At 41.7% G+C, this 142,964-nt stretch overlaps 8 protein-coding genes across 10 annotated transcripts; 4 read left to right on the plus strand and 4 right to left on the minus strand.

Moving 5' to 3' along the window:
- The first annotated feature begins 29,994 nt into the window (after positions 1-29,994).
- Positions 29,995-39,066, plus strand: LOC146707407 (beta-1,3-N-acetylglucosaminyltransferase lunatic fringe-like). The gene is made up of 8 exons (XM_085458746.1): positions 29,995-30,515; positions 33,828-33,876; positions 34,250-34,352; positions 34,431-34,584; positions 35,489-35,574; positions 35,685-35,844; positions 36,067-36,152; positions 37,359-39,066. The coding sequence occupies exons 1-8, from the start codon at positions 30,150-30,152 to the stop codon at positions 37,423-37,425; spliced, it is 1,071 nt and encodes a 356-aa protein (XP_085314872.1). The 5' UTR covers positions 29,995-30,149; the 3' UTR covers positions 37,426-39,066.
- A 2,214-nt stretch (positions 39,067-41,280) lies between these two features.
- LOC146707408 (protein tweety homolog 3-like) lies at positions 41,281-71,070 on the minus strand. Of its 2 annotated transcripts, XM_085458749.1 has the most exons (15): positions 70,539-71,070; positions 69,390-69,575; positions 59,997-60,193; positions 54,673-54,784; positions 54,374-54,594; positions 53,629-53,724; positions 53,399-53,471; positions 53,193-53,268; positions 50,116-50,171; positions 49,924-50,016; positions 49,744-49,836; positions 49,283-49,419; positions 47,189-47,362; positions 45,672-45,747; positions 41,281-44,233 (listed from the first exon to the last, which is right to left on the minus strand). In XM_085458749.1, the coding sequence occupies exons 2-15, from the start codon at positions 69,513-69,515 to the stop codon at positions 44,099-44,101; spliced, it is 1,665 nt and encodes a 554-aa protein (XP_085314875.1). In that variant the 5' UTR covers positions 69,516-69,575; positions 70,539-71,070; the 3' UTR covers positions 41,281-44,098. The 2 variants fall into 2 exon arrangements, with proteins under 2 accessions (XP_085314875.1, XP_085314876.1); XM_085458750.1 differs by lacking the exon at positions 47,189-47,362.
- A 1,048-nt stretch (positions 71,071-72,118) lies between these two features.
- On the minus strand, positions 72,119-80,765 carry iqce (IQ motif containing E). Of its 2 annotated transcripts, XM_085458747.1 has the most exons (21): positions 80,300-80,763; positions 80,053-80,094; positions 79,837-79,882; positions 79,597-79,746; positions 79,063-79,164; positions 78,763-78,833; positions 78,459-78,572; positions 78,296-78,346; positions 78,132-78,202; positions 77,965-78,037; positions 77,838-77,878; positions 77,552-77,703; positions 76,854-76,909; positions 76,528-76,757; positions 76,262-76,369; positions 75,727-75,994; positions 75,508-75,594; positions 74,892-75,019; positions 74,711-74,793; positions 73,124-73,222; positions 72,119-72,995 (listed from the first exon to the last, which is right to left on the minus strand). In XM_085458747.1, the coding sequence occupies exons 1-21, from the start codon at positions 80,369-80,371 to the stop codon at positions 72,898-72,900; spliced, it is 2,142 nt and encodes a 713-aa protein (XP_085314873.1). In that variant the 5' UTR covers positions 80,372-80,763; the 3' UTR covers positions 72,119-72,897. The 2 variants fall into 2 exon arrangements, with proteins under 2 accessions (XP_085314873.1, XP_085314874.1); XM_085458748.1 differs by lacking the exon at positions 78,296-78,346 and having other exon boundaries at positions 80,300-80,765.
- A 5,204-nt stretch (positions 80,766-85,969) lies between these two features.
- LOC146707410 (fascin-like) lies at positions 85,970-92,772 on the plus strand. Its single transcript, XM_085458751.1, has 5 exons — positions 85,970-87,035; positions 89,922-90,078; positions 90,200-90,321; positions 90,569-90,739; positions 91,496-92,772. The coding sequence occupies exons 1-5, from the start codon at positions 86,213-86,215 to the stop codon at positions 91,699-91,701; spliced, it is 1,479 nt and encodes a 492-aa protein (XP_085314877.1). The 5' UTR covers positions 85,970-86,212; the 3' UTR covers positions 91,702-92,772.
- A 5,462-nt stretch (positions 92,773-98,234) lies between these two features.
- On the plus strand, positions 98,235-99,359 carry LOC146707411 (GTP-binding protein Rhes-like). Its single transcript, XM_085460860.1, has one exon. It carries the CDS (start codon positions 98,284-98,286, stop codon positions 98,923-98,925), a length of 642 nt encoding a protein of 213 aa, XP_085316986.1. The 5' UTR covers positions 98,235-98,283; the 3' UTR covers positions 98,926-99,359.
- Positions 99,360-103,955: 4,596 nt separating this feature from the next.
- plk1 (polo-like kinase 1 (Drosophila)) lies at positions 103,956-109,052 on the plus strand. The gene is made up of 12 exons (XM_085458754.1): positions 103,956-104,302; positions 104,395-104,773; positions 105,059-105,227; positions 105,424-105,568; positions 105,846-105,939; positions 106,064-106,289; positions 106,421-106,463; positions 106,579-106,676; positions 106,777-106,854; positions 107,598-107,752; positions 107,852-108,034; positions 108,139-109,052. Exons 2-12 carry the CDS (start codon positions 104,411-104,413, stop codon positions 108,331-108,333), a joined length of 1,749 nt encoding a protein of 582 aa, XP_085314880.1. The 5' UTR covers positions 103,956-104,302; positions 104,395-104,410; the 3' UTR covers positions 108,334-109,052.
- A 3,193-nt stretch (positions 109,053-112,245) lies between these two features.
- On the minus strand, positions 112,246-121,003 carry palb2 (partner and localizer of BRCA2). The gene is made up of 12 exons (XM_085458752.1): positions 120,469-121,003; positions 120,331-120,390; positions 120,061-120,241; positions 118,505-119,926; positions 115,716-117,031; positions 115,429-115,581; positions 115,027-115,109; positions 114,011-114,157; positions 113,749-113,865; positions 113,267-113,354; positions 113,001-113,176; positions 112,246-112,911 (listed from the first exon to the last, which is right to left on the minus strand). The coding sequence occupies exons 1-12, from the start codon at positions 120,544-120,546 to the stop codon at positions 112,686-112,688; spliced, it is 4,047 nt and encodes a 1,348-aa protein (XP_085314878.1). The 5' UTR covers positions 120,547-121,003; the 3' UTR covers positions 112,246-112,685.
- A 3,145-nt stretch (positions 121,004-124,148) lies between these two features.
- Positions 124,149-131,060, minus strand: LOC146707414 (retinol dehydrogenase 8-like). The gene is made up of 6 exons (XM_085460861.1): positions 130,955-131,060; positions 129,302-129,463; positions 129,040-129,219; positions 128,749-128,842; positions 126,125-126,308; positions 124,149-126,003 (listed from the first exon to the last, which is right to left on the minus strand). The coding sequence occupies exons 1-6, from the start codon at positions 131,058-131,060 to the stop codon at positions 125,776-125,778; spliced, it is 954 nt and encodes a 317-aa protein (XP_085316987.1). The 3' UTR covers positions 124,149-125,775.
- Positions 131,061-142,964: the final 11,904 nt, after the last annotated feature.

The following is a 142,964-nucleotide window of genomic DNA, read 5'->3' on the forward strand; positions in this document are numbered from 1 at the left end:
TCTTTTGCACTAATATGGCATTGGTTGGGTTTGAACATTGTGGCAACATATGTGAATCCTCCCCACAATTATAGCAAAATTTCCCAACCCTTTTATGATCACCAGGTAGCCTAGCAGGAGTTGGTGGAGCTGGATTGTGGATTTTGGTTCTGTGCGATAGCTTCTGCCTAGTTTTATCACTTTTGGGACACTGAGAATTTGCTGCAGATGAGCTGTTCATTAGCTCTGCTTCTAGCTGCCTGATTCTTTCCTCCAGTTGCTCTCTGGTACAAGCATCCAGCGCTGTGGGAGGTGTGCCAGAATGCCTGCCGTCATCTGTGGCTACGAGTGTTCGAGCCTGCACTTTAGTTGAGGTGCCGCTCATGTAACGTCTCCTGCGCATTTCTTTTAACTGACTCTCTTTCTCATGCGTTCTGATTTTAAAAAGCAGCTCTGAGAAAGTGGGAATAACATGATGTGCAGATCCCACTATTTCTTTTAGATGCAGAGTGGCAATTAGAGAGTCATCCCAGCAACCTCTGAGGAACTGCTTTAGTAGCTGAACATCAAAATCACTTCTAGGTATGCCATTACCGTCAACTACCTCCTGCAGCAACGTCTGGAGTCGGCGCAAGTAATCAGATGCCTTTTCTCCACTATTCTGATGAGTCTCTAGGTACTGGATATACAGCTCTTCACCTCCAGTGACATTGCCATAAGCCTTGTCAAGCTCATCGAGATAGTCTTTTGGTGATGCTTGAGACCCAATAGAAAGGGCCACATTCAAAGCAGGGCTAGCCAAGCTATCGAGGAAAACACGGCGCTGCTGCCCTTCGGAAAGGGTAGAGTCATTTAGTACCTGTTTAGCTCTAAGTCGCCATACCCTGTACTCTACCTCATTAGGGGGTTTTGGAGAGTTTCCTGAAAATGAGCGGAGCTCAAAACCAGAGGGAGTGTGCATGGGCGAGTCATGTTTTACAATGTGCTCCACAATGACTCTCTGAACCTCCGCTGGCAAAGGATCAACAAGCAGGGAGTCCGCATCAAGTGCCTGTTTAGCCTTGGGCACATGGCCATCATCACAGGCGGCAGTTGACCTGGGACCTGGTGTGGACTGAGTTTTAACTCCCAAGGCAGGAGTTGAGGTAGCTAACCCCTTATATGTATCATTTTTCCCACACATGTGGCTCACTGCAGCCTGATTTAAAGTCATGGGGCTCACATTATATGCTAATGCCAGTTCGTTTACTTGTTCTCTGAAACTAGCAGTCACATCATCAATTGCTCGAGCGAGGGGGACCACATCATGCGCCAGGTGAAAACTGTCAGGTCCCTGAGGACAGTACTCATCTATCTGAATAACCTCCCAACACTCCCCATCTGCTGAATGTTCTCCATCTAAGAGCATTGGGGTAATGCACTCCATGAACTGACACAAAATAGTGTCAGGGAGACTATCTATTTGTTGAATTTTGACAACGTGATCCAGCAAAGCGAATGCTCTTTGCACCTCTTGTAGTTTAATCTCGGCTTTAGCCCCTTTTAACAAAACAGTGTACTCTGGATCAAAACCATACCTGTCACAAAACTCCATTGTCTCTCTCTGCAAAGCAGTAGATGAATTCACAGATGTCTGTGCATGTGCTTCATGATAAAGTTAGTGATGCGCTTCAGTCCCTGTTCGGGCGCCAATTTTTTTCCTACTACTCTTAGTTGTAACCAATACGTCTACTCACCAAAGAATGAGTGAAGCAATATGGATAACAGCAGAGGACAATTTATTTAGGGTCTGATGGCAATTTACCATCGGTGTCCAGCACTTTAAAGGATTGATGGACTGGAGCACATCTGTCCTTAACATACCCTCTTAAACATCAGCTTGACACTGATATATCAAAGGAAACTTAACCGACTTTAAGTGCAAATGTTTCAACCTGAACAACTTAAAACTTCTCTGGGATACAATGTAGACAAAGACAAGAAGAAGAAAAATATTTCCATCAATAGTCACTTTTCCTAACCAGGAGACAAGTGAATATATTATGTAAAGAGTCCTTTTTCTCAGTCCTGGGGTTGTAACACCACAACCTCCTCAGTCCGTAATCAGAGAGTGTCTATTTGACAATAACCAAAATGTCTTTGGATAGTCTTTGTGAATGCAAACAAAACAAAACAAAAAAAACAAATGATATTAGCTGGCCAGCAAAATAAAGAGAGTGTATGGCACTGAGTGCGGGCGTGTGTGTGAGTACTTCGGTCCAAATAATCAAGGTCCGGATGGATGAAGGGATGGCGGCCGCTTGTCCTTTAATGGCACCAGTAAGGCAGCACAGTAGTAAGGCAGCACAGCAGCAAGGCAGCACAGCAGCGAGGCAGCACAGCAGTAAGGCAGCACAGCAGCGAGGCAGCACAGCAGTAAGGCAGCACAGCAGCGAAGCGTCTGGCAGGAGAACGAACAATAGTCCTTTTCAAGGCTACTGCAGAAGGAGATATTCCCCGCTAGCTCACCCCAGCTTGCTCTCTGGCACAGCTACAAGCCACGTGAGCTCATAGCCCCTCCCGCTAGGATGTACTACCACAGTCGACTGTCGTAAAGCAGCCGCAAACCAATAGCAATAAAAAAAAACTCAAAATCATTGAAGAACATTTTATAACACCCAATATAGGTATATACATATATACTGAATATCACACAATATCAGATAACCAAATTAACACTGGGTTACATCATGTCTGGAGGAAACCAGGCACCGCTCATCACCTGGCCAATACCATCCCTACAGTGAAGCATGGTGGGGGCAGCATCATTTTGTGGGGGTGCTTTTTGACAGCAGGAACTGGGAGACAAGTCGAGGTGGACATAGACAGAGACATCCTTGATGATAACCTGCTCCAGATCTTGCTAGATCTAATAGGAGAACAACCCTAAGCACACAGCCAAGATAGCAAAGAAGTGGCTTCAGGACCACTTTGTGAGTGGCCCAGCTAGAGTCCAGACTTGAACCTGACTGAACATCTCTGGAGAGGTCTGAAAATGTCTGTGCCTCAGTGCTCCCCATCCAACCTGATAGAGCTTGAGAGGTTCTGGAGAGAGGAGTGGGAGAAAAATCCCAAAAATAGGTGTGGCAGGCTTGTAGCATCAGACTCAAGAAGACCTGGGTCTTTAATTGTTACCAAAGGCACCTCAGCAAAATATTGACTGAAGGCTGTGAATACTTTTGTACATGGAAGATTTTTGTTTTGTTTTTTGTTTATAATTTTTTCCTTTTGTCATTACGGGGTATTGTGCGGTTCCATTTTGAAATAAAGCTGCAACTTGACAAAAAACAAAAAACAAACAAATGAAGTGCTGTGAATGCTCCTGTATGCACTCTGCAGAGAACCTGGTGTTTTTGCTCTTTCACCCTTCTGTGAACTCCATCCCTTGTCCTTGTCCGGTACATACCAACAGCGTCATAGGAAGAACACAGGCCTCTTTTATCTGTTGGCTACAGGCTATTAGTCTTTCCACCCTCATTTCACCAGGCAGTTTCTGGAGAGAAAAAAAAGCTGACACAAACAGCCGGGGGGTGTAGTTACAAGAAAAAAGATGGAGGAGAGTAAGGGTGATATGTGGGTAGATGCATCTGCATGGAAGGGGAGGTGATTGAGAATGGTGGTGCAGAACAGACAAACTGTGCAAGCGTAATACCCTGTGGCACCACAAGATTAATTTTTCACTTTAGATTTTCTGGTACATGCTGACACGTCAATGAGTCCCGGTCCATTTCATGGGGATAAGAGTTGCATGATGAGCAGATCACATCAGCTCCCTCCGAGCATCTGTGAACCATCAATCCCTGGCCTTCGCAGTGACATGCTAAGCTTTGGGCAAAAAGTGGCAGGAGCCTGAGGAGGTGGATCTGTTTGTGTGGATGGTCAGATTAATAATGATAAATGGACAAGTGCCCATTCATACATTTGTTTGTGTGTGCATGTCTGTATGGAAGGCGTGCTTTAAGGTAGTAGTAAGATTAGATTTAAGGTTACACTAAGGCTTGGGGGTAAGTTTAGGCAAGTAAGTCGATGTAATGTCTGTGAAATCCCACATACACAACTCTCTCTGTGTGTGTGTGTGTGTGTGTGTGTGTGTGTGTGTGTGTGTGTGTGTGTGTGTGTGTGTGTGTGTTGAACATGGAGGCTAGAAAAAGGTAAACATGCATTTATATCAAGTACTCAGGGGTGGTGCGCTGCAGAAAGAGGCTACAGCACCATCTTGTGGCGTTCTTCCACGCTTGAATTTGTCCTCACATGTGAGCAGCAGCTCAAAAAAATAATAACAAAATGGAAAAAAAATAAGCTGCCTTGTGTGCTGGAATAGTGCCCGGTTATGTTTTTATGGACACGTTGGAATGGTCCTTTGGGAACTGTAAGTTACACCAGTGGATTAAGTCTAGTTTGGCTAAACGTGGATAGAGATGAATGGGTTTATGCACTGTGGACAATGACAGCGAAGTGAAACCATGCATTTCTCATGGAGGGGTCTGCCTGTAGACCTCCAGGGTTTGGACTATTCTTTTGCGGGCTGCCCAGACACGTCCAGTGTGGAAAGGAAATATTTAAAAAGGTTCTCCCTTGTGGCTGTCCATACAGCAAGTGTGATTTGTTGTATGCGTGTGGTTATAGTCAAGGCTAAAGGCAGGGGGCAGGGAGAAGGGTTAAGTATCTGTGGTAAATTCTCAACCCATTTCTTCATTTGCATAGAGCAAACTGGGCACATAATACCTGCCTGAAAACCATAGAAGGCACCCAGCTGCCATTTCTTCTCAAAGTTGCATTTAGACAACAAAAACAATCGGTTGTATCTCATAAAACATTTTGACTGTTGGGCTTCACACTAGTTAGTTAGCTCATTAAAAGTAAAACTGGAGGCAGATACTTCATCTATGGAACCAGCTCCCAGTTTAGATTCAAGAGACAGGCCTGGTTTCCCATGATACACTGACTGTTTTTCCTTCACTCACCTGTATCTGTCACTTCATGTATTTGTACACCACTCTGCATTCAGTCATAAGTTATTATTCATCGTTGGTTCTCTACCACAGTGTGTCTTTTGTCCTGTCTCCCTCCCTTCACCCTCAACCAGTCGCGGCAGATTGCCGCCCCTCTCTGAGCCTGGTTCTGTTGAATGTTTCTTCCTGTTAAAAGGAAAGTTTTTCATTCCTGCTGTCACCAAGTGTCTGCTCGCAGGGGGTCATCTGATTGTGGGCGTTTTCTCTCTAATACGGTAGGGTCTTAACCTCACAACATAAAGTGCCTTGAGGCGACTGTTATGATTCGGCGCTATATAAATAAAACTGACTTCAGTCGAACTGTACTGAACAGTTGTTCAAACAGTTCAGTTTAATGCTGTCACCATTATCAGCACAAGCAGCCTTTAAATTAACCACCAGAAGTGTCCACACACTGAAGGTCTGCTTTGTGGAGGGGTTCAGTTTGGTGGTCCCATCCTGCGACCAGTGTAAAAATCAGAACACCTTTCTCAACTGCTTACTGAAATTGTGATTATAATAATGGCATGCAGGCATAGAATTACTCTATAAGCGGCAGGGGGTTTCAAAGTGCTAAGTCGTGTGTGTAATGCAAATGTGAAAACCTGCTTAAAATGAACTGGAAATTGTCATCTAATTACTTCTAAAAGCAATATACAGACAGGCTCCTGCTGACAACTAGAGGAGTGACAAATTGTGTAAACGCATAACAGGACTACATGACAGACCTAGCATCTAGGAAGTTGTAGGGATATGCAGTTCTATAAGATAAATCAGAATAACTTCATAAGTAAAGGTAAAGTAAATCCATGTGGAGCTGTACAACACATTACACACAACTTTAATTGCTGACCACTTGCCAGCTGGCTCAGCACTGCTGACCTTTGATGGAACAGAAAAGCAGGAAGTCCAGAATAGGTTGGCTGATTTTTCGTATTTTATGATACAGTGGAAATCCTAACACTGCGTATTTACACTGGATCAGTAAGCAGAGCTCATCCTTATCTCCAGTTTGAAGGCGTTACCTTGAAAAAAACCTGCTGATCTCTGAGGTTACCACCAATCAAAGCGCTCACAGTGTTTTAAGGGATTGAGGCAGCTTTGCCTACAGGGCCGTGAAGAGCCTGGCACAAACTCCAGATATGGTCAGAGTGTCAGTTAATCAGCTTGTGGATCTGAGTGTAAGCTCAAAGTTATCCTCTGATTGGTTCCCGCTGATTCTTCTTGTCGTGTTTGAGTCATGAGGAGAATTCAACATGTGGAAGGCAATTGAGGGGTGGGGGCTTCGATTGGGTTGCTTTAGGTGGACTTGCTTCAAAGAATTTTAAGGCGGATGTGCAGATGAGTATGCATGTAATGTGCGCACAAAGTGATAGATCAAACACACACAGAATGTTAAAGCTGTGCTAAGAACTCTTCTGCGTGCGTCCCCGGGCTGTTTGCTTATCAGTGTCAGTGGAAAGTGTTGCACTGCGAGGGCAGCATTTTATGCCTCTGTGTGTGAGAAAGAGCTTTTCTTCTCACGCTATGATGACTCACTGGTGACAACAGCCACCCCTGAGATGCCTTTTAATATCAATTATCCTGGATTCTCCTAGAGGAGATACACAAACATACATATTTCCTCGTGACATTTCTCCTTCTCTTATATTCAGCCTAAATGACTGAATGTAACTGCAGTACCCATGAAAAAACGACTTTCCTTTTATTATATCTACAGGGAGTGCAGAATTATTAGGCAAATGAGTATTTTGTCCACATCATCCTCTTCATGCATGTTGTCTTACTCCAAGCTGTATAGGCTCGAAAGCCTACTACCAATTAAGCATATTAGGTGATGTGCATCTCTGTAATGAGAAGGGGTGTGGTCTAATGACATCAACACCCTATATCAGGTGTGCATAATTATTAGGCAACGTCCTTTCCTTTGGCAAAATGGGTCAAAAGAAGGACTTGACAGGCTCATAAAAGTCAAAAATAGTGAGATATCTTGCAGAGGGATGCAGCAGTCTCAAAATTGCAAAGCTTCTGAAGCGTGATCATCAAACAATCAAGCGTTTCATTCAAAATAGTCAACAGGGTCGCAAGAAGCGTGTGGAAAAACCAAGGCACAAAATAACTGTCCATGAACTGAGAAAAGTCAAGCGTGCAGCTGCCAAGATGCCACTTGCCACCAGTTTGGCCATATTTCAGAGCTGCAACATCACTGGAGTGCCCAAAAGCACAAGGTGTGCAATACTCAGAGACATGGCCAAGGTAAGAAAGGCTGAAAGACGACCACCACTGAACAAGACACACAAGCTGAAACGTCAAGACTGGGCCAAGAAATATCTCAAGACTGGTTTTTCTAAGGTTTTCTGGACTGATGAAATGAGAGTGAGTCTTGATGGGCCAGATGGATGGGCCCGTGGCTGGATTGGTAAAGGGCAGAGAGCTCCAGTCCGACTCAGACGCCAGCAAGGTGGAGGTGGAGTACTGGTTTGGGCTGGTATCATCAAAGATGAGCTTGTGGGGCCTTTTCGGGTTGAGGATGGAGTCAAGCTCAACTCCCAGTCCTACTGCCAGTTTCTGGAAGACACCTTCTTCAAGCAGTGGTACAGGAAGAAGTCTGCATCCTTCAAGAAAAACATGATTTTCATGCAGGACAATGCTCCATCACACGCGTCCAAGTACTCCACAGTGTGGCTGGCAAGAAAGGGTATAAAAGAAGAAAAACTAATGACATGGCCACCTTGTTCACCTGAACCCCATTGAGAACCTGTGGTCCATCATCAAATGTGAGATTTACAAGGAGGGAAAACAGTACACCTCTCTGAACAGTGTGTGGGAGGCTGTGGTTGCTGCTGCACGCAATGTTGATGGTGAACAGATCAAAACACTGATAGAATCCATGGATGGCAGGCTTTTGAGTGTCCTTGCAAAGAAAGGTGGCTATATTGGTCGCTGATTGGTTTTTGTTTTGTTTTTGAATGTCAGAAATGTATATTTGTGAATGTGGAGATGTTATATTGGTGTCACTTGTAAAAATAAATAATTGAAATGGGTATATATTTGTTTTTTGTTAAGTTGCCTAATAATTATGCACAGTAATAGTCACCTGCACACACAGATATCCCCCTAAAATAGCTAAAACTAAAAACAAACTAAAAACTACTTCCAAAAACATTCAGCTTTGATATTAATGAGTTTTTTGGGTTCATTGAGAACATGGTTGTTGTTCAATAATAAAATTATTCCTCAAAAATACAACTTGCCTAATAATTCTGCACTCCCTGTAATAAGAGTTTTATGTAATCACAAATCAATTTAAAATACAGACATTTCTGTGTTCGGTTCTGAATGCAACAGATTTACGAAGGACAAAGTGGAATTTACGTCTGTCAGACTCTCCATTTATAGTCCATTACTGATGCACTCTTTGCAGTGTGAAAGGGCTCCATTAAAAAAATAAAATAGCAGTTTGATCTGTCATGAAGACCAAAGGCCTTTAATGGATTCATAAAGTCATGGATTATAAATCAATAAAAATGTCGCAAGCTACCACTCCACCTTCCACACAAACACTGTTCATTAGTACAACAATGTATAAGAAGAAACACAGTTACCATTAACTAGCTGATTAAGTCATAATCAAGCACTTATTAATATATCAATTAATAATGCATAATTAGATCATGATCTAATTATGCATTGTTCTATGTGGTTCTTATACGGTGAGCCCTTGACTGTAGTCACTGACCATTTTTCTGGTGTCCACACATACACGAGTATTCTGGTAAATGTGATGTTATCTATACGTTTTGGCTGTGTTTTATGTCTGGATACTGTAACTGAGCTTTTGAAAAGGTGATTCTGTAGTAAGGATGTCCAGAAACTCAGTTTCTGCATTTGTTTGTGTATAGGGAAGATTTTTGTCTTGTGTCAAACGTGCGTTTCTTTACCTCCGTCTTTGATGTCAGACTGTGAACAGACAACAAGGATGGCTGTAGTTACCGTGATGTCACCAGTTGATTTGTAAGTCACGTTTTTGAAGCCTAAAGATCACTTTTGTGTTTTCCGGTGGACCAGTGAAGTTTTTTAGTGTTGCCGTCTTAACATTTTAGAACTAGATGTGACGAGAGGGGAGTAGGTGTGGCTGTGAAACCCCACACTCATTAGCGATGCACTTTGCCGATCACAAGGCATCAGCCAATGAGCATACCCTGGAAAATCCTCCTTTCTGAAATTTTGGCTTGGCTTCCTTTTTCAAACAACAAAGCTACATCCATCTTTTGTCTGTATTATTATTACTAGATTTCTGATAAGCCAACATTTCTATACAGTTAGCGTTACATTGCCCTCCATTGCTCGATAGTGCTTGTGACATTTTTGCACGTGTGTGTGTGTTTTCATACTTTGGCCTTCACATAATTAAGGATACACAAGTCATCAATATATTGGTCTATTTTTCAAAACTGATAAATCCCAGTTAGAAACAATGGGCTAAACACCTATAATTTCTCAAAGGCTTTCTTACGTAGCATCATTAAGTAAGCAGTAACAGTTGTTGTTGAGGGACACTTACATAGGAATCAATACATGCTTAATAATGACTCATAAAGCGTCGGTATACTAGTTTATTAATTTAGGAAAATTCAAATTTCCTTCTTGCAGAAAGTTAGACCAATGCTATTGATTAGTTTGTACACATGCAACACATAACATACATAAATCCATGCAGTCTATGAACTACAGTCAGCAGCGTAGCTAAACAAAGAGAGGGAACCATGGCCTTCCAAAGGCAACAAAAGCACCTGTCACCACTGTTATATTTCCTGGAAGTATAACAGTGATGACATAAAATCCACTGAAAACCTCTGATCCGGCCGAGAAAGAGTGCCAAAGACAATCCCCCATTAAACCTTTTTATTTTTGTGCAGATTAAACAAACACCCTATATGGCCGGGCCAAGTTCTAACAAAAAATTTACCAGGCCAGTGCAAGACAAAAGTATTCCTTTTAGACTTTTCTGCAGATGCTCTTTTGCCCCGTAAACTGCCGTCTCAGGCCTTTATTACACTCTGTGTTCCTGAAATAACCACTGCATAGTGGCGGCAGGCAACAGAAAAAGTGCAGCCCAAGCCTGTTGCTCTTAATGGCAGCATGTAGCATGACTTTAAAATCCATCCTGCCTGTGTGGAGTAAACTACACATTCTTTTCGACTGCTATAGAAACCAGTACAATGACCAGAAGTGCAGAATGGGTGTGTGTGTGCGCTGATGTCTGAGTGTGTGTCTGACGGATGCGTTCCTGACAGTGATGTAATTGGCAGTGTCCGAGTGCAGATTTGCAGGTGTCAGACTGATGTGACACACCTCTGCTGCAGGCTCTTTTTGTACCCCGCTGATAAGATAAGACTCGGTGTCTGTCGCTATCGCATTCACACAAAGAGAGAGGTGTCAGCTCCTTTCTTCCTGACAGATTAATGCGCTGCCATATTGGAAGCGTTTTTATCACTCACACACTTCGCACCCGTAAAGCACAAACACATTCATTTCTGGAAATAACCGAGTGAGGATGACGATAATATTCTCCAAACTAAATGCTTCTAAATTCAGCTGTTTAAAAAAATTTTTTTAAAAGGTTCGTAACTGTGAAAACTTTAATTTCTCTTTATTGAATTCTTTTGTTCCAACCCTCTGATTTCTCCCAATCCATCAGCACCTCAGTTCTAACCCAGCAGGCTACAGCTCTCCACAGAATAATAATGACAAGGACAATAATAAGGGCTATTACACAGAGGTGCGCAACCGAGGGGAATACAGGAAATGGTAATGGATTTGTATCCACAGCAACACACATTGGCCCAAACCTGCACAAGCAGAGCACTATTCATCATTTAAATTTGTTTTTCCCAGTAACAGCAGAGAAATAAGATATTAATGGGGTCCATGTTATGAGCATTCCAGTTAAACAGGATAGGGCTGCAAGCAAGCAAATAACTAAAGGCAGAGGCTGAACTAATGCCAGCTGGTTTGAAAACTGAATCACAAAAGGTTGTGAAAGCGGCTGACAATGATTAACATTTAAACACTGGAGGGTTCATAATCTGGGAGCAATTTTGCTAATATGGCTTTTATAAAATAGATGCAAAATTTCAAAAATGATCTGACGAATTTGTTTTTCATGTCTGTGCAAAGGGTCAGATTGACGCTAAAGATTTGATAAAAGTTAAGAAATAGAATGCATATATTGACCTTTTCCATTAGTACCTACTTAGGTCGGCCTGACATGGCTCGACACGGTTTTTAGAGTTTTAATTTAGGTGATTTTACCCTGTACCAGGTGCTTTTTAGTACATCCTCGATCTGGGTTCCAAGGTGATCCAAGGTGAAAATATGACATCAAAAGACTGCATGCGACCGACTGGCTAGTCAGTAATGTCAGTCGATGAGTCGTGAGACCATCTCCTTCACCAACGTCAAAACCCCTCAACAAGCAAAAGGACTACACAGAAACAATAGCATAGCATTCGTGTAGCATACAAACAAAGTCACAAGGTGGGTGCTTGGGGTCATTGCTATAACAACCCCACGTACATTAGGTGGTACTCAATTGTAATGGAAAAGTTCGAGCCGAGTTTCCTGAGAATAAAGGTAACTTAAGGGACTTTGAATCTGGCATGGTTGTCAGTCATAGATGGGCTGGTTTGAGTATTTCTGAAACTGCTGATCTACAACCTACAACCATCTCCAGGGATTACAGACAGTGGTCTGACAAAATATCAAGGGAGAGGTAGTACTCTGGGTGGGTTTAGAGGAGAATGGTGGGACTTGAGCTATTAGGAAGCCAATAACCACCCAATACAACCAACATATGCAGAAGAGAATCTCTGAACATCTCAAATCTCAAATCAAAGTGCCCTCTTTGTCAGCCCAGAACAGTAAACTGAGGCTGCAATTTACACAGGCTCACCAAAGCTGGATTGGAAATTAATTCTACTGCAAATCTTGGATGGTAGAGAGCATGAATCCATCCTTCCTTGGCGTTTATGATGTCTTCCAGCAGGATAACGCTCCATGTCAAAAAGGTCGGATGATTCTTGATCATGGGAATGAGTTCACTGTACTTAAATGGCCTCCGCAGTCACCAGATCTCAGTCCAGCAGAGCACCTCTGGGATGTGGTAGGGAAGAAAATCCAAATCATGTGCAGCCAACAAATCTGCAGAAACTGTTTGATGTTAAAATTTGGACGAAAATCTCTGAGGAATGAGTCCAGGACCTTGTTTAATCTGTGACATGAAGAATGAAGGCAGTTCTGGAGGCAAAAGTGGTTCCAACATGGTACTAGCAAGGTGTATCTAACAAAGCGGCCCGTGAGTATAAGTATCTTGGCAGCATACAGATGTCAGACCTGTCATAATCTAGAATTATGATAGAAAGTTTAGTTTTATGTGATGTCTCTGTTTTACATATTGGGTGATGTTATTTCTGGAGAAAGTTTTTAAAGGATTACATTTTTATAGCATGAAATACTAGACATGTATATGGATTCCACATTGAAAGACACACACACTCGCTCTCTCACAGGGAGGTCACCAGCTGCCATAAGTGTCATGTGCTGTAAAATGAAAAGTCTCTTTTAGCAAGTAAAATGCAGTTCTCACACACTCAGGGCCAGCAGACAGTTTAACAAGACACGCATGTTTAAGATTGAATAACAGCTGTAGATTTATCACTCTGTGTGAGACAAACAGAACCTGATCTGTTGATTTATTTTCCCTTTTCCCGTCATCATCATCTTTTTTTCTTTTTTTGCTCAGTCCAGCATTAAGATGCAACTTGAAATGCAAACAGTACGAAAAAACCAATCGAACTCAGTAAAGCAGTGCTTTGCAATTTGCTCTATTTAGTTTGTTTCTCTGTGCCGATCAAAGAAGGAAAAGCAACGACATTGGCTGTTTTAATATTTTACTTTTATCTGTTTTAAGATCATGTCAGTTTTGCAGATTCAGTTTCTTGACTGTGACACCGTGACGAGGCCGAGGACTGACGGGGAGATCGGAGGCTCCCCTGAATTTGTGCGCAGCCTGAGGAGGGGTTGAGCTTAGAAAATGTGTGTCTGGGCAGACAGTGTACATTTTAGGAGCTGGGTTAAGAGTGAATCACCAGGGGAACATAATCAGCCATTAGATTTCAGGGGATGAAGGGATCATACTGAGGACAGCAGGTGACTGAGGCAAAGGTAACAGGCTGGAGTTGAAGGTGAAGGGAATCAATCTCTTAAAAAGCCCTGCCTAACTGGAGGGCCACTCCAACAGCGATTGTTCACTGTCACAGAATTTAGGATACACAAGTCATCCAGAATCTTTCCATGTACACAAATTAGTGCTGATACTGGGTTTAAATTCACACTTTATTAGGTTCTGTTCAATTGACTGTACAGAGACACTGTGAAGTCTTGCTGAAGTTCAAACCAAGCAATGATGAAGTAAGGAGAGTAAGGAGACTTTTTAAGGTGACATAGGTGCAAAATGGTCTGAGTAGTTCAGAAACTGCTGTTCTACTTGGGTTTCCCACAGAACCATCTCATGGGTTTAGATAGGATGGCCCAAAAACAGGAAGTATCCAGTCCTCTGGGTAAAACTGTATTGCTGATGTCAAAGGTTAGAGGAGATTGGCCAGAGCTGATAGGAATGCAACAGGTAACCAGTCTGAAGCAGATGTGCTATGACAGCAGAAGACCACACTACAGGCCATTTTAATATCCCGAAGAGTACATTGCAGAGTCGATTTTTATCACTTGTGCAATGAGGAGTCACTGATATTGGCAAAGATCTTGCAATATTTTCTCACTCCCACACAGTGACAATTATCTTTGCTTAGCAAAACAAGAAAAGAAGACTTCCAGTTTCAGTTATTTCATCAGGTCTGCCATGCCAGGGGGGATTTCCAGAGAAACAGAAGAGGATAAAACCATCCAAAAAATCATAATTTGTCATTTTCCAATTTCAAACAAACAAGACATACTGATAAAAAGTGAACTTCAGGGAAAGTGGGAGGTTGATTTCAGACCCATGCTAGCTGTTTTCCTTTGTTACAGTACTTTGGCTTCATATTTAACATAATGTTGTGGTAAGTCTTCTAATGTCGTGATCATTTGCCTCTTACTGTTAATACATGTGAGTCCTGAGAAAGCTGTCGGTAACCAAACATCTCTCTCACTCGCCTCCGTATTCATGTTTTCTTTTCATTTTCTCTTTGTGTGTGTGTGTGCGCGCCAGTATCAGGTCAGACTGATTAGACATGTTTTGGCTCTGAGTCAGATTAAACAACAGTTCATTTCCCTCCGTCTTTCCTACATTGTTTGTCTTCTTCAATCTTATTTGTGTCTCTTGCCCTCAGTGTGACACTCAGGCACATGCACACTGTGGATTTTATCATCGTGCTGCTCTCTTTGATGTAAGTGAGAATGTGGAGTGCAGCTTGCAGCTCAATCGTGGGAAAGGTGACGACTCGATCTTGTGTCATGTAGTCTGCAGACAAGGTCGTAAGTCTCACTCACTGTGACTGTACCACTGAGTGACTCGCCATCTGAGAATGAGGCTGGATGACACGCATGCCTAGCGTCTTTTCCAACTTCTTTATTGACTTTCTCACCCTCCTATTCACCCATTTCCATAATTCCCAAGTCTCTATTAAGGTTTGTTTTTTTCATTATATCACACAGATGGTTCTACTAAACTCCCATTCACTCATTCAGAGATGCACTTCCCCCCGTCACAAAGATGAGAAGAGCAAACCATGGCTGCAGCTTTCACTGCTTTTAACACTTAATTTAACATCACTGCAAAAAAGCTCTTTGTCTATTTTGACAAGATCGCAGACATAATGGCCTATAACACTAGTTGTTCTGAGGTAACAGGATATTGAAATGTGGTTCTGGAAAGTTCTTCATACCACTTATACATTACCAACTCACTAAAATGTCTGGATCGCTTGACGAGAGAAAATATGGTAATGTTTTCCCCTCGAGTGGTCAAAAACCTTATTGCCCATTTCAGTATAGTTTGACAGCTTAACCTGGCATAAGTAGGACACAGTCCCAACAACTATTCAAACTCGAAACTTGGCGAGTGGATTGTCAGGGACACGAGCAGGCAAGTTCGAGGGAAATGGCTACAAAAAGACCAACACCATTGTCCAATGACAAAGTGCATACACTTACCATCATCTCAGCGTCTTCCATTGTTGTGTTGTTTGTGTCATATATAAATGATGTCACAGGACTTCAGCCGCGTTCTTATAACAACCCCACACACATTGAGGTGGTACTATAATGGAAAAATAACTGAAACCGAGTTGAGTCGAGTCAAACCTTGTGGGTCGTTGTGGAAATGAGGAATAAGTTAAGAAGTAACCATCAAATGTTTATCCGAGCCAGAACCTGTCATGACTTGTGCTGTGGTAGGCCTCAAATGCAGGACTCAAAACAAAAGGTTTAACTGAAGGAAGCAGCTTTAATAGCTGTGCAAAACTTTTTCTGATACAAGAAAACTTAACCAAAGCTAGAAACTGAAACTGGGAACTAGAACTAGAAACTGAAACTGGGAACTTGGAGGAAACACTTAGCTATGGGAGCAAGAAGGCAAAAGACACACAGCGACATGCAGTAACGATGCGACAATGGACAGAGGACACCACAGGGCTCCAATACACCGGGGACTAACAGAGGTGTGGACTCGAGTCACATGACTCGGACTCGAGTCAGACTCGAGTCATTAGATTTGACTTGAGAAAATGTTCTAAGACTTGTGACTTGACTTTTACACCAATGACCTGGGACTTGAATTGGACTTGAACCGGTTTACTTGAAAAGACTTGATATTTCACCCCAAATCTAAAATTTAACACGCATATTATATAGAAAGTGTGCACCATTAATTCAATTCATTCATTCATTTATTCAAACCACACTCCGTCCGTATGTGTGCGGGAGCTGTAGCAAGCCAATCAAATTAACCAGATTTTTTTTAAGAAAAAAAGAAAAACGCTCAAAAATGCTGCAAGGAGTTATTTTTTTCAAGTACATAAACTATGAAGTAGTCAACAAAAAGATGAAATGCAATATGCAAAACATGTAAGTAGAGAATATATATATATATTTTTGTCATGCTATTTTAAAGCCAGTCCTACAAGCGCATCCAAGAATAACATGCAGCTTATCTCAGAATTGTTGGTGAAAATTATTCTTGGAGCTAAATGTAATTGAGCTGCATTTTATAGAGGTGCAATTTCACAATTTGTGTATATTTTCTAAGATCACTATTTTGTCATGTGTTGAGAAAAACAGAGATTTAAAAATCACATGGTCTAATATTTACATTTAGCATATAACTGCAACATGCTTTTTTTTCGTTGTTTTTTTTTTAAAGACTCGAAAGGACTTGAAATTCAAAGTTTCAGACTTGTGACTTTACTTGGACTTTTACACCAGTGACTTGAGACTCGACTCTGACTTGCCTGACATTACTTGAGACTTGACTTGTGACTTGAGGGTAAAGACTTGAGACTTACTTGAGACTTGCAAAACAATGACTTGGTCCCACCTCTGGGGAGTAACGAGGGAACGGGAAACAGGAGGGAGACACAGCTGGGACTAATTTGACAAATCAAAACAGGGCGTAAGCAAAACCGAAAACACTGAACGCAGGACACGAGACTGTCCAAGGTGATAGCAAAGACAGAGCGAACATGGAGCACAGAGACAAGAGTAGCAAACTGTGACATGGAGACACGACTGACTGGGGAGACACGGGACATAGAGACCAGGAAAGAACAGACAAGAAAACATAACTGACTCGACGTGAAAGTATAACCAGCAACTAACTGAATCAAAGAATATTAATAATCAAAAACAGACCGTGACACTATCCCAATGTTAACTTTAACTCTAACTCCAACTCTTCACCACACAGCTCGGTTTAAAGGGGAATTAGTATCTTTTACAGAATGTAATCACTATGTTACCTTCAATTCACCTGAGACACCTAGCAATAATATAGATTACATGCACATAACATGGTAGCAGTCAAGTTCTGCTTTGATTTTAATTTTCCATCCCCTCTGTTTTCTTGTGTTTAGAGATTTCTCAGAAATGGTTATATCTAAAGTTAGACAAGTAAAAACAAGGATTTAGTAGTCTTGTAGTCTTGAAGCAGCAAGTGTGCTCCACTGCATCTAATAGCTATAATAATCCAATCTCATTGTATGTCCTCACATTTCAGCAAGCTTGTTAAAGTCACATCTGTCTCTCTTTTACAGCATCTGCTTGTCCTCATTTTACTTTGTGCATGAGACAACCTCAAATACAATGTAATCGACAAATAATGCACAGAGAATGTACACAGAGCACTCGTTAGGGTGACTTCTGTGAATTCCTGTGATCAAAGATTGTGGTTTTCAAATCCCTGCAGGTCACACACTGTCTCCAAATACCCACAGGAGACACTTTTAACCCATAAGCACACACACATGCACAAAATTACACACACATCCTGGGTGTTATGTGCGGTTGTGATATTGTTTAATGGACTCACATGGTCTTAATCAGCTTTTGGCAAATAGCTGCCAAGTCATCTGTGAAGATTTATTCGTGCTTTTATTAATCATATGATCATCACTCGCGTTTTTCTTTCATGGCTCGCAGCCTTGTTATCATCCCAACTATCAACACCAACTTCAGCAAAAACAAATCAAGTAAAACAAAACCATAAAGCTCTACTTATTTAACCCAGCTTTCTCCTGGCTGTAATATCGTGAAACTTTTTTGTCCCCCAAAAAGATAGTTCCTCACACTGTTGACTTAATATATTTATGTCCCCACAACACACATAAACAAACACAAACTCCCTGTAAATAAAATAATAATAAACATGTATGCAAATTGATTTTTCATTGACGTTGAAAACTATCAGTCCTTTTATCCATAACTGAGGGAAGTATTTTAATGAGAAGCACATGACTTTACAATCCTGGTTAAGATGACAGGACCTCTTTTTGTAGCTGGACACACACACACACACGTATATACACACATATATATACACACAGCGAGAGCATGCAGAGACACCCACACACATTCTGGAAACTGGATAACATGCAGAAGGAAATGTGGTTTTATTCATTCAGGAAAAGAAACAAAAGGTCTCAGATAGTCTAAAAACACACACATATTTTTCACTGTTAGTGTGATTTTAATTGCATTACACTATGAAAACGGACAGATGATATGAAACACAAGCAATGGCCAGGGAAGTTTTGGCATCAGTACACAGTGCTCGGTATCGCTCCTCTGTGTGGTGATTTGCAGTGGAAAGTACCTACCATGGCACAGAATTAACCATATGGTGGCAGAAACAAACTGAGGTACTGAAGTCAGCGAACAAAAGGGTGAGCATTTCGGGGGGGGGAAACCGGAGATAAAAATAGAATAAAGACAGAAAACAACATGTTGTGATGAGCCAGCTGAAGCCCTGTAAGCTCCATGCAAACTCTTAAAGATCTGTTTCTCATTGTCTTCTCTCCTCGACATTAAACAAACTCTCTCTTTCTAAAAAAGGCAAAACCAACAAACCATCCAATCCTGAATAATAATCCAAGACATATGATGCTCTCCAGGCATTCTGTGTTTTCTATTACAGCCAAATACACGAGTCCTAACTCATTTGATTGCCTTCCCGAGTTACTGGATGCATCGGCACTCATTCTCAATATGGCCGGGGTAACCTGCTCTGGAGCCCAGTGTGAGAAAGTGCCAATCTACTCTCCAATACCCAGAAACTGGGAAATAACAGTGTTGCAGCATATGTGTATGTTTGTATAGACTATGTATAAAGTTCACAGACTGGTGAACTTTAAATTTCAAAAGTTGAAATTGAATGGGTAAGGGTCTGCCACGACATGTCATCATGACATGAGCTTTCAATTATATCATAAGCTGTATATGAAAGATGGATATCGCTTTAGATTAAGTAAGTAAAATTAATATTTAGAAGGTTTTTTTATTCTTTCAGCTGCTTTTATGTTTATCAGTCTAAGAGCAAAGAATGAAGACAATGATATAACTGACTGATGGCATAAACTATGTAAGTAAGTGCTCTCATATATTAACGCTTATAGAGCAACAAAATTGTTTTAAAATGTTTGCAGCCAAAAGGAAAAAATTAAGGCGTAAAGTTACATATACAAGAATCAATACTCAATACTGATGTTTTTCAGGGAAACCCAAAGATTTTGGTTGGTATTACAGAACTTTAAACTCTATGCACAGATGTCTGAGGAATCTTCCAGGAATAATCCCACTACTTCCCAGAGAATGGATTGGTCAGTATGCAGTGATTTCACACATGTTAATCTCTAACCTGGAACCTAACTGGGTTAACTCTGGGTTAACTCAGTAAAGTGGATAAATACACAGAGATGTTAAACCAACAGGACTTTGGTCCCCAGTGGCTACTAACAGTTCACTCAGAACTGGGCCGCATAGACATATTTGGGGCTGCTGTGGCTACTTCTAATTTACTTCTGTTTTATGCTTGACTGGGTATCGCTAAGGCAGCTGGTGGGCAATCATGGAAAACCTGTCTGGTTTTCTTGAATTTCTCACATTTCTAGTGAACTTCCTTATACTGGCTCACTTGTCAACTAATCAGCATTCGACCGACAGACAAATAGGTCATCCCTATCAAGCAACATGCAGTTCGTACTGCATGGTAGCACATTTGTGGTGGGTGAAAAGCCCCTCTTAATGAATTATCCCTCGCTTCCCCTCCAACACCGGACCTATGCCAAAAATACATTACCCATCAGGCAACCTTCTTACAGAAAAGTCCCTCCATCTAACACTAGCTAACAAGTGCTACCTTTAGCTGCTAACTGCCTAGGTTTCCAAAATAAGCCAAACTTTCAACAAGGGGTCCACAAGCCAAATGGTGAAATCTGTCTTTCATGCAGTCTACATACTTATATGCATCATAAAAAAATGCATTCCTTTAAATACTGAGCTACATTACAGGGAGTGCAGAATTATTAGGCAAGTTGTATTTTTGAGGAATAATGTTATTATTGAACAACAACCATGTTCTCAATGAACCCAAAAAACTCATTAATATCAAAGCTGAATGTTTTTGGAAGTAGTTTTTAGTTTGTTTTTAGTTTTAGCTGTTTTAGGGGGATATCTGTGTGTGCAGGTGACTATTACTGTGCATAATTATTAGGCAACTTAACAAAAAATAAATATATACCCATTTCAATTATTTATTTTTACCAGTGAAACCAATATAACATCTCCACATTCACAAATATACATTTCTGACATTCAAAAACAAAACAAAAACAAATCGGCGACCAATATAGCCACCTTTCTTTGCAAGGACACTCAAAAGCCTGCCATCCATGGATTCTGTCAGTGTTTTGATCTGTTCACCATCAACATTGCGTGCAGCAGCAACCACAGCCTCCCACACACTGTTCAGAGAGGTGTACTGTTTTCCCTCCTTGTAAATCTCACATTTGATGATGGACCACAGGTTCTCAATGGGGTTCAGATCAGGTGAACAAGGAGGCCATGTCATTAGTTTTTCTTCTTTTATACCCTTTCTTGCCAGCCACGCTGTGGAGTACTTGGACGCGTGTGATGGAGCATTGTCCTGCATGGAAATCATGTTTTTCTTGAAGGATGCAGACTTCTTCCTGTACCACTGCTTGAAGAAGGTGTCTTCCAGAAACTGGCAGTAGGACTGGGAGTTGAGCTTGACTCCATCCTCAACCCGAAAAGGCCCCACAAGCTCATCTTTGATGATACCAGCCCAAACCAGTACTCCACCTCCAACTTGCTGGCGTCTGAGTCGGACTGGAGCTCTCTGCCCTTTACCAATCCAGCCACGGGCCCATCCATCTGGCCCATCAAGACTCACTCTCATTTCATCAGTCCATAAAACCTTAGAAAAACCAGTCTTGAGATATTTCTTGGCCCAGTCTTGACGTTTCAGCTTGTGTGTCTTGTTCAGTGGTGGTCGTCTTTCAGCCTTTCTTACCTTGGCCATGTCTCTGAGTATTGCACACCTTGTGCTTTTGGGCACTCCAGTGATGTTGCAGCTCTGAAATATGGCCAAACTGGTGGCAAGTGGCATCTTGGCAGCTGCACGCTTGACTTTTCTCAGTTCATGGGCAGTTATTTTGCGCCTTGGTTTTTCCACACGCTTCTTGCGACCCTGTTGACTATTTTGAATGAAACGCTTGATTGTTTGATGATCACGCTTCAGAAGCTTTGCAATTTTGAGACTGCTGCATCCCTCTGCAAGATATCTCACTATTTTTGACTTTTCTGAGCCTGTCAAGTCCTTCTTTTGACCCATTTTGCCAAAGGAAAGGACGTTGCCTAATAATTATGCACACCTGATATAGGGTGTTGATGTCATTAGACCACACCCCTTCTCATTACAGAGATGCACATCACCTAATATGCTTAATTGGTAGTAGGCTTTCGAGCCTATACAGCTTGGAGTAAGACAACATGCATGAAGAGGATGATGTGGACAAAATACTCATTTGCCTAATAATTCTGCACTCCCTGTACTTGATTACATATTTGCCGATTTCGTAACACAGTTTAAGTGAATCCATTCTCAACAAGCATCTGACACATAGAGATTGTACTGCTTTTGGTCCTGAGCTGTGCTTCTAAAGTAAGAGTGGTCAGATTATATTACTCTTACGTTCAATGCACTTTGGTGGCTTGACTTATACCAAATAAACATAATAGGTCACACACCATTGGTTTACACAACAGCAACAACACGTATATTTGCTCTCTGAGGATTACTGTATGTCTGTCTGATGGTTTTATCAGTCAGGATGAAGTGAGGAGCAGCTGAAGCAGTTTAAGAAGCTTCTGCGGACTCACAAATACACACCAAATGAAATACTTCCTGTTTTTTTCAGGGAAGCCCAAACCTTTAATCAATATCACACTGTGAATCAGAATCCCCGGAAACCACGAGTGACGCCATGGCAACCCCAATTCTTCATCCCAAACTGACACCTGGGATACATCTAACCCTACCGCCCACCCCCACTCACAGCCCACCACACGCCAGACTTCTCTCCATTAGATGTGGTCTGAGAGCAATCGTCACTCTGGAAAAAAGGAACGAGGAAAACATCCTCATTGTTTATTCTTATTCCCGCTTCCAATCACCCAATCCCCACTGTTTCTTTTTTTTTTCTCCCCTCTCATAAATAAGCACAATTAGGAAGTCGTCGAACTTATCAATTCAAACTTGGAGATGAAATAGACTTTGAAGGCTCGAGAATGTGTGGGCTTCTTTCTGTTTATGTGTGTGCATAGAGTTTGTAGAGTGAGAGGAAACCGGAGGAAAAGTCCCAAGTTGAGGCTTGGAAAACTGTGACCTGTGACTCTGAATTCTGCAGCGTGTGGATGACAAGTTGAAACAAGAGAGGAGAGAAGGGGCAGAAAGGAAAAGCACAAAAAGAGGGAAGCAGAAGGGGGAGATTTGAGAAAAAGAAATGAAAGAAAAAGCATTCAGATAGGCGAAGTAAAACAAAAATAATAAAAAATAGTAAAAATGTACGTTTTGAAAGATGAGAGACAGACAGGGAGGAACAAAAAGATGCTTTACAGTCTTTGTAAGTGTTTAACATAGAAAATGCACACGGTGCTGCAGAAGACCTTCATTTTTACTTCGACATTGGCAGCACACCGATAAAACATCTTCTGTCAGGACTATAGATATGACTTCTTGAGTCCATTCAACAACCATAGCATGCTCTGGAGACTTCGTGCACACAAACACAGCTTCAGCTCACATGGTGGCTGCACAGATACAGTTTGAGAAAAAGAAATTAAAGCTATCACAAACAGTGTATATGTGTTTCAGATGCTGTGCTCTTAATGATCCCAGTAAACTGCCCTTATCTTTGAAGGGAAGTAATAAACAGGGATTTCATGATGAAGACAGGCAGAAGGGGACACAGAGAGGGGAAAATAATGAGCGGTCTGCTTTTTCTCTTTTCTTCACTGATTCTCTCAATATGTGTCTCTTCAGAGCATCAGCTGTGCTTGTTCTGTATGTTATGCACGGCAGAGAATCTGCTTCTCATATCACCAAAAAGAAAAACACGCAAACACAACTCAGAGAAGTCAGAGATTTGAACTGTTTCTTGTTTATCGTCGCATTATATTGAAGAAAAAAAAACGTAAATCTAGAGCATTTTTGGAGTAATGTGAAACTGTTTTATCTGCTTTTGTCTGTGTAGGATCTCATGTTTTGATTATATTCTGTTGTGGGCACGTGCTTCCTGTTATACTTCTTTGAAGTCTGCCGCCTGGAGCAAACGTACTCAGATTCTCTATATAATTTTGTTACATGAGTTCAAATGTTGCATTTAATGCACTGTAATCTGGTCAAATGAAATGCACTTGATTGGTATGCATTCAGTTTATATCAAGCACATTCTCCTTAACGATTAATTATTTGAATAAATAAAACTTTGATTTTACACATTAAACATTTCAGGTGGGTTTTTTTTTTTTTTTTTTTTTCATTTTTCTCAAAACTTTTGTGGGTGAAGAATCATTTTTTTGAAGGTGTTTTCCTCTCATCTAAAAGGCTTCTGCATTTCTAAAAGGTGGTGAGAAGCCCCAGGTGGGGTTGTCACCTTGGAGGTGGTCCTGAGACACGTTCACAATGCAAGTTGTTAGCGGCACATGAGCCCAAGGTGTGAAGTCTTTGTGAGATGTTGCCCCACCCTGCCATCATGCAGGTATTAAGGTGTCGTGGTTTAAGTCGTGAACGGTGGGTTGAATCGACTGGGAGGGGATCTCAGGGATGCATTATAGGTGGCTGATACTTGGTGTTGTAGGCTTGGAGCTCATTAGCTGTTAGAACTAAAGAAACCTTTCAGCTGAGAAGTAAGACATTAAAAAAATGTTTAGTTTGCCTCCATCTCATGAACTTAAAAATGTATCTGCTGTTACTTTGAAAACTTGCGTGGACATGATTCACTACTTGTTGTAGTTACAGTGTTTCTATTACTGAACTACACTTTATTTCTGATCGGTGGCATTAAAACAGAATTTATGGGTGAGCAGAGGGTGGTCGTTGGCTGTCCGCTTCACTCCAGGGCCTGCCTGTCTGCCTGCAGTGAGCTTGTCAGATGAAGGCAGTGTACAAAGTATGTGTTACAACCGGTCTGTGGGCCACTCTTGCCTATGTTGTTATTAGTTCATGAGCCAGCTGAGAAGGAGAGCGAAATTATGACATGCAAAAAGCTGAAGTGAAACCGAATGTTGAAAACAAAGAAAAGTATCAATGAAAACTACTGTCTGTGCTTTTCAAGCATTCGTTTTTGATATTTGAAGTTTTGTTTAACAGTTCTCCCATTCCTGGTATCATTTCCAGCTCTATTCCAGCCCACTCATCAACCAATCAACATTCGGCAGACGCATACGTCATCTGCTTCCAGTCAGGATCTTGGAGGACTGCACAGGAATGCGTTTTGCATGGGTAAAAACTCCTGTCACTCCTCTGGCTGAAAGTTGAAGTTCATCCACAAGTCTGACAAGTTTCACTATGGTCATCATCAGATGGTGAGCACAAGGGCCTGTGCAGACATCTGAATGACTGCTTGATGTGTTGCCTCGTCAGTGGAGAATTTACATTACAATGCACCAACTATGCACGCACAGGAATGACTACTCAGCTGGGGGTCTCCAACTCTCTGTGTTCAGAACAGGGTGTAATCAAGGCTTTCAATAAATCCTGTTCTATTATTTTAATGCAGCAACTAGAGTCAACATTTAGAATTTGTATGACATATTTCAACAATGTGTTGAAAGTAAAATCTGGTTTAAAAGAGTCTCCTTCTTAGACCGGACATTTATAGCCTTCATGAAATTCAAATAGGCCTCCGCTGTGCTTTGTGTTGACTGCTAATTAGCCAATGTTGGACTGCACGACTCTAAACTGGTGGCTCTTTCAGACACGTGTTTTTTCCCACCTGAACCTGCCAGCTTCACGTCCAAATAAACACCATGACATCATTTGCATAAAGTCTGGCACAAGTCTAAAGTCCAGGTGGATTACAGAGGCAGAGACCTGAAAGAGAGAGGCTATACAGACAAACCAAAGTGACCACAACAAAATTCAGAAAGTCCTTTGAGCAGGAATGTCAAACTCATTTTACATCACGGGCCACTTTGATCTCAAGTCCTGCCGGCAGTTTTTCCACTTGATAAAGTAATACTCCTGCAGTCATGTCAGCGCAGATAAAATTGGACTTCAACTGTAATACATAAATTAGTAAAATCACAGTTCTGGCAGCTTATCGCCCAGATTGTCCTTGAATTATAAAAGAAAACGTCTGTTAATTCACAGAACATTTCCATTCAGTCGTTTATCTGTTACTTAATTAGTTTGGTCTGCTATGAATGGACATAGGCAATATATCAACATATTGATGTATCAGAAGGAAAAGCACATTCACAACCATTCACACAACCTCTGTTCAAAGTTAGAATCGAGTCTGGTTTTCCACTGCAGGCGCAATTCGTTCAGCACGGTGGTCATGTGACTGTAACTGTGCTGATAAAGTCTAACACGTACCCTGTAGTGACAATATTTACCTCATTCAGATCCCAGAGGCCTATTTCAGACTTGTGCATAAAGTTACCAAGGTGAAAAATATAAAAAGTGATTATTATCTAAAATGATAGCAGTGTGTGGGGAGGGGTGGCACCCACAAAACATTTCCATTTGGTTCCCCAAATTTAATGTCACTTTCCTACTTAATCGGCTAAAGGATTTCCTGCTAACATGACGCTTATCATAATAGTATTAAACCACAGGATGCAAGATACTGATCACACATCATAGCACCTACGCAAATCATTCTGAGACATGTCACAAACTAGCATCGTGTGTGACAGAGAGGGAACTTTCTGAGAAAGAGCATTTTTGACCTGTTTGATAAACATTTGTGTTATCACATTTAAAAAAATAACTTAAGTATGGCTCACTAGATGGAACTAGTGCTTGTCTTAAAATGGACTTACCATCACTTGCTTTAAAGCACTTCAACAACAAGCTATAGAAGCAAGATACACACATATGTCATATATGTCAGCTTAATATTTATTCTCTTCTAGCTCTGTTTCCTTTCTAACTTATATAAACATCCAAATTGGACTTCGCATGACTCACTGTGAGATTGTAGAAGCCCATTGGTTTCTACCAGCCACACATGAAAGATCTGGTCATGTGACATATTGGAGGATTTCAAACTTCAGTGTTGTTCGTAAAATCAGGAAGTTTGTTGCCCCTACCTGCTCCTACACATCAGGTCATAACATCAGAACTAACAGTGGTAAGCTGACGAATGTTAAGAATTACACATTTGAAGCCTGTTCTAAAATTTGAGATCGGTGTTGTTTGCGTTGGATTCTAGAACTCTGTGGCACAAAAATAGTGGCACCATCATATGTAAGAGATGGGAAGTCTCTTTTTAGGCATGCACCAGGTGCATCTAGTGAGCCATACTTATTTCTAAAAGATGCCTTATTATAAACAGAACAGTAGTAGTCAATAGGGTTGGATGTTGCAACAACTTTGCATATAAGCAGACGGTGATCCAGTGAGAAATTTAACCAATTTATAGACAGTTTCAACTGAGAAATATATGATTTTATTTGTGTTACGACCTTAAAGCAAGTTTTTTTGTATTAAAATTACATACATTAGTGTTTATTTTTACTGTCATTCCTGTTACTGCTAAAATTCATTTAGCAAATCAATACTTGTTTAGTTTTGACTGAATCATATATGAGAAAAGAAAGAGGAGGTACCACTAGTAGTTACAATCCTTTTTTAACCTACTGTTAAGTATTCAAAGTTTTTATGTCAATTTATTTTGCTTTTTAGTAGATCTACACTTTCCTTTGACTGTTTTCCTTCCACAGGCTGCTGGATATTGACTCAAAAATGTACTTGCTTTTCTTTTGCAGCTGTCCACTTGGCTCTTTTATGGAAGGCACCCCATCCAACACCATATCACAGAATACACACGCTCAGTTGTCAGTGAATGAACTTAAATTAAGTTAAATCTTTGAAGAAAAGTATCAGTTTTTAGCCATATTGGATATTATTACCACTTCTGCTTCTGCTTGTGACTGAACAATGTATTTTTAAATGTTTCCTGTAAAGGGTTAAAGTAGCTTCAAAGATAAGTTAATCAGTTCCTTGGACCACAGAAGTGAACAGAAGTGTGACCACCAAACTCAAAACTTAAATGTTATCTTCCTTTACTAACTTTTTTGGGCCATCTCCGTTGTAACTGAACAAATTCAATCAAATCAATAGTTCATGTCATACAACTGAGATGCCAGCTGAATATAATTATTATCTACAGTGCCTAAAGACAGGATGACAGCATGCAGTGGTCTTTTATCAGTGTCTGAGACAGGCTTCTGTGTTTTGAAAAATGCAACATTACACCAATTTGCTTGAGGGACCAGCACAAACAAACTGCACACTATTAGAGGGGAAACATTCCTCAGATGGTTGGTGGATCTGGCAACCTGTCTGCTTGGCACGTCTTGTGTTCTGTGTGTGAGAGTGCACAGAGTTGGCAGCACTACACACGCTCCTCTGTCACGGCCTCTTTCAACATCTGTCCTCTTGGAGAATGACCCACCAGGCTTCCACACAGAGGAATTCAATACACTCTCCAGAGAGGAGAACTGCCACTTTTATGTCCAACAACTGAAACGGCTGTGCTGATTTATCATGTGTGTTATGCTGCATTTGAAACACCTGCCATATTTCCTTCCAAGCATCACAGGGGAGGTCATTAATTGTGTCCCATTGGAGAACCTCATTTTTTCAGGTGCTGATTTTAATTTAACATTGGTCAGATTAATGAAAACTAGACCGCTGAAACAGATGAGACAGATGCAAAATAAAATGAAATGGCTGAATAAACTTTTATGGATCATCCATACGCAACACAAGGAATGTGTGAATAAGTAATTCGGGCACCGTCCTTTTTGATCATTGGGTTCCAAACCTTGCTTTAACACTCATGGGATATTTTGAGACAGTACTCTTCGCCAAATTAGGACTTATGAATTTCATTTGGAAAATGTATCCTAAAAAAAATCAAAGGAAACTCCAAAGAGCTCTGTTTCTAATAATTAATTATTAAATAATAATAATTATTAAATGTTAAATAAACAACAATCAACAACAACAATCGCCTCACGGCAGACCCTACAATAATACAGACAAAGCCCCAACAATCGGATTACCCCCTACGAGAAAATCGCTTGGAGACAGTGAGAAACTCCCATTTAACAGGGAGAAACCTGTTAATTGGGACTGGTTGGTTCTAGAAGCACAGATGGCTTTGCTTTTGCTAGTTGTCCCTGAGCCTGGTTCTGGTGAAGCTTTCTTCCTGTTAAAAGGGAGTTTTTCCTTTCCACTGCTGCCAAAGCGCTTGATTATAGGGGGTCATATGCTGGCATCTGCCGTGACCTACAGGAGGTGAATGGAAGAAGACAGGACAAAGACATGCTGTGGAAGCGAGCCAGAGATTAATTATAACAAATAGTTAAATAGTGAGCAAAAAGGATCACTGAAGAAGTAACACTCAGTGTATCATGGGAATCCCCCAGCAGCCTAGAACTATTGCAGCATAAGTAGAGACACTGTCTGTCTCTCGAATCCAAATTGGAAGCTGGTTCCACAAAAGAGGGGCCTGAAAGCCGAAGGCTCTGCCTCTCATTCTGCTTTTAAATACTCTAGGAACAATAAGTAAGCCTGCAGTCTGAGAACCTAGAGCTCTAATGACTGATACAATAGTGATACAATACTATAATCAAGATAAGATGGGGCCTGATATTCCTTGTATGTGAGGAGTAGGATTTTATATTAGATTCTGGATTTGGCAGCGACCCAATGAAGAGAAACCAATATAGGAGAAATATGCTCTGTCTTTCTAGTCCCTGTCAGCACTCTTTCAGGGAGTTTTTAGGTCATGTTGATAATAACAAATTACAGTAGTCCAGCATAGAAGTAATAAATGCATGAACTAGTTTTTCAGCATCACTCTGAGAAGGATGTTTCTCATTTTGGAGATATTGCACAAATGGAAGAAAGCAGTCCTACATATTTGTTTAATATGCGCATTGAAGCACATATCCTGGTCAAACACGACTCCAAGATTCTCGAAGAGGCCATGTTGCTAGCGAGTCAGCTATGAGCTAAGCTAAGCTTAGCGATTCCCTAAAGACATAAATACTGTGAAAATAATTAGCGGCTGAATCAACAGACTGTACTTTTGATAAAGCATGTGAAGATTACACTATGAAATAAGAAGTTATATATAAGTTTGAAATTAAATTGGCTAAGCAGATAAGCAACACAAAAACACTGCTTTGTGTAGGAACAGTAAGTGATACTCTGCCCCTCTGCTCAGAAATTGGAGAAATACCAAATAGGCTGTAAAAGGACAAGTATGAAATTTAAAATGGAACACAGCAAATGGCCAATAAAATTAAAAAATAAATTTAATGAAATATTTGGAGCAGGGATATTGTTCCTCTAAATGACTGGGGGGGGGGGTTACATGAGTTGTTTTTCTTCTGCAGCTGATCACACTGGTTGCATCTTTATTCAAGACAAAGTCCCAAAAGATTTATAGGGAACTTGAGAAAGTTTGTCTTTTAAAGAGACAGTTCACCCCTGTATACACATACGTACAGGCCAATGGAAAACTATGTCTATTGGACGCTGGGGTGAGCTGTCCCCTTAAAGTGTATTCAGCAGCGGACTTTCCCTGCTTCTTTGCTGGATCTCCGCCCACACTAAACGCTCAAATCTGCCACTGGATGCAAACCGGACCTAAAACAGTCCCGCCCACTGGTGGATAACTTCTGTGTTAAACAGCTGCAAGCCACTCAGTGGGAGGTCATCCACTGAAGGAGACACGCGGGACGGCTGTGATTTGGGTACTACAGTGGAGATGCTGTAATCCGGAGACAAGCGCTCTCAGAAACTTTCTCACTCTAAAAGCGTCCACGATGTGGAAACCTGTGTGGGTATCAAAAGGCCTCCTCGGCTCCGCGGGACCTCGCGCTGCTGCCGCCGCGGTCACCTGTCTGCTGGTGACCGGGATGCTGGTAGTGACTGGCGGACACCCAAACTGCAGAGTCCCGGAGGAGCTTCCAGCCGCGGGTACGAGCGGAAAAGTTTTCTCAGCATATTTCAGCAAACTGACCCGGGAGAGAAGAGCGGTGAGCGGCCCCCCGCGGAGCAGCGATCCAACCGGTCCGGTGGAGCGTCTCTCCCCGGCTGATCTGTTCATAGCGGTAAAAACCACCGGCAGGTATCACCGGCAGAGACTGGAGCTTCTTTTGGACACCTGGATATCCAGGAACATGCCACAGGTAGGTTTGATGGCCCACCTGTTACTCAGAAACGGGCCAGCTTCTCTTCACATCATGACGACAGGATTTGGTTTTAAGCACTTCGGTTTCAGCCCTTCGGTAGTCTGTATACTTGTGTTTCTAGCACCCTTTAGTTTCAGGTCAACTCACTAAAGGCACAATTGGGGAAGGCGTGTCCTAAAGGTTTCATACACCGAAGGCTGCGATTGCCATTTACATCCCCAAGTCTTTGTGTGAGTCCGGGACAGGCTGGACTGGGACAAAATAACATGGCCCTGGAAATGTGGGTCTAGGCGGCCACACAGCACGTGACAATTAAAAGCCAAGTTTTAGTTATTAGTAGTTGCTCATGGTCAAAGTAGCCATTCGTTTTACATGAATCCTTTATATTCGGCCCACTAGGAAAATGCCCCTGTAACCCAGATTATCAGTCCTGCCCTGAACCGCACTCACGGCTCTTTGATGCTCCAGGCAGGGAGCTGTAAAACGGAGATGGGTCCTTCTGTAATGTATGAGATGGAGATCAGAGGGCAAACAGGCTGATCACACTGCTGCTGATGTGCTGACACGATACAGCTACAGGCAGGCCTAATGACATGAGCCAATTCAGATCATTTTTTTCTTTGTCTCTGCGATAACATTAACATGAAAGAGCTGCGCATTTAATCTTATCGATTTTATTTATATAGCATCAAATCACAACAACAGCTGCCTCGCCTTACTTTGTAAGGTAACTATCTTACAGTAATAGAGAGAAAACAGAACAAACACCAACAGTGAGATGATCCCCTATAAGCAAGTACTTTGGCGACCTTGGGAAGGAAAACCTCATTTTTAACAGGAAGAAACCTCCACATTCTGCCTTGGTGGTCGGGGCTTAAGGGGAGGAAGACAACTTACTTTGCAGATTTTTTTTTTTTTTTAAGTCTTTTGAGATGAATTATTTCAAATTATCATCAGGATTCAACATGAAACTGTGCTTGCAGCTGAATTTTAACCTCAAGCTAAAACATTTTTAACCTCAAGCTAAAACATCTTGTTTGGGTATACCCAAACAAGATGTTTTTGTCTCTTGTGCTATAAATGTTTTCACTCAGACTGTGTGCACAAGACTAATCATTTTCATGTTCTGAAAAAAATAAGTCTTCAGATTTTTTTGTAATTGTGTCTATTTAAAAAAAAAAAAAAAAGAAAACGACTACAAAATATTTTTCAACTTTCTCCCAAATGAGTCATTAATGAATTGGCCGATCACTACAGTTTCCTTTCTAAACGTTAGTCCTGTGATGAGGATTTAGAAGTGCTGGAGTTTTAGGGAGAGGCTGGTACAGGAGGAGTTTCAGTGCCTCACAGATAAATATTTAAGATCAAACAGGACGAGCAGACAGCTTTTTGGTCTGAGGTGCGGTGGTGAGTGAGTCAAGGATGAATCCCTTGCTATAAAACACATGGGCCAGCGGTTGAGTGCACCCAGCAGCTTCAAAGCTCGTAATCAAAGGCAGACGTGACTGCGGATCGTGCGATCATCCATTTAAACCTCAGTGTTTGAGGGGATGAAGCTCATTCGAGTTCAGTGCTACACCCAGACTGTTGACATGTAAATACAGTTTATGTGGAAATTGGCGTGTGCGTATGGGGCATAATCGTGCATTAGCTCTCACAGTCAGGTGTTTGTAACCCTACCTGTTTCCCAGACACACCTCTGTACTGTAACATTGCTGAGTAATGGAAACACGCACAGTCAGAGACCTTCACAAACGCACACATACCCTGGGAACTCGAAGGATTTCTCATGGGAAGTTACAAACGTGTCTGATCACGAGGATAAACACGCGCGCACTCCACCACACACACTGACTGGCTTTTGCTGCTTTTTTTTTTTTTTTTTTTTTCTCCCTGGGTTGCCAGCCCAACTCCTGGCAACCTACCCCCACCTCCCAAAAAGCAAAAAAGGTCTACATTTTCTCCTCCTCCCCCCGCGCTGCTGCCTTCTTAGACTGGCTCAGGCGTGCACTGGTTTGTCATAGAACGCACTCTTACGCAGGCGTTCTGATGCAGAAGCTGACTCTGGGGGCTTAAGAGGCTCAGAGTGGGAAAAAAGACTGACAGAATCTCACAGCTGGCTGGAGTGTTGTTTTTTTTGGGGTCAGTCACATTTACTCTCTTGATCACGTAGTACTTAAAGCAAAGATTTGTTGATATATTCATGCTGCATGTCAGGAGGGAATAAACTGACTCAAGAACAAGGAAAGAGCCTGGAAACAAAGAGCCTATAAGATGCAAAGACTTGAATTTATTTTGTCAAATGAAAAAAGTGTGCAGTACATGATAGATTTGTAGAGGGTACACAACGCAGTGCTATGATGGGTTTTGCTATTTAGTGTCCTAGGAAGTCCTTTGCATTCAGTTTGTGGCTGGAGGTTGCAGCAGACTTTGGACATCTGCCCTGCTGCCAGGTCTGGACCGCAGCATCCTCTCGCATCAAGTATTCATCTGTCCGCTGGCAGAGCAAGAAACTTCTTGGCAACTTTTGTGGAGAAGTTCTGTAGACTTCAAGGAAAGCTGTAGCACTAACAGCATTTAAATGATCTTTAGCTGCTAAATGATTTCGCTGCAGCTCTTTGTCCTCTTACCATCGAAATGCAGTAGAATCTTTTTGTTCTATGTAGGAGTTTTGGGGACTTCAGATGTTAAGTTTCTAACGCCTCACTCGAACATAGACAATAAAGTCATAAACGAACCATGAAGAATTCTCTTTATGAACAACAATGAAAGGAAAACGGAGAGACAGATTAAACGGGTTCAGAATTACTCCCAACAGTGGGCACATTATACCTGCGATTTTTTTTTTTTTTTTTTTTTTTTTTTTCATTTCAAACACATTGTCCTGGAACAAAAAAAGCCAAAACAACAGACTATTTAGAGACTTGTATGTTTGGGTTTTCTTACTTCCTGTGGAGGGTTACGAGGTCTGCACAGCTTCCTGAGTGCACAGTGACCCTCAACCCTGTCACTCACCACATTAACGCTCACACAGACGCGCAGCGAGGGGGTCGAAGCCAGCTGCTGCGCTGCTGATAGACGGGAGGCTTACCTTTGGCCTGGCGCTCAGTCAGCACAGCGTCGGCGCTGCTTACTGCTGCTTCGTGGAAACGGGATGAGTCTCACCTGAAATCACAAATGTGATCTGTGAAATGCTGATGCAGTCATCACCTGCGTGGTTGCTGTTTTTCTTTCTGTGCTACTCGGGAAAGATTACTGAAATAATATGACCGCCGTCGTGTTTTGTTTGTTTTTTTCTTTGTTCCACAGACATACGTGTTCACTGATGGGGAGGATGAGAAGCTGAGGAAAAGAATAGGTGAGACACACACACACATATGCGCACACAAACACACACAGCAGTTTTGCTGAGTAGCTGCAGTCTTATCTACAGTGTGCGAGGCAGGAAATCAGGGACCAGGCTGCTGACTGGGCAGTAATGTTTCCACAAAGTGCAGGAAGTCACTTCAGTTTAATCAACAGGCCTTTCCTCCTCTTACTCATGGAATTGTTCATCTTTCAATCAGTTATTCTTCTCATTGTATTGCACAGTGCAGAAATGTGTAATTGGGGTGTTTTTATAAGGGTGTTTTGAAGCAGTCAGGATATAATGAAATCCAATACTTAAACAGCTCCACTGCTTAAGTCGAGGCTGCCTCGATCATTGATTTCTGCTTCTTATTGATCATCAGGAGCTCACCTGATCAACACCAACTGCTCGCAGGCACACAATCGTCAGGCGCTGTCCTGTAAAATGTCTCTGGAGTATGACGCTTTTATCAGCTCTGGGAAGAAGTAAGGCGCAACCCACACCACACTGCACCACACACCCACATACACAGTTTACTAACCCACAGCATTGTTATGTCGCAGGTGGTTCTGTCACGTTGATGATGATAACTACCTGAACACAGGCTCCCTGCTGAAACTCTTGTCTCAGTACAGCCACACACAGGACGTTTACATTGGGCGGCCCAGCCTGGAGCGGCCGATAGAGGCCACGGAGAGGCCCGGCACTGACGAAATGGTAATTTGGCATGATTTCGTAGAACAGTTTTACCTTAAAATTGAAATATTGAATGTTTTAGGTTTGTAACTATGCAGGCTTGCGCCTTTTTGTTCCTTCTTCTCTCTCATGTTTTCTTTCTTTCTACTCCTGGCTCTCTTTGACGTCACAGACGGACGGGAGTACGGTGGCCCCGAGAGGTCAAACAGACTGTAACATAAGAAAACACCAGCAAATAGAAAAAATGCTGCAAAAGCGCACTAAACACAACAGGAGCTGAATGAAAAGAAGTAGAAAAAAACGATCTCGCAGTAACGTGATGGAACAGCTGCGGAAGTGACAGAAACCAAAACATGGGAAGGGTCACACTGAGACACGCTTAAGGTGCAGGATACATCAGTGTTTTCAGGGAGAAAAAGATACTGTGTGTGGGGTTATTTTTTATTTTTTTTAATTGCATGATTCATATAATCGTGTCAATATGTTTGTAATTAGCCAGATACTGTTAGCTTGTCACTTCCCCAGCTGTTCTCATGTTATCGTCTCCCCAAAAACACTTCAGTTGTGTTCTGTGGGGGTTTGTTAGCGTTTATCTTGCCTATTTGCTGCTGTTGTAAGTGTTTGACTGATCAGGGCCACCGTACAGCAGCCCCTTCCACTAGCTGTTTGAGAGGGGCAACCAATAAGAATAAAGCTGGTTTAAAGTTAGTTGGAAGGCAGCGACAACAGCTTGTTTCAGACACTGGGACACGCAAAGCTACTCTAGAATAAAAACATGAAGCTGAAACAATTATCACACAATGGTCCTAAGATTGTTTATCGACATTCAGAAATTTGCAAAAGTGGAAAATGAATAAATTAATAAGAGAGGAAGTGGACAGTCCATTTATATTCATGCTGTGTGTGTGTGTGTGTGTGTGTGTAGAAGCAAGTGCGTTTCTGGTTTGCCACCGGAGGAGCAGGGTTCTGTCTGAGCCGTGGCCTCTCCCTGAAGATGAAACCTTGGGCAAGGTATGCCCTCACTTAAGATGAATTTGTTTTTTTGTTTTTTTTAAATTAATTAATTTATTTTTGTTTCAGCCTCAGGTCTCATCTACTGATTCTTTCCTTCTCTGTTCTAGCGATGGCACTTTCATGACCACAGCTGAGCACATCCGCCTCCCTGATGACTGCACGGTTGGTTACATCGTGGAGGCGCTGCTCGGCGTGAGCCTCATCCGCTCAGGGCTGTTTCACTCCCACCTGGAGAATCTGGGACTGGTGTCAGACATACACAACCAGGTACACACGTCCACACAAAGACTCATTGTGACGCCAAAGAAACGAAAAGGGCAGATGAGGAGACATCTTGCACAAAGACCAATCACAGTTTTAAAGAGCGTGATTAAGATCTGCATCAGAATTTGAGGATCTCTCCCTTTTGCTCAGTTTCACAAACTTTGCCTTGGTGGCTTTTGCTCACAGACAAACTAACAAGCCTCATATATGTCGCCCTCCCATCAGGTCACTCTCAGCTATGGCACAGTGGACCACAGCAGGAACACTGTTAACGTGAAAGGCCCGTTTACTATAGAAGAAGATCCCACCAGGTAAATTTTCTGTGTCAACGTGTGACCGTATGTTGTCAAAAACATTCGCTTGTCTGCCTTCTCACACACGTACATGAGGGATTATTATGTCAGCACATCATATTAACAGCGTCAACTCTTCTGGGAAAACTTTCCGCAAAGCATAAGAGTGCGTTTATGGGAATCTTTGATCATTCTTCCAGAATCTCATTTGTGAGGTCAGATCCTGATGTTGGATGAGGCCTGGCTCGCATCCATTTTATCCCAGAAGTGTTTTATCAGGTTAAGGTCAGAACTCTGTGCAGGCCAGTCAAGTCCTTCCACACCAACCTCACTCATCCACATCTCGTTTTGTATACTGGTGCGCAGTCATGTTAGGGGTCATCCCCAAACGGTTCCCACAAAGTTGGGAGCACAAAATTATCCAGAAATCTCTTGGTATGTTGAAGCATTAAGAGTTCCTTTCACTGGAAAGGCTTGGCCAAGCCCAACTCCAATCCCCCTCTACCATACTTTACACTTGGCCCTGGAAGTGATTGACAACGGCGTTGGTAGTTTAGTTTGTTTCCTTATGTAATGTTGAGCACAGGACACAACGGTGTAATTGTTTGATCTCTAAAATAGTCAGTAAAAAATCAAAAGGTCACCTTCACTGTGATTATTTACAGTTCAAGGACCGTAGCACATCCAAGCAAAGCAAAACAAAAGGCTGGAGAACACGCTTCCTCACATTAAGGGGATTCCTTCCCTTCTTTCCCCCCTCCCTTGGCTCTTTGGCCAGTAATTATATTGTTGTGTATTGAATTGAGGTAATTCTCTTTATTTATCTACTTTGTTAGCAGGTGCTGATGGCAGTGTGCCTAGATGGTGGGAGGTAATGAGATAAGCTCGCTGTGAGCCACTGGCGGCTAATGGAGGGGAATAGAAAATCAGTAAAGCCTGCAATAGTTTATTTTATTCTTTATTTTTTTTCATTTATTTTTTTAAATCTATTCATCGTAATCCCACAGCTGCTTTGGCAGTCTGCTTTCAAATATAGTTTTCATACATGTGTAGTAAGCTTTATGTAAGCACTTGTGGTGCATGTTTTACTACAAGTTTCCTGGCTTTGTCCTCTGTCTGTCTGTGTGCGTGCGTGTGTGACTGATTGTATCCACGGCCTTATTTTGAAATCCCCAGTTGGCAGCTTCCAGGCATTGTCGCACTCATTTCCCCCCTCTCTCTCAGATTTAGGTCTGTCCATTGTCTGCTGTACCCAGACACTCCTTGGTGCCCCGGCCCCTGGCGACTTTAACACCCATCTAGAGACAAAAGAGGGAGGAAGGGATGGACCGATGGGGGAGAAAACGTAAATATCTGCCGAGTCCCGCCGCTCCCGACTCCGGAGAATGTCTCGAGGCAGTTGGGAGATTTGTGTTTGCCTCTCTACAACTCAACTAGAAGACAGGCTTTTTAGGACACTTGAACTCTGACCCAGTGTGTAAAAGTCACGTGTCTTTTACGTGGAAAACTGATGGAGATTGACTTTTTTTTTTTTTTTTTTCTTTTTTGCCAAGCTGTGCTAACTGACGGCTTATTGTGCCTTCATACTCGCAATGCTGACCCCGACAGTATGAATTTTATTTATCTGACTCTGCAGTAATGCAAAAGGCCTTCAAAATGTCAAAGTCAAAGATGCTTTTCTCCTTCAAGCAGGGCTTTTTAAAGTCTGTATGTTGGTCTGACTACATGGATTTATAACACATTTTATGATCATAAGATCGCATTCATCCTCTGAGAACAGGGAATGCCAACGCCAGCTTACTCATAGCAAACTCTCAGCTATTTTAGTTTCAAGTTTATCAGGCCTGGAGCGACGATTCAGGCACGCACCTCAAGGCCTGAACTTTTGCCGACATAACCCAGGGAAGCTGCGGTCAGATCGGCTGATCCTTAGCATGCCGGTTCACGAACACAAGAGTCTGCGTGATGTGTGATTGCGCCTGTGGAAGAATGCCGAGCAGGTATTAGTCTATTGAAGTCACGATGAGTCATGCCTTCTGCACGCTCTGAGGCGGATTTTCTCCTGCTGCGTGCTACACGAGAAAGGGCAAATTTGGACAATGTGTCGATCTGATTTCACCAGTGTTATCTGGAGTTTGTGTGCAAGATATGACACAGTCTGAAAGTAGAGAGATGCTCAGTACCAGTAGCGCCGCTCCATTAGGACTTTTATAGAATTGGCCCCACTTGGATCTAAACTGCTGCATAGTGTAGCCTGTCCTGCTTTCCTTTGAGCATCCTCTCTCTTCTTTCAAGAGATTTTTTTTTACAGCAGAGAATGTATATCACTGCATTTCCCCATCATGAAGGAAAAAAAAAACCACGTGTCCATAGTGTTAAAACAATGTGGGGTTTTTTTTTTGTTTTGTTTTTTTAACATCAGTGTTCAATATAAACCCCATTCTTGGGTGTATATATTTTAGAACTTCACGTTTTTCTCTTATTTTTGCTGTTTGCAGTTTGTCATTTGATTAAAAGACTAAAAGGAACAGTCTGACATTTTGGGGAAATGACTTTCTTCTCTTGTTTGTGCCTGGCTACTCTGTCGTATGATGTAATGTCAGTCTTCTCATTTAATTCTCCAAGAAAACAATCAGATTCCCCAAAATGTCAAACTGTCCTTTACAAAAACTTCTTTGTAAAGGTTGTTATTGATGCAAATGGAAGGAACATGACTGCACTGCTTCGAAAATGTTTTTGTTTTTGAGCATTGACTCATGTTGAGTCGTCTTGATGTCTTTCTGTGTGTTGAAGGAAGTTTGTGCAATTAAAAGTCCACCCCCGCCCCTCCCCACGTGAATGTGTATATATAATAACTGTTGCTCCTGAAGCAGAAAGGCTCTCTCCAGTATCTGGACTGTATGGTTATAATTAAAGTGTTTTATCAATCAGCTGTTTGTTCTCTTTACTCAATTGCTTATTGGCGAATTCTCCAATCACAAACAAGTTGGAGTGATAAAAATTGCACATGCAAATACACTCACACTTCTTACATGAAAAGAAATCTGCCGTTTGTTTGAAGAAGTCTTTGAGCTATGAAGAAAAATGCACTTTGACCTTTCACCTTTTTTTACTTGTTCATGAATCTATGGGTTTCTGTCTGGCGGGACTTCTCCTCCGCACTCATAACCCTGACATTTCCCTCACACATTCACACTAACAGTCCTCTTATCTGATCAAGCCACGCAGAAGGGCCTGCAAGAGATAAAGGCAGAACCCAAAGATTAGCTGTGTGTGTGTGTGCTCTCTCCCGCTGTGAACCCACCGGTGTCAGGCTGTGTTAACCATGAGGAAAACTTAGCCAGTGAATAAAAATCACTTTGGGCTTTCACACTCATCTGAGTGGACAGCGACACCTGCTGGCTGTATGTGTAACTGCGCTGCATTTCAAGGTCAGATGTCTTTTTATCCGCCTAACACTGTAGGTTTTAGCTCCACCATCAAGCCTGTGAGATCCAAAATTTGTCTTTCTCAAGATTAAATTTTAAACAACGCAATTACAAATTAAATTGCGCTGATTATTAAGTAATCATTCCCCTTATTTAATCCAGAATCCAGAATCCAGACATTATTGCAAAATAAAAAGTAAGCCGAAAGTTTTGTCCTCTCATGAATTTTGTCTAAAGCATTAAACGTGCGGCCTGTTTGGTATGTCTAAACTGTACATGGCATATTTTATTATGGATGGTAGATTCTCAGTGCCACTTCTCTCAAAACACTGAACTTGTAAATGTAGCAATGATATTGTTAGTCTCTGCTTCCTGCTCAAAGTAATCTGCATCGTCTGGAGTCTCATGAATGCATGAATCGTGCTTGCTGCTACTTCTGCGCACAAGTCTGAAAACGCTCTATCAACCACTAGGTGGAGAAGTGGCCATGACAGTCCTCTTATTGAGGCGTAAACTTGCTGTTTATTAATATACTAGGCTAAATGTATCTTATACTATTCTCCTAGGTTTCATTAATCATCAGTAAAAACTGCTGCTCTTAATCTGTAAGAATCTAGAGGTCATAGAGCGACCAAACAAATCATTCGCCATGCAAATGTAGCTCTATAGAGATTCAAGCTTCACATCAGCTGCACTCATTATTGTAATATCTACACTGTCAAGATTAATGGAAGTAGCTCTCTCTGTTCATTGACATCGGTCCAGTCGCTTTTATTTTCCTCTTGATGTGATTTGTACTGGTATTCATTTTGATGGTGCAGGAGAAGATGCTGGTAAATAGCATCACATCAATAATGAAATGATGGAGTCTGCCAAATTAAATGGCTGTAAAAACCAATATTTCAGTGTCACTGAAGAGATTCCAGCACTTTTAAAACATTTGCAATATCAGCTTACAGTAAAGACGCTTATCCGCCACTTTATTAGATAAACTTGTTCAGCTGGTCGTCAGTGCGAACGTCTAATCAGTCAAGGAAATGACAGCAAATCAATCCATTAAGGCACTAAGATTGTTCAAACTTGGGATGGGGAAGAAAGGTGATTTAAGTGACTTTGAATGTAGCAGATGGACTGCTTTGAGAATTTCAGAAACTGATGATCGACTTGAATTTTCCCAAACCACCATCTGTAGGATTTATTAAGAATGGTCCTAAAGAGAGAAAATATTCAGTGAGTGGTATTTCTCTGGGTGGAAACGCCTTGTTAATGCCAGAGGGCAGAGGAGAATGGCTAAATCTTTGAGCTGATAATAGCAACAGTAACGCAAATAACCAGGTATGCAGAAGAGCATCTCTGCATCGGCAGAAGACCACACCACTCCTGTCAGATAAGAACAGGAAGTTGAGACATTTAGTGTGAAAAAAACATGAAAGCAACCCACGTCACAAAGCTCACATGATCTCAAAATGGTTTCTCGCACATAACGACAAGTTCACTGCACTCAAATGGCCTCTGCAGTCAGCAGTCTCAGTCCAGTAGAGCAGCTTTACGATGTGGTGGAACAGATTTCCATCCTGGATGTGCAGCAGAGAAATTTGCAGCAACTGTGTAATGTTGTCATGTCAATGTTTGCAGCACCTTGTTAAATCTGTGTTAAACCTGGTAAAACCTTCAGGGAACAGGGTGATAAGAAAAAAAAACAAACAGACGCAACGGTCTTCATCAGTACGTTAAAGTTGCTTTAATTTCTTTTTTTAAAACATTTATTCCAGGCTGAATGATATCATTACCACAGTTTTGACATGTATATCATTAATATCTTAGTTAAACCATCAGAAAATAAAAACAGCCATAGAAAACATTGTTTGTCTGTCACATCTGAACAGTCGTGCATTTGAAGTCCTGTAATTACCACACGGAGAAGCGCCCACTCGTTACTGACTCTTACTGGGCTCTTCCCACCCGTCACGACATACTGTACCAGAGCAGCCAAATCACAGACAGCACTGGCACAGAACTTCAAACGCAGCACTGCGTCAGGTGCGCGGACGACACTGTAATAGTCTTATTAAAACAGTTGCAAGACAGAGAGTCATTCACCATTAATAAGAGAGGAAAAACGCTGCTCTTGCCTTTATTATCCTACAAAACAGCTAGCTATTATTTTATCTTTAAAGTCTGATTTTTACAAGACAGCGAAACACTTAAAAAAAGAAAAAAGAAGAAGAAGAAGACATGTCGTGATATGAAGAGTGCTGTAAGAGTTTAAAAACATTATGAAAGGCCATTAATCAGTGACTAGTCCCACAGATCTTAACACTGTTTGCATCCATGGTGCAATAAAACATTGTAAAAGTACTAGACCATAGGTAGCATTGTTACCATAACATGGACGTTTCCTTCCTAGTAAAATCACACATGTAAGATTGTCTCGCTAATACGAGAAGTGGTCATCGATTAATAAGACAGTATTAAAATGCTGTACAGGATTGGGTGGTGCAACAGCGTACGGGAGTTCAGGGTGGTCGACTACAGAATTGGGGGTTTCTCTTTAATTCGGTTACTACCTACTACATCACCCATAATGCACGGGGTTATCAGCATGGTGGAGGGGGACGTGCTGCTACTATCGCTCTAGATATGAATGTAAACAGGATAAAAGTAGGGAAAGATGGGCTTTAAAGAATACTGCAGTATGTATGGAAGGTGTGTGTCAGTAAAGCACAAAGTGTGTATGTGTGTGTCCGTTAACGTGTGTGCAACGTCAGTATAGGAATGACTCGGGCTAGATAGGCCAGCCTTTGCTTGCTTTGCCAGTCACTTAATCACTACTCACACAGAGTAACAGTGACATAGAGCAACGGCCAATCACGTCGCAGTGATGTCACACACACGCGGGTTCACGACTACTGTGTTTGGATTTTTTTATATACTGTACACAGAGTGGGAGGGGAAAAAGCCACTGGCAGTGACCCAGGCAGTGAGTTTTACTTCTCCATCTCACAAAGTCACCTTGAAGAGAATTTGTGCTTGTGGGTAGAAAAAGAAAGAAAGAAAATAAAAGATTCAATATCTGCGCTAAAAGGTTAAATCTGAGGTCACCAAAATAAAAGCACAGGAAGAAACAGAATACTACAGTTGGTCACAGTATCACAGCATCAATGTCAGCTTATGATAAAAACAAACTTTGATGTAACATCTTTTTCAGTCAGGAATGGAGTTTTTCTGGCTTCGGGACACAATTTACATTTAGTAATCACGGAAAGCCGCTCTGCTTTTCTTTAACAAATCCCTGAATTTAAAAAAAAAGAAAAGGAAAAAAAGCATTAAAAGTAACAAAAACATTTCTGTCCCTCCTCAGTCCGGATCCTCGACCGCTTTACATAGCACCTGGCAAATGTGTAGTTGCAACTATCGGTCCACTCCTTCCCTTTTCCAAATGTCTCTCCTCTTTCCCTTATCGTTGACAGACGGAGGGAAAAGATTCCGTGTGAGGTTTCTTTTTTCCCCGTCCTTTCTCGAGATATCTGGAGGCAGTAGGAAATGAGGGCAGAATCAGGCATCCCTCATTGAATTATTCAGTTTTTTGGCACAGGTTCGAGCCTCCGTATGTCCGTTGTCTCAGACTCCGTTTTCCCAAAGTTCAAAAGCAGTCATTTCACAACAGGGTTACTGGCTCGTAACTGAAACGTATGCGCACGTTAACGAGTATGGAAAAGACACGCGGGCACACTTTTTTTTCTTTCTTTTTTTGAGCTTACAATTCAAGTCTTAGACGACAATGTTAAGCTAAAGAGAGAATGGGGATCTGGTGGTACAGTTCATCTAAGCATGGCTTTCTGATTCACTGGCTTATTATTTACACAAATGAGTGTTTGGTTAGACTATCTTCCTACTTGTGTGTGCATGTGTGTGTGTGTTTGTATGAGAGATACAGCAAACATTTCCATGATAAACACACAGCACACCACGTTACCAGTAAAGGATTGAACAGTCTACTTTTCATGAACTCAGAATAAAGCACATGGTCACTATTTACAGCTCTGTACAGTGTGTGTGTGTGTGTGTGTGTGTGTTTGTGTGCTTGCCTGTGTGTGAGTGTGTCAGGGGCGGTTGAGCAGTGAGAGCAGCGTGGATGCCTTCACTGGACGGCAGTGGACAGATGCAAGTTGGGAGGAAGAAACTATGGCTTCGCAGCAGTGGTGGATCAAGCAGCTTGGGCGTGTGTATGTATGTGTGTGTCCATAAAGAAGAGAAGCAGAAGCATTGATCTTCTACGATGTGCTCTTCTGCCTTTTCAGTTATGTTGGTTTTATGTAGGAAAGAAGTAGAAGTTGAGCTTTAAAAGTGCAGTCATGTGCTGTGGTATCTGGTTGATGAGTTCTGCTGATGAACCGGTCAGTGTTGGTTAAATTCAGTGGACCTGGAAAAAGAACTGGGAAAAAAAGCACCCAGCTCTGGTGCTGTGGGCCGTGTTGGATCTTGCTGTTGGCTGTGAGAACTGGATTCAGGCAGTGTTGTGGCTGAAGTGCTTTCTTAGTGGACTGAGGACTGTGGTCTAGCAGCGGGGTGAGGCCGGCTAGCGGGATCCAGTTGGTCGTTAGGAACGGAGCGTCGGTTCTGGTCTGGTCGGTTGGTCGCCAGGTATTTCGCTCTCATACTGGAGGTGTACTGAAGAGACAGGGGATACAAAAAAAGAAGAGAAGAAGAAGCAGAAAGGGACGAGAGTGGGAAATGACGAGAAAGGAGAAGAGGATGAAAAGAAGACAAGGAAACGACGGACAAACAAAGATTAATGCTTGTAGATAGATCGATATGAAAGGCAAACACAAACACACATGTACAGCTGAAATACTGTGACCAGTCATTTGGACAGCCGGGGTTTGATTACAACAGTTATTCATTGTGTAACAGCTGATTAGGTCAGGATGATGTTATTGTAAATTAGCAGATGTGGTTCATTCGTAGTTAGTTGCTCTACTTCTGATGTAGTAGGTTAGCCTGGTATGAGTTAGTGGTCTCTCGGGAGCACCGAGGTAGTTACAGTCGGAGGTCTGCGGTTTCCACATCGCTGCAGAAGACAGAAGAGCAGCTGTGCACAGGACGGCGGCCCAGCCATCGGCCCTGTCTTAAGAGTGGCGAGCGGCAGGCCGTTTTGCTGGCTGCTACGTTTCAACAGTGGAGGTGGGGGAATAAGTGCTCCTGTGGCTGTGCAATGGTGAAGGGTGAGGGGGAAACACAGGACACATACACCTCGACCAGAAGATGCACACATAGACACGGTGTGGGAACAAGGGAGGGAAGGAGGAGCGGGAACTTTTAAGAGGCTTGGGCTCAAGTTTTGCTAGAATTGCAATATAAGCTATATGAGCTCTGACCCGCAAGGGTTCGGGGTCAGGTTGCACCGAGCGAGGAATGCAACCCGAGCCCTGAAGTAATAACACCAGATTTGTTCAATAAATGCTGTCACTCCACAGTATTGTAATGTAGAAGTGTACAGGTGATACTGCATGGAACGAAATCCACAACTACAGGCCCAGCAGCACTTTTTTAAAAGCCATAACAGTCAGCATTTCATTTCTTACAAAAAAACAAAGTTCGAGGTTGAAAAAAAAAGTCTTTGAGGAGAAAAAAAAAATCTATGTGGTCTGCACATCACCCAGCGCCAACCAGACGTTTTACATCAGAAATAGAAGACAACTTTAGCCAAACATGACCCGGCAGTTGCGCTTATCGAAACAGTCTGCCTCCTTCTTTTGATGCAAGTGCAGATCTTACTATAACGACAGGCTTCTTTTTCAAGCTTCCAGTTTTCCCAGGCTGCCAAAATGACCTACATGAAGGCGATCTGTGATCACGGTCTAGCGTGAGCACGGAGGACACTTGCAGTGTTTTAGGGATTTGGGGTGGGTGGGTGGCGCTACCTTCCAATATCCACACATAGCGCACTATGAAACATCTGAAATAGTGAATAATTTACACCGTTCTTTGCTTGTTACGCTTAAATGAATAATATGCCAACTGTGTGGGATTTGAAATGTGTCCCAGCAGCACTGTGGCTATTGGAAGATAGCTGTGGGAGAATGTGTTCTAGAAAGTGTGCACTTACAGAGGGTGGAGGGGACTCCCTGCCAATCAGGGGGGTGTTCTCACACCGAGGGTTCTGAAAGTTTGCGTTCTGGCTCCTGCATTATAGAATAAGAGGTTACTGCATGTCGTCACCCTGCCGCTGAGCTCATGATGTGCGGATCTGCTCATCGCTGAAACACAATGACTCTGACATATGGCCTCTGAAAAATTACCTCAATAATTATTGCCAACGTAGGACGTAAGCTTGGTACTACAGGGGCTTAAAACACCTCGGCCACAGTCTAACATAATTAACATACTTTCAGAACAAAGGCAAAATATTGAATCTCACAATGGGACTCAGTGAAATAGGACTGTTATCATCATGGATAGCCACCGGAGATTAGCCTCAGGCCCACATTTAAAAGAACTCTGCAGCAATCGTTTTTTCAGGCCAACATTTCAACTATTAAAGGATTCAACAAGATATTTTTTAACTTAATAACAGTCTGTAAATGTCCTGTGCAAGCAAAATTTATTAGGGAGCTAAATGCTGAGGAGGCTGTTTATTCTATTACTGCAAGCGGACACTGTGGGTACAGAAACCAACAACCCCGGCATGGATAAGCTGCACTTTTTTTCTATTTAGCTCAATATAATCAAAGCCAGCCAGCGCTCATGCGACACTCAGTTTTTAGGGTTTTTTAGTGTACTGTGGTTTAATAATGATGGATTTGCATGCTTTGTTCATCTAACTGTAAACATATGATTTGCATTACTGCCAAACCAGCTCCTAAACCTTGTAACTATGTTATGAAACTTATTTTCCAGGATTGATGACAATCTGGAGCTTGTCATATTCAACAGATTCAACTACCATATGAGACTGTGTACCTATGCAATGACAGCTTAGCTATGGCAAAAAGGAAAGTAATGACTGGATGAGACTTCCCATCTAACTTTCAGGAAAAGCTCAAACCAAACCCTGTGGTATGCTTTGGAATATAGACTCATACAGGGTTGGTGAATGTGGTCCTTCGATGGTCCAAAAACCTCAAATTAGCACATGTCTTACTTTCTGGTTTCTTTGTGGCTTGAAAACCATCATTCTTCCCTTTGCAGCAAACACTGCATTGTGTTTATTAATTGTGGAGAGATATATGCTTACTTATCTTCTCTACTTCCTATTATGAACAAGCAATTCAGTCCTGTGGCAACAGCAAGCATGGTGCAACTATTAACTTAAACTATGCGAGTGCAAAGCTGAATTTTTTTTATACAGCAAGCAGCTGTTTTTCTTTTAGCATCTCAAAGATGATAAGTACTAACTCACTGAGTAACAAATATCGCTGACAGTGTGTTGCAGTCGACATGCAAGCCATACATATTTTAAAAAACTATTTAACAGCTTTTCTAACTTATCATTACCACAAGCAGTAAGCACTGCTGCACTTCTAGCCTAGATCACATGGTGTGGGGGAGGGCAAGCATCAGCTACCTATTGGCAGGCAGTGTATGATCCTGCTAGCCTCTAGCTAGCGGTGGGTGCTAACTCACATGTATTCAGTGACGGGGGCATTGCTGACAGTGTGGGCTGTAGCGGGCAGGCTAGCTTCGCTACCGTAGCTGGAGCCACAGCTGTAGAGACTGGGCATGTGAACGCGGTACAGGTTATCGTGCACCCCGCCACGTGAGGCGCCCGACTCGTCCTCTCCGTCTTCCTCATCCATCCTTCAATTGGTCGGGGTAAGGGCCAGGCACGAAAGGGCATGATGAATAAGAAGGGGGGAGGGAGGGAAAGGTACAGGGAGAGGGAGATCCGAGAGAGACAACAGAGTGTAAACAAGTGGTTGAAGAGGAGGTTAGGAGAAGGGGGAAGGTGTACTTGTACTATCAGGAGTTCCCCGATATTAAAATCTGGGTAAGGCTACGCCCTCCGGCCCCAAAGCAGCTGGACAAGAAGAAAAGGAACATTGGGCAGCATTCATCTACTAAACAGACCCACCACAAGTGCAGTGAGGTCCAGAGTGGACACTTTTATTTCCCTTTATTGCTATGTGTTGTTAAGTAATCATCAACTGTAATAAAGTAGCAAACCCTTCTGTATTCCATGTCATTGGTAGAAACATGCATGTCATTTTCTTCATGCAGTCATCCACTGTTGGCTGAGAGAGTTTGCTCCTTTTATTAACAGGTCGCATTGTTCAAACAGTGTCCGATTTCAAGAATGTCCTTTTATATAATTCATGCATCTCTGTGTGCTCCATGAAATTAAAGCAAAAACATCAGGAAAAAAAAGATAATATGGCTGGTTTGGGCAAACCATTTTCAGACAAAAAAACAAAAAAAAAATGGTCAAAAATGTAAAACAGCCAGCAACGTAACAAAATGAGGCATCAGATAAGATACGTGCTGATTTGGAAGTTGGATGCAGCTGCAGAAAAGCACTGGATTCTGTTAAGTAAGGTCAGTCACAGTAATGCATGTGTACGTGTAGGCTTTATTATTTATAAGGTTCTTTTTTTCCAGTGATTTTTTTTTGCAACTCTATATCAGCTGTCCATATGCTAAGAATATATCATCAGACTGAAAGAGTTTCAATTAAGGTAAAGAGGCAGGAAGCTGTATGATGAATAAATTAGCCTAAGCCCCGTGTTAACAGAGACAATAAGCGACAGGTGTTGTTGCCCCAACTGGCCACCAGATGGAGACGTGTTACTCATTAAACCAAAATGGAGTTTGCGACACAGTCAGTCTTTACAGGCAAGAGACCCAGTGAGCACTTGTTCTGAGAGATTGATTATTTTTCATACCTGTTGGGTCATACACTGCGATTCATGCCGATTTATGCCCGCAAACAGCAAGTGTAAAAGGAAGCAAAAGAAAAAAACTATCATGGCACAGCTGTTTCAATATTCAAATCCTTCACCGGAGTGACACGGTCACTGCGAGCAAAGTCTACCTGTCTCTTTCTCTGATTTTATCGCAGAATTATTTGCTCGTTCGAATATTTGTATGAATGGTAGCGGTGGTTAATCTGACCGTGGGGGTCATATGCATCACCATTCGTTGAAGCCCAAAGCATTTCCAAATCAGGACACAGGGGAGAGGAGGAAGGGAAAGAACATAAGGAGGAAGTGGGGCACGGAAACAAACAAAAAAAAAACAAAACTGTGGTGATATAAAGTCTAACACGACATTGGTGCTCCAAGTCCAAAGAGGAGAAAAGAAAAATGAGAAGTATGTACAAACATACAAACAATGTTCAGCCAAACGGTTTGCCGGTTTGTCCACCGGCAAACGATAAAATAAACTGTATAAATGCAAAGATGGCAAGAAGATAGTACAGAGTACAGAGTACAGAGTGATACGACAGTCTGGGAGGCAGGTACACTTAAAAAAGAATGACATGCATGGGCACCGAGTCGATTCTTTATGGGTCTTCCCACTGTTATCGAGTCCACCAGCTGAGATCAGTTAGACAGTTACAGTAAGATGTTAACGAGCTAGTGATGTGTCAGTCATTAGTTAACTGAAGAGATGGATTTAAGGATGTAAAGGCTTGTGTGTGTGTGTGTGTGTGTGTGTGTGTGTGTGTGTGTGTGCGTGTGTGTGTGTGAATGAGAGAATGTGAGGGTGGGTGTGTGTTACCTCTTGCCAGGCCAGGTGTGCGGCACACTGCACACAATAGAGGAGAACATCAGAGCAGTGACAAAGGAGAAGAGAACCAGGTAGATGAGACCCTCCACGCCATCATAACACAAGCCAGTCAGTGCTTGGACGTAGTCCTACGAGGAGAGGTGAGTAGAGGAGAGCTTTGGCCCTAAAGTAGTCCTTTAATGAATCAATTCCTTATTTACAGTCACACAAAGGAAAAAAAAAATAAAGCTACTGTGCATGTTTCCACCACACGAGGAGAGGAGAGAAGTCGCAGGGGATTTCTACTTCACCATAACCTCTGAAAGCCTGCGTCATGATCTGGTGTGCATCTCAACAGAAATGTAACTGCACAGCGTAAAACGGTGTCAGCCGTGCCGTAGAGTCACTGCACACGTCTACTTTAAGCTTCAATTACGGACGTTATCTTTACCACAACACACCCTGTAACTCACCATGTGCAGGCTGCGACAGTCGACGAGAGCAGTCAGCTGGTGCAGGCCCACCTCGGTGGAATTCAGCACAGACTGGATTTGCTCGAGATTCCCCTGCACACGCAGAGCGAAGGTTACACATGTATGCTCAAATATACTGTAAATATCTGCTCTTATGTACATCTAGACACACAGACACACCTTGGTGCTGGCAAAGTCACGTGCTGCTGATCTCAGTAACTCTGCCACATCATCCTGCATCTCCACCAATGCTTTGTGGCTCCCCGACAGCCTCTGCAAAAAACAAAAAAACAAAGCAAAACAGCCTCGTGAAAGGAAGAAATTGCAGAAAACTGTGTTCCAACGATGCAACAGCAATGACAAAGACCTCACCTGCTGAAAGGGGTTAATCTGTCCAGAGCTGCAGGTCAGGTAATACTGCAGGATATCTGCGAACATGCCAGTAAATACAGATCACTATGACGATGGGAACGTTTGGACTGCACAGTTTCATTTAAAAACCTCACGTGTAAAATAATATCCAGTATGACTGTATTGAGCCATGATTGCAATTCCACTCAGGCATAATTCAGTGTGTGTGTGTTAAAGAGGCAACATCTGTGCGCTACAGCAAACAGACAAAGCGGAAACAACTGACAGACAAACAGAAGTCATTAGATGAGTGAAAGGAGGCGAGCGAGGGAGAGAAATGGAGACAAAGAAACGGAGCAACTGAGAAGTAAAGAGGGATATAACAGGATGGAAAGAGAGAACAAATGCAATTAAATGAAAAACGAAATGTAGTCAGGTTGGGTTTTTTTTCTGAATCTGAGACAAGCAAGGGCAGAGCGAGCAGGGAGTACAGGGTTGCTGATGCATTGCAGTGAGCACAGAGAGAGAGTGAGAGCTTTTAGATACCAGAGTGCCAATCAAACACAATCCTGCTGGATACACACACACACACAAACACACACACTTGTTTCTTTAAATAGCACCAACATGTCAGGGTGAGATTCAACTGTCAGTGAGGAAAATGGACTCTGTTTGAGACATTTCAGCTCACACTTTTTGTCAATATGCAGCATTTGCATATAAAGGGTCGTACCCTACATCCCTTTACCATAAAATGTTCAGGATTTATAATTAACAGAGAATTTCTAAACATGACAATCCCTTCTCCAGGACTTCTGGATCCAAAAGTGTCGCACCCTTTCTTTAAATTCTGATATTTTATTTGGTGAAAACCAAAACAAAATGTGGGATGCTTTTGTCTTCAAGCAGCATAAATAACTGTAAATATTCTTTTATCCAGAGATTCCCAAATGGTAGGCCACAGACCCCTGGTGGGGCTGTGAAGAAACTGCAAGTAGACAGGAAAAATTTGCATATGATAAACAAATGGGAAAAATTATAATATAAACTATAATTATGTGTGATATATAAATAATATAAATTTGAAAAAAGAAATATCACTATTTGCACAAAGCCACCAGATTTTAATTTTTTTTTGGGGGGGGGGGGGGGGAATCTGACATATTTTAATTGTTAACTTCCCTTAGACGTCATTAATGATGTAAAAACCATAATGGAGATGTGGCTATCGCATACTGCAACTAAAAGTGTTAAATGAGAATCAGCTTCAACAAGTAAATCGTTAGAAGATAAAAACGAGTAAATGAAAACACAGAAACACTTCATGAGCTCGTCTTATGACCACAGTTGTGGTTTAAGGTTTGGACTGCACACAGATTTACAGACTTTGAAATAGATGGCAGTGGTCTGCAAGACTGGAAAAGGCTGTTTTAGCCCTGTAGCACTTCATGCCTATCTTACCAGCACCGTTTAGACACACTACAGCCAATGTCAATACAGGTGGATTATGGATCAGTCACACAAGTGACAAGTTACAAAAAAGAGCTATAAGAATTATAAACCAATCAAACTATATAGAACCAACTAACATTTTGTTTATTAATCTGAATACCCTGAAATTTTATGATTTAGTTGAATATAAAATGGCACAGATAATGTATAAAGCACAAAATAACTTGCTTTGCCCCAGTACTCAGAAGCTGTTCAAAGTCAGAGAGAGTCAATATGACTTAAGGGGAACAGATTTCTTTAAAAAAAACAAGATAAGGACAAATATAAAGCAGAGATGTGTTTCTGTTAGAGGAGTTAACCTGTGGAATAGTTATGACAGTGATTTAAAAAGGTGTAGTTCATTTTCCTTGTTTAAAAATATGTTTAAAAATAGAGTATTAGAAAAATATATAAATCAAGAATGAAAAGAGCAAAAGGAGAAAGGAAAAAAAAAAAAAAAAAACCTCTTGATTCTTTTGCTTTGATGTAGTTACTTATCTAAGGTGGAAAGTTTTTTTTTTTTTCTTTGTTTTTTTTTTTGTTTGTTTGTTTGTTTGTTTGGTTTTTGCTTTGTTTTATTATTTTCTTCAAGCCCTGTGTACAGGAGCTGCATACAAAAAGATATTTTGTGAAAAGGGTTGGCGTAATAAGCAAATGCTTCAGCCAATACCTTTTGATTAGCCTTGTCTCATGCTTTCTTTCTTTATGGTAGATTTTTGTTCTGTTTTCACTGTTTGTTTGTTTGTTTTTTCACTGTTTTCACTGAGATTTGAATTTGAATGCTAATCAATAAAATCAAATCAAATCAATCAAATCAAAACAACAACAGAAATAGGATAATAACCTCCTTGCCTTATGATTGCTTTTAATTTACTTTTTTTTCTTTAGTTTTTTCCTGCCACAGGTCAAGCATGCGACATCCTAAGTGTCACAGCACTACTTTCAACCACAATGGGTCTCGACAGGTCGTGTGTCTCCAAAGAATTGTGACCCAACTTGGACTGACTGCAATCCCTCTCAGACAGATTGGCAAAGCTGTGAAATTAATATAATTCATAAACACAGACACGCTCACAGTCTGAGTCAGTCTGCGCCAATGAGTGTAACTCGTGTGTGATTATCTCTGTCCAACAGAAGATTCGACTGCACTGGTTGTATTTCTATATAAAAGCAAAGTTACAGACAACCTGTCATTTTTCAGTTAATTCACTGTCCTGAAGAAACTACATCACATCTATGAGGTTCTGGCTGGACTCTGACTGTAAGTAAATTTCTGTGCATGTAGACAACAACAGATATCCAATTAGCGTCGATATATATCAGTTAATTGCTGTTATCAGATTTGACCTCATTTCCAACTTGATTCCATCCAGTCGCAACCTGATGGCACATAGGTTAACAGCACTTCTTGCTGTTTCATCCACCAAAGTTGCTTTACAGAGGGCAACTGACTGCAAGTGGTCACAGACCTGGTCCCCATCTTAAAAGCCATCATTTCAAAGCCAACAACACCGCAATACAATTTGTTAAATTCATTTTATGATTATGTGAAAGAAGCACAAAAGGTTTTGAAAAAAGGCCAATGATTTATTTTCTCGTCTCCATACCTTGGTTAATGACATCATTTTCCTTGGTCACCCTGGTGATGTAGGTATCGGGGGAGACGCAGAAGTCGCTGGCTGACTGTGGGGGGCGAGTGCACATGACACATCAGGCTACAGTAACGTGCTGAACAAACTCACTCGAGCAGTGGGTAAAGATTACATCACTGCAGAGCCGGAGAGCTCAGCAGTGTTGCCATGGTTACACTTACAGCAGCGACAGCCAGCTCCAGGCCCAGCGATCCCCAGCTGATGATCAAAGTCAGAACACCCAGCAGACACACTCTGAAGAACAACCCCCCCCAAAAAAAATATCTTTTTAAAGCAAGATTCAGCTTACCAACACGTTATACAGGAGGCAGTCTCAGCACACACAGAGGCAGGACACAGTTTGATCTGTCCAATAGGAGCAGGCTTTGGTGTGTGATGTAAGGTAGCATACCCAATAAGAGTGCCTCTAGAGTTGCGTATCAGTCCAAACAGCACCAGAAGACAAATGAGAACATCAAAGAGCAACAGGCCAAGGTACCCCAACCACCTGTAAATAAAAATAATTATCACAGTGTTTCATACAAACATACAACACCAAGTCAAACAGATACATATGCAATGCAAAGGAAAAGCTAATTAAAGCTTTACTAGAAGACTCGACACGTAACAGCATCACAATCTGTTTTTTTTATCAACCACTTTTTCTGTCATTGCCCCAAAAACAACAAAGCAGGTTAACATGAACAGAAAAAGAGGGATGAAAGCCATTCACAGTTAAAGAATGAGATCAGAGTACCCATTCATTCACAAACTACTGCGAAGGATACAATCTCCACATAATCCATGAATAGCTTTTAAGAGCTCCTTTTAGCATGTATCTCAGCCTCTCCGTTTAAAGGTGCATCATGACATTGTTGATCCAATGTGTCTGTCAGAGGAAGCGAGTAGCCTTCATTCTGGTTAGAACTAGAACTGGTTATTTTGCCTTTTCTTGCTAACATTTGTTGAATTCTGCTGTTGTGCACCTAAAATATTTAAATTCTTATTTGATTTGATTGAGGATATGACCAGAACACATGGTCCATCATCTGTGGTTTTAATAGTTAACCTTACAGTATAACACTTTGTGTATGAGAGAATGTAAGAGTAGTCTTGAGTCTGAGTAAGAAACAAAATCCATGCTGGTCAGTAGTTACCTGTAAAAGTCAAAGGCCTCCGTTTTACGGGCCAAGTCCTCCAGGGAGATCTCAGTATTGGACCAGAAGGGAACATCAACCATCAGCCTCACCAGCTCATCCAGCTGTCCCTGGAGCTTCTGGACGATGGACACATAATCTGTCTGATCCTGGAAGGCTGTCTCTAACTGGACCAAGTTCTCCTCCACAGTCTGGTTTAAGGCTAGGGCGCTGTCTGAAACCTAGAAAGAAAAAACTGTCATTAGGAAGGTTTTCCATAAATAAATAAATAAATTTTTTGCAATCAGTGGACAACTCACCAGTTTCTCCACTCCAGACACGGTGCGGTTGGCATGACGGAAGGAGTACGCTAAACGCGCGGCTCCATCACTCGACTCTCCGTTTCCATAGAATCCTACGGCTATGCCAGCGCTAGGAGGCAGAAAACAAGACATCCCACATGTAAACACAGCACATAATTTAACCTTTAAATTCATATCATACAGAACTACCCACTGACAGTTGAACTGCTGAGTGCAGTTGCTCTTTCAACCAGCAACAGGCGACATTGAGCACTTTGGCTTTTCGGCTTTGGTGTCACCCTAAAGCCTCGGGCAAGCACAGGACTACCAGAAATGATTCACACACACTCACACACACACACACACACACACACGGAGCCCAAACAATAATTGGGTCACCAGACCGCAAATAATATGATCCTTCTGCAGCTCTGCACCCACGTTCACACATTACATATGCTGCGATATCTGGGGTTACTGGCCCCCAACTTTCCTTTATTTCAAGCCCACGTCCTCCTTAACCATGTTCACGCTACGACTAACCCGTCGCCCGCCCAACACCACCACCGTTACAGAAATCTTCTCCACTCTGTGTTTTGTCACTCCTGACCCCTTTTCCCCGACATCCCCCCTCCTCACCATGCTTTTATAGCCTCACTCAGCCTGTAAAAGCTCCTGCCCTCCCCTTGTATGCATGTGCCCGACTGTATGCTTTTGTATTGATGATGCTGTCTGCACAATAACACCAGACAGATTTGTAGAGAGAAATTTATGGCCCTTATTACAGCAATTCATTGTAGCCCATTAGATTTTGAGTAGCCCCTCTTACAACAGGGTCTGCGCTGTGTGTGTGTCTGCGTGTGTGTTTCAGAGCTTTATGACATACATGACATAAAACCGCAAACACAGAAGAAAAACAGAGTGGTGATAAAAAACAAGCACAGTAGCCCTTTAATGTGCTTTGTGCGTTGATGTAGCCACTGTCTACTTCATCAGTTATCATTTCCCCACCCATCCCTGCCTCCCATCATCTCACTCCATCCTCCATGTGATCTCAGCTTAAACAGTCAACCACCTCCCTCAGCTCCTGTTTACACATCCTCTTCTTCTCACCCAACACCCATTCTGTCCCTTAGTTCCCTTTTATCCCTCCTTTCCTCTCTCCATGAGTTTTATCTCCCTGGTTTTAATACCAGCTGCTCCTATCAGGAGATTGCATAAGCTTAGGATATGAAACAGACAGAGATCCTCCTTTAAGGCAAAAGTTGAGAAATCAAATAAGAGACAGTAAACACTATCCAGCTTAGTTCTGATAACACAAACAACCTCCAAACGGGAGAATACAAATACGTTACTAGAACATCTTTTTGCCTTTTAGGAACAGCAAGCTGTTCTTAACGAGGTCACCTCAAAGAAACTGCGCTCTGTTTAGTTTCTGCTTCAGTCCACTTTCAACTGAAATGAACTGACTTCATGAGCTAAAAATGCTTTGTTCTACCTAAATGAGCACACTTAAGTGCAGTCAGACGGAGCTCAGCAGATAAGAAAGTAAACGCTGAATACAACGCTGGGTTATGATCACTTCCAGTGCAAACAGATTCACTGCAGTCCAAAATAAATGCATTCAGTTAGCAGACAGCATTCTGATGATTAAAACCGCTACTAACAAAGCAGCTTAAGACTATTCTGGGGGATTCACCAATCCAATTCGTGCTGGCCAGGCCTCCTTTCTGGCTCTAATTTCATACATTATCCGCAATAATGTCATCAAAAACATTTTGATTAATCAAAATTGATACAAAGTGTATGATACATACAGGGTGAGTGTCATAGTGCCCGTGGTTTTTATTACCGTAGTTTTACTGTTTTCTCCCTCTGTGTGAGTCCCAAAGATTCTGTCACCTTGTTCAGCGTTGCTGTCTTCATGTCTCGTCATTAGTTATTTGCCTCTACCATTTTTACTTTGAAGGTTAGTTTTCTCGTGTGCCTTGTTTTGGCTTTACTTCCTGCTTTTGTTTCCCTCCTTCGAGACGGTCCGCTGTTCACTGTTTTCACCTGCATCTAGACACCGATCAATGTGTGTCGGCTCGTCTGTTTGTTCCCTGTTGTTCTCCCGTTTGTTCCCTTGCTCCTTGTTCTTTTGGTGCTTCTTTATGGATTCTTGTTTACCTTTTCAGACTGGACTCTGGACTGGGTTTGATCTGACAGTAAATGCTCATTTTCTATTGCTTTCCCTGCCTCCCTCTGTGTTCTGCTTTTGGATATTCTCACTAATATTATATGAGAAAATGAGACACATGGCTGACTTTTTTTTTTCAGCAACAGCCATTTGAGCTATGCATATTTTTTGATCCAATGATCTCTCTATGTAATTGTTTTGATCATTCTACTAGATTCAAATTTCACAGGAATCCAGCCATTTACATTGATCCACAGTTCAGCAGTTCATGTTACCTTACCTGTTCTCTATGTGTTTTTGAATATGCATTTTACAATCAGTTACTCAGATACAGTGTTCAGTTCATTCTTGGCAGCCAGTTTGTTATTTGAGAAAATAACTAATAATCAAATATGTTGATCTTTTTGTTTTTTGGCTGATCTTTTCACAACAACAGCAAAAAAAAAACCTAAAGCAAGCTACAGAGTCTCCTGTATAAACACACTACAGCTGCACACAAATGAAGGAAGCCCACATGTAGCTGGAGCTGAGCCAAAAATAACACATGATGTCATATTAAATTGTGGACCAACCAAAAAAACCCCCAAAAAAACAAAACGCATGGAACCGCACGCACACAAAATCACACGCAAATGCGTTCACATATACTCGGATCCATATTCAATAAGAAATATTGCAGCTAATCATAACATATGAAAACCTCCAAAACAACGATCTTCAGCTCTGAATCACGCTAATGTGCGTACATGCACACACACACATACACAAAGACAGCTTCCCCGACTGTATAATTCATTTCTCGTCTCTGCATCAAATCTGCTTCTGTCTCCATGGCAACCTTTCTAGGCCAGGAAGAAGGCCGAACAGAGAGAAATAATAAATAAAGGAGGAGGACTAGAGATGTAGAAATGGAAAGAGAGGAAGGAAAAAGTCAGCAGAGGAGAGGCATAAAATTGATGAGAGGGTAACTGAAAGAGGAACAGTCTGTGTGTCTCTAAGCAGGCAGAAATGTGCTCGTCTGTGTCTTTGTGTAAGAGCAGAGCCCACACACACTCCACTATCTGTGGTCAAAATATCCTACCACTGGGTCACTTGGGTTAAAGAACCCAGAGCGTACAAAGCCTTCAGAGTCAGATAAACACAAACACTGAAGTGTCACCACCTGGCTGGCTCCCAAATATGCCACATGGGCTTCATGCATGTGATACAGCAGCTGGAATGGTGACTTGCCACCATTGCCACCTATTCTGCATTTCACTGTCAGCTTCTTACCCTCGGCCTCTTTTTATTTATCTATTGTCCTGTCAGGGCGTGCAGCTGTAATAGACCTGCTAATTCTCTCATCAGGACTAGCTTACCCACCATGAGGCGTACCATTTCAGGCATTAACACTTTCTGGAAAGATTTTATAGCGCTTACAGTGTCATGACGAGTTATCATTGATCTGCACACTTTTGTTATCTTTACTTTATATGTTCTACTTGGCTAGCCCCACATACACACATATGGTTAAATAGATAAACACACTAACATACACATGGCAAAGCAGATAAACACACTCACACACGCATGTTGAAACAGAGCAGTGGAGAGAGGGGAAACGATCACGATCTTAAATAACTACAAAATGCTGCACCTGAGTATAGGCAAGTCACTGTAATATGTAAAGAAACCAGTTTGAGATGATTAATTATCCTGCATCAGAAGATGGGTATACTGTGGTCATAGTATTTAAATGATGATCAGTTGATACTAAGGGGCCCAAAGTGTGCCAAGAAAACAATCTCCCACACCATTACACCAGCAGCAGCCTGAACTGTTAATACAGGGCTTGAGGCCAGCGAGCCTGAGTGAATTGTAGCCTCAGTTTCCTGCTCTTTGCTGACTGTAGTGTCACTTGGTGTGGTTTTCCGCTGCTGTAGACCTTTTGCTTCAAGGATGCTTCAGAAATGCTCTCCTGTATACCTTGGATGCAATGTGTGCTAAGACAAAACTAGTTATTAATGATAACTAATTCAAAAATTATTTACATGTTGACTGCATGTGTTTGTTGTACACATATAATACAAGTAAGAGACAAATAAAAAATCCAAAGTCATTCTGCTCATGCTACTCACTGCTCCAAAGTAATGATGAGAGAAACTTGTTCTGATTGAAGAAAATTAAAACGTTTGCCTTAAGTCATCACTGCTCAGCCTGTTAGTCAAGCACTACAAGCCTGCTATCCCTTTTCAGCTGCACGCTGTACACTAACTGGCTGTATAACGCTTTTCTTAGCAACCCCCTGAGAAAATTTGAGTCCAGGGCTAGAGGGCAACTCTTCCAAGTGAATAGCTAATTATGCTGGCTCAGCCCTATGGGAGCATTCACACTTAAGCACTGCCAAACAAAGGCATCCCTGACTTTTGTTTTGTTTTGTTTCTTTGCAGGATTGATGGTCTAATGCTGCGCTTCATTTACCTCCGAAGTCAGATGTCAAAGCAGGGAATGACATCACTCCCGACTTGACTGCGTTCAAGCCGGAAAAGAAAGGAAAGAAGAGGATTTGTTTTGCTCCTAGCAATGTAGAAGCATCCATCTAGCAATACAGTATAATGTCTGTTTTTCTGCCCTTAAACACAAAGATGGAGCCTGGTTGGGTCTCTGTGTGTGACTTATTTAGTAAGTCACAAATACAAAACAGTAGTAGTACAGATGAGAGGTTTTGCAGTTTTTATGTGCACTTCCACCAACATGGATTTTGAAGTAAAGGACTTTCTGAGCTGGAAATCCAACTTGAGGGGGCGTTCCAGTTATAAATTCAGTCTTGGAAGTCAACATTTCCAACTTCTAACTTTAAATAAAGTATTAGCAACACTGGCACTCTTAAGGCAAGCCAACCAAGTTGCTGTGGATACCTTTACATTAACGAGAGCTAGCTAGTGCTGGACCATTTGAATAAACGTGGCTGATATGGTGCTCGACATTCTGAACTTTCATCAACTTTTCAGCAATTCAGTTCAGCAACACACGACATTACTTCATTCAAAGTCAATGAGACACAATCCTCCCTTACTCATCTTACAGACTGTGATGCAAAGGTGGATGTTGCTAAACGCACTCAAGCACAAACAGCTTCATCACATTGTACAGAAGAGTCGATCTCATAGGAATAACGTCTCACCTGCAGACGAGTGTGGCAATGATGACGCACCAAGCGGTGCAGCAGCAGTCAGCGCTAGGCTGCTGGGAGTGCATATGGGAGTGTGAGGACTCATCACTCTTGCGCCGCCGGCAGCAAAGCCAGAAAGAGTAGAAAAGGAGGAAAATAAGGTCCAGGCCCAAACACAGCAACGCCACAGCACCGAGGAGCAACACAGACTGAGGAAAGAGTGAGAGAAAAAACAAAAAACCAATTAGCAAAAACAAGACATTTGTGATTTTTGTACAGTTTGTGTTACACGTTTTCCATTAAACTTTGTCTTGATTCATTCAGATGCATCGTGTTTGAGAGGTTTCCTTTATCACAAGGAAGTGGGCCATTTAGGATGTGGGTTAAGGAAGCAAATTAGCTGATATGAACAGAAACCAGACACACCAACAGACCACATGATTTGCCAGACACATGTGAATGTATTTGCAAAACTGTGTTCCTGTCTCCTGCTACTTGAGGCCCCCAAAAGAGTGACTGTTAAATGGGCTTTTGATAGACACCATAAAATTTTTACCTTCTCCTGTATTTGCACACCATCAAGCACATGCACACACACACCTCCACAAGTGAGAGGAAGCGCTGCTGCTGGGGAGCTGTATGCGCCAGAGACCCACCACACAGATCACATACCCTCTAAAAGCTTTGAAGTGTAAAAGAGGGTGGGGGTGATGGGGGTAGACAGAAGGAGAAGTAGGGGGAGTAAATTTGAAACAAAAAAAGACACGCTGGAGAGACGTACAAGGAAGCAGATGTGAAAAATGACTGAAGTGAACTCTAAAAAAGGAAGAAGCCGGTAAAGACAGACACGAGAGCTGTTACAGCAGTTTGGCTGGGACTGATGAAATCTTTTTTTATCTTACACACACGCTGAAATGTTGATTTTTCTTTCCCCTCTGGGACTGTCTGGAAAAGTCATTGTACTGGAGGACCATGAGGGACAATTACACGTTTCTGGAAAACCAAAAATCTCCACCTGCTAGACTACTTAAGGCAGACAAAGGAATTCTGCCACGGAGCTACATGGTGACAAACTGCAACAGTGCAACTCTGGGGACCCTTGATGATAAACACAATGGGACTCCACAAACACTTCCTGACTTCCCAAGATTTTAAACTGCTGCTTTTTTGCTACTGACCTCATATTTTTGCTGATTTCCAGACGGCAATGCCCTTACATCTTTAAGCTTATTAAAATATATCAGGAAAAGCAATCTCTGGGACTGTGTCTCTTAACCCAACAGGATTCGTGCAAGGATTAGAAGAGCAAAAAAAAGAACACACACACGAAGAAAAACAGACAATCACTGCAGTTTTAAAGGTCTTCTTCCTTGAGCCTCTTAGAATGGTTCCAATGAAAAAATAATGGAGAAACATGAACATCCTCCTAAGGATTGAACCAGCTATGTGTAAATATGGGTCTAAACGAGTTGCTAAGCACCTATATTCAATACGATGTCAAAACCACTAGGCATGGCACTACTTTTGAAGTAAAGGACTTTCTGAGCTGGAAATCCAACTGAGCTAGACGCCAATGTTAGCATGCTAGCATGAGCACAAAAAACAGTGCTAACCTGTTAGTAAGAGACTGTGCCACGTTTGCGTGTTCAGCATCTTAGTCTAAAATGTTAGAATGAGGGGCCAGCTAAAACTGCAATGTTCTCACTTCTATTTCTACTTTCACTGCCTCTTTAAATTGGACTTTTTCAGTAAGCAGTACAATTCACGCTAGCTACTCACAAAAGCATATAAGTGATAACTTGTCTTTGAAGGCACAAATCTCTTTTCACATTAAGAAAAACTATGCACCCTAATAATGTCAGTGCTTCTTGGTGTGTGAGCTGAGGCACATGTAACAGCACTATAGCACCATACCAACACATAGGGGGCTAGAGCCAATCTAATCAGGTATGGGTTCATTAGAATACTACAGCAAAATTTTTCATACAGTATATGTGTAGTGAAACATGCCAGGCATCATTATTTACTAAACGCATCAGTCTACTGTGTGAGATCCTACAGTTATGGCTGTGACCTGGTGCAATGTTTAAATGTGATGTACCTCATTACAAGATAAGTTACAACTATAGTATATGGACAAAAGTACTGAGCTAGCTATACTTTATACCTACAGGAGCTGCTTAGCATTGAAAATCTAGCCAACGAAGCTCCCGGTGCAGTTTTTTGCTGATGTTAATGCCAGAGGAGGTTTGGAGCTCTGCAGTTATGGAGTCCACAGTGTTGGCGATGTTTACACACTACGTCCCTTGGCCATTGTCTGCCATTTGTGTAGTTTTAAAAGTTGTCTTATTACACTACCACACGCTTATTCCTAAAATAGCTGTGCTGTACAAAACAAACAGGTCTGTCTTAAATTATCCCCTCCAGTAGTTTTATTTTAAAAAATTTAAGTATTTTATTGTGCAAATTCTGACTGTAAGAAAAAATATTCATTAGTGAGGGTCCATCTCAGCAAATGTGCTATTAGCAATGTTGAGCCCTGCTCATCAGAAAGAAGGAGGAGGACAAGGAGAAGAAATCTGGTTATTACCCAGCTATCCCTGACTGTCTCCTCCCAACAGATTAAAGATGATGAGAGAGGAAATGACATGAGTTTCCTGATTCTTAGTCTATGGTATTATGTATAGGTATGTGTGTATGTAAAATCAACAAAGGGATTTAAACTAAATGGAGATACAGATTAACCGTAACAGACTGGCAATGAAACTGCACATATACATTATGATACATGTCACTAGTAGGACACATTCATGGAGAGAAAGTAATATTTTTACATGAATTCACGGTTTCCCCTTTCATAAGAGTTCAATTTTGGTTGGATTATGTTTTTTTTCAAGTGGCCGAGATCTGATTTCAGAGCAAACTGCTCATGATGCTGTGGTGACTCGCATGCCCAAAAGAACAATGGCAAAGACGTCACATGTCATACAGAAATAAACATGGAGGTCACAGTTAGTGTTTACATTTTCTACTTCATAAGTTTGTGTGGGAAAATTTGTGAGCAGATGACAAAGAGCACAAAGACGACAGCCAGCTTTTTAATTATGGCATTTCTTGTGGCGTGTGTGGGTGCAGAGTCGGAGCCATGAGTGGTGGCATTGTACCATGAATTGCTTCACAGAGACAATTTTCAGGTTGTCACAGGCTATTTTAACTACATAATAGAATTGTGAATGTAAATTTCAGTTCAGAAACCAGAAAAAATAACTAGACTTCTGCCTGCAGTCTGAAGACAGCCTTCGGCACTGAAACAGTTTCATGCAATGACTAAGCCAAAATGGAAAAGAAAAAAAGAATACTGTACTGGCCTGAATGAATGAGAAGATCATCAGATATCAGGGGACTAGGTAATTCTTTCTGCAGATTTGTTTTTGTGTTTGCAAGTCTTATTTACAGCCTTACTGTTGCTAGGCAGGGAAATATTTTTGGACTGTTTATAGCATGTCTTTCAGGGTTAATACAATTGTTTGGTTAACCCAATTAAACACAGAGCATGAGTGAGACAGCAAGGCTGCGACATGCTTTGCTACAACATTGGAAAGAAACTCACTGTGAACACAGAGAAAATCTCCTGTTCCCATATGATGGGCTGAAAGGTGAAAACCCAAGCCTCCAAACACAGCTTAAACTCGTGAAAAACGTAGGCTAGGCCATGCAATCAAACTGCAGGGCTTAAAAATTGGCATTAGTCAAAACAGTATTTAAAAACGAATTAAATGTCATTTTTTCATCAATAAACTCACATTTTCAGAGTGTGCATTTTTGATTTTAAAAAAGCAATTTTCACAGAAAACCTGGGCGTCTGAAAAACAACTAGTAAACAGATCATCAAAAAAGCAAGTAGTTCAAACAAATGCAACTAAAATCAACTACATACAATAAAGCTATCTATAGATAAACTATACTACAGACTATTAAGTCTGTTCATATAAAGAATTACATATACAATCCAATGCAAAAGTCTTAAAACACCATTGAAATTTACCTAAACACGTGTAAATGAAAATTAATAAGATACGCCATATAAGGCATAAACAGAGTTTGTACAATTTTAGTGAGCTTGAAAGTCAATATTTGGAATATTAAACCCCTTTTATTCTTCAGCACAGACGAAACCGTTTTAGGCAAACTTTCTTCTAATTTCTTATTCCAGGCTTCTTGAAGGACATTCAAAGCTCTTCTTTGGATGCTGGCTGCGTTTTGTTCCATAAAGATGATCCTCCTCTAAGGCCAATGCTATCACTGATAGTATTCATGCCCGATAGTTTTTCTATCCAGGTATGCCTTTGTAGCACTGTTTGGGATCATTGTCATGCTGAAAAATAAAGGATTTGCCAATGAGATGCTTTCCAGATGGTATTGCACGGTGGATCAAAATCTGATGATACTTTTCTCTGTTCATAATTCTCCCAAAACAATGACAGTCTCCACCCTGTTTTACAGATGGCTGTAGACACACACTGTTCTACCTCTTCTGTGCAGACTAACAACACTTTGGACAAAAGCTTTCAAATTTGGATTCGTCACCCCGTAAGTCCCACTGCCACTGATTTTCAGTGCAGTTCTTGTGTAATTTGGCATACCTCAGCTTTCTCTCCCTCTTTCCCCTCCTAAAGAATTACTTCTTTACAGTCACCCTTCCACCGACACCATTCCCGATAAAGCTTTGGAGAACAATAGATGGATCAACTAAAAGGCCAGATGCATTTTACAGGTCCTGTGTCGTGTCGTTGTTTATTTTTTTGTTTCTTAAGGACATGACTTTCAGATACTGTTCATCTGCTTAATACATCTGTTTTGTGTCCTCCACTTGTCCAGTTCACTCAGATCTTTTAAGGAGACACTGCACTGAAATGCTGAGATATGGGAATCATCTCTTTGGTGCATTACTTTTTTATGTATGTCAAAGACCACTAAAAAGTTTCAACAAATTCTGGCACCTTGGAAGCAAACTGTAAAGAGATAAGGGCTGGCTCAGTACTCAGTAGAAAAAAGTGAAAACCCTAACCCATCACAAATTGGGTCTTGGAGATTATCAAACCCCAAAATTACTCAGTGCTTAGTGTGGTTAAGAGACGTAATGAAGTGAAAGTTTATGTTTAAGCAGCTAGAAATGAAAGATATCTCACAGTTTGCAGGAAATATGATTTGAATGATCACCTGCCAGTGAAAAGTGCAAATCAGCGAGTCATGACTGTTATGTTTACAAAGCAACAACAACTGACCTAGTACTTATAGAACTCCTCCTGGTGTGCTTGATGGCTGTTAGATTAACTGTCAGGCTAACAAACCATCAGTGCAGATTAGGCGTGGATCAATTAGCCCCTAATAAGCATGGTGAGCCTGGGTGTACATTAGTGTGTGCGTGCGTGCACATCTCCACACTAGAGATCAGCTTGCAGGCTGGAGGAGGGGCTAAACGTTAAACACCCCGGCACACTGATCTACTTTCAATCTGCCCATTTAAGTGTGTGTACATGCACTCCCACAAGTGTGCATGCATGTGTGTGTGTGTTTGAGATGACAGGATCAATCACTTCCACTTCACTGAGTTGTCCTTGCACTCTCCCTGCCTGTGTGTTACTCTGTAATTTGGCCTACTATCCTCTCAACTTCTTTCCTGAGGCATTCACTGACCTCAAGTTCATTCTGTTAATATTCACCTGTGCCACTGGGTCAAAGAGCTACCAAAGCATAAAGGCATGGACAGCGCACACAAAAAACATTCAACGCTAGCATCATCTTTCTAAACTGCTACGAGGAAATGCCTTCTTCAGTGCAAACTGTAGCAAACCATCCAAAATACCAATTACTGACTTACTTTCCACAGCTGGCAATATGAAAGTGTGTGTTATTACAGGTCACATGATTCCTCTGTAATGTTCTGCAGCTGCTTAACTGTGGCTGCGAGCTGACTTTGCGATTCCACCATAACGCAAACAGATGAACACAAATGCAGAACCTCAGGATAAGAGCTCCTATTTCAGCTATCCAGGAAAAAAAACGCAAACGGTTTTCTTCACAAAGCCACAGAGTCAGCATCCCCACTACAGTCAAAGTCATCACAGACCAGTGAGTGAGTGAGACATGGTGTGAGAGGAGAGCTTTTTTCTTTTTTTTTGTGACCAGCTTCAAAAGCTGAATGCAAATGAACCCGAGCCAAATCACATCAGAAAGAAAAACACTGCACAGAAGAATCTCTCTCTATTGTGTGTGTGTGTGTGTGTGTGTGTGTGTGTGTGTGTGTGTGTGTGTGTGTGTGTGTGTGTGTGTGTGAGAAATGTCGTGGTGCGGTGACGAACACCGTGTGCTGAAAGACACTGTGTAAGACCTTGTTTGTTATGTGTGCGCCCGAGTGTTTATGTGCTTCTCAGCTGGATGAGTAGATGCATGAAAGCCTTTGAGACAGATATACTGAGCCAATCTAAAGACGGGCTTCAGTGAAAGAGTGAAAGAAAGAAAGAGAGCATTCTTCCACAACAGACTCCAGCCCTCCCCTTCACCCTCCCCCCAGTCCAACTCACCCTCCTTCTCCTTGTCCTTCTCAACCTCTATCTCTCCCTCCTCTGCGTCTAGCCAGAATTAACGATTTCACCCTGAATGGAACCCCTACATTCACTCACTCACACACACACTTGCGAAATAACACACACGAAACCCCCCCAAGGGAGCTGTGTGACCTCATCTCAACGAGCAAGCTCTAAATGCGCTGACACAGAAAGCGAACATACTGTACGTGACATATATGTATGTATGTGTGTGTGTGTGTGTATATATATATATATATGTGTGTGTGTGTGTGTGTATATATATATATATATATATATATATATATATATATATATATACATATATATATATATATATATATATATACATATATATATATATATATATATATATATATATATATATATATATATAAATACAGTGCACGCAACGTCTACAGCTGTACAAACAAACGTATGGTCGTAGCACAAAATCCTCACTGACATAGAAACCGCCTCGTTTGCTAAAATATGTCAGGATGTAATTAGTCTAAAAGGGGGGTCCTTAAAATTCCAGTGGGCAAACACATTGGCACACACATCTACAAAGGCCCTTAGTTAAACACTGAATAGCTCGCAGGAAGTGGCTATTTGGCAATTTGGAAGCACCTCCCATGGCTCATGGAGCCTTCTCTCTCTCCTCTCGGCTCCAATCAGTCCCTTTTTTATGTTTCTCACTCCTCTTCCTCCTCCTCCTCCTCTCTCCCTTCTTCTCTCTACGGTTCTCATCTCCCTCCCCTTGTTCGTGGCTGTGGGTGCCTTCCCACGCTCAGCGCATGAACTTGTACGCCCTCCCTTCTCTCCCCGTAGTGTCAGCAAATGCATTGAGGGATGACTGCGGTGCATGAAATGTGAGATCCTGAGTGATGTGCCTTTGCTTTATATGGCCTAGCGAGGCTGGGTTTACTGCTGCAGAGACCTGGGAGTCACCTTGTTTGAGGATTCTAATGAAATGCAGCAAAACTGGGGCAAATCCCCCCCCCCTTTCAAGATGAAGCTGCTTTCCAATGCACCGTTCCTGACTCAGTCAGTGTTTAATCCAAGAATGATATCAATTAGTTTTATGCTTTCAAAGAAATCTAATTTGGGATTTTTCCTCATTAGTTTTTTCCAAGTATCAGGTTCATTTTAATCCAATAAAATGCTGAAAATTTGTGGAAAAACGGACCATCGGAGAGCACAAAGTGCTGACTGCATATTTTGTCCAACCAACCCTCGCAAATCAGCAGATATTACACTGATAATGATATACAAGTAGGACAATCACATTGGGATTTCTGCCAGTGATAAATGACTTTACATATTAATAGGTTTTCAAAATTGTCTGTGATTTATTTGTGGCCATTGGTTCCTACACTTCTAATGGTGTCTAGAGAGCCAAGAAATCAATTCCTACTCACTACCTCATATTACAGATTGCATATATGTATGAGCTGCAAGCAGTTCATCAAGAGTGATGATACTTTCACAAACCACCACATTTTATCATTGAAAGGTAAAAAAAAAACCCCAATCTGTCCACAGATGATTACACAGACTTAATATGGATTCATGGCCTGTGCTGGTGTCCAACTGGTACCTTTTTTGCTAAACAGAGTGAAGAATTATGGGAATTTAACCAACGTCGATCATGCTATTCATAGGTTGACTGCTAATTGGCTGACTAGTTGGCTTGGAGATTGAGGGGAACAACAGCAGAGTTCTCGATGAACAAGAAGAAGGGCAAAAAAATGTAAATATAAAAAAATAAAAATCACAAGACCTCAGACAATGGCTTTTTTCATTGTTTTTTCCTGTTTGATCATGACAGGGGTCAAAGCACAAACAATGGGACAAACAGCCCACATTACTGACTGCTCCATGTGTTTTTGGCACTGCCATCAGGTGACAGTACAGTTTCAGCACGTAGACGGGGTCCTGCACAGCTCTGTGTAGCTGCTCCAGCCTACCAACACTGCATCATGCCACGCGCTTTACAAGGTGAAAAAAACACCAGGAGCACTGTTAACAAAGGTTTATAGTTTCAGAGTGTAAAACAGTGTTTACTTACTTCGTTTGATTTTATTTTTTGAAATTATAAGTACCTTCGGTGCTTAGTACTACGCTGTGTTATGTTGGATATTTTATGTGTCAGAATAGGAGTTCTACAGCAAACTAAATTTAATTTGCAAAAAAATAAGTCTTAACTGATTACTAAATTCATTGATTTACAGGTTCTCCACGGTCTGGGACTTACAGTGCAATTCAAATATCCGGATATCTGTTGCAAGACTTCAGTTCAATGAACCAGTCACTGTTTACAAATGTAAATACGTCTTTAAAAAGGCTAATAGAGGCTAAACCACTGTCAGACAAGCACGAGTGGGTTTGAGATTGCATTTCTATTCCCTTATTTACTCTCTACGTGGACTACAAACGTATTTGGCAGAAAATAAATGGAAGACAGAAAGATTCCTTTACCTTCTCGCTTTTCTACAGAGTCAGGCTATTCATATGCAGTATCTATTTATATAGATTCATCTGTCTATGACTGTGGAACAAGAATAGGCTCACAGATTTTATTCTCTCTTTTTTTCTCTCTCACACACACACACACATTCACACAGCGCACTGATCGATGCAGGGATAGACCCCACAACTCTGGCTGCAGGACGGCTTCAGTCACCACTTGGCCACTCTGCTGTGAAATTACAGTGTGGGCATGTGGCAGGAGGTACGATGATGAGGCAATGCTGCACGATGAAGGAGATGATGAATTTCTGAGTGGGAGGTAATTATTCTCCCGCACTTGTCTTACCTTCTGGTACTCAGAGTCCTCTGGCCTGAAGTCGCTGCTCACTGTCTGAAATTCGATGTTGAAATGAGGCAACCGGTGGAGCAGATTCACCCACCAAGGCGGAGAATAATTCACCACGGCCGCCATCCTGATGCAGCTGCCTGCCGGCTCTCACTTCACTCTTTAGCCCGATTCCTCACAGGGACACTGTAAAAGAAACAGCCAATCACTGCATCTGAGGAGGACACGAAGCAACTTTTAATGTCACCAAACGCATTAGATGAAGAGTAAGACGCAGCATTCGCATGTTATCATAAGGCTAATGTGATGACCTAACAGTAATCAATACCCACTAACAGGGCGGGTCAAAAATGCCAATATAATGGATACCCTCTTTATTCATTAGTTATGCATATATTTTCACAATTTATTAATTTCAATAAGAGTATAGCTGCTGAATCTTTCGTGATCATTTCCCATTGGACCAATATAAAACACCCCTGCTGTAAAACACAGGGGTTACAGGTTTCTGTGTGTTTTGTTACAAAGGCAAAAAGACTGCAATATGACATATGACTTTACTATTTGGGAGGTTGCCTTCCTTTACAGTGATGTATGTTTGGCTTATTGCCAGTATCACAATGCATTATAATAACTATATTATACTATATAACAACCGCACAACAATTATCACCGATAACCTATTAAATGTAATTAAAGCCCGACAAGACATTCAGTAAGTGTACATTTCGCCCAAACGTTAAACCTGTACATGAATTATGGCATGACAAGAGCATCCATGACAGCGTCACCCAATTTACGCCCATACTGCAAAAACACAGGCTTCGTGAAATAAATGTGTCTTGAACGGGAGGGGGGGATGGCCGTTGTACTGAATTTACTGTATGGGTACATGTAGGTCAGCCCCTTCGCGGGTACCCTTACACATTCAGCATTCAAGCCTTATTTATCTATCGCAGCGCTCAATAAAATGTTAGCAAACCCAGATTAGCTAGCTCTATCCCACTTTGTCCATTAAATCTACCGCAGTACCACAGAGTCGTCAAGGCAACGAGAAGGGAGAAAAGGAAGAATTCATTTTGAGGTCTGCGTGCCTGTGGACATCCAAGTCCGTGTGCTGGGGTGGGTAGGAACCGTGTTATGACCTACCTAGTGAAGCCCAAGCGGATGCAGACTCTCGTTTGGTATAGTCTTGGAGGTCCAGACCGGCGTATACTTCACCTATTGTCTTCCCGAATCCGGCGGTAGATTTGAGCACGACAGCCGTGCGCTGTTGCTGCATCAACGCGGCCGGACCGAGCTAGCTGCAACGAGCGAGTCGCTTGTAGTCCCATCCACATTGAAAAGAACGGAATAACGGTCACCGACCCGGTCCGCTCACATTTCACCGAGACGTCCTCCCGTTTCGACTGCCTTCACCCTCCGCAAAAGCGTCACGGCAGATTAGGGGTTAAATTATCTGACCAGCAAACCACTATCTATTTTTTTTTAATAATAATACAGTTGCTGTCCTCCCCTGCTCACGGTTCGTGCTCGTCGGCGGTCTTCCCACAGTGACCGCCGGTTCAGCGTTGTGGCTCTTCAATTGGATGGTATTGTTGGAGCGTGAAGCAAACACGGTGCTTTAAAAGCCCTGAAGGACGGGGCTTTGCGGCAGCTCCGCGCGCGTGTGAGCGCGTGTGTTTCTGCAAGCGCGCGCCTGAGTTTGTAGATGTGTATGTGAGAGGGCAAATGCGCAAAAAAGCCTCCCCCTGGTGTTGAAGTGGTGGAAGTACACATTAGACGTTTTATCCTCCACAATGGTGAAGATTATTTTAGAAAGCCTATATGACTACGACACAGGTGGAAAGCAACACAATGGGTCTTTCACTAGAAATTGTTTTAAATGTTTTCCTGGAATATTTCCAAATTTGAAAAAAAAAAAAAAATCAGAAAAACAGTCCCAAACAATATTAATGTCTCCTACCAATAATAAATATAAATAAATATGATATCAGAGGTTGAGGGTTGCAGACTCAGGGGATGCACATCTTCAGTGTTGAGGGTGATTTTTTATTACATTATAATAAATACATAGAAATTATATTTTCACTTGTACTTTTAACACTGGGCTAATTTCAAATACATACATTTTGAAATAAAATCCTATATTTCACTGGTTGTTCTCTGTGTTTTCCCCAGAGGCACCCCTTTTGTTCTCAGACTTATTCTCTACATGAGAAGAGATCCATGAACAACATTATGGAGTAATGACACTTAACTCTGTCACTATTCTGAGGAGTTTTAGTAAAGAGTTTCTCTTTTGTTTCAGCTAAAACTCTTGATCATGATACTGTTGGGAGGTTTTTGTACAATCCTCAGTGCCAGAGCAGGTCTGGAGCTGTGCAGTTCTAAAGTCAGCAGAGTGTTGGTGATTTTTTTTCTCACTACACCTCAATCAGCTTTTGTTGTGGTTCCTATTACAGCACAACACTCAGCCATCTCTTTAAAACTACACATTATTCACAAAGGTTTGTAAAGACAGACGGCATGGCTATGTGCTTGATTTTATACACAGTGGAACTGATATTAGCTGACTTCAAACATTAAGAAGTGTATGGACACAAAGGGTGTAACAACAAAAAAAAAATAGGGGGTACATGCTACTTCTCTCAGAAGTGTTTGGGAAAATAAGCACAAAATGTAAGTACAGGTAATAGTTTCTGGGAAGGACCACATGAGACTGGAGATTTTATTAGAAAAACATTTTATTTACTGTATCAGAAATTAAGTTACACTGATCATGTGGAGACAAATGCACTCGATCGTTGATTTTATTGACTCATTTGTCTGTTTTAAAGCACAAGTATTATTGGCATTAGACACAGTCCCTGTGTATCCTCCCCTGCTCTCACCGTTTCAGTATTGCAGCAGCCTGATCTATAACTTATTCACAGTTTGGCTCAATAGTGCATCAGTTAAGAGCTTTCCCTCAACCACACCGCAGACTCAGCTATAACGAACTAAGCATGCAAAATATATTAGTGTGCTGACTTTCATGTATTACCAAATAAGGCATGTGCAAATGTGATTTTATGGATTATTACAGCCTGATGAAGCCAGATGAATTTAAAGTGATGCCTGCTAGGTTAGCAGAAATAAATGCATTTATTACTGTAATTTCAATTTGAATTCCCATGCAGCAGGCAAAAAGAAGCAAAAATAAATCTGACTAATTAAACAGAGATATTTGGCTCAAGAATAACACACTCAACAAAAATGGGCTGTTCGTTTTATGTTCTTGTCTGATTAAAGAAAAAAAAAACATCTCATAACCTTACATCAACACTGAGACACGTTCTGAGAATATTCCTGTTATTGGCATTGGCATGGGAGCAGCTCGTGTTACACAGTGAATATTGTCATTGATATTACAAACATTATTGGAACAGCCCAGCTTTTATTTGCAGCTTCAGTAAGAAGTTAAACTTCTTAGTAACTATACTCAGTAACTATACTTAGTGACTACTCAGCTTCTCGATGGGCGTGACGGAGACACGATGATGTCATCAGAATCATCAGAATAGAAAGCGGCGTCTTCATCGATGTCACGAGACTCGCTCTGGGCTGCAGGAGACATACAGCACGCATGTTTATAGGTGTGTGGACGCACTCCTCTATAATTACCTTTAACACTTACATTTAAGAACAAAGGCCATGAAAGAAATAAACACTTGCTGTGACCTCTGTCTGACCTTTTGTGAGTGTCTTCCTGGAGGCAGAGATGTTAGACGCAGGCCGGGTATTTTTCTTTACACCTTCCTCTTCACCATCATCACTGAGAGATGCAGCATCTTATTAACAGAACAGCAAAGAGTAATTAATGCCATTCAGCCACACCCTCAGAGACACATGTACAGATGCTATAGTGCTAACAGCATGCATTTAAATATGGACCAGTTCTTCTCTCGTGGCATTGACTAAACTTTTCAACAAATAAAACCCTGTCTGTAGGAATCTAGAACAGCTCAGCGAGGGAGTTCATGTTGCTCATGATAGGCCTTTCACCACATTATTAAAAACATCAAATGAAGATGGTAAAAAACAGCTTCACTGGAGGCTGTCCTTTACAACTTATAAAATATAACTACAATGTAACCAGTGAAGCATGACACAATACGACACACTGTAAAGCTCCATAAGAAAGCACGTGTTCTCAGATCGAAAAGAAGCTGGAACGATGCAGGTTAAACTCTCTCAGTGAAGCCCACAAGGTATCAAATGCAGAGGCATCCTTGTAAGATTATAGGGGGGAAAATGCTGACATCACTGCTTTGCTCTATGCACAAGCATGCTGTGACATGCTCAATACTCTGGGACATGGCGGGGAAAGTAATGGGGGAGTCAGTTAGGGCAGACAGATGTGAAGGCAGGACTCCTGAAACAGAAACAGCTTCGCACAATGTTCTCAGAGAACTCCTAACTTTCTTGCTTAGGAAGGATTGAGGATAATTCACAGAGCGGTTCAGTCACATGGAAAGTTCCATGCTCATTCGATCTGTTCATAATTAATCACTGTCATCATCTGATTTCCTATTTTGGCATTTAACAGGAAAAAATGGTTCTACTTCGGCGCTGAAATGAACTGCATCACAGCATGACACAGTCAAATCCCTGCAATCGTTTGTGTGATGGCTCTGCTGATGGGAAGCTGCGACAGACCTGAGTCATCGCGGATGTTGCGATCGCTTGACGTGAGCGCATTAAATATAATTCTGTAAAGTTTAATTAACATTGAATTACTTGCAGAGAGTTTGGGGGATATTTTTCCAAACTCTTTTTTTCTTCTTGTCATTTGCGCCTCTGTTTAAACAGTTAAGCTCCTAAACAGTCTTTTTTACTCCTAGTAAAGTAGAGGCAGTAGTGGTGTGAAGGTCTGCTGAGTGCCCTCTTAAGTCTTTATTTTATTTGAGGCAGACGGTGCCCTCGCTGGTGCTGAGCAGACAGGGACAATAGAATTACATTACTGCTCCAGCGAAATCCATCAATACTCAAAGCAGTGCCGGGGGGAAGGAATCATAAGTGATTTGGAACCTGAGAGCAGGGAGGTGCATACATCAGTGAATATGAAGTCTGAGCACTGAGCAGTTACAGTGTAGCACGAAGGCACTGAATACATTTGTACAGCGTGTTGGGGTGCATCAACCCCTATCCCTGAACTGAAGATGGATGGAGAGCTGTGACTTTTTTTGGTTTTTTGCTGTGTTCTGATGAATATTTTGATAGTTTGCTGTGGATGTGTTTGCATAGAAACAATTTTTAAAAGATGGCGAGAACCTCACCTTTTTTGCTGGGTGGGTGTGGTAATGCACTTCCTCTTGGTGCCAGCGTGGGAAAATTGTTTTCCATTAAAGAAGGCACAGACCTAACACACAAACGCAAACAAGCAATTGTGGATTTTTTTCTTTGGTTTGACTGTTTGTTTGTTGTTTTGGTTTTTAATTCAGTGCATAAATGAGTCACCTTTCTTGTGCAAGACTACATCGAGCCAGATGTCCCCTGCACGCCGACTGTATCATCGTCAAGGCGTCATCATCCAGCGTGTCACCAACGGAGGAAGCTTCATCGCTGAAGTTTGAGGATTTTTCAACCTGGAAACAGCAAAAAAGGGGGAAGAGATAAGAAAGCTTCAGCAGGGACAAAAGCTTACAGCCAACCCACCAGAAAATGTTTTTTAGAGCCACCTAGTGGTTATTTGTGTTAGCTGCAACGCTGACTCTGGCTTATTAAGGACATCATGATCTCTAGTAGGATTGTTGGAAGTACATCAGCACACAAGTAATTTCTGGTTTAATCAATTTTTCCCCTTTTGTTTGGGTTTGAAGGAAAAAAAGAAAGAAAAACAAAATTACATTTAAGTCCTTCATTGCTGAAAATACTTCACACACCTGCTGATCATTACCCAGCATTAGAAAAACAAAATCAGCACTCGTTATGCTCAAATTAACCTTAACACGAGACATGAGTCTTCAAGTATCCATGAAAAGTAGCATTTATTGTTTTTATTAGTACACTGTTCTCGATGCTTTACAAGTACGGCTTGATATGAGTGCATCGCATGGAAGCGTGTGGGTAAAACCTGATTCAGTGCATCTTCCGGTAGCTCCTTCAGCTGCGAGTCTCTGAAGAGGTGGCCTCTTAAAGCTGACTGCAGCATCACCGTGTCCTTAAAAGAGAATGCAGAGGACGGATATGGACAGAAAGAGAAATCTGGGCCAGTGTCTAGACATTTTTTTTTTTTTTACATAACATTTCTATCAGATATTAATAACTTCCTTTGCATAAGCGTGTTACATACCCTGTTTCTGTGCTCCCTCCAGCATATCTGAATGTCTAATGCTGCTTTCTCCATTTCTTCTTTCTCTCCGTCATCTGTGACTGATTCCTCACCTCCCTCTGCCTCCTCTTTGCTCCCCGTGTCCCTCTCCTCTCCCTCTCTCACACCTGTGCTGCCCTGAGTCTCCTCTGCCAATGTGGGAGGAAGAGAGGAAAGCTCAGCCTGTGCAAGTTTACTGTTTTCCTCCTCCAGAGTTTGGATCCGAGTTCGCAACTGTTTCAACTCCTGTCTGGGAAACACAAAACACACGCGTGCAAAGCAGTAAATAAACACAACTTTGCATGAAAAGCAAACTCCACCTGCAAATCATCATAATTATTAGTATTAGTATTATTATTACATATTTATCTATTACTTAAGACTTAAAATGGAATTACACTTGGCTTTTAACTTAAAACTACAATGATCAATTTTATGAACAATGCAAATTGAAGAAAAGTGTGGACACACTGAATCACACCCATGTCAAACACCAAATGCAGGAGTGAAAGTGTACTTATGCTGCCGTCTCTCTTCATCGTGTAGTTTTTTCTGTTCAGCTTTCCACTGTTTTGTCGCTTTCTCAAGTTTTTCTCTTTCAGCCTTCAGCTGTTTCAGTTCATCACTGGAACCACAGACAACACAGATTAAGTATAGAGAACAACAGCTGCTGTTACGGATGTAATAATGTGGTAGGTTCACATCATTCATTTATTAGACTTTTACATTTAGAAGTAGTGTTTTGTTTTTTAACTGAGCAGTCTCAGGCTGCTCGTCACTCACTCTCTACTTGACAGCAACTCTTCAAGTGCCATTTTCTCCTCCTCCAATTGGCTCAAGCGTTCCCTCAACTCCGAAACCTCCTCCCTTTCATCAGTGAGCGTTCCCCCGGAGACCACTGCCTCTGTTGCCATGGTAAACGCCAGACTCTCAGTGAGTGTGGTCTGGACTTCCTTATCCAATAGGATGGCGCTCTTTGGTGACTGGGCGTGTCTTTTGCTGTCTTCCAGCCTCTGACAGGAGGAGAGAGTCTGTTAGCTGCGAGCTTAGAAACAGAGGCAGGCAACTGCTCGTGTTTACATGAACAACTGGTTACGGCTTCCTCTCACCTTCTCCACCTCCAACAGCCGTCTCAACAGTCTCTGTTTACTCCACTCTCTGTAATCTGGGACACATCATTACACTATTTTCAGTAACATTACAGCACACAGCAGAAAACTGTAACCACTTTATGACCATCCTCTTGATCTCCAGGATTTTCACTTGTGACCAAAGTGCATTTAGTCTCCTTGTGTGTTTAATTGGAGGCACAGCATTTTGTTTTAGTTGTGGCTTAAAAACTACAACTTTTGAGTCTTCTGGAAGCTGCCTGCATCCATGACCACAAGGACTTTTTGCCCCTTTCGCCCAACAGCACAGATGTAAAGACTAATACCAATTCCTTTGTTTCCTTTGTCTTTGCATTGCACTTAATGTTAGCTGGAATGTAATCAGTAATGGCAACCTACGTAGATCATAAAGAAAAACTGTATTAACCAATTAGGATTTAAAAACAATACAATTGTTTTATAGCAGCGAGCTTTACTAGGAGACAGGAAGGCATGTTTCTAGTACAAGCTCCTTTAACGGGACCCTAAATCAACATATAGAACACACTGGTTCCAGTATCATTGGTTTTTTACTCCTCCCGGTTTTATACATATGTACATACTGTATGTAAAATATACAGCGAGTTGTAGGCGTTTTACACTGATATCTGACTCTTGCTGGTTTTTTCAGCACTACGTTGTGGCGTGTGAGAAAAGACCTTTGGCTCCTCCAGCAGGACTGTCGGTGTTGAGTTCTTCTCTGAGTGCCACGTTCTCTTGTTGAAGCTGCTCCAGGTTCTCAGTCAGACGGTGAACTGTGGAGCTCAAAGCTTTTTGCTGCCTCTGGGAGCATTTGCTCTCGGCTCGACAGCTGCAACAGAGCAGGTAAGGAAGTCTCAATGCCAGAAACATACTCGTTTATTCGTTAACCTTTTATAATGATGACGACGGAGATCCGTGATTCTCCTGAACTCGGCTACACTCAGACACGTGTGTGTCAGTCACCTTTTCTCAGCTGCTTCTAGAAGCATCCTCAGTCTCTGGATCTAAAAGGAAAGGCAAACAGACCCACTTTACTGAACTCCTTTACACACCACCAAACTCACAGTGGGCAAAGTGGGACTGATTTTACCTCCTCAAAGTATGATTTGACTCGAATCTTCAGTTCTTCCAGGTTGGTGGCCCTCAGCTCACTTTGCAGTTTACTGAACAAGCAAAAAAATAAATAAATCACATGAGCATCATTCTGTTTTACACAGAAACCAAACATACAGAGACAAAGTTGGAGGACGGCATTACCTCAGGGCGTTTTCTTTCTCTCTGCACTGCTGCTCCAGCTTTAGGATCCTCTGCCTCAGTCCATTGATAACCTTGACAAAGAGGATCAGCTTTTCTTGTTATAAACACATCCTAAAAATTACATTTATTCCCGGCATGTTCACTAACCCACTGGATATACTCACCACGCTCCCTTCTCTTTTCCTATCTACCAAACTACGCGTATATTCAGATCCCTACAGGAAAAACATTGCACAGTTGGGTTTTTTTTTTTTTCCATCATTTTAGTTTCTTTGACAAAAAAACGACACACGAAAAAATAAAAAACAAATAATTTTCTATTCTTACCTTAGTGGGATCCAACAGTGATTCTATCTGTTTCTCTCTCTTGGCATTGTCTTCCTCCAGGCGTCGTATTTTGGCTTTCATTTGTTGGTTGTCAGATTTCTGCTCATGAAGGCTCTGCAGAGAACAGCACCAGTGACTACTCAAACATATAATAAGTGCATAAGGATTTACATTTTAAAGAAGCCTGACTAAATTAAAGAGGAAGAATTTTTGAGAAGAAGAACAAAAACGAGATGGAAAAGTCACTACACCGATGTGCAGGCATGCATGTCTTGTTTTAACGTGTGATTGTGTTACTCCTTACCTTCTTGAGGTGAATGATCTCATCGTACATGTCCTCCTTCTTCATGAAATCACTTGTAACTAAAGTCAAACCTGCAAATGATGGGAGAAGGTAAATGATTTCACAAAGAAGACAACACATGCTTGGCTTTGTAAGTCGTGAAAAACAACACTGACTGCACTAATATCACATCATACTCCCTTCACAGCCAGTATTTTTCCTTTTTTTAAGCGTCTCCTGTTCAGCACAAAAACCTGACCTTCAGCTCTGTCTCCCTCTTCGCTCCATTTCTAAGTCTGATACACAAACGCGTTCTCTCACCGTTGGAAGCAGAGTGGAGATGTTTGGATTTCCTCGTGCTCAGGGTCTGCATGAGGAGCTCTGGTGTGGCGTCACACTCTGATCTCAGAGTTTGAGACACATCTGAAAAAGAGAAACAGACAGAGGCTACTTGTCAACATGCTTCGGTTTCCTGATTCATTTGGCAGATTTCTATTGTTTTTAATAACGCAGTGTTAGATGCCTGTGCCATGCTTGTTTTTAAGCCTAGATGATGTGCTAATAAACATTAAAAAGAAGTTTGGCTTACACAAACTGTTCCAACATGAGTCAATACTGCATCTGACTCATGCCTTTTCACACTTTTCGAGGACGCGCTGCAGAGCATGAATAATGCATTTAAGTTCAGATATGTGACGAAATCACTGAAAACCTATATTTCCCTTTACCTCCTTGTTTTTGCTGTACAGCCTTCCATAAACTGTTTCATTTCAAGCAAGCAGATAAACCCATTCACTGTTAATGTATTTATGTAGGCACCATTCACAGAGCTTGTTGTGCCTTCATGACACCTACCAAGGCCGTTGCTGAGGGAAGTAAGGCGAGCTGGGCCAGTCTCCCCGGGAGTGTCCAATCTGGTGTCCCCCAGAGAGGCCCTTGGTAGTCTCCAAGCACCCACTGCTGCTCTCCTGTGATTCACATTCAGACTGGTGAGGTATGGAGACCCTACAAATACAAAAGCAAACATAACTTTCAAGGTGGGTTTTCCTACAGAGTCTGAAAATACTACCTACAGTGCAGCCGAACAGGACTCACCTGGAGAAGGAGGAGGCTTGCCAGAAGAGACTTTCTTTTTCGTTTTCTGATAGAGGACAAACACGAAGGGGGCAAAGCAGATGACAGGAGTATTTATGAAACTGGTTTCATGCGGAAGAGCACGTCGAAAGCAAAGGAAATGTCCCAGCCATAAAAACAAAGACATAACAATGTGTTCATGTGGCACAGATTAGATTCACGAGTCCATTTGTTTACCTTTACTGGAACATCAGCAGGGAGCGAGAAGCCATCCTCAACCTAGGAGGCGTAAGACACCCATACTAAGACAGAAATCCTCTCTGATTGAGAAGTCAAAAGTGCTGAAAACAACTGCCATAAACTACCATGGCTTTAAATTATAGAACCTTATAGGCTTTTAATAAGCAATTCCAACAAGAACCACTGTAAAGTCAGTTTTAAGTAAACAGCTGTATCTTTAACCCAGCCAGATCAGAACACTCACCAGCTCCTCGTAGTCTTCATCTGTTTGGACATCACTCGCCTGAAAAGACGTCTTAGCATTGGCACTGAACATCGCTAGTAAATAAATGTTATGTTAGGTTGGAAAACTCGACTTTTTCCACTTCTAATTCGGTCATCTTTTCCCAACTCCCAAATCTCACTTCACGTCGCCTCCTCTCTTGCTAAGAAATACACAGAGGGGGCAACAAAAGAGACGCTAGCTATGCTACAACTGGGAATTTACGTGTTTTGGGACAGCTAACTTTCCTTAATAATAAGCAGTTCATACGGTAACGTGGGCTGAAGAGCATAGCTTCCTTAAAACTGTTAAAATGCTGCTGTCTTTCGGTACAGAGGTTACTGATTTCCCATCGGCGTCGCAGATTGAGTCGTCTAGCAACCAGGCTGCCGTTAACCAGCGATGTCAAATTACCAAGAAAGAATCCGAGCGGTGCCGGAACTGTATGAGGACGTCTTCAAAATAAAAACGTAAACGCGTGACAGGCGAAAGTAAACGTGACGCGTGATGCTTATCTTAATTTAATGGTAGTTTATGAAATAATGTGTTTTAAGTTGGCAAACTACGCTTCGATTTCAAGCGAAGGGCAACGCATTTCTTTAAACAAGAAACTTATTTTGAAAATATTGGCCGGTTGTACCCGTTAGCTCTGTTTACCTTGATAGAGCACAGCCCAGGTAGTGTTTTGTAGTGATGGGATTTCCGGCTCTTTTTAGAGATCCGGCTCTTTCGGTTCGACTCACTAAAAAGAGCCGGCTCTTTCGGCTCCGAACCGGCTCTTCAGGTTGTTTTGTTGCTTTAATTTATTTATTATTAACAATAATATAAAATTATGCACAAAAAGAATTACTAACGTAAAACAAAGTGGTTTTATTTATATACCGGTATGTTTATATATAAATATATGCGGTGGCCCCTAGAGACAAAACACGTACAAACTCCGAAAAACATTTCTAGCATGAACTGAACTTCCAAAGCAGAGCTACTAGATCACTTAAATTACACAATTGAAAGCATGTGTGTATTGTTTGTGTATTTATACACAGGCACTCATATATATTCAAATAATTTAAAAAAAAGTTCATTTACCTGTTACTACCACACACCAAATCCGGTTGTTGGTACTTGCTGGCTTGTGTAGCCACAAGATACCAAAAGCTCCACACTGCGCCCAGCATCCTGGAGCACTTCTGTTGTCTTTTGTACGTGTTTTGAGTTTTTATGTGCTTCTGAGTTTTTACATGCCTCGGGCGTTTGTACGTGTTTTGGAGTTTGCACATGCATCAGAGTTCGTACGTGATTTGAAGTTTGTATGTGCTTTGTCTGTAGGGGCCACCGTAAATATACTTTTATTTATTCACTCCACATAAAATGTAATAAATAAATCATATAATACAAAAATCAACTATTCACATTTCAACTTTTAACTATTTAAATTTTCAGCTTTTTCCTTTTACAAATTTAAAGTGAAAACAACACAAAACACTGCAAACCACAACCCAATTAAATATAAATTAAAATATCAAAACAAAAAGAACATGTATATTCTCTGTCATATGGGCCTGGATGAATAAACTTTCTGAATCCTTTATCATCTGCAACCGAAAATAGTTGTGGATGATTACTATACCTTTCTAATGTCACGTTTTTGTCCCTGGCTCTCTTTGTCTCTCTCTCTCTCTCCCTCTGGCTCTGTTCCTGCTACTGAGTGTAACTACCGCCCCTCCCCCCTCTGCCCAGCGTAAAGCACAAGGCTCACGTGCAGGCGAGAGAGAGAGGGTGAGAGAAAGAAAAAGAAAAAAAAACCCACGTGACGGCTCGCGATAAGGAGTCGGCTCGCGTCGTTCACGTCAAAGAGTCGGCTCTAAGAGCCATTTCGTTCGCGAACGACCCATCACTAGTGTTTTGCCCGCTGCTCTCGGAGTGGTGCTACAAGGAGGGGCTGAAAGTGGGTTCTTCTTCCCAGAATCATTCAGGTCCGTGGGACACATACAGCCCAATTTGATCCTATCTGGGGTGGACCAAAAAAACCTCCATAATTTACAAAACAGATGATTAACAGATGGAAGTGTGTTAGTTTTTACTTGTGCATTACAGCTTACACCGCTGTAATACATCATAGTGGATATACAAAGGCGCAAAACATTCACGTGCGTTTTAAAACTAAAGAGTAACAATGTTTTTAATCCTTTACGATCTAAAAAACTTGAGATATCCAATATAACATTATTATCGACTTCTATTATCACTTTGCAAAGCCATTCAGTTGCCCAGATATGACCATTCTGAAGTCCAGTTGTTTGAACCCATTCTTGGTTCCATATAGCATGAGTCAAGGGGATGAGGATGTAAAAGTAACCTTTGAGCTCAGTTTGAAAAAGTCAGAAAAACTAATAAGAGGAGTTCAAAGAATAACTGACAGAACCTAATAGTCCTATTGCCTTATAGAAGACACAGGGGTGTTGTCCTAACATCAAACATGTATCAGCCTCTCTGATGCTGAGTAAGTTTGGCTTGTTCAGAATATTTGCCTGAATTGAAAAAAACCTGATCAAATCTTTCTCTTTTGTATGTCCACTGTCAGGAGTTGAGTTTTGTCATTCCTCAAATTCTCCTCTTTGCTGCAAACTCTGCAGCGAGCTGAGTGGCCATGTTCCTGTATCATTTTCTCATACTGTTTACACAGGTGCTGGACCCCCAGTGCCACACAACCAGGCAGACCAGCATATTTTTGTTCAGGGAGAGCAAAGTCATTGTAACCCATTTAATCGTACAGCTGTCCCTTTTTTCTTAGAGAGCTTCACCAGTCTGTATCTTTAGAATAAAACCAGTCACCTATTTTGCTCATATACAGAGAGATGATAATGGTATAATTAAAATTCATTTCAATTTTATTTATGTAACAGAAAAACGCAACAGCAGTCATCGTAAGGCATTTTATATTGAAAGGTAGATACCCTGCAATAATACAAAAAATACAATAACACAATGATACAGAGAAAACAATCAGATGACTCACTTTGAACATGAACGTGGCAACAGTGGTTTCTTCCCCTTTAACAGGAAGAGACCTCCGGCAGAACCAGGCTCAGGGAGGGGCAGATGTCTGCTGAATAACTTGACTTCATCACATAGTTTATAATAAAATAAAGACTTCCCACAAACCATCCACGATGTCTTTTCATTTTGGTCAACACCTACTAAAGCTGGACCCTATCCCCGCTGTCACAGGGCAAAGGGGACATATTCTAGACAAGTATGGTCCAATTTACCATTGGACTGTGGGAGAAAACTAGATTATCAGGGGAAACCATCCAAAGGTCACACAGAAACGACCCCTACCAGTGAGATGAATTCAAACCCAGTGACTTCTTGCTTTGAAGCAAGAGTCCTAACCACTGGACCACCATGATGCCCGGTGTCCTCAAACAATGATCTTAAATATCAAAGTTTCCCTTTGGAGTCTCTCCTTCTCAAGAGAGAATTTCTGTTTTTATCCAGATAAAGGGATGAAAGGAAAACTCCCTGATAGAAAACCTTTCTGCCTGTGAATGATGTAATTGTACCTTTGTAGCACCATCTAGACTGATAGTTGTCAATCATTTTGCTTCTCAGCTGTTGTTTTATGAGATCTTTTAGTCTATTTCATTTTGTCATTTAACTTGATTCAGTGCTTCCGCCAGTAATCAGGCCGGGCTCTGGCTAGTGGAATTGAAATTTAACCCCGGTCATTCATGATTTAATAGGGGCAAGTAGGTTTGGTTCATTTTCTCTTTAAAAAATTAAATAATAATTATAAAATATTGTGTTAATCTTGATTATCGTTTTCTGATATTAACATTTGTTTGATGATCTGACACGTGATTAAATGGGAAGGGGGTGAACGCAGCACTGTAAGCCCCGTGAATGCTTCACGGGGCTTACAGTGCTTCACATTACTTGAGTAGTAAATACTGTATCATTTGAGCAAGCTGAGTTATACTTCATTACACTTTCTCACCACGAGCTATCTAAAATACAGGCAACCAGGCATTATACTTCAAAAGTATACACAACTCAGTGTTCATTACCAAGACTCAAGGACTTTACTGTTAGGTAATGAAAAACATCCAGACTCTCCTTAACTTGATGAATTTGCTTTTTTTTCTTTCCGAGATTCTTGTCCTTGCTGCTTTTCTCCAAAAAGCCAGATGGGGGCGATGTAGTCCCAGCTGTAAGATATCCTCTCCCCCAGATATCCCACCTCCGCACTAACTTTGCAGGCTGTGTCCCAGCACAGGTTTCATGTCCTGCACAACCTCCCGCTTCAAACTATATGCACAAGCTCATATAAAATCCGTACTTTTCATGGTTTGCTTATCCTACATGTTCATTTCATTGGACAATGTTGTTGGTGGGGCAAATCTGGGATTCCTTTCCTCTCTTGCTACCCCTTCTCTTTGTTTTGGGTATATCGTGCTACTCGTTTTAGCGATTTATAACCAATTATCTAATTATTTTATAAGCCATAACTAATGATAAATAAAGATCCAAGCATGGGATGCAAAAGTAGTGCCATCAAAATGCTCATCTTGACCAGATCAATCAATCAACCAATCAAAAACCTCCGTTTGTTTTACAGTTATCAAAGATCAAAAGCTTAAAGTGAAAAGTTGTCAAAGATTTTCCTGATTTTTATCAGGTTACTGACTCAGCAGCACACCAATTTTTCATGCAGCAAATTTGCAAGCCACTAATCTCCCTAAATTAAAACCAAGTAACTGAAAATGTATGCATACAAAGTGAACTGTTCATGAACTATCCCGTCTTTCAACTACATCCTCGAATTACATTAGGAATTAAGGTTTTTAGCTCTACACAGGCAAAGCTGCTGTGAGAAAACTTCACTGGCTTATAGCTATGAGGAAGATAACTTTGCGGTACAAAATCAAAACACCATTACCATAATCAATTATATGTTCAACTACTGGAAAAGAAAAGAAGAAGAAAAGAGAAAAGCTTCATTTAGCTTCTCATGGAGCTTTTTATACCTCAGAAAGCTCTCCTGGGGTTGTGGGCGTGAGGAAAGGATAAGCACTCTCTCTTTCTCTCTCAGAGTATAGGTGGATGTGTAGACAGGAGTTATGACAAAGCACGGGGGAGAAGGACGGAAGGGCTGATCAGACTACAGGATGGAAAATGGGTGGAATTTCAATGAAGGGAAACAACTGAGTAAATTCGCACTTTTGTCTCTGATCTCTCCGATGTTCATGTGTGAAAACACAATGTTTGCATTGTTCCACACTCAGTAGCTTTTGTTTGGTAATTTTTTTTCAGCACAGATTTTGTGAAAACTACAGGGGGAAGAGAACATTAAACTACAAACTACCCCACATCAGATTCAGAGGGGACATTTGACTCATAAGAGATCCCAGCACATGGCCTTCTGTATGCTGACATTGTCAGAAAATGGCCTTTTTCTGCCTCTTTCCAGCACAAACATACCAAATCTGTTAGGTGGTGAATCCACAGAGTTCTCCAGGAGCAATGGAAAAGTTAGTGCTGATGGTGTGGATGATACTGGTTATATGTGTGGGGCTATGTGAAGATCAGTGCAGGGGTGGAGTGGTTTGTCAAAATTGCAGTCATCTCCCTCCAGCTCCTCTGCCTGTATCTGGGGCGTGTACTGCCTTGGAAAAAAAAACAACTCACAAGCTTGCAACTCCTGCAGCTCCAGCGAGCCAGTCCGGATTTTTACCCAGTTAGGGGACACTGATCACCATCAGCACCATCAGCAGCAGCTCTCTCTCTCCTTCAAACACCCCCACAGTCTTTCTCCCTCCCTCTGTCCGTCTGTCTATCCCTCTCTATAAGACCAGCATCTCCTTTCTTTGCTCCTCTTGTCAAGCTGCAATCATGTCCTCAAACGGCGCCGACGGGGACCTGCTGCAGATCCCTCTGGGCCTCATCAACAGCGAGGGCAAGTATCTGACTGCGGAAACATTCGGCTTCAAAATCAACGCCTCGGCCAGCAGCCTGAAGAAGAAGCAGACGTGGACCCTGGAGCAGACAGGGGAAGACGACAGCGCCGTGTTCCTCCTGTCCCACCTGGGCCGCTACCTCGCCACGGACAAAGACGGCAACGTTACCGCGGACAGCGAGACGCGCGAGCGGGACTGCCGCTTCGTCATAACGGTGCACGAGGACGGGCGGTGGTCGTTGCAGTCCGAGCCCTACGGCCGCTTCCTCGGCGGCAGCGAGGACCGGATCACCTGCTTTGCGCAGACCGCCTCGCCGGCGGAGAGATGGAGCATGCACCTGGCCGTGCACCCGCAGGTCAACCTCTACAGCTTCGCCCGCAAGCGCTTCGCCCACCTGAGCGCCCGGCAGGAGGTGTCAATAGATCGGGATGTCCCCTGGGGGGTCGACTCGCTTGTGACCCTGGTGTACCGCGATCAGCGCTACCACCTCGAGACTTCTGACAACCGGTTTTTGCGCAACGACGGCAACCTGTCCACCGCAACGGACAAGGATACCGGCTACATGCTCGAGTTCCACTCCGGGAAAGTGGCATTCCGCGACTGTAACGGTCGCTACCTGGCCCCCGTAGGCCCCACCGGCACTATGAAGTCTGGGAGGAGCACCCGGGTGGGAAAGGATGAACAGTTCGGCCTGGAGCGCAGCCACGCGCAGGTCGTGCTGACTGCAGGCAACGAGAGAAACGTCTCCACAAGGCAAGGTGAGGCTGTACAGCTGCACTGACCCAAGAGACACCAAGTAAAAGAAATGCAGTTTCACCGTGAGGTCACCGCATAGCTGGACACAGCAGGAGGCAGCTGTTGCGTGTCTGCATGAAAAAGTAGAGCAGAATTAGAGACCCCCGTTAGCTCATTTTCCTCCCACACCATGTGTTTTTCATTATCGCCCCCCTCCCCTCCGCTCTTTTTTTGTAGTTGTTGGGGGGCGGGGGGCAGTCCCTGCCAGTTTAACATTTTTCCTGCAGTAATTCTACCCCTGCTCTGTGGTTGCTGGCCCCGGGTCAGCTTCAGTCTGCAGCTGTGCATCGTTCTTTATCTCAGAACAGACAGAAAACGAGGGCAGATTTGCTTTGGAGACAATGGGAAAATGGTGGAGAGGCAGAGAACGCGGGCCACAAAGAGCGAGGTGTGCCTTACACAGGTCTTTATCCCACATGCAACCTCATTGTCTCGTTGCCTCCCGGTCTCTAATTGATTCTGTGCACAACATTAGCGGGGATTTATCAGTGTGTGAGTGAGTGTGAGACAGACAGAGAGCATGCCAAGGGAAATAGAGGATGGTTTGCTTGAATGAGGTCAGTGTATGTAAGGCAGTGACTTGTGACCTAAATTGTGACCATAATTGAAAGGCTGATGGAAAGCAGGACCAGGGGACTTGGACTTATAATTCATCACAATTTCCTTTCTTTGTTAAAGAAATAACAGTGCTGCTGCATTTGTACAAACCACTAATGGTTCAGTGGGCTCAATATGGGCATTGCACAAGCATTTTGTTAACTGGCAGCTTGGGTGTCAGTAATGAGGACAGAGACATTTTTACTCTCTCAACTCTTCCAAGGTGGACTGGTTTTATGTAATGCGAGGCTGAGTCCAGTTTCGTGTCTTTGTAAGAAATCTACTGGTCAAATCTTTTTGCTCTTTGTCTGGAACCATTTTCCCTATCAATAGATGTGTTAAACTCGCGCTAAATTCATATTCAAACATATTAACACGTTTCTTCTTCTGGTATTCAAAATATGTTGTCTCGATGTGGGTTGCAGAGATGATGGGGCTCTGCCATTTCACCACATCCCAAAGGTGCTCTACTGGATGACTGTGGAGGCTATTTGAGTACAGTGAATTTGTTTCCATGTACCGGTTTAAGATGATTTAAGCTTTGTGACGTGGTGTGGTATGCTGCGGCCACAAAGGGATGGACATGGTCAGCGACAATACTCAGGTAGGCTATGGTGTTCAAACAATGGTCAGTTGGTACTGAGGGGCCCAAAGTATGACAAGAAAATATCCACCACACCATTACACCACCAGCCTGAGCCAGTAATATACAGTAAAATAGATCCATGTTTTCATGTTGTTTATATCAAATCCTGAACCAATTATCCAAATGTTGCAGCAGAAATTGAAACTCAACAGAGTAAGAAAAGCTTTTTCCAGTCTTTTGTTGTCCAGGTTTGGTAAGCTTCTGTAAATTGTAGCCTCAGTTTCCTGTTCTTAGCTGACAAGACTGGCACTCAGTGAGATCTTCTATGCTGTACAGTCCAGAGGTTGCCTTCCTGTTGCTGTCCTATCAGCTTGAAGCAGTCTGACCATTCTTCTCTGAACTCTGACATCAACAAGGCATTTTTGCCTAGAGAACTGCTGTTTCTCTGTAATTTATCTTCTCTGTAAACTGTTACTTGAATCACATCTCTTCTCCATTTTCATGCTTGGTTTAAACTTAATATCCAAATACATTAAATCTGATCACGGTCTCACTAACATCTCCTCATATGTAAGAACACGATTCCCTCTATGGAGGGATATGGTGGAATACCAGTCCCTTCATGTAATTGTTCATTACAAGGTTGGTGGATTTGTTCTGAGCAACCATGTCATGATTTATGTAAAATACATTGCAGTTGAATTTTTAAAATGCAATTTTATGTGCCATTTAGTTCCATTATATTGTAGGAAAACCGCTTATATCTGCAAAACTGGCAACTCACACCAAAAAAGCTTAGACAAATATCATTACAGCACATGTATTTAATTCATGATTTGATTTATGGGTGAACTCTTTCTTGTTTTGATGAACTCACAATTATTTTTCAGCTCTACAATTTAGCTCATTGTTTTGGTTTTAGTCTCAGAGCCTATATTTGCAGATGGCTGCCTTTTTAAAAACAATTAATTCACTTTAATATAGTTGTCCAGTAAAAAACAAAGAAAAAGGGAGAAAAAAACAGCAGATTGGGGGTGAACTCAAGTAGCTATTTCCCCTTGCAGATGAAGTGAAACGAATTACAGCTTAAAGTGGGGAACATTTAAGGGGCACTTGTCATTTGACCTCAAACATGGCTCCAACTCAGTGGTCATCCCCCTGATCAGCAGCAGACGATTCTGCATGGAGCAGCTGACTGGATCAGCTCTGGATCAAGGCGTGTTAACATATGGCTATGTAACACACACATTTGTTTTTACACAGCACTTGATTTGAATGCTTTGCTTTTGAGTTTCAAATCTTTAGCATATAGTTGGAGTGTACGTGTTTTGAGTCAGCAGGCTGACAAATGGATCATAAGCAGAGATGTTCTCGACACATTAGAATTCTAACTGATCAATGAAACATTTAATGATGAGGAAAAACTTTCTACTTTATCGTTACTCTGCTCAAATGACCACATCTACTTCTTCTTCTTTTATCTAGTCCCATTCAGGACTGGTGAATCCACTGAATGGGTGCAGTAAGGCCCAGATCTTTGTGAGTTTGAGACATCCTCTGGCTTTAAGAGTCTCTCGGGAGAAAGTTCATAAATTTAAGGGTTTGAAAGTTTCAGACATCCAGAGACAAGAAGGAAAGCTGACAGCAGTCTGCCCCACTTTTCTAGGCATGGATTTGTCAGCCAATCAGGATGAGGAAGGGGACCAGGAAGTCTTTCAGCTGGAGATGAGCCGTGAGGACAGGAAGTGTGCTTTCAGGACCGCTGCTGGAAAATACTGGACACTCACAGCTACCGGAGGACTGCAGTGCACTGCCTCCACCAAGTAACAACACACATACGCACACACCATATAATGTTGAATGTTGGTTAACACCCATTTTATTTCATGCATAACCAACATTCAGTGGAATAACTGGCTTGTTTATTGTGTGGGTGTGTTTCAGGTCTGCCAACAGTTACTTTGAATTGGAGTGGCGTGACGGCCGTGTGTGTATCCGTGCAGCCAATGGCAAGTATGTGACTGCTAAGAAGAACGGGCAGCTGGCTGCTACCATTGACAGCGCAGGTCAGCCATGCTCCTTACATTCCCAAATACAACGTTTTCACCAAAAAAAAGCTTTGATGCACATATCAACATATTAAATGTGATATGTGTGAAAAAAAGATGTTATGGTTCAGCATTGATGGTGCCTGCGCAGATGTTCGAGTTACCTATGCCACGTCCTCTAATACCCCCATATACCCGCGTAAGGTGCTTTTATGAAACAAGCCACAGAGTAGTTTGGTCCAACCTTAATCTTTTTTCACTTCAGGGGAGGCCGAACAGTTCCTGATGAAGCTCATCAACCGTCCAATCATCGTCCTCCGCGGGGAGCACGGGTTCATCGGGGCTCGAAAAGCTGGAACGGCAACCCTAGACTCCAACCGAGCATCCTACGATGTTTTTCAGCTGGAGTTCCACAATGGTGCTTACTCCTTCAAAGGTGGGTAACTGTTTGAATAGAACAATAAAATTGTGTGTCACTTAGATGCAATGTGTTGTTTTGGCAGGTCATACTGTTTTTTTCTTACTAGAAGTCACAGAACGTGACTTATGTGAGACTAGTTAATGCATTTGAATACTTTCCAGGGAGCCGGGTCTAATGTGGATAACAAGAAATGTGCAGTTATATTTAGTGTTTTGTCATAGATATACTTAATATAACTGAAGCTACCTACACAACACAGCAGTTGTGCTAGAATGAGACAAAGAAGCTGACTGAAACCTCTGTAGCAAAAGAGCCTGTATCAGATTCAGATCGTTCAATAAACAATGCTTCTATTTTCTTGTCTCGTGGCTTTGATTTGATTTTCTAATGAATGTGGTGATGTTTGCCATGGTGTTTAAAATAGTGTTCTCCACAACCCAACCCTCTTCAACCCCACCCTGCTTAAGGGAAAGTCAATATTTAAGCATCTAATGGGAAAGCCATTATAGCTGTATGGATCACTCACCCGGGGCCATCTCCCATTTGAACCATCATACTCAGGCTTGACAGGGAGCCAGTATGATGCATTATTTTTCATCTTGTATTGTATTGTTGGCCAGCAAATTCTGATCCCAAAGTATTTTAAACATTTAAATAAAATTATGTCACATATCTTTTCCTTGAATTCCTAAACTAAATTGATAAAATTGATATACTTATATATGTGTACTGTGTGTCTGCGGAGCCTCATTAAGTGTGTTGTTTGTCCAGACTCCCAGGGGAAGTACTGGTGTTTTGGAGATGGCACAGCCATTGTGTGCGGCGACTCATCGCCTGTCCAGTTCCTGCTCGAGTTCTGTGACCTCAACAAGATGGCCATTCGTACTCTGAGGGGGAAGTATCTCAAAGGGGATCACGCTGGAGGGCTCAAGGCGAGTGCAGACTCCCTGGAGAGCGCCACCCTCTGGGAATATTGAGAAAGCACAGCTGGACTTCTCCACTATGCTTCAAACTAGAGGTAGTTAGTGTAGGTAGCAGTTCTTTCTTTCTTTTGCATATGTGTGCGTGCCTGTGTGCGTGTGCGCAGTTCTGAATTTGTTTGGATGGGTGGCGGAAAAATGACGCTGACGAGAGGAACCAAAGTGCTAAAGGTGTTTTGTTTTTGTTGTTTTTTAAAAATTTCTCAGTAATGATCTCATCTTACTGGTCTTTGTACTGGAGGCTTGGATTTACAACGACTTGCTGTTAACTGAATGCATTGTAGTGTGATTGCACAGTATTTGTTTCACTCCCAGTTAAACTTTACACATGCCGTACCTAATAACCGTCAGGACAGTTATTGTTATAAGTTGTGCCTATCTGTGGTAACTACTGGTGTAAATGAACGTGTTGAATACTATAACCCATAACTCGCAGTATCTAACCTTCTCCTGCTAATTGTCCTGCTGCCTCTATACGCTGCTTACATCTCCTATTCTCGTTCAAAGTGTAACGCATAATGCTCATCAGATGAAGGAATGTTACTGATTTACACGCGTCTGCTGTAAATACTGCTCTTTTTTTGTCACTCAATTATTGAAACCATAGCAACCATGGGAAACACAGAGCCAGGGGCTGGCAGATGTGTCTTTTTTTGCCTGTACACTCTTGGTGAATAAAATAAAAACAGTTTGAAAGGAGCTTCGAAACTCACTCACCGAGTGAAGGAGTCGCCTTAGCACAATAATGACACACAACGCACTCAAACGCACACAAATGCATATAAATAAAAATGCATTAATTCCAGCTGTTCTAACACAGCGCCCAAAAATGAGCACAATATTACAGCATCCTTTTTGAACTACGTTAAAAGCACATGTTTGTGGTGATGAAGTGCCCGCCTTGGATTGTGTGCTGCTGCTGCTGCTGCTGCTGCTGCTGGTGTGTAAACACAATGGTGGAGTCATCTCTCTGGCTGTGCCTTTCATAGAGTACTCTGTCTTTTCCCTTTCATGCTCGTACATTTCAATCAAGTGAAAAGTCCAATAAAGTTTACCTTCTCAACAGTGGATCGTCTTGTTTTTCTCTTGGTTGATTTTACTTGAAAGGGTTAGCTCCACAAAGAGAGGGCATTTGTGGGTTTGAGGGATTATTTCTAAAGATTCACACTAACTTCCATCTACATGTTCATCTGCTTCCATCTACAGCCAATTAGAGTGTTACAGAAACTGATATGACATTCATTTATTTTATGTGGGGCAAACTGATGTAGGCCAAAATATCTTTATTCCTTGCTTGTTTGGCCAGGACTACACCATGAGAACTCCTATAATAACTTTTTCAATGCAACACTAAATTCTTTAATGGCAGTTTAAATTGTTGGTTGTATGTGACCCTGATAAGGATAAGCGGAAGAGGATTGATGGGAACAATAACTGTAGAAACAGGGACAGTATAAAAGTTATAAGTGGTGAACCTTGATGAAAGGGTTAGTGATATCTCCTTATGAAGCCTTGGGCACAAATCACTTTTCAGAGTTATTTAAACTGGATGTGATCTGTGAAACCACACGCTTCCTCACTGCCTGACGACCTTTCAATCCAAAGTTCTTACAATGTGCTTACAATAACTTGTAAGTTATTCAGTGTTAAGCTTGCACCTGCGATTTCTTGCTGCCAGAGCAGCTGTCTTGCCTAATCACTCACTTCCTTGTTGTGGTTTTTATAGGATCATTTCAGTCATATTCCAATCATGATGATTGTGTGCAGTGACAAGACATTTTATAAGGTGTATATAGCCAGCCCTCGGCTCTGCTGCTGCAAAATGGTAGTGTGCTTACAATTTCATTTTGAGCATGCTCAAAGTACAGCCTCACAAGTTCCCTGCCTCTGGTCTAATCTTGCCCGTAATATAACTGAATTGATCCCATAAAAACAAGTCCGAAAAAGGAAGTGAGAGCAATATTGCAGATCACATGATTAGGTAAGATAGCTACTCTGGGAGCAAGAAGTCATCCTGCCCCTTTACAGGAATCCGCTTGATAGATGTAACTTTAAAACTGAACAGCTCGAGTCGAGAGATGACAGCTTGAACAAAATGCACATAGTGAAAAAGATAAACCTGATAATACTTAATAATGCTGTTTTTATTGTTATTAAATTGTGCATATGGATCAATAACAGGGCTCAGCTGATCTGTCTGTGCAACAACTGAGCTCAGCATTTGGGTCACATGTTTCTTCATGTTACACCTAAACAGAAAAGAAGGTGGACCTACATTATTATTCTTTTCATAGATTTTTTCCTCCAACCATCTTGTTCTGATGAGGCTATTTAGCAAATGCTGTTGTGTGTGGGAGAAGGAAGACAGAGCCTGCATCACGTCCCCCTGAGAGTGCACTGAGCCAAAACGGTAGAGGAGAAAGCCAGCCGAGCTCAAGAACGAGGTAACCTACTCCACTTTCTCTCTTCTGCAGACCAAATCTCAACTCTTGAACGCTATAATGGGTGCAAAACTTACGTGTTTGAATACACGCAAAAGCAGACGAACGATCATCCTTCATCTGTCACTGCAGGGTCTCTGCGTGTTGCCATGGCAACAAGTAATGCAGGAGCGAGGCTTTAGGAAGATGACTGTTGAAAGATGGAACACACATTGCTGAATAATCCCAGCAAACCTTGTAATAACCAAAACAGAACCGCCCTGTGTAACTACAAACACAGTTTCTGACACACTCACATGAGGACTGTGGAAATTAAAAGCCTGAGTGCTTATTAAATGGATTGGAGCGTCCACTGTGCTCAAGGTAATATGATAACCTCCCATGCCTTTTTCAGTCTGTGTGCATAAAGTCTTTAAGAGAAAGCACATGTCGGGTTTGAGCTAAATCCTCCTGCCAGAAAAAAGCTCACATGGCACTGGAGCGGAGGGACAGAGCAATGAACAGAAGTGAAGACAAAGCAGGAATGAGGTTTTCTTTCTCCTGGGCAATAAACGTGATAAAGAAACTCCTCAAAGTGAAATGGGACAGCGTTTTACCATCCTGAGAAAACTGTAAGAACAGTTGTTTTTTTATTTTATTTTTATATATATATATATATATATATATATATATATATATATATATATTCTTTTTTTAGGATAAATTATGTAATGTGTCTATAGTCATACCAGTGGGAGAACTCTTGAGTAACATGCTAATACTAGAATGTACCACACTCACAATGACAGTGTTCTCATACACTATGTCTAGCAGCAGTGTCCCTTTATGCAAACTCATAAAAGGACGTTAAATCTTTTATGATTCTTGAAGTAAAAAACCATAACCATAATAAAATACACACTCACTCATGTTCATGTCTTAATGAGGACATCTAAGTGACATAATGCCTTCCCCAGCCTCTTACCCTAACCATCAAAAATGAATGCCTAACCCTAACCCTTAGCCTAAATCTAACTATAACCTAATTGTAACCCTGACACTAAAACCACAGTTTGAGCCTCAAACATGCCTTCAAACTCGTGGGGAGAGGTGACTGTTGGTCCCCACATGTACAGTAGCATTGCAATTTTCTGTCCTCACAAGGATGTCTAAACATGTACACATATATCAGAGAACTGCAGCAGATGCTAGTGTTTTGAAGAAGCCCACAGTTGACACACTTCAGAATCATCTAAACTGCATGAAAACGTTTTCTTTTAATGTGCCTCTCTGACTGAGACAGGACAGACTTTGTTTAAGGGTAAGCTACTGTAAGATATGAAGCCGATTTCATTATTTATACCCATGATTCCTGTGTAACATATCGATGACTCTTTGCTGTTACTTCTGCACAGATCACATACTTGCAACAGCAGCAACTTCCCAGTTTTTAATTGCAACTCCAACTGTCTCAATGCTTTTTTAATGTGTCTACTGCTGCCATCTAGTGTACATCATTTAAAAATGCTTTAAACCTGATTTTCACTTTATCACCAAAGTATATGGGCACTTCTGTTATTCCTAGCTTAAACTATATCCTTAATTAATATTATTAATTAAGATAAATATTATTATAATTAATATTATTAATTAAGATAAATGATTATTATAACTGTGCATTAAGGCAAATATTGCCCTGGCAACATTTATATTTATATTTATATTTTAGGTGAGTATGTGGAGCAGTATTCTGGTGCATTGTCTCACAATCCAAAGGTCCTGGGTTCATATCCATCACCTGGCTGCAGCCTTTCTGTGAGGAATTATGTTAATTGGTGATTTAAAATTTCCCATAGGTGTGAATGGTTGTGTGTTTCTATGTCTTAGCCCTATGACAGACTGGTGACCTGTTCAGAGTCTACCCAGTGTCTCAGCCCACGGCAGCTGGGATAGGCTCCAGCTCCTTCCCACAGCCCTGACTTAAATAAGCAGAAGAAAATGGATAGACAGAAGGGTAATAAGTGTTTCCAGCTTTCTGGAATATGTTTCAGTGAAGCCATTGCTGATTTCAATCTGAAAATGTTTTAATGCACAAAAGCCAAGTGTGTAAAAGAAATTTCACACTACTTTTTTTTGTTGTTCTAAATTGTTGTATTACCGGTAATTTGTGTTTCACACCTCGCAGCTACCATATGGATTTACCCAGATTCTGGAATGACCCAAAGCACTTAGAACCCCCCCTTAAAGCTGCAACCACTTATACGAGAGTTCCAGCAGGCCTCAGGTCAGTTTCAAGGTTGGCTTGTTCTGTTTTTACAGTTTGTTCCCATCTTATTTGCTCCTTTATATTACTGCATACACTTCTTCAAGGGTACAGATAAGAGACGCAAATGCACTCACCCAAATACACGCGCACAATGACAAGCTATCACAGTACCTATTTACCAAGTGATAGCCACGTCCCGCCAGACAGAGTTGGTCAGCGAGACACAGAGAATTTAGTTCTGTACTTCGTGCAGGGGCGTAATTTCCAGGGGGAGTTAGGGGGGTTATGACCCCCCAATAAAATTATGAATTATCTTGCATAAATAGGCTGTTGATTTTCTTTACTCATTTCAGTTATTACCAGCAGAATAGTTGCATGTTTAATCATCTGTGAATTTACCCAGATTTTTTTATTTATTTAGACAGAGATCTTGACCCCCCAATGTTCAGCAATGTTCAGCAATGTTACGCCCATGACTTCGTGACAGTAATTACACGCTTCATAAGAAAAATTTAGCGAGTACAGTTTTCTAAACCCCATTACTTGCATCACATAAATTCTACTCATGCCAGCCACCTGCTGTGCGGTCAATGTGTTCGCATCATCACACCACTGACAGCTTCTTCAGGGTGGTGCTGGTAGGTCCGCACAGCCAGTTACCACTGGGCAGCCTGATGCTTTCCAAATTTCTTTTGGAAGGCCAGCAGCGCTTTTAATTACAGGTAGTGCGCTTTAATCATCAGATTATAGAGCATGTGTATTTGCATCAAACAATGGGTCTTTGTGGCAGGACTGTCATTAAAAAGAAACCTTCCACACATGGTGTAAACATAACTGCACGTGACAGGACCTTGTTTGCGAGCATGTATGACTGTTTTTTTTTTTTTTATTACCACCAGACTTCAGGTTGTGACCACAATAACAAATTCAGGTGTGGGTGGAAATGTTGAGTCAAAGGAATGAGAGAAATGAGCCAATAATTCAAAAGCAAAGGTGTAATCACAGAGCAGAAGACGGTGCACACATTTAGTTGGGAAGGGGAAGATTTACTGGTGACAGACTCACTGTGGTTAAGTCTCAAGTTTGACCACTGAACCTGAAATGGGACTTACATGCTTCTTTTAGATAGGAAAATCAAAATAACTTCTTCGCAGTTCAGAATCATGATTTATTTTATACTGGGCCTTGTAGCAGTCCCTTAATTCATCCTCTGTCAAGTAACAAGTTGCAGCTCCCTCCTAGCTGTTTTTTTTAGCCAGCTTTCTTCTGATTGGCCACCCTTTGCAAACACAGGGTTTGATCAGCAGGTGGGGGTTCTTGCTCACCGCCAGAGCTGTATTTCTGCTGGTGGGAAGTAGAGTGCTGCAAGAATTAAATTTTACGATGAGGATTCAGAAAGGTATAGCATCCCCATTGTTCCATTAATAAAAAATAAAAAAAAAGGGGGGGGGGGGGGATTAGGATCATTGCAGTAAATAAGCAAACGCAATGGTGGGATGTAAAAGGGCTAACCATGGGTTGTAAATTAACTACAAAGCTTCGACAGAAGCTTGTTATTGTATGCACACTGTTGTAAACTGTGGAAATGATTTATGATATCCGGGTTCCTGTGAAATACACTGGCATTGAGTTCCATGACTCACAAACGCTGCAAACAAACGCACGTGTTCGACTCTTTCACACATGTTGACATAAGCGCTGAAAAGACATTAAATCCATAAATCATTTATGTTTCCATGCTGCCAAATCGGGTGTGCTCCGTGGCTTTCAGAGTCTGAACTTGAGCGATTTTGAGCGGAGAACGACCGGGTGGGGTCGTATCGGTGGAGCAGCCTATAAATAGCCTGGCTGCATGGAGCTGCATAAAGCTGCACGTGCGCCGGGATCGTCGGGATGTCTCCGTCAGGGCGTCCCAACACGGTCCGGCTTGTATTCCTGGGAGCAGCGGGGGTTGGCAAGACCGCGCTCATCCACCGATTCCTCCACGACGGATTCGAGCACAAGTACACGCGCACTGTCGAGGAGCTTCACGTGCTCGAGTATGACACCGCGGGCTCTGAGGAGAAGATGCGGCTGGAGATACTGGACACGAGCGGCAGCTACTCGTTCCCGGCTATGAGGGAGCTCTGCATCCGACACAGCGACGCCTTCGCCCTGGTGTACGCGGCAGACGAGCCCGACTCCTTCGAGGAGGTGCGTCGACTGCGCGCCGAGATTCTGGAGCTGCGCGGCGGCGGCAGGAGCGTGCCCATCACCGTGGTCCGCAGCAAAGCGGATCTGACCGAGAGCGAAGGTCGAGCGCCGGTTGCCTGTGACGCCATGGCCACGGTGGAGGCTGAGTGGGGCGCAGACTTCGTGGAGGCGTCCGCGAGCACGGGCAGAAACGCGGTCGGGGTGTTCAGCTCGCTGCTGCAACAGGTGAACCTGCCGCCACGACTGAGCCCCGCGGCGTGGACACGCAGAGACACCGTGCCTAGGCCCCGAGCTAGGAAGAGACCCTCGCCGAAGAAGCACAACAGCTGTGTTCTGTCGTAGAAACCGCTGCAGCTGGACTGCGCCTGCTCAGTTTCGAGCCCGTTCTCACTCTAAAATGTTACGCTTTGGAGCGTGTTGCAGTTTAACACCTGTTCACGGGTGACGGCTCCTCGGGTCACTTTAATGTGTCTGAAAGCCAGCGGGGCCTGTAATGCTCATAGTTTAAGGGGAGCAAACGGGATGATGCACTTTATTTGAGTCCTGTTTTGTGTGTACATTTTTATATGGTGTCAGTAAAATAACTTTGTTGTAAAATGTGTCCGGTGCTTCATTTGTAAACCTTCCACTGGTCTTGGCACATCTCAAACGAGTCTGTCTATGCGTGGATCATAGAGTTAAACACCAATGTGAACAAGTGTCTGATGGGCCCTAGAGCTTTTTTTCTTTCTTCAATAATCAGAAATCTCATAATGTGATGGTTAAAGTAACCATCAAAGCACACACACCTGTTCTTTTTCTCCTCTCATTCCCTTTGTCTGTTTGGTGGTCTCCTCTTTTTCCTCCTTTCAGCACCTCTCTTGCCAGTAGACTGCTACAGTCCCGCTCCCGGATGAGTGTTGAAACAATACACTGAAAAAAAGGGATTGGCCAGCTCCTGGATTTACATAAGCATCTTGCGTGTATTTAACACAAGTGCCTCATGCTTTAAAGTTAACTTTAACTGCATAGTGTAGAAACTACATGATATGCAGAGAGGCTAGATTAAATTGTTCATATCATGTTCAAGTGAAGTAAGTCAATAATATATCAATGTTAAATCCCGTGACACTGCACGGGTTTCAGACTCGCGCTCTTTAGATCGTGGTTTCAGGAAGGCATCCATCTCAGTCAAGTCGAGCAGCCACCTCTACTGTTTTTTAGTATACCAAAAAAAGTAAATTGGGTGGTTGTTACATTAAAAAAGTCTAACTTGTAATTTAAACACAATAATTTCATGTTTCTATATGAACGTAATTAAATCATGAAGAATCTGTACGAAATTCAACAACTTAATTTGTTCTTGTTGACATTACATGATACAATCTAGTAAGAGTGCTTAGTTGCTGAACTCATGGAATTCACAAGATCGCACAAGATTTCAAACTGCAGGAAAATCACTGGAGTTGTAAGAGGCAGACAACTACACACACACCACGTGCATGCTATTGCTATTTATTGTGGATTATTACAAAAACAAAAAAATTCTGCATCAAATACAGGAAATCATAGCTTTCCTACATTTGCTAGGTTGTTGGCATGGTGGTTAGTGCTGTTGCTTCACAGTAAGAAGGTCCTGTGTTCAAACCCACATTCTGGCTAGTTTGCAGGTTTCTCTCTGGGTATTCTGGTTTCCTCCCGCAGTTAAAAGTCATGCAGTTGTTAGAGTTAGGGTTAACTGGTGATTCTAAATTACCTGTGAATGTAAGTGTAAATGGTTGTTTGTTTCTATGTGATAGACTAGTCAGCTGTCCAGGGTGTACCCTGCCTTGTAACCTATCACTTCAGGGTTATTTCCCAACCCCCCTGCAACCAGGATAAAGATAGAAGGATGGTAGTTGTTGAAGACCTATTCAATTTTTATGGTAACCAGGATCTAGACCTTGTAAAAAGTAAAGTGTGCGTGTTAGTCCCCATAGGGAAATAGTTCTTCTGCATTTAACCCATTCACCCAGTGAAGCAGTGGGCAGCCACCAGTGTAGCGCCCGGGGAGCAGTGTGTAGGGATGGTACCTTGCTCAGTGGAGTCGAACCCCCGACCTTCCGATCATGGGGCCACCACTCTACCTACTGAGCTATCCCTGCCCGTTGTTGAACATTATGTAATATGAAGACAGCATGTAGTATTTAAGTGACCAATAGTATTGGGATAAAAGTTATTGAATAGTGTTGAAATAAAATGACAAAACTGTGAAGGATTAAAATATTCCAAGAGCTCAACTTACATCATCTGAACATGTTTCAATCGTGTTTTATGAACACAAAATGCCGATGTTTATTGATTATGAAAAAGTTGATTTAACTCAGTTGTTTAAGTTTCTGCCAAAGCAAAACATTTGTGTGCAACCAATGTCCACTATTGAATCAAGTAAATCCAACATGGCCTTTTTTTTTCAGTGATAGAGCCCAGAGAGCTTTTATGAGAAAAAGCACTTTTGTGAGGTCCCCACTTAGAACATTTATAAACTTCTTTTTTTGTCAATAAATAAGTGAATGAATAAATTAATGGATAAATGATCTTGTGAAGGCAGCCTGGCTCTTTCTGGAAACTTTCTAAAAAAAAAAAAACTAGACACCCCCCCCCCCCCCCCCCTTTTTTTTTCTCATGTTGTTTCGTTTATTTTGGAAGTAGCTAGCTGACCTTGGGAGATACCATTAGTTTTATCAGTGTAGGGGAGGAAAAGGCAGGTCAAATGCAAATAAAACTACTAGATTTTACCAGTTATGATAAAAAAAAAAAAACTAAACAAAAGACTATATCTATGTTTTGTTAAAATATGAGTAAAGTTTGAGATGATACAGTTCTGGTCTTTTTAAATTCTTCTCTTGGATGTACCCGCAAATATACATGGGCCCCTGAGGACGTGACCAGAATGGCAATTGGCAATTGAACCCACAGTCTGTCGATGCTGTGATATTTTTTTTTTTAGAGAAAATGGACACTGAAAATCAGTTACAAATTACTGTGACTATTCAAATTTATCCTCTGAGAAAATATTTCTGATGGGAGTCTCTTCCATTTATTCCTAACATCCTCGCATTCCAAGCTTTCCAAGATTTACATCTTAAAATCGTTCCTCTGAGTTATTAAATCGATGTACAAAGCCGATGAGCATATTTTTTTCTAGTGATAATGAACAACAAGCGCCATTTTCGGCTTAGCGTGAGATAGTGCATCATAAAAATAGCTCCTTTCTTTGCTTGAAGTTGTGTCGTGACGTTTTAGACACACACACAGACACTTATATGAAGTAGAACAAAGGGGCTAAGCAAACACGCTGGTCTCATCATCTGTCCTCTCTTCATCCACTTGTTCTCTTCTTATTTTCCTCTCTTTATCACCATGTCAGTTGTAAAATCTGTTGCTAAGCAGATATTAATCGTGTCTGCCACAAAAGCATTAATATGAATGAGGAGCAGAGGCTCATGCAGCACACAAGGGCTAAAGAACAGAGGCTCCTGACAAGGATGAATCTGCATCATTACACATCAAAAATGTCACACTGTTGGATTAAAAGCTTTTGTTTATCTTTTACCAAGAAGAGTGAACAACATGAAAATTAAAGTTTGAATTACTTTATTTGTCAGCTGCACGTGGCAAGAATAAAAGAACACCTGTGCTCTTGGACAGGCTTCTCAGTCATTTAGATAGGGAACAGATCAATAAAAAAGAAAACCAATATACACATCTTATGAAACAAGATGATAAAAATACAGAATAAATAAAAGCACAATGATTCAAAATACATATAAACAGATGGGTGACAATGATGTGATTAAGAGAAATCTCTGAAACATGCCATGTGTGTTTGTCTTGGATGAAGATGAATCCCATTATTTTCATTCTTGAGAAACAACTGAGTGCACTATGGACGGAGGCTGTGATGCTAGAAGAGACTATTTCCATCACAACAGAAATGTTTCATCAGGCCTGAGATGAACACTCATGACAGCTTAGCATAGATTTACAGTAACCACATACACACACACACACACACACACACACACACAGCATAAATGATCCACCAGTGCACCTCAGGGGTGGAGGGTTCAGAGAATATTACAGCACTATATATAAAGTGTATCAGCTTTCGTAGCAATTAAGGTTTTTGTAAAGCCAACATACAGTTTTTCTTATTTTTATTTATTGAGTGTGATAATAATTGTCATTTACCAGAACTAGCATTAGTGGCAATTGTAGAAGCAGCAGGCTAGAAGTAAAAGGCATTAAAGGCAATGACGCAGAGCAAGGCTGTAGCCATGGAGTCAAGACTGGGGTGAAGCAAAGGCCTGGGTGGTTGGTTTATCATGACTTTCAAGGTGGACCATGTTTGCCACAAATTTTGTTTCCACTCCACGCAATTCTTAATCATTCTTCTTTCCATAGTTACACTTCCAGTGAAAAATTATTTACATAACCTTTTTCATGAATGCTCCGCCTGAAGTTAAGTCTAGTTGGTGTTGCAATGACAATCCCATCAATTATTGTGTGGAACTATAATATATCCTGAATGTACACAAAAGTTTTTAATGAAACTAATGAAACACAGACATTGCACTGACTAACACTCGATCATACTTGATCCAGAAAAGGTTTTAATGGAAATATGGTGACACTTTTTGAACAGTCCATTCAAAGAAATTCAGTCCTTTGGTTCACTGTATAACTACAGCCTTCAACAACAGCAATTTGTTATGGTAGTGATATCAACATATGTTAATATTGGGACCCTATGAAGTTATAGCTTTATATTGCATTCGGGAAGTTATAGGAGTGACAGTGCCCCCTACTGGCTAAAAACAGTAATAACAATAGGTTGTGTGTTTTACATGAATGTACAGTCTACATGTTGTAGCTGGTTATGCTTTAGAGTTAATTAAACTGGACAACCTCACGACTGATAATTACGAAAAGTAGTATTACACGAGTAATAACGAAACAATACTTATCGAAAACTAGTGAGGTCAGCGTATAAATAAGCAAAGGTTATTGCAGTGAGTAGTCTCATATAAATTAGCCTATAGACTGCTGCCTCGACTAAAACTAAATCGGTTACAACAATCCACGATGACGACTATTTATTCCGGGCTTTTAGTTAAAAAAAGAAGAAGAAAAAGAAAAAAAATCAAATGACCATTAAATCCACGTTATCTACTTGGGTAAAAAAAAAAAAGAAGAAAGGGAAAAAAACGGATGTATGTCACGATTAAAGCCCACCCCGACTACATTTCCCATCAGTACTCGCTTAGAGAAAACAAGGAGAAACCAACAACAGGGATTCAGCCAATAACACTGCGGAATGTGACATACTCGTTTAGTGATTGGCTATTTTTGCCTGAATCTCCCACGATGCTTTGCTGCAATACCTTAGAATTCAAATCGAGCGGACCAATCAGAGAGCACCGTAACGACCGAGGCAGCATTTTAAACTTGTAGCAGAAACTGTTGTCAAAAGGCAGGACGGGTTAACGCTGCAGCCATCGACGGACAACTCTGGCGATTACTTTATTCAATATTTTCGTTTTTAAAAAATAATTATAGTCTAGTTGCACCGTGTTTTAATTGTCAATGAAATGTTTAAGTAACAACCGCGTCTAAAGCGTATTATAGCTAGTTTTGATTTAAATTCAGAAGTGCAGGGAGCACGCTAGCTTCCAAGGCCAAACTAACGTCGGTTAAGGTAGGGTTAACAATACTCTCTTCCTTGGGGTTTATCATTAATAACTCTATTGCAAAGGGGCTTTAAAACGTTTCTTTTTACTCCCGGCTAAGAGCACTTTAATCCAAAATGAGCGCTGGTGTTGCAAAGCCGGCGAACCCGATGCCGCACGTCGACCCAAAATCGGCCACTCTAAAAGAAATCCCAGATGTTCTGGTCGACCCACGCACCATGAGACGATACACTAGGGGGAGATTCCTCGGAAAAGGTGGTTTTGCAAAATGCTACGAAATCACAGACGTGGAGACAAAGCAGGTTTTCGCCGGAAAGATCGTGCCCAAATCGCTGATCCTGAAGCAGCACCAGAGGGAGAAGATGACTTCGGAAATCTCCATTCACCAAAGCCTCAACCACCCCAACGTCGTGGGCTTCCACGGGTTCTTCGAGGACGATGATTTTGTGTTTGTCGTCCTGGAAATCTGCAGGAGAAGGGTGAGTGCAGAGAAAGTGTCCTTTCTGTTAACTGCGGACGGCCAACGGTTACCCTGGCGGTCTCTTCCCGTCACAGTGCAGGAAGCTTGGCCTGTTTAAAACCACAGGAGCTCTGAACATAATTCAAATGAGCCACTATTCCTAAACTCAGTATTTTGATGGCATTAGTACTTTTTAAAATCCTTTCTTTCTACACTACATGGTAACCATCCGATATACTTGATATTTGTTGCTGCTTTACTGTCTCAGTGCCCCAGTTTAAAATCATTTTCTTCTCCAATTCAGTCCCTGCTGGAGCTGCACAAGCGTCGTAAGGCTGTCACAGAGCCCGAGGCCCGATACTACATGACTCAGCTGCTCAAGGGTATCCAGTACCTGCACAACAACAAAGTGATCCACAGAGACCTGAAACTGGGCAACATCTTCCTCAACGACGACATGGATGTCAAGATAGGTAATTTGCTCAACTCAGCATGATGGCAGGGACTCTAAATGTCAACTGGGTATATCAGCAACCTGCTGGTTTTAGAAGAAAAGGATGAGGCACACCCAGGTCCTTGCGTCAGTAATTTCTCATACTTCAAGAATGAACTTTTGCACACAAGTGTGCCTCTTTACAGTTATGTCCCCCTTTTTTTCTTTTAAAACAGGGGATTTTGGCCTTGCCACAAAGATTGAGTTTGATGGTGAGCGGAAGAAGACCTTGTGTGGAACACCTAACTACATAGCTCCTGAAGTGCTCTGCAAGAAAGGCCACAGCTACGAAGTGGATGTCTGGTCACTTGGGTGTATATTGTAAGTCTGAATACACAAGCACACCTGGAAACGGAGGTGTTACGGCCACTGAGTCATTCACACCTTGTAGTGTCCATTCTGATGCCAATGCCAAGCTTTGCACATCTGCTTGTTTAATATAGGTTTTTTGTCTTTTTACAAAATGCAGCCTTATGAGTCCTAATGGTTTTATATTTTCCCAAGACATACTTCTAATGATGTATTAGAAAGTTAAAAGTTGTTTAAAAAACAAAAATCTGCACAGTCACTTTTACCTCCTCCTTGTCTGAATTCTTAGGTACACTTTGTTGGTGGGCAAGCCTCCATTTGAGACCTCCTGTCTGAAGGAGACCTACAACCGCATCAAGAAAAACAACTACACAATCCCCTGGGTGAGGCGGTTTAACACGATGCTCTCTTTTTTTTTTTTTTTTTTTTTTTAAAGAAAAAAAATTGTATACAAAGATGCTTTTTCGTTTAAGTCGTATCAACTTAAAGGCAATTGTCTTCGTGCAGCATATCAACCCAGCAGCGACCACCCTCATCAAAAGGATGCTGCATGCCGATCCCACCCAGAGACCCACCATTGCTGAGCTGCAAGCGGACGAGTTCTTCACGTCCGGCTACATCCCCTTGCGCCTGCCCACGACTTGTCTCACAGTGCCCCCGCGATTCTCTATTGCCCCTTCCACAGCCACCGAGCTCAGCCAGAGACGCCCGTTGACAGCTATAAATAACAAAGGTAATCCTCCCAGCAGGAAGAGAGTTGAAAGAAGCCCCAACTCTTCAGACGCTTAAAGCAAGGCTGAAATATTGGAGATGAATTATTTTAGTTTTTGCAGGAATGTTAATGATACGGGTTTGTGTTTCCAGTAGGGACAGAGAAGGTGGAGATGAAGGACGAGCCTGCACCACGGTGAGATGTTTGTCCCACTGAATTTGAAATAATGGAAATATTTATAAAGTACAGGTTTGCTTTTTGTGACACATTTATGTATTTGGATGTTTTGACTGGTGTAATCTGTGTGTAGGGAGGTTGAACCGTCGGAGAACCACCTCAAAGACATGCTGCAGCAGCTCAACAGCATCATTGCTGCCAAGCCTTCTGAGAAGGCATTCGTCCGCCAAGGTGAGTGCTGTCTTTTTATGACTGTGCTGCATATTTCATTAAGCTGGATAATCTGCGTGTCAGTGCTTCATACAGAGATGTAAATTCTTTTAATAAACAGAGGAGGCAGAGGATCCTGCATGCATCCCCATCTTCTGGATCAGCAAATGGGTGGACTACTCTGATAAATATGGACTGGGTAAGTATTACACTTAGACTCCACATCCATCCATCTGCACTTGAACACCTAGTTCAGAACAAAACCCCAAAACAAAGGAAACACAACTGTGATATTGGCTCATTTATGAAGTTGTCTAATACTAATAGTGTAATATTGAACCCTAAAGAGAATTTATACTTTCACTGTGAAAATTGGTAGTCATTGGCCTCCATCGGTGGGCTGGGGCGAGCATATAGATATAGAGAGATATAGATTTCCTTTATTTTGGAGTCAAAAGTGATCAGATGGTATAAGACGGGTGGAGCTAGTGTGATGCCAAAGCTGCAGGTTTTCACATGGATTTATTTGACTGCCATGCGACTGGATTTCTTTTTGCAACCTTGGGCTTTCGCCCCCTGGTGGTCATTACATAGAAGACACGTTTAAGGGACTTGTGGTTAAACTTCACTTTTGAACCCCAGAATCTATGTCCCAGTTTTTATACTCTTTATGCATCGGTTAATATCTATTGCAAACAATTGCAGGAATTACGCTCACTGTAATTCGGAGCACAGATGACGTGTTTGCTAGTTCAAAAGAAACCACAGAGCAAGCGTTGGCCTTAGATTGACTGAGGTGTTGCTTAACTAACAAGTAGGGTGCCTCGTCTTACACTTTGGTCTAAATGCAGGTTATTTGGTTATTTTAAGTATTGAGCGTTGTGCTAAGTACATTTTGTGTTTATGAATATTTCAAACAAGAGTTTCTCATCTTCATTTCAGGATATCAGCTGTGTGACAACAGCGTTGGCGTTCTGTTTAACGACTACACCCGTCTGATCATGTACGCTGACGGAGACAGCCTGCAGTACATCGACAAGACTGCAACTGAATCCTACATGAGCGTGCGCTCTTTCCCTTCCACTCTCAACAAGAAGGTAAGAAGTTAGACCTTTTGTTTTGTGTATGAGACGAGGTTTTAAATGGTCTCCGCCCTCGTTTTCATACTCAACTCAGTGTTTCTCTCTTCTTTGTAGATAACATTGCTGAAATACTTCCGCAATTACATGAGCGAGCACCTGCTGAAGGCTGGCGCAAACATAGCACGTCGGGAAGGAGATGAGCTGGCTCGACTGCCGTACCTTTCCCTCTGGTTCAGAACCAAAAGCGCCATTGTGCTGCACCTCACTAACGGCACGGTTCAGATCAATTTCTTCCAGGTAGGACGCCACACCACCTTCCTACGGTCCTTAACTGGTTTACCTGTCTTGTGATGGCATATACAGATCCTTTATTCATGCTTTTGTTACTTTGTCTCTGGCAGGACCACACCAAGCTGATCCTGTGTCCGCTGATGGCTGCAGTGACCTACATAGATGAGAAACGAGACTTCCGCACCTACAAGCTGTCTCTTCTGGAGGAGTTCGGTTGCAGTAAGGAGCTGGCGAGCCGCATTCGTTACGCCAAGCTCATGGTGGAGAAACTGTTGGACAGCAAGCCAACTCCCGCCGCACATTAGTCCCCAAGTGTCTTTAATCACCGGCTGCTTCTCCGTGAGTTCAGGACGGGCTCGAACTTTCAGTCTTCATCTGTTTTATGGGTCATGTTGTAATCCTTTTTTATTGCCAACACTTTCACACCTACTGTGACAATTCATCTTATATATGTTGTACATGGAAAATTCCCATCTTTCAGCCGCTGTTTTCTCTTTTAAAAAATTGTCTTCCTGTTTATAGAAACTCTCTTGTTCTTGTAACTTTCTCGATGAAGCTTGCGTTCCCGCTGACAGCACAGACTGTGTGTGTGTTCAGATGAGTCTAGACGGGAAAACGTGAATGTTCCCTTGGTTTACATTGAACTTAAAGTTGGAACGGTCCTCCGAGGTTTCCTCTGCATCTTTTGTTTGTACATAAAGTCCTGCTTTTCAAACTCGATGCTGAGTGGACAGACTGTGAGGTGGGAGGTTGAGACTCGGGCCAGCTGTGTGGGTGGACGAAAGCTTCTCTGGTCTGCTTCTCTAGTTTGTTTTTTCTGTGTCGTGTGTAGAGAAATGGACCATGTTAATACGTCTGCATCATGTACATTCTTTCTCTGTTAGTTTTACTTTTTATAATTCTATTTTTAGATGGCATTTTCAACAAGTTGTACAAACATGTACATACTGATGAATATGAAGACATGTTGTAAAGATGGATTAATTTTACCTGTGTTTAAATAAAGATTCTCTTGTACAAGGCACTTCATGTCTTCAGGGGGGGTAGTGTACAATCTGGATATTTGTCAGCAACAAAGATTAGTATTACAAGTCAGGGTGGTTAACTGGGGGAAAAACAAATAAATACCACACCAGCTGAGAACTGGCTGAACTTCTACTCATGGTATGACTGAAATCGTGGACGGATATCCTGTTTTCATGCACCCAGCACAGGATTCACCCCTTCTCAGGTCACATGTTGAGGTAAGCTACTTTCTCTTTTTCCCCCTTTAATATAAATGCAGGTGTCCTCTGATATTACACACTTAAACACTCTTGAATTTCATTTTCTGACTTGGTGAGATGCTTTAAATCATTGATGTAGAACCCATTTTGATCTCATCTGCATCAGACCAGTGAAACTGTCCTTTCTGTCAATGTACTGAACTTTAACTACACATTAATCCTAGAGATGCCTTAATGCTGAAGTATTATTTTAACAGATTGTCTTTTTCTACATTATAATGAAGTGCTGCTGCAGTATTTGAAATAAATCTGTCAGGATGAGACTTAAACTGAAGTAAATGTGTAAAATTACAGAAATCTGGAACTTAATTACTGTGGTTTGGTATGAATGGCTATGGGGGAAATCTTGATCAGTAGAAAAAGCTAAAAAAAAATCTATGGAAGTGCAATTAAAAGTCCAAAATTTTTGTTGCCCTTCACATTGTCCAAAGCCATCCAGTGGATTGGAGTCTGTACTGGGCCCATTCTGGCCCCTGTTTGAGACCCCTGGTTTGAACCATAAAAAGGATTATGTGATCATCCACTTCACTTGTCTCTTTCAGGCCTTTGGTGTTGCTTAGCTGGCCAGTGCATCCTACCCCATGTGACTTCGATATCGCTTATTATTTAATTGTGCAATTATTACTGTCTGTGGAAATGGAGCATCTGAAAATATTGTCAGTAATTCCTAAACATCAGTAACTTCAGTCACATCTTGATTGCTTCAACATACCGTGGCGGTGTATGGAACAAAAGTACTGTATTAAATATATATATATATATATATATATATATATATTCTCTTCTGCTTATCAGGGTCACAGGGCTACACATAGAGACAAACAACCATTCACACTCAGATTCACACCTATGGGCAATTTATGAGCAATTAATGGCCACGTGGTAGGGTCGAACTCATTAATAACTGAACCCCACTGTTGCCTGCTGGTCACCAACGACCTGACTGGGAACTCACCTATTTTTATGACTGTGGCTCGTAAAGATTTGCTTAAAGAAAAAAATGTGACCATGGTCCAGTAAACTATTAATGATGAAATGGAAAACAATCTACAGGGGAAATGAAAAACTGAATATTTCATTAGGGGAGAACTATTGAATAGTAACTACAGAGACAGTTAAATAATATTTATAAGGAGAAACATTGTGGTGGCATTATTACATAAAGGGAAATAAACAATCACCTCCCCCTTTGTTAGGTACATCTGTTTTACTTCTTGGTAATGCAAACATCTATTCAGCCAATCACCAGCAGCAAACCTCTTCATTTAGGCATAAACCTGAGCATCAGCATAGGGAAGAAAGGTAATTTAAGTGACTTTGAATGTTCCATGGTTGTTGGTGACAGACAGACGGCTCGGGGTATTTCAGAAACTGCTGATCTGCTGGGATTTTCCCACACAGTCATCGCTAAGGTGTTACAAACAAAAATATGCAGAAGAGCATCTCTGAAAGCACAACACATTGAATCTTGGACTGCAGCAGCAGAAGACTACACCACATGTGCCACTCCTGTCAGCTAAGAACCAATACATTTGGACAACAGATGGGAAAAATGTTTCATGGCTGATGAGTCTCGATTTCTGCTGCAACATTTAGAAGGCAAATTGTTGCTGTGCACGTTCATCCATCATGAGTACAGTGTACCCATCTTCTGATGGCTGCTTCCAGTGGGATAATGCACCATGTCACAAAGTTCAAATCTTCTCTGGCTGCTTTTTTGAAGATGACAATGAGTTTACTGCACTCATTTCCACAGTCACCAGATCTATAAATAGAGCACTTTTGGGATGTGGTGAAATTCACATCATGGACAAATCTACACTATCTGTGTGATACTATCATGGCAACATGGGCCACGATTTCCAAGGAATGTTTCCTGCACCTTTTGTAATCTTTGCTACGATTAATTAAAGCAGCCCTGAAGGTGAAGGGGGAGGGGCTAAAGTGTCCGGAAAGTGTATATTTTGGGGTAAGAATTTGAAACAACCCCCCCCAAACCGGATGTATTGCATTATTTTTTAACTGTCCTGTAGCTGGTAAATAATATAATATGAAATTTAAATTATATAGCTTTTATACCTGGTAAGCTCACGGTTATTTTGGGCTTTTAATGATTTCTCTAACTTTCATTTCATAACATACATCTGTTATGACTTTTTAAAAAGTAAGAGTGCACAAGCTTGAGTTTATTTTGGATTTTTTCAAAATAAAGTCCAAAGAACTCACGGACAGCCCACGTGTTTTATGGTCAGACAAGATAAAGCTTGAACTATTTGGTCACAGTGACAAGAGTAGGAGTTTGGGGGAGTAAAACTACAGAACACTGTAGTCAGCTGTACCAACTGACAGGCCATCATGCTCTGGGACTATTTTGCTGCCGGTGCTACTGGTGCATTGAAGAAAGTGGATGAAATTATGAGGATGGAAAAATGCCTTAAAATTCTTAAGTTTCACCTCAAACTCAAAAATATTCACTGTTTTAATAATTATTTAAAAGGACACATCAAAACTGGTTTTGGATTGGATAAAGCAGGCTAACACCAAACCTCTAAAATCTTGTTCCCAAACCCCCTTTTAAATATTTGTCGACAAACATTTAAAGCCGGGTTCATGCCCGATCAACTTGTTTAAATTCACCACCAATTCTGACAAGAATTACGATTAAATATCAGGACAGAATTATGACAAAAGCTTGCTGATGATTATCAAAAAGGATCTGGTCATCTTTCTTTAACACGGACAGCCGACGTTCACGTCCATGATGAGTGTAAGTAAACTTCTGGCCTTTAGTAATTTTATTACTACAGGATCCATTTCAGTAATATACTCGAGTAATCGTATTTCCAACGCTGCATACTTTTTAAAAACATGGTCTGTTGTTTTGAGCCACAGTTGTGGCTTAAAGTAGATAAAATGTACAGAAAATAAAGAATTCACAAATGTTTAATGTAAATCTTAAAACCAACTTTAGTAAGATTTCTTTTCTATATAACAAATACAACATACACATACATAAACAAGTCAAAAACAGCTGCAGTAATAAAACACACATTTCCAGTCTGACGTTACAGTGACCTAAAAGGAGCTCTAGGGTGTGACGTGTTAGAAAGCTTGTACAGCAGCGACTGGTTTATGGTACATGCTCAGTTTACAGTACATGAAAGCTCATGTTTTTGGATTTTTATGTTAAATTTACTCAAGCTGAAGGTAAATTCCTGAAATGCAATACAGTTTACAGCAGTAACCAAATCAAATGAAGGGAACGTGTCCGTGCCCCACCATGACGCTGAAACCCCCCAATGTCTTTATGTCAACGCAGACTGAAACACAGATGTTTATATTTGATTAAAAAGTCGTCTAAAAGTCCGTTTTTAGCAGCAGCGCGAGTTCTGACTGTAGCAGTATAAAGTCACGTCTCCGTTGTGATGTCCAGTCACCAGCGTGTTTAATCCCCCCCATCGAGCCAGCTGCCAGCCTTCACTCTCTGGAGCCCACACCATCCTCGAAGCCCCAGGGTGCCCGAGCTCCCACACACAGGCGCAGCCGTTCTGACTCAGGCCCACCACGCCGGAGCCACTGACGTCGGCTTCACACAGCCTGTAGAGCAAAGTGACAGATGTAAATATGCCAGTGTGTTTGAAAAGTGACGCAGAAACACAAACCTCGTCTTCCATTCCTCATCTCACCTGCCAGCCCAGGTTTCCGGTGGGTACAGCTGAGTAGCGGGGATGGATTTTCCACTTAGAGGGTTAATGGCGACCAAGGAGAAAAATGCAGTCTTAGGATCTTTTATTTTTCCTTCTTTTTCTTCGTCTTCTAAAGAGCTTAGAAACTGATGCTGCAGCAGGACAAACAACACTCCCTGTGCACAAACACGCAAAGGACTTATATCATGTAAAGAATGACAGCGTTACAGGGGCATGGTTTTTTTGTTTTTACTGCTTTTACTTACACAGGAGGAATATCCTCTGAGGCAGGCTGTGTGAGAAAAACCCTCTCCAAAGAGGACTCTGCACAGCAGCTGTCCAGTCTTTAGATTCCTACAACAAACAGAAACAATTTAACTGTAAGCGGGAGCAGCTTCGAGGTAAAGATGAAGCTGCTGCTGAAATCACATTTCTTTCTATCAAAAACAAAACGACAGGAGGATTACGTTTTGTTTTGTGTTATTTAAGCTGTTTTTTCTGTCTGTAGGGGGCAGCAGAAACAAACAGATGAGTCTTTAAACTTCCTCTTGTCCCATCTGTTGTCAGTTGACACACTGACTGGTCAGGTGGTCCCGATGGAGCACAAGCCTACTGATGTCATTAGCTCTGTTTGAATAACTGATTCTAACAACATCAGAAACGAATGAAGAGCCAAAGAGAAACCCGAAACAGAATTCAGCAGTCTTGATCTTTAAATTAGACTTTTTATCATCACATTTATGTTTACCAGACAAAAAGGTGTCCGCCCTCATCTGTACCAATGAGAGCATCAGGAAGTCCGTCAACTGGTGCAAGCGCTCCCACGCAAACACCTGGAGATACCAGAGTCTGAGAGCTTGGTGAGCTGAGAGAAAAAAAAAAAGAAAAAAAGAGAAGTGAGACACGAATCGTGACAACTCTATGTAAGCTTCGGACCCCAAATGCAGATGTAGTCTGTGACATCGACACAATGAAAGGCGACAGCGGAGAGGAAAACTGTGATGTGTTACCTGTAGTCTGACAGCGTAAACACCTGCAGAGTGGAACCTGTGGCTGAGTGGGAGGTGGTCACCACTCTGGACCGGGACACACCAATCACTGCCTGAAGAATCCCCTCACAGAGCAATATTTGCATGAGGCTGGAGCATGACAGCACTCTGTGCACACAGACAACATACAAATATTTTACAAACTATACTGAACTTAATGAAAACTGCTCATTTGCACAGGCGAAGCAAAAACACACCCCGTGATTCAGCAGCTTGTAGAACCGCCTTTAGCAGGAATAACTTGAAATAATGGTTTCCTGTATGATTTTGTCAGTCTCTCACATCGTTGTGGAGGGATTTTGGTCCACTCTTTTTTACAGTGTTGCTTCAGTTCATTTAGGTCTGCAAGCACAGCTCTCTTAAGGTCCTGCCCCAGCATTTGGTTGAAGCTGAGGTCTGGACTTTGACGGCATCGTTGCACCTGAATCCTTTTCTTTTTCAGATATTGTGTTATAGATTTGCTGCTAGACTTGGAATCATTGTCCTGCTGTTAAAACCAATTTGGGACACGCTTTAGGTGTCAGACAGATTCCCTCACATTTGATTCTTAAATACTTTAATCAACTCAACGACTGCAAGGTACACTGGTCCTGTGACTGCAAAGCAAGTCAGAATCATCACCCGTGCTTTACAGCTGGTATGAGCTGTTTGTGCTGATGTGCTGTGTTTGGTTTTCTCCAAATATGTTGCTGTATTGTTGCCAAACATCTCCACTTTTGTTGAGAGCCTTTCTATTGGCAAACCTTCCAAACAAACCACTCATTTTCTGTATTTTTCTAATTGTAATGTCATGAACTGCAACATTTTAATCGAGGCCTGTAGAATTTGATTTGTCGATGATCAGTTAATCAAGTGCAGTTAATCAGTAGCACCTGGCTGGTCCTTACCCTCTTAATACCTATGGAAGCAGGAGGGGTGTACTTCGTTTTTACATGACAGTACATGGTAGAGATAATCATTTACGGTTTAGTATTCACCTCACTTCTCTGATTTCCAGCTGACCCAGAGTCACACAGATCAGCCCAGCAGCATCCGGGACATGAAACACACTGATCACTGGCTGCAAATAAACACCAATTACTGCCATGTGATTTTATGCATCTCCCAAACATTCAAACTGCAGTTTACTAATCACATTTATGTATAATTTATATTGTTTGTGCAATAACACTGAGCTACAACAAAGATGAAACTTATTCTAATACGTGGATTCTTTACGCTCATCTTTAACTATGTATTTATATTGTATAGCTAGGGCTCCTGGCAGATTACTGAAACCAGGTGTTAATCAGTGGAACAGTAAAAAAGAAAAAGTAGTTCTAGCTAATGTTCAAACCTCCACAGAGTCATTCTGATATGCAGGCCCATAAGAAACTCACCTCACTAAAGGTCCAGGTGTGTATTAATTTCCATTCAGATGCTGAAGCTTGACTCCAAAGGCACACTGCCCACTTTCCTGCTGCTGCTACACACAAAGTGTCTGAGGATCCAGGAAAACAGCAAGCATCTACCAGAATGCCTCCTGCTGCAGCCTGAACACACACAAAAAACTGTAACTCACTCAAGAACAATGTCACGGATGCTTTAGATGCACACACCCTTAAATTATATTTAAGCTAAATAATAATCTTTAACTATACAGCAACAGATAAAACAGTTTTTTTACCCTCAATGTGTGCATGTGTCTAATTACAAGTTCTTCTTTCGTTTCCTCTGTTCTCAGGTCCAACTGCCCAGCTGAGTCCTCCAGCTGATGGCCGGAGGGACTCGGGGGAGAAGTGAGTTCAACTGTGTGATGCTGATTGGCCCTAACTGGTGGCTTAGATAAATGGTGGATCTCTCCAGATGGAGAGAGAGCAGAGGGGCTAGGAGGGAGGTAAGTGATGGAGGGACAGGGAGACAGGGGTGGAGGAGAGAGAACCTGTCTGGAAGGGCTGTATGGTGGAGGCAGGTTGAGACAAGGGGCAGAGGGGGAGGAGGTCAGAGGGAGGCTGCAGGTGACAGGGTGGGGGGTGAGACCTAGGGAGGGTAGTTTTGGGCTGGTACTTAGGGTGGATGAAGGCAGGTGTGGGGTTATAAAGAGGGAGGGTGCTGAAGCCAGAGGGGAACTCAACATGAGCTGAGAGATGACACCGTGTGAAGATTTGGTCTGATTTTCAGGAAGTCTGTTTGGAGTCTTCAGAGGTTCTCCTGGAGGGTTTGTTTCATTACATGCTTGTTTATCAGCGCAGCTGCTGGAGGAGAGTTCCTCTACAGGTGACTCAAAGGAAACCAGCTCAGTGGTAACTTTATCTTCTTCACTGTGATTTATACACCTCAGATCCTCTGAAGCATGGACCACACCACAATATGTGTGTTTTTCAGGTAATTTAAGTTTTTCTGGGTGATTGATGACATCATCATTCTCTGTGCAGACTGGTCTGTCTGCAGAGTTCATGAGAGTCTGAAGTTCAATATGAGAGTTCACAATCACAGTTTCCTTACAGACATTAGCACACTTTTGCCCCACTGGCTCTGTTGGGCTAGAGTGAGTCTCTGCCAAGCTCTGCTGCTCTTCAGTGAAGAAGTGCTTCATCACTTTATCTGTAAGCCTGTGTTCTTCTGATACACTCTGGATGTGTATGGACTGGGTAGCAGCCAGCTGTTCTGCATTATGACCTGGTGAACTTGCAATTGTGGGTGTGAGGCTTAGCGGGAGAGGAAGAGGCGTCGCTGCATCAGCGCCGGTGCATCGAAAGTCAAAGCGGCGCCAGCTGCTGCGTGTGTTGTAAGATGGGGATGAGAAAGGTTCAACTGCAGATTCTCCAGTGACTTGGCGAAGCTTGAGGAGCTTCAGGGAGGCAAACTGGTCATCTGGGAGATGAAAATCTTGGTGGGTGTCCAAGTTCATCAGCGGGCCAGACAACAGAGAGGGAAGACGAAGCAGAGACGTTTGAGCCGGTGACAAGGAGGGCAAGAGGAGAGATCGCCAGCTCGATGTACCTGAAGAACACAAAGTGGAAAATAAAAGCTTCAGTCAAAAACATGCTCGTCACTGTATATAGAACTTGTTATGTATATACTGGGTGATGACCTGACTGAAGGAACAACCTGTCAGTCATCATGTCAGTAGGTCTGTTCAGGGAACTTTAAAACAGTTAAACTGACACCAGACACCAAGCCAGACTTTCAGTGCACATCTACATTCATCTCCTCACAAAATAGCCTCTGTGTCATCTTAGATGCACTTCTTGTATCAAAAGAAGAAGTGCAGTTCTCTGCATTGGCTGTGGTTTCCTTCACACAACAAAAGTTTCCAGTTTCCATTCTTATAATTAACCTAATGCCGTCATTTCTTTGGCATTTCTACCCCTTTAATCACCACCATATGGCAACTGTGCACTGAGGGTTAGGATTCACGCTGAAGACAGAAGGTTCTTTTTGAAGGGTTATTATGGAAAAAATTAAAAGAGTGCATGCAAAGTGTGACACACTGAATTAAAAATTGCGGCTGTATATTGCAGCAAACTGTGCATTCAAGTGGGTCTCAGCAACATGTTTGGGAATTTCTGCTGATCTCTTATTTCCCAAGGGACTGCACAGCAGATGGATGCACGCTTGATTTGGCCCAGATTTTAAACCATCTCCTCCCAGTCTTAAACCAAGAATGTTTTGCATGTAAGGCAAATGTGCTAACCACTACACTGCAGAGGCACTCATTGCTTTATACCACTACATAACTGCATCGAAACATTGTGCTGCATCAAAATGTGCAACGCAAATAATGTTTTTAACGCTGTCTCTTTGGCCACAACAGTCAAATGAATCCAAAAGTCTTTGAGATGAGTCTCTCCAATTTCTGTGATGTTTTTATAATCTGAACGCGTGGAATATGTGTCAGATAAAGCACATAGACATGAACATAACCTTAAGGAGGAAGGTTGTTTTAGAAATGGGTGTAAATAGATCTTGCGCTCACCCTTTCGTCACAATTCACTTTATAGAGTGAACATAGGTCTCAGGGTATTTTTATAATGATGCACAGACACATAGACAAAGACTGATACCAGAGCCCAACAAATATATGACCAATAATGATAGACAATTGTCATTTAAACATGCAATATATGAGCCAATATTTCTTTCTTTCAGACACATGAAAAACAGATTATTCTAACGTTTGTTGTATGTGGTTATTTACGAGTCCTTACTGAGGTAATGTAATAATGCTGTTAAAAAGTTCACTTGTTTCACTGGGACAACAAATCAGAGATTATTCATTTACTGCCGACTCTGCTCAGATTAGCTGGTTGTTGGGACCTTGGAGAGTGCCCTCCTAACAAGTTATTTCATGTCTTTCTTAAAATTTGAATTTATCAGCCATTATAAATGCAGATACAGATCTATCAGCAAATATCTGATATTACCCGAAATATACGCTGGGCTCTATTTGATTCATACTCATACAAGTCTTACTTTGGTTCATGTGTGGGGATCTGTAAGCCTTGTTGTTCCTCTTCATAAAGATTTCATAGACCTCCTCTGGATGTCCAGAGGCAGAGCTGGAAGAAGCTCTATTATCTCCAGAAGTAAGCGGAGGATCAGTGATGTGTGTGGGCACGTGCTGTGGTTCATTTGTTGCTAGGTCGGTTTCTCCTGGGATTGGGCATGGCTCTGGTCCATCAGCTTCTTGGAGAGACTGACAGGAAGAGACTGGAATGTCTGTAGGTTGGGGATCATCTGAGGTTTGCTCACCTGGTGACTGATGTGTGTTCAAACTAGAGGCTCGTCCGGTCTGAGATCTCCCTCTCCCCGTGCCTCTCTTCCTCTTCCGGCCTCGTGCTGGACGAGCAGACGTGGGAGAAAAACTAGAGTCCATCTGACAAGCTGAAATCTTACCAGAGTTCTGGCTGTGTTCAGCAGATGCACACACAGATGCAACAGCCTGTGATGGTTTGTTAGGGTCCCCAGATGCAGTTGTTAGAGAGAAGAAATCTGTCTGAGAAAGGTCGCTGCTCTGTGTGCTCCTGTTCTGTCCTTTGGCACGACCTCGACTCCTGCGATGTCGTCCCCTGCTCAGCTGGGACTCTATTACAGCCTGCATGTCAGGCTGGCTCTGTGAAAATGTCATCCGTCTTGTGGTTCGAACGTAGTATTCCACTGGGAAAAGTAGTCCCTCCACTAATGTACAGGAGTCCATAAGGCTCCCACTTTTTCCACCTCCAGTCAACTCATTCTTTTCCTCTTTTACTTCCACACTATAATCATGCCTTTTTTTACTTTCTGTTTTGTCCCCTACATTTTGTTCAGTGTCTTTACTAATGTTCTCTTCATTCCGTCCTCTACTATTTCCACCATCCTCTCCTCTCGCCCCTTCTTTTCTCGGTTTGTTTTGTGTGTCATCCTGCCCCTTGTTTTCAGTTTGTGTTGTGAGCAACAATGACTCAGGTTCTTTCTCCCCTTCACCTTTTTCCTCAGCATCTTTTTCCTTTTGTTCTTGGGATCTAGGGATGTCTTTTCCCTGAATATCCCCTGGTTCAGTATATCCATGTGTGCTCCAGTGTGTAAGCAGCAGAGAGGGAGACTCAGAATCTGTACCAGAAAAAAGCTCTTCACTTTCATTTATAGCATCTGCTTCATCTGATGTGAGTTTCTCCTCCTCTCCTGCTCTTTTGGCACTTTCCATCCCCTCACCCTGCTCCTGTCCCTTTTCATTGTTCTCTGTGCTCCTACTTTCCCAGCGTAGGCGGCTGCGTCGTGACCTGAGGCGCAGGGAAGAACCTGTTCTATAATCTGTAGGTTCAGCATGGCTGAGATCTGGCGTTTGCGGGCAAGCATCAGATGGAAGTGAGAACTTGATCACCTGGTTTCTCCTTGAGTTGTCAGATTCAGCTGGACCTGGCGAAAAATCAGATGATTTGTGAATTTCACTTTCTGCTTTTATTACAGGCCAAACACGCTGTGCCTCTGACAGTAATAACAGTGTAGTCTCATCCATATGACAAAGCAAATGTCCCATGATCAAGTGTTACCTTCAGTGTGTCTCTGGCTCTGAGTTAAGCCCTGAGCTGTGTCACCGCTGCGGTTCAGTATCAATGAAGAAGGATTGAGACGGAGATTTGATGCAGCCTCCGTGTCTCTTTGCTCCAGGTGGTTTTGTTCAGCGATCCTGCTCCTCACATGTTTCTGTACTGCCTCCAAGCGCTCGGCACGCTGTTTGCAGATGTATGCATATATATATATATATGAGACAAAAATGCTCTTTACATTTTTCTTTTTATAGCACAATGAAAGACACTCACCTGCAGTCTCTGGGCTGTCCTGAGATATTCCCTTTGTAATTCAGCCAACTTCCTACGAAGCTGAGAAAAGACAACATTAATCTCAGAGGTCATGGCAGCATTTTATGTGGCTCAGGTGTGAGGACAAATGCAGGTTACCTTCTCCTTATCATCAGAATGCAGCGTAGATCTCAGCTGCTCCTCACAGTGCAGAATATCTCCCACAGTGGTCTCCATGCTGCTCTCTGGTCACAGCAACACACGACTAAGACTTAAATGTAGCCATGACACGGCTTCTATGGCGCTAGCACAGCTGGCAGACGTAACCTTTGCCATATAGATTTCCCTAAAACTTTAGCTCACCTGACAATAACGTGATTTTTCTTTAACTGAAAAACCCACACGAAACATAAACGTTAGCAGCCAACAGCCGAAGCTTACACCGCTATTGATAAACACCGATACTTTATTAAATGTGCAACTTGCCTTTTACTGTAGTTCATGCTATTTCATAAGGTGAGCTCTTCAGTGACTACACCGGGCTACAAGTTTGTTTTGACGGTCGATTTGGCAGCTATCGATTTAGTTCTAATTTCCCGCGACTCACATCGCCAGGCACGAGCAGTCGAGCGCCGATGAGTCGATCAGCGGTAGGTAAATGAACCCAAGCGTTGCTGCCGCCCCCTCGTGTCTGGCTGCAGTGTAGGTCATAAACTAAGGAGCTTGGAAAGAAAAGCGGCTGGACTTATTTACGTTTCTTGAAGACGTTTCACCTCCAGGAGCTTCTTCAATTCTAACACCCGATGGTGGAGAGTCCCAGGTCATAAACCCCGCCGCCTGTTATCCCCAAAGATTCCTTTTAAAATTATTATTAGTCCTCATCACGCTGATTTGTCTTTAAGGGATAATCATTCTCATAAGTTTTATTTTTACTATTAAAATTGGGGTGCAGCATTTTGATGACAGCTTTGATTGTCAGCTGCAGAAATAAAGTTCTTTGACGGCATTAAATAAAACCTGGCGTAAAGTCAAAGTTCTGTATTTAAATGCTGATCTGAAAACTTTAATCAGGAATTCTTTTACAGTGCATTTTGCCATACAGAATAATATTTTAAAGATATCATTTCTACAGGACTGAATAGTCCTGTACATACATCCTGTACATACCATCAGTATGTAAAAGTCCAGAGTCTCTGTGCATTATCTGAGGATCATGTGAAATAGGACTTGTAACATTACACAAAGCAAAGGTCGCTGTTACAGTGTTCAAAAAGTGCTGTTTTTGTTCAACATCAGTGGGGGATCTATGGTGGACGCCTGAAGACGATTTCCCTCTGAGGAGGCTGCTGGTGAAGATGTTTCTGACATGATTTCTACCTCACTTGGTCAACAGAACATCTGGCACAGGATAGCGGTGAAGAAAGAGAGGGAGAAAGCGGCTCTAAACCTCTGGACCCAGGAATCCAGGCCCAGCTTGGTCCTGATGATCTCCCTCATCCATTACCCCCCTCCAGGGTAATTATAGCTATTGATAACAAAGCAGATTCTGGGTCCTGCTGTAAAATGAAAATAATAAATTGTGCTTCTATGAAACCTTTGCTGTTGTGTTTATAAGTCGAACATTTTATTTAAAGTTTTCAGGCTCCAGAGCTCTCAATCTGCAATGGATATAAAACTTTAAATCTTCAGTTTGATATCATTGTCAGTCTTATGCTAAAATCTCAAAAGACAACATTACATTTCCAGATTTAATTTTGATATTATCAGCAACTCTGGGCCTTTGTGGAGACTCAAAAATATTGTCAAACATATTGACAATGAGAGCAACACAAGTGTGTAGCATCACTAACTAGCTCACAACAAGCCTACCACAGCGCCCGTGCTAACTGTTAAACTTACAAAATCACGCTTAGCTTATATCAGTAAAAATAAAATGCATCAAATTGCTGCCAAACTAATTTTTTTCAGCCTGCTGAAATTCTTTGAACGTCTTAAATTATTAGCAGTAAAAAAATTACCCAACTAGCAAGCTGCCTACAAAAAAATCCAAACGAGGCCAAAGTATTTTAACTGGGCTAAAAATGCAAATAATGTAACAAAAACTTTGAATGACTTAAATAACTTAATAAATTAATAATTAGGGGAGAGCGGGGTAAGTTGTCACACGGGTAAGTTGTCACACTGTTCATAACTCCAACACTAGAGGCTCTATCTCAAAAATGAAATAGCCACTTTGTGTGACTTCTTCTTCTATAGTCAACCTCCTGTTCACATGTGGTCAAGACTGCTCTAATCTGAGGTGAGCACATCTTTTTTATTTTTTTGACCTAAAAGGAAAAATAAATCACTTTAAATTTTCTTCAGTACAACTTTGTTAGGTATAGATGTTACAGATTATTATTTTACACAAAATAGAGGAGACATTAACGTGTCTTTTGATACTTCAGCTGATGTGCTATGTTGAGCTAACCCTGACATTTAGCCAAAATTAGCATAAATGTCAGTTTGGGGCAAGTTGTCTCATTAACTTTGGGGCAAGTCGTCACATGTGACAACTTGCCCCAGTACAAATAAATGCTCCAAAAAATTGTGATATTGTAATTCATTTGTATTTGTAATAAGGTTTTTGAAGAAAGGAAGGAGAGGCAGGAATTAAGGAAGGAAGGAAGAAAGTAAGATGGTTCGAAATTATCAACGAAAGACAGAGCGTGGCAGAACACCACCTGACATTATGTTAAAGGCAGTCAGGCAGGTAAAGATGCAGAACAAATCAATCACAAGTACAGCAAAGGATTTTGACATAAATTACCGCACTGCAATTACTGACAGCGGACTACCAACTCCAGAGGACATCCAGCCATATCCAAAAGCTGGCCGCCGAAAACCATCCAGCAAAGGAAGAAAACGACGCAAATCAGCAATTCTAACCGACACGCCAGTGAAGCAGCAACTAGAAAAAGAAAAGAATAAGGCTGAATCTAGCAAAAAGCTGTTTCAAAAGAGAGGGACGCGAGGGGGAAAACATCTGGACCTATGAAGAACAACGCAGCTAAAAGAAGAAAAATAATTCAAGAGTCATCATCAGATGATGAAGAGTGCTTCTGCCTTGTCTGTGTGGAGCCATTTTCAAACAGTCGTCCAAAAGAGACCTGGGTAAAATGCGTAAAATGCAACAAATGGGCCCATGATGCTTGCACCTCAGGCCAGGCAATTTATGTGTGCCAGAATTGTGACTATGAAGTTGAGTCTGATTAATCAGAAATAAGGCATCTGTTTTGTTCAGAGTATAAACATGTTAAGTAAAGCAAGTTATTTGCAGCATTCCATTCAGTTATGATGGATTTATGTGCAAGCCAGAGAACATTTGAGTTTAAAGTTCAAACTAAAGTTTTCTTTCTACTTAATGTTTTGATTAAAATGTGTATTGGATTGAAATAATTGTTTTTTTTCCAAATTCTCTTGGCATAATTGTTCAAATTTCCAGTTTTGGTTTGAATTTAACAATTAAAATCAATAATCATAATTAAGTATTTGTGTTCATATTTTAAGATAATCTAGTGTGACAACTTACCTGCCGATGGGGCAAATTGTCACAAGTGCACATTCTCCTTTCAACAGTCTACAACTCCGTAATGAGATAAGATATGAAAATGTAATCAATACATCATATGTGCCCGAGACTTCCGTCTTTCATTTGGTGAAACATTTATTACGTTGTGATGTATGGTGCTCAGTAAAAGTTAGTCAGTGTGAAGAGTGTGACAACTTACCCCGCTCTCCCCTAATCAATATTTTATTTATTTATTAATTAAAAATCCTTAATGATAATAGGTGACACGAGGTGATTTTATTGCATAATCTTATTAAAATAGATTACTATTACAGTTTTATTAGTGGAAAGATAGACGGGTTTTGTACAGAGCCGTGTTTTCTGAAGACTGCGAGAAGCAGCTAGCACAGTTTTGAAAGACATAATTTGCCATGTTTAATCCCAAAGATGTTTACTTTAATATACTGATGAGAAAAAGAAATCAAACAATGATGCAGTGGCTACAGATCAGGCTACAGACGTGATGGAGTTCTCTCTGAACAAATTAGAGTGTCTTGGACTGATGAGGATAAAACAATGAAGTAAAGCAATGCTATGTTGTCTTGTAAGCGTGAATCCTGCTCGTTTAGCAGTCTGCATAGGATAACATCCTTTAAAATCTGCATCAATTAAACTGAACTGGGCTACAGTTTCTTTATATTCAGAAACATAACATCCTATAAAGGAGAACATAGATACACTATATTGTCAAAAGTATTCACTCAGTGATCCAAATTCTTGAATTACTACATGCACATGCAAACATTTGTGAAAGAATGGCTCGCTCTCAGCAGCTCAGTGAATTCGAGCATGGTACCGTGACATGATGCCACCTGTGCAACAAATAAGGTTGTGAAATTTCCTCACTACTAAATATTCCACAGCCAACTCCTAGCGGTAGTATAACAAAGTGGAAGTGATTGGGAACCAAACCAAGACAGCCACGAAGTGGGAGGCCATGTAAAAGTGGATGCTGAGGAGTATAGTGTCCGGAGGTCGCCAGCTTTCTGCAGAGTGTGTAGACCTCCAAACTTCATGTGGCCTTCAGATCAGCTCAAGAGCAGTATGTAGAGAGCTTCATGGAAAGGGTTTCCATCCAAGCTTTACATTAACAGAATGCAGAATGCAAAGCGTTGGATGCAGTGGTGAAAATGTGAGTTTGGACCGTATTTGTCTGACTGCACTGTGCCAAGTGTAAAGTTTGGTGGAGGGAGGATTATGGTGTGGCTTTGTTTTTCAGGAGTTTGGCTCGGCACCTTAGTTCCAGTGAAATATACTCTTAATCCTTCCGCATACCAAGATATTTTGGATAATTTCATGCTTCCAGCTGATTTTGGGAACTGTTCTAACATCTCTGAGCACTAGTGGAGAAAGCTCGGTCCGAGAAGACATTGAAGTTGGGTGTAGAAAACCTTGACTGGCCTCCTCATCCAACATCATTGTCTGACCTTAGAAATGTGCTTCTGGAAGAATGATCAAAATTCCCAGAAACACATTCCTAAGCCTCGTGGAAAGCCTCCCCAGAAGAGTTGAAGCTGTTATAACTTCAAAGAGTGGACTAGCATCATATTGAACACTATGGATTATGAATGTGATGTCACTTAATGTGATATGAATGCAAAGGAGGATAAGTGAATACTTTTGGGAGTATAGTGTATTTCTCTTCACTACAATGCAGACTGCATATCAACAGCGTGAAATGTGAAAAGTGACAAAACTCGTTGAAAATGTTAGTGTAAGATTAGATTTCTTATCGTCTTCTTTATTTGCGATTGATTTGCAACTTTGGGTTGTTCATATTAGCAAAATGCATTTTTTTGCAAAAGCCCAAAAGTAGACACTCATAGTGTTTGTGTTATTATTCAGACTGTTGCACACTAGTTTGGTGAAATTCTCCATTTCCTCACGAACCCAAAGGTGAGGCACTTCAGGACGGGCATGCCGACGTTCATCAAAGGACGCAGGGTAAAGAGCATGCAGTACAAGGCCTGGAGAGACAGGTGTCCAGTTTCATCGCCATATTTCAGCGCTAAAATGGGTGAGTACAGCGGGCTGGTCAGATTGTGGAAATATGGATTGCTGGCTTCGATCATGCTCATTGTACGCTACAAAGAAAGATAAGACAAATGGAAAGACACCATCTGCAGTCAGACTTAAAGGATTAATCCAAAAGGAGTCAGATGGATTAGACTGAGTGAGTCATAATGACACAGTTTATGAACTTACTTTGGCAATGTGATCAGGTGTTTGTCCCAGTATCTCAAATATATCCACAGCACCAGGGAGATAGAAATTCCTGAAGTAATTCACTGTGTCGGGATCAACACCAGGCCACTCCTTCTCTTTCATGCCCTGAATCATCTTTAACTCAAATTCTGTGTGCACGGGGCCTGGCTCCAGCATTGATAATCTACGGAGAGAAAAACACACAACAAAGAAGTAAACCACATGGCTTAGTTAAATAGATTAAAATGAGCTTTCACTGTTTTAAACACAAGTTTGCTCGGATTTTTGACACAACTGGATAGTTAAACTGTTTTGAATGAAAAAAGGAGGGAAAAAACCCCCAAACCAAAACATTCTTATGCTGTTCTGTTGGTTTTATCAGTTATTTGTTTAATCCCTTTTTTCAGATTGAAATTCAACTAACAAAATTTTTGGACAGTGGATTGCCATGTAAGTTTTTTTTAGAGTAAGTCATCTAACATGCCTGTTGATCCCTGAAATGTTCCTTAGCTCGGCCATTACGTTGATATTAGAGATGGACCGATCCGATATTACGTATCGGTATCGGTCCGATACTGACCTAAATTACTGGATCGGATATCGGAGAAAAATAAAAAATGTAATCCGATCCATTAAATATCACGAAAGCACCTCACAAAACTTGCAACACGCCGTAACTCACCTCAGAACGTTAGCAGTCGGAGCAGTATGCATCACGTGATAGAGCGGCTGTGGCATGCGGGACCTGTCGGTGGTCTGGATAGCATGTGGAGCTTCGCTAGCAACCCGGCATTTCATCTCCGACAAAGTTATCCCCGAGAGAAGTAAAGCAAGTGTGTAAGTCCATCTCTGAATGTTTGTAAAGCATTCCTGCGTTAAGCTTAACAAGCGACTGCCTCTCGCTCTCCGGCTGCTACTTCAATCGTGAAACTGCTTAAATGATCAGCTGATCGGCTTTTCTGTCGCGAGTCCGTCTTTGTTTTTGGCCCACTTTGCACCAGAAAGAGGAAACCAGCGGCTGAACAACAGCAGCACGTTTAAGCTTGATCAGCTGTTGTTAGAATTTATTTAATATTACTTTCTACACCAGGATCTTTTTCTACGTAGCTGACGCTGGTAACTGTGCAGGGGCGGATCTAGCAAAGTTTAGCCAGGGGGGCCGATAGGGCATTAACAGGGAAAAGGGGGCACAAAGACATACTTTTCTTTCTTATTCTCATTTAAAATGTCGAGCTTTTAATAAATAATTATCTGACACCCAAAGTTTTAATTTGATGTAAAATGAATAGAAGTCCATTACTGTATATAGTAACTATTAAGTCTAATATATATACCCTAGTAAGCTATAGTACTTTTTCCTTTGGGAAGGTACCATCTGTGCAGTCTGCAATTTTGTTGAAGAAAGATGTTGAATCTATTTAATATTTCTTGAAAAATTATTGATTTCTGTGCATTTTTTTTTCACACTGCATCAAATTAAGGTTGATTACGTTGATTAAGCATCATGAGGTGGAGCGTGAGGGGTGGTTCCCTATTTTTTATTTATTTATTTTTGTTGTTGCTGGGAGTTGGAACCCTATTAGTTAGGTTGCTTAATATTTACGCTAAGTACTCTTTAAAATACCAGAATAGGGAGGATGGTGTAGGTTTAAGTTTATTAGATTGATCAGTATTGCTGAACTATGAAATATTTTTTTTTTTGCATACAGGTATAACAGAATAGCTTTAGTGTAGTTGCTGTTTTAAACTTGAGTATGAACTTATACAAAATGCAGCAAGATTTTTAAAAAACAGTTTTGTTGATTAAAAAACACTATATCTGATTCATATCGGTATCGGCAGATATCCAAATTTATGATATCGGTATCAGTATCGGACATAAAAAAGTGGTATCGTGCCATCTCTAGTTGATATTTATTGTTTTTTGTGAAATGTCTCGAGGTTATTAGACGGATCCTCTTGGGACCATAAATGTTTGGACAAAATGTCACGATAATGTTGAATATTTGTTGAACATTTCAGTTTGCACCAAAGTAGTAGTGTACCAACCAAAACAGTAACATGAAGCAGTTATTTGTATATTTTTTTTTACTTTTGCAGCTTATCCTACTTGATGCTGGAATTAGGGGGAGGCCTCTTTGATTGACAGGTATCCCAGCACAGGTACTTACAGCCTGCTAGACGGTCACTACTTCAGTGCATTAAACCGAACTTCTGCACCATGTGTGTGCTATTGGAGCCTTTTGAAGCTTTATTTAATGGATAATCTGAGTAATATTTTGATTTGCTGTTTGGTACAGGCCATCCAAGAAGTTTTTTTTTTGCAGCATTTTGTGGAGTCCAAAATCCCTGGATAATGTCACAGAGTCTACATCCATCTTTTATACTCTCTACAGGCGGGCCTACCTTGACAGATTACTACACTGAAATGTAATGTTCCTAAATCAGTTCCACCCCATGCTTTGCCTTCAAAATGTCAACAGTGTGACGGTGAAAAAACTTTCAGCTTGAGGCTTCCCAAACTAATGGAAATTCAGTGACTAATGGGTAACCTCAAAGTTTGTTTGTTCATCTTTTATTCACAGCCACTGATTACTGTCTTTTTAACAGTCAGTTGTACTCACATGACATTAAAACTCAAAAGCTGCGCAGCCAGACCCTCGCAGAAGCCCTCAAGAGCAAACTTGGAAGCTGCGTATACCTCGTTAAACGCCACCCCTGTGAAAAACAAAGCGTACATGTAACCTCACAGATCGGCTGTTCACACGTTTCTGAAGTCATACACATTAGTCTCTTCATATGTCCGCACTTCCATTAGCCTGCTGTCCACCCGCCTAACCGTCAAACTGAAGCTGACAGACGTGTTACTTCCCCCGCCACACCTCCTCTCCCTTCATACGTCTACGTCTGCTCACCTTGGAGTCCCATCACACTGCTGATCACTATGATGCGTCCCGCTCTCCTATTCTTCATGTCAGGCATCACCTCCTTGATCAGACGAACGAATCCATAGAAGTTGGTCTCAAAGACGTTGTTCATCTCGTCCATAGGGATGCTCTCCACTGGACCCACCAGGCTGATGCCTGCATTACTTACTGGTTTGGAGAAAAAGGATGAATTGAAGAAAAGGTGATATAGTATAGTATCAAAGTATAGTGATGCCTTCGTTGTACTCACTGAGGATGTCTATGTGTCGATCTTTGATGCTGTCGACACACTGTTTCACCGACTCGTCACTGCAGACGTCCAGTTCAGCCACAAAAACAGTTTTGCCGTACAAATCCCCAGCAGCTTTCACCAGATTATCTTTACGTTTCAGGTCACGCATCGTAGCTATTACTGCAGACAACATGGTGACAGAAAAGAGAAAAAAGACAAAAAATAATAAGCTGGGATTAATGTTCACATGTTTTGTTATCTTAGCCTCATTCTGTGATTTGTTTCATCTCTATCAGCTTTGCAAAAACAAGATTGCCACAGAAACGCGACATTTTTATTTAACCATTATTTATAGGTAATCCCACTGAGACTCAGTGTCTCATTTGTTTCTGTCATCTGTTTCAGACACACATATTAAAATTACAACAAAAGAAAGAAACAATAAATGTTTACACAGTCATATCAAAAGCAGGGACAAGTTCCCAGTGATGATTTTGCAAGGACATGGAAATGCAGTCGTGCTGAGAAGTGGCAAAAACTTTGGTTTGCTGAGTTTAGCCACTGCCACCCCATCCAGCTAGAGCCATCGTGCTATAAAGAAGACCTCCTCTGTGAAAACTGGAGAGAAACCCTGCCTCAAGCCAAAAACAAGGACGGGGCTTCTCTCTACAAACTTGAATTGGCAACTGCATGTTGCCCTTGACAAACAACTGAAGTTTTTGCAACATAATGTCACGACTTCACTCCAGCCATCAGAGATGATCATCATCTTAGCTGACAAAACACCTGATCACATTTTTCCCATGCTATGATATCATTGTTTATGACTGTTTAATAGTATCAAAAGACACAGAGAGGCATTAATATGACTAGCAGGAGAAATGGAACAGTAGAAAGGCAGCATTACATACATATATAATTAGCTGTGACTGGGTGATGTAATGATTTTTAACACAGGCCGTGTGTTCCTACAGTTTGGTATTGGATGTAACAGAGAGGGCGTAGGAGGCAGCCTTTGAAGGAGTGCACGCAGCTTTGATTTGGATTAGATCTGGTCTGATGCTGCAGAGTCTTAGTTTCTCTGGCAAAACTCGACGCGCTGTATTTCAGTGCAGACTGGCAAAAAATTGCTTCTCATGCTGGCGCACATGTCTGTAACAAGCTGTGCAAGTACTGGAGATCTGTTTTGTAGAGCTAACAGGTTTTTTGGCGATAACCTGAGAAAATGACAGCAGTTCTCTTCAGTAAATATATATGATATATGTGGCAGAATACTGTTGATGAGGACATGAACCATTTCCTTTAAATATCCTCAAATCATTGGTATTTGCACCTCCGCTTTTGCATTTCTGAAGCAAAGAGCTCCAAAGAAGGTCAACTTTGACCTCCAGGTTCTACATTGAGTAAAAATTTCAGCCAATAGCTTTGTAAGAGACTTATTTGTTTTTTAAGAGTGTTGCATTACAAACACGATCATTTTACAACTTAACAACACTAAAAAAAGACAGTAGAGGATAAAGCTCCTGTGATAAATTATATTAGTTTTTAATTATTTCACTGAACTTTGTCTGTTTCCCTATGTCTTTTAACACAACTGTAGCCTGTTCACATGCCAGACCAGTTAAAATCTAATATATAGGTATCATCTACCTTCCTCACTCATGTACCCACCGTGATAGCGCTGCTTTTCATCCTCGGCCAGCATTACGGCAATCCTCAGGCCGATGCCGGAGGAACAGCCTGTGATCAGCACCACTTTCTGCCCATGTCTCTCCATGGCTCTGCTCAAACTGATACTAGCAGACAAGCAGCTCAGCAGGATGAGTGATACTTTCAGATGAAAGCCATTATAAGAGGATAAACTCAGAAAGGGAGTCACATGGACAGGCCACACACCACACAATGCATGAAGACTGGGATTATCCAACAGCTTTGCAGGCATAATATAACTGTTAAAACTGAAAAAAAGGACAGTAGCATGTGGAAGAACCATACACAACCACAGCAGCCTGTCACCTCATCATTGCAACTACTACTGTCTCATTCTTCAACCAGCATTTGTCACATCACCCAGTACGGTTGTTTTGGTCACTCTGGCACAAACAGGTTGTGATCCCATAAGTGTTCAGTGGGGTTGAGGTCGCTCCGTTCCATCCTCTCCAATCCCAAATTCTGGAGGCAGTCTCTGAAAAACCCCACTGTGTGTGAGCAGGTTTTTGTCATCTTAGAGGAGAGAGTTGAGTCTCAGACTGTGGAGATATGGGATTGCCACTGGTTGCCATCTCATCTTGATATTTCTCTGCACTGAGATTGCTTCCAGTAAAGACGAGCCCTATTTTTCCAGTGAGGGAGATGCTGCCACACACTGTCACACTGCCTCCACCAAAAGCTGTTATTCTATCAGTGCAGCAATCAGCATAGTGTTCTCTGTGTCTTCTCCACACTTCGACCCCATGATCCAGCAGAATCTGGACTCATCACTGAACATAACGTTCCTCCACAGCTTCAGGTTCCAGTGCACATGTTGGTGACACCAGTGTAAACGGGCCTGACAGTGAAGGGCAGTTATGGCAGGCCTCCTGACAGCTCTATGAGACCAGAGATTAGCTGTGTGCAGTCTGTTCTGGATTGTCTGGTTTTCTCTTTGTCCTGGAAACCTTCACTGCAAATCTGTAAAAGACTCCCTACAGTTCCTAAGTGCTGACAAGTTGAGGAATTGGTCTTCTTGGCACGCCCACTTTGTGGCGTGTGTCTCACATCCATTATATGGAACCTGGCCTTCAGTTTGGAGATTCAAAAAATGCTGTAGCTTGGCTTTGCAGAACACCATTTTCAGGTTACCCTGTGGCATGAGCCATGTCCAGATCAGTCACATGTGTCTGTGCCATGCGTCTGCGTGGAGCAGACACCAACTGTAGCAGGGTTCTGCTGCTGGTGTCAGTCAGGAGCCTGAATGTCAGCACCTGGGGTACCAGAAGTTCAAACAAAAGTCAACAGCAGAACAAGCTTTTTGGTACTGGCAGAGAAGTTTGGCAAGTTCTTCATGGGCGCAACTCAGATACTCAACTTTGCTGCTCAACCCACAAATGCATTTTTCTAATAAATGTGACACCATTTTAGGGGAAATAAAAAGACTTTCCAATGGTGTAATTTTTGTTGCTAAGAAGCATTGTTACAACAAAGAAATAATCCACCAAACACAAGTTTTTGTACTTTTTGTGTTAAGTTTAGATGTCAGCTTGTGTAGACCTCCACCAAGAAATTTGGCGACTCCCAGTGGTCAACATGATTACTTTCAATAGATAAACTTAAATTACTGAAATGTAATCAAAATATAAAGGGCAGTGTTGCGCTAGCAGCACAAAGGATAAAAATAGTATAATCTACAATAAAAACAACTTTGACAAAAGTACCAATTGTCCATACTGAAGGCCTTATATGTGAGGCAGTGCAAAATGTTATATACAGTAAACTGAAAAAAAGGCCATGTTGGATTTACTTGATTCAATAGTGGACATTGGTTGCACACAAATGTTTTGCTTTGGCAGAAACTTAAACAACTGAGTTAAATCAACACAACTTTTTCATATTCAATAAACATCGGCATTTTGTGTTCATAAAACGCGATTGAAACATGTTTAAATGAAGTAAGTTGAGCTCTTGGAATATTTTAATCCTTCACAATTTTGTCATTTTATTTCAACACTATTCAATAACTTTTACCCCAATACTACTTGGTCACTTAAGTACGACATGTTGTCTTCATATTACATAATGTTCAACAAAGTCTAGAGTCTGGTTACCATGAAAACTGAATGGATCTACAACTTCCTTCTATCTTTATCCTGGTTGCAGGGGGGTTGGGAAATAACCCTGAAGTGATAGTTACAAGGCAGGGTACACCCTGGACAGCTCACAAGTCTATCGCAAACCACTATTTGCGCTTACATTGACAGGTAATTTAGAATCACCAGTTAACTCTAACAACTGCATGACTTTTAACTGTGGGAAGAAACCAGAATACCCAGAGAGAACCCAGTGCAAACTAGCCAGAATGTGGATTTGAACCCAGGACCTTCTTACTGTGAAGCAACAGCACTAACCACCATGCTACCAATCCAGACTTAACAAAAGTAGGAAAGCTATGATTTCAAGGCTTGATGCAGAATTTTTTTGTATGTTTTTGTCCTTGACAGGTTAATCCACAATAAATAGCAATAGCATGCACGTGGTGTGTGTGTAGTTGTCTGCCTCTTATAACTCCAGTGATTTTCCTGCAGTTTGACATCTCGCGTGATCTTGTGAATTTCATGAGTTCAGAAACTAACCACTCTTACTAGATTGTATCATGTCAACAAGAACAAATTAAGTTGTTGAATTTCACACAGATCCTTCATGATTTAATTACGTTCATAGAAACATGAAATTATTGTGTTCAAATTACAAGTTAGACTTTTTTAATGTAACAACCACCCAATTTACCTTTTACGGTATACCAAAAAAAGTAGAGGCGACTGCTCAACTTGACTGAGATGGATGCCTTCCTGAAACCATGATCCAAAGCGCGTGAGACTGAAATCCCGTGCAGTGTCGTAGTAAGTTATTGACTGCACTCGAACATGATATGAACAATTTAATCTAGCCTCTCTGCATATCATGTAGTTTCTACACTATATAGTGACACTTAGCTTTAAAGCATGAGGCACTTGTGTTAAATACACGCAAGATGCTTATGTAAATCCAAAAGCTGGCCAATCCCTTTTTTTCAGTGTAAAGAGAATTCTAGCAAATAGTGTAAATGGCATTAATAAATGTACACCACTAATCTAAGAAGAACAGCAAAAATGTTTGATACAAAAATTTGTAAATGTGTGTGGAAACTGTGGAAGCCTGACAGGTGTGTTTACCTGTCACAAAAAGGAGAGCACGGAGTGTTTTTTAGAGAATGGTATGAATGATTTCCTGATGCGTTCTTCATGGCAGAGAGGGTAAAGAAGGAGAAGGAGCTCAGCCCCCTCTGTAGTGAGGAGTTGTGGGGGGAGATGGGTTATTCATTGTGACTACTCCAGATTCCAGTTGAGGTTCCAGCTGTGCATTAAGTTGTTGAGTCTGATCAATTTACTTTAGCTTTTGTTCTAAGACAAAGAAATAAGACCATTAACACAATGGTGTGGATTCTTTTTTATTTTGGAGCACAAACATATACACACACGCACTTCAACACAAGACAGTAGCTTCCAGTCATACATTTAAGACAACCTACCTGAAGCAGGAGGTACAGGGACTTGGGAAATATGCCTGGAATCTATTCTCTTCTCCAGAAAATCAGCATGCATGTGTGCCAGAATCCAATTGAGTCTTGTTGCCAAAACAGTGCTGTTACTTGAAGAGCTCCTAATAATTATGACTAATAATATCACAAGTGCCTTTAAATATGAGATCATTTCCCTCTGAGAGTCTGATCATAAGCAACGTGCCGAAAATTGTGCTTACAAAGGAAATAATTGCTCTTTTCTTCTGATACTTTGTAATTCTCTGAGATAACTTACAGTATGTTGCCAAAAGTGTTTCTGTAGAAATAAAATAGAATAAAACTGAATTTATTTTAAGCCCAATCACAAAAACTGTAATGGGATTCCAGATTTGTGGAAAACCTGCAGCCAGATCACTCCATAAATAATAACAATAATAACAATAATACTAATTATAGTAGAAAATCACCCTTGTGCACTTTTTATGACAATATCCGTTGAAATTTGGTCAAAAATTTGCATGCACATACACAAAAAAAAGGAAAGAAAAATACACATCTTTTAGACATAACAAATGCAAATGAAGCATGTGTGTGCGCATGTGCGGAGTTCGCAGTCTGTTAGACTTCTTCATTCATAAACTTCTTGTACTCCCAGTGAGCTGCTTTAACTTTTGATAAGTTTCTGCAGAAATCAGGGAGCCTATTTTTCTTTTATCGTGCACATGTGAGAAGGCTATGGTGTGCGTCTGAAGAGAGCGTGGGGTGGGCAAAGACAGACAGGCACTGGAATTTGGAATCTGCAGCGGCATATTTTTATTAGTTGGGCAGCACCGCTGTCCTGTCCTAGCATGCTGTGTATGTGTGCCTTCAGAGGGGGGGGAGCAGTCAGTGCAAAGTGGCACACTCGTGTTTGTAAAAGAGAGCAGTTCCCCCCCCCCCCCCCCCCCCCCGGTAGGTTATTATTAATATTAAAGTCTAATAACAAAAAAGTGTGCATGTGCTCGTGCGTGCCATCGCTGTATTGCAATCTGTGCTCGTGCACGCAGGGCACACAGGCGCGCCAAATCACAGAGACATCACATAATCCCTAAATCACTCATCCAGTATTGATGCTAAGAGTGACACGCGCAGTAATTATGGTTTGAGCACAGCCCCACGAGCCTAGAAGGAGTCTCCGGGGAGGCAGGGAGGGAGGGGTCGCCCTGCAGAGGAGGAGAGGGGAGGGAGGGGAGAGAAAGTGAGGAAAGTTCTCTGCGGGTGAAGTTAGAAACACCTTCCCCCAGATCAAGGGGCTCTTCATCACCGGTCTGCCGTTTTCATCCGTCCACCCAGAAGTCAAAGAGCAAAGAGAGCGGTGTGCGGGCTCCTGGGTATCACCTGTAATCAGCTGAGTCCGCTTTTATGCATGCGCGCTCTTAATTACAGCTGCGCATTAAGACGCACGGGCGCTGCCAGACTGTTGAAGCTCTCTGGTGCAGAGTCAGAGCCGTGTCCAGAGGAGCGAAGAGCAGCCGCGACGGAAGTGTTTCATTAATAAATTCATGATGGATCGATGGAGCCAAGTGCGCCTGACGTGGCTGCTGTTGCTGCTCGTCGCCTCGCTGCATACCTCAGGAGCAGGTAGGATGAAGCATCCACGCTTGTTTATTAGTTTATCTTGTGTTAATAACTGATCCTCTAACTTCAGTTACCCAATTAAACGATGTATAAAAAAGTTGAATTGGATCCTCCCTCCTTATCTCTCCTCCTCTAACCTTGTCACATAACTTGTCACCGCCTGCCCTCCAAGTCTCATGAGCCAAGTCTGAGTGTCCTTTTTAGCCCATCCTCGATCCTGTTTTCATGCATTTACAGAAAATGCACCGTCAGCCACTTGTTTGGTTCAAAACTTCCTAAAACTCTTATCCATAAATACGTCTTCTAGTCATTTTCTTTGGCCTCCTTTTGAGGTATAATGTCATTCCTCTGTGTTATGCAGACCTAAGGCTTATTGAACTGAATCACCTTTCTCGATCCCACTGCACATTTGCTAGACATTGGTAAGATGTCGGCCTATATGTCCAGACTTGTTAGTCCATACCTGCTGCATCTGTCTGTTCTCTCATAGCACAGCTTACGGGGTGTTTAGCCCATACAGCTGGGTAATGAGGAACAGACTGAGGCAAATTAAAGTGAGCTGTACTGAACTTAAACTGGAGATCCTTGCAGCAGCTCCTGGAGCTGCACCAGAACCATATGTGGAGGACTTTAACTGTCCAGGGCTTTTAGAGCCCAGGGTGGACGATGTTCATCACCAGCACAAGCTCAAGTGAGCTTCTTTTTATTTTACAGAATGAGAAAAGCCTCCAACAGTCCATTTTATGGTTACTGAAATCATACAGCTCCTCTGAGGAACTCAGTGAAGTGCAAAGAAATAGTTTGTTTTAACCTGCTAAGCCAAGACTGACTGAACCTTAGTCAAGTGAGGCCACATACTTTCCCGTGGCTTCTTAAAACTTGTGAAAACAAGTTTTTTTGCTCAGTAACACAGTCCTGCTTCAAAATGAATTTTTGACCTTTAAGTCATTAGCCAACAATTCACCTCAGTGTGTCTTTAGGTGTTTTGGAACATTTTTCTTTGAGCGCTTGAACGGCTTTTTGTTCACTTTAGCTTAAAGACATGAGGACATCATCACCTGTGTTTGAGCTTCATTCTTAAATCTGGAAATGGCACTTATAACAAAACAAGTCCAGTGTTGGATATTGGATAAAGATCATGTAAACTAAGGGAACAGCTGAAGATGAGCTAATTTAGTCAGTCACACTTTAAAGTGCTTCTCAGGGACATAAAATGCTTCAGAAAATGAAGGATAGGCTTAAAAAAGTCCAGGCTGAACTGTGTTCTTCATCTTCTAACTGTTCTTGTTTTCCTCATTTAATGATGGTTTCATTTGAAATCCCCCCAGGAGTAGCGAGCAGGTGACTTGGCAAACACTCCACCATGTTGTCTTCACGTGCTCCGTCTGAGAAGATGCTGAGAAAGCATAAAACTATTTGTGTTATGTCTCAATAACCTTTAATAGCATCTGCCTTTGTGTTGGAGATTAAGAAAAAACTTACGATGCCATATTTCAAGGTTCATTATCCTCCATCGCAGTGTAAAGTAGTAACACACACATACTCACATACCTTATCTGTGAAGGTCATTTCTAAGCTGACTAATGTAACCTCTGGACCAGAAGGTCATCTCAGGTCAAACTCAGGTTATAAACCTGACCTGGAGGCATCTTGAGCGTGTCTCAAGATGTTCTTGTAAATAAGAGTTTATTAGAAAATATCCCACTGAAGCGAAGAGAAACACAGATTCACAAAGAGTGAAAACACATGAACAAACACTCTTTTGTTTACCTCATCAGCTCTTTTCCAATTAACGAACAAACTCTTGTATTTTTTAACAGCCTTTGGTCACTCTTGATATTTTTCTCATGGTAGGAAAAGGTCACGCACCTGGCTGTCCAACAGGTTTTGTTTAAATTATGAGCTCAGACCTCAGAGCAGCGTGGCCTGAGGTGTTTCTGACGCCTACCCTTCCTCACTGTGTAACTGATAACTATCAGCCTGACACAGTCTGTTTAGCCATTTTTTCAGTTTGAGGTTTTGCTGTTACAGTCTGACTGACTTACACCACTGACATAACCTATGGGAATGCAACAGATTCACCCTTTTCTCAGCATCAGTTATTAAGGAGTAGGCAGACACAGGTGGTACTGAGCACCTTAGTAAAGGCTCTGCTTTCAGAAGTAAACCTTGGATAAACTGAGCAACACCTGGGTTTACCTTCTGTTTCATGTTAAAATGACTGCTGGTGAAAGATGTTGTACTTATAAGGGCTGGGAGTGTCAGTGTGGGGGTCGGCCTGCCCTGTTAGACTGAAACACTTTGGCAACTAGTGGATGAATTAGAGTTAGAGTATTATCTTTGTACTAACTGGTAATACCTGAACTTCTTATCTGGCACTAGATGTGAGTTTATATTTATCCAACTTTGTTTTTTTAAATGCCTTGTTGTTTAGCGCTCACAGGCAAATATCGGGATAAGACGATGAGGATTGACTGTATCGTTCTGCCTTACCTTAAAGAGAATCTGCCATGCAAGACTCCACGAAGAAATCCCTGAAAACATTCACTCAATCTCTCAATAACTAAATGCAGAGTTTTCCTCCATCTGTACTCAGTTAATGCCGTATATATCCTCAGGAGAAAATTATGTTCACTTTGTTTAAGATCAAAGCAAAATGTCTGGATGGATTGCCATGAAATCTGTACAGACATTTTCTATTCAATGAACACTGCTGATTTCAGGATGATGTGTGACAGCAAAGATAGTCTGGAACTGAATTTTGGTCCAGTGTGCAACGTCTGATGTGGAAAGTTGAAACTGGTATTACGCAAACAGAAAGACACATTAAGACCCTAATTTAAAAGGTTAATGGCTTTTAATACTTGTTTTACACAGAAAAAAGTTGTTTTGGAGGAAAAGTATTTCCTCCAAAACAAGAAGGATATATGTATATGTGTATGACTTTAATAATAACAAAACTAAGACATTTTCATCGGTCTCTGCTGTGCTTTGTCTTTAGCTAAATGTTAGCATGACTAAGGTAATTACAATTAGTGCATGAAGGGGAACCAGTCCCCAAAAAGCAAAACAAAAGAATCCACATGAGTATGCTTGATATGTCAAAACAGAAAAATTACTCAGATGGAAAAGTCATTCTCAACCATTTTCATCTACTTATACAATTAAAGCTTGTCCCAGCTGTCATAAAACAAAAGGTTCGGCTCACTCCTATCAGTGCACTGAATCGCCAATACAGAGAGAGAGGGAAGGTTTTGAACCACCAGTTAACCTAACATGCATGTCTTTGGACTGTGGGAGGATGCCAGAGGGTGCCCACACAGGCACAGGGAGAACATGCAAACATCACACAGAAAGCCCACAGCTGGCTTGTGTTTTCTAACTCAGGACTTTCTTTCTGTGAGGTGACAGCAGCAACCACTGTCCCAAACAACACAATGCTAAGGAAACACAGGAATTTACATGCACTCAAAATATGAAGACTTTAAAGGCCCTACATTAATACAAGAAAAAAAAAAGCTTTTAGTTAAACTCGTTTAGTTCAAATCAGCTGATGCCTGGGTATTTTACTGCCCGGCTGTGTAAACCGTCTGGGTACGTATAAAAAGTTTCTAAAAGGACCCCAAGAAACACGTGTTGAACCACTGGTGATTTCAGGCTTTTATTTTGAAATATCAGACAAAGCACTTTAAAATGAAGGATGCATGTACAGGATTAACCTTTGAGCCAGCTGCGAGCCGTGGCCAAGTGATAAAATACAGAAAAATCATGAGATCGGCGTTGCGTTCCTTCTTTTTTCTGGGACAGCAGCTCTCCAGTGAATGCATTCAACTTATAATCTGACACGAGGAATCATATTTATTTCTCTATTATCTGTTTTTTTTTTTTTTTTTAATAAAATCATGCTTTGATGTTAAGGTGCTGATAGATTTTTCACCATTTGTATATTTTTTTTATGACTCTGGCACAGCTTTAATTTTTTCCATGTTTAAAAATATGCTCACCCTTTGTTCTCCAAAATCAAAGCTACCATATGATGCAACAGCCAACAATAATAGGGGCCAGAGCCACATAAAGCAACAAGTATCGACCCGAGAAGAGCCGGAGCCCTGCGACTGACAAATATTGATGCAGTCTTTGATCGGCGTTTGAGAGGAAGCCTGCATGAGAGTCAGACTGTATGTACTGTACATACACTGTACATACAGTGAGAGTGAAACTCTCATTTAGGTAAAGAGAAGGGAGAAGATCACAAATAAGACGCAGATTCCTCGAAGGAGATCGGAAGCACTTGTCGCAGGTCTGTTTGTAGGCTTCCCTCTCTCTGACGCTGATATTACGGATTCATCGAAGCGCTTGTGTAAATTTATGCACAGACTTGTGTGTGTGTGTGTGTCTGACAGCAGGAGAGACAATCCAGTGTGTTTTCTTGATCAAAGCCAGCTGAACTGGGCGGAAAGAAAACATATGGTCTCCCTATCCTATTTTCTACAGTCTGCCCCTTTCTCTTCCCCCTGGCTTCCATCCTCCCTGTTCTTATTATTTCCTGGTTTTGTCTCTGTGGAGACGAACCTTTTAGAGGGACGTTGGAGCTATGAGACGTTTGAGTCTACAAAAAAATAAAAGGATAGTAATGACAGGCTCCTAGGGCACATGCTCTGTGGGGGGTTTGTGCCCTTGAGTGCCCTCTTTTTATGTGTGTGTGTGTGTTTTGGTGCAGTGTAGGAAACCTTAACTGCAAAGTGTGTGCTATTGCATTCTTTGCTATTATTGAGATAATGGTACGCTAATCAGAAACACACACAGATAGCAAAAAAAAAAGTTGCCAGTCTTCAAACATCTGGTTACCAGAAAATCCATAGTCTTTCCAACATGGTGCCAATTTAGTTGTTGGTGTGTTGTTTGCGTCTGGCTTTAGTGCTGCAGTCTAACTTGTGTTCATCCAGTCATCCACCCGTGTAGATAAAGTTTTTCATTTCTTACAGTTTAAGCTCAAAAAGCCATGCTGAAAGATTTCTTTATCTGAGATATGATGCTGAAACCGTACCCTCTTCTTATAGTCAAGATATCTCAGGAATGACATGTGTAGTAGGCGTGTTGGAGTTTCACTGGTCTGGCCCTCTTGAGATTAAAGTGAGCTGTGTTTGCTCCGTGATATAAAATGAGTCTGACATCGCTGGTCTACTGTATGTTCAAGGAATCAGTGTGAGACAGAAGATCAGACTTCAGACTGTTACTTCCACTCTTGGCCGTGTGTGACATCATTAAAATGAGATCTCTGGGTCTGGCTGTTTGCAAAGAAGCTGGTTAAACCTTTTGTTTGTGAGCGGCAGCGAATCAGAAAGCATATATACGTGTGCGCCTGTTGGAGGTACACTCAAAAGTGCCGCTTTCTAGCACTGACCTTTTGACCTTTTTTGTTTTATTTAAAGTAACTGGATAAATTAAATTAGATACATTTAAGTGAATATTAACTGTATTTAGCATTAATATGACCCTTTGACTCCTCCACAGCACTGATTTTCATTTCTAAGCTGTGTTGGAAGGTTTTTGACTTCCGGCACCTGAATCCCCTGATTAGTTTGAGTACAGTAAAGAACATTTTTATACAGTAAAGAGCATTCTGCTGTTTTGTCTTTCTGTTCAAACCACAATCTTTTTGCTTTTTGTGGAGGCTTACACTTGACATACTCTGCATGTATGTGCTTGTTGCTCACGGTGCCCCTCACACCACAGCTTAGCGCCTGAGGATAACAGCAGAACCCGATGGAGAGCAGAACATCTCCTTTTGTATGTACAGCACAGTATAGGTACGATGTGACTGTTTGTCTGTGTGTGTGTGTGTGTGTGTATCTGCAGATGTTGCTTTGAACCCATACACACTCACACATCAAGAGCATATGGAAACATTAGCTGACATTAGCTAAGTGCATATAGAGTAAAAGCAAACTCTCCATGTCGTGTCTTGTCCTCAGCTGCATTCAGATGTCAGTGCTGCTGATGTATGACTGAAACCCCTCTGCCTGCTTATAGGTGTCAGTGTCATCCCTTAAGTCTATCATTCTAGCCTGTGTGCACAACAAGAGCTACCTTGCAACCAATCTTTATCTGTAAGTAAAGCATGCTAACATTGGAGCAGAGTAATAAAACAGTTTTATATAGTGTTGACCTTTTTAGTACATATGTGAGTCTAAGGGCCTGTGGGCCAAATCTGGCCCTCTGCAAATTAGGTGTTGTGTGTATGGTTTTGCATCACGTGCACACACCAGACATAAAAGAAAGCGCATCCACACTGCAAAGGGAAGTTGATCCTGAAGGTGAACAATTTCAGAGGCCTGTGCATTCATTTGCCACAAGACAATCACTGTTTTCAAGGATAATTTGCACCGTCACTTGAAAACTGCACACAAAGGCATCACAAAGTGCCAGTCGACTACAGCAGAGTGCGCTTCTTCAAGCCAGATCCCAAAATGATGGAGCTGTAAGAGCAATTTTCATCAAAACAGAGGAAAAGGCTAAGTGGCTGTTAGAAACTGTAAAATTAATTTGAAAAATTTGAATACAATTTCACGGCTGAGCAATAAAAAAAGAGTGTGCAGAAACACGATTAAATATTCATCACTTTGCTTTTGCATCAGGATTTGTTTGGTTTTGTTAGCATGCAACTACCAGCTGTCATATTCAAACTTGATGATCTAACAGACTTGTGAGTTGGCTGTGGAGAAGTTTCATTTTAGAGCTGTAATCAGAATGCATTATCTTTATGGATAAATGGTATAATGGCACAGCACCTTTTTGTTGACAGGTTGA

This window comes from Copadichromis virginalis, linkage group LG6 (genome assembly GCF_057382275.1).
Source record: "Copadichromis virginalis isolate Kocher_CV1m ecotype Utaka linkage group LG6, C_Virginalis_male_GT1.1, whole genome shotgun sequence".
Taxonomy (NCBI): Eukaryota; Metazoa; Chordata; class Actinopteri; order Cichliformes; family Cichlidae; genus Copadichromis; species Copadichromis virginalis.

Excerpts from the sequence above, each read along its gene's own strand:
- iqce (XM_085458747.1), bottom strand. The coding sequence starts at position 80,371 with ATGTTCAGTGCCAATGCTAAGACGTCTTTTCAGGCGAGTGATGTCCAA. Across the intron at positions 78,203-78,295 it reads GGAAAAGAGAAGGGAGCGTG|GTTATCAATGGACTGAGGCA; the intron begins GTGAGTATATCC and ends CTCTTTGTCAAG. Across the intron at positions 75,595-75,726 it reads GGAGGGAGCACAGAAACAGG|GACACGGTGATGCTGCAGTC; the intron begins GTATGTAACACG and ends TTCTCTTTTAAG.
- LOC146707407 (XM_085458746.1), top strand. The coding sequence starts at position 30,150 with ATGTGGAAACCTGTGTGGGTATCAAAAGGCCTCCTCGGCTCCGCGGGA. Across the intron at positions 30,516-33,827 it reads TATCCAGGAACATGCCACAG|ACATACGTGTTCACTGATGG; the intron begins GTAGGTTTGATG and ends TTTGTTCCACAG. Across the intron at positions 36,153-37,358 it reads ATAGAAGAAGATCCCACCAG|ATTTAGGTCTGTCCATTGTC; the intron begins GTAAATTTTCTG and ends CCTCTCTCTCAG.
- LOC146707414 (XM_085460861.1), bottom strand. The coding sequence starts at position 131,060 with ATGGAGAGACATGGGCAGAAAGTGGTGCTGATCACAGGCTGTTCCTCC. Across the intron at positions 129,464-130,954 it reads TGAAAAGCAGCGCTATCACG|TAATAGCTACGATGCGTGAC; the intron begins GTGGGTACATGA and ends TGTTGTCTGCAG. Across the intron at positions 129,220-129,301 it reads TCGACACATAGACATCCTCA|TAAGTAATGCAGGCATCAGC; the intron begins GTGAGTACAACG and ends TCTCCAAACCAG.
- LOC146707408 (XM_085458749.1), bottom strand. The coding sequence starts at position 69,515 with ATGGCGGCCGTGGTGAATTATTCTCCGCCTTGGTGGGTGAATCTGCTC. Across the intron at positions 53,725-54,373 it reads GAGGCCTTTGACTTTTACAG|GTGGTTGGGGTACCTTGGCC; the intron begins GTAACTACTGAC and ends TTTTATTTACAG. Across the intron at positions 44,234-45,671 it reads GGGAGTCCCCTCCACCCTCT|TACACCTCCAGTATGAGAGC; the intron begins GTAAGTGCACAC and ends CTGTCTCTTCAG.
- plk1 (XM_085458754.1), top strand. The coding sequence starts at position 104,411 with ATGAGCGCTGGTGTTGCAAAGCCGGCGAACCCGATGCCGCACGTCGAC. Across the intron at positions 106,464-106,578 it reads AAGGACGAGCCTGCACCACG|GGAGGTTGAACCGTCGGAGA; the intron begins GTGAGATGTTTG and ends ATCTGTGTGTAG. Across the intron at positions 106,677-106,776 it reads GAAGGCATTCGTCCGCCAAG|AGGAGGCAGAGGATCCTGCA; the intron begins GTGAGTGCTGTC and ends TTTAATAAACAG.
- palb2 (XM_085458752.1), bottom strand. The coding sequence starts at position 120,546 with ATGGAGACCACTGTGGGAGATATTCTGCACTGTGAGGAGCAGCTGAGA. Across the intron at positions 120,391-120,468 it reads ATTCTGATGATAAGGAGAAG|CTTCGTAGGAAGTTGGCTGA; the intron begins GTAACCTGCATT and ends GTCTTTTCTCAG. Across the intron at positions 114,158-115,026 it reads CTGGAAATCAGAGAAGTGAG|AGTGCTGTCATGCTCCAGCC; the intron begins GTGAATACTAAA and ends CTGTGTGCACAG.
- LOC146707410 (XM_085458751.1), top strand. The coding sequence starts at position 86,213 with ATGTCCTCAAACGGCGCCGACGGGGACCTGCTGCAGATCCCTCTGGGC. Across the intron at positions 87,036-89,921 it reads AAACGTCTCCACAAGGCAAG|GCATGGATTTGTCAGCCAAT; the intron begins GTGAGGCTGTAC and ends CCACTTTTCTAG. Across the intron at positions 90,322-90,568 it reads TGCTACCATTGACAGCGCAG|GGGAGGCCGAACAGTTCCTG; the intron begins GTCAGCCATGCT and ends TTTTCACTTCAG.
- LOC146707411 (XM_085460860.1), top strand. The coding sequence starts at position 98,284 with ATGTCTCCGTCAGGGCGTCCCAACACGGTCCGGCTTGTATTCCTGGGA.